General features: G+C 26.8%; 4 protein-coding genes across 5 annotated transcripts in view; 3 read left to right on the top strand and 1 right to left on the bottom strand.

Annotated features, from left to right (window-relative positions):
• Positions 1-33,499: 33,499 nt before the first annotated feature.
• Positions 33,500-117,635, top strand: LOC112593924 (amyloid-beta-like protein). Its single transcript, XM_025338520.1, has 11 exons — positions 33,500-34,039; positions 109,145-109,330; positions 109,638-109,764; positions 113,952-114,167; positions 114,448-115,166; positions 115,287-115,477; positions 115,564-115,724; positions 115,795-116,087; positions 116,667-116,810; positions 116,895-117,008; positions 117,116-117,635. The coding sequence occupies exons 1-10, from the start codon at positions 33,977-33,979 to the stop codon at positions 117,006-117,008; spliced, it is 2,214 nt and encodes a 737-aa protein (XP_025194305.1). The 5' UTR covers positions 33,500-33,976; the 3' UTR covers positions 117,116-117,635.
• A 9,451-nt stretch (positions 117,636-127,086) lies between these two features.
• On the top strand, positions 127,087-128,128 carry LOC112598934. Its single transcript, XM_025345604.1, has one exon. The coding sequence runs from the start codon at positions 127,154-127,156 to the stop codon at positions 128,126-128,128; it is 975 nt and encodes a 324-aa protein (XP_025201389.1). The 5' UTR covers positions 127,087-127,153.
• Positions 128,129-130,077: 1,949 nt separating this feature from the next.
• LOC112593434 (myb-like protein P) lies at positions 130,078-137,277 on the top strand. 2 transcript variants are annotated; one of them, XM_025337827.1, is made up of 6 exons: positions 130,078-130,489; positions 132,449-132,568; positions 132,644-132,736; positions 134,701-134,837; positions 134,914-135,064; positions 135,133-137,029. In XM_025337827.1, exons 2-6 carry the CDS (start codon positions 132,540-132,542, stop codon positions 137,027-137,029), a joined length of 2,307 nt encoding a protein of 768 aa, XP_025193612.1. In that variant the 5' UTR covers positions 130,078-130,489; positions 132,449-132,539. The 2 variants fall into 2 exon arrangements, with proteins under 2 accessions (XP_025193612.1, XP_025193619.1); XM_025337834.1 differs by having other exon boundaries at positions 130,079-130,493; positions 135,133-137,277.
• Positions 137,278-141,049: 3,772 nt separating this feature from the next.
• The window catches only part of LOC112591527, an 8,376-nt gene continuing 5,246 nt past the window's right edge, over positions 141,050-144,179 (bottom strand). The window contains exons 6-11 of the mRNA XM_025335372.1: positions 143,852-144,061; positions 143,557-143,727; positions 143,223-143,333; positions 142,846-143,161; positions 142,598-142,773; positions 141,050-141,592 (exon numbers count right to left, since the gene is read on the bottom strand). Of these exons, the coding sequence (XP_025191157.1) occupies positions 141,154-141,592; positions 142,598-142,773; positions 142,846-143,161; positions 143,223-143,333; positions 143,557-143,727; positions 143,852-144,061 (1,423 nt within the window). The 3' untranslated portion in view covers positions 141,050-141,153. The remainder of the gene's footprint in view (positions 141,593-142,597; positions 142,774-142,845; positions 143,162-143,222; positions 143,334-143,556; positions 143,728-143,851; positions 144,062-144,179) is intronic.

The raw sequence follows: 144,179 nt of genomic DNA, 5'->3' as shown, positions 1-144,179 counted from the left end.
AAAAGTCATATTGGAAATATCGAATCGAATACTTCAAAGTTATGCGTCTCAATTTTATATCATATACAGAAGCTTAGTATAAAATATTAATGCTATATATAAATAAAGACGTTAAATCTGAGAAACGATTTTCGATAAGAACAAAAAACGTGTGACTTTTATAAACGTCACTTCTAAGCTGTAAAGTGTGATTTTTTTTTATGGAACTTTTCCAATATCGTGACATCAGAAACAGCATATGATAATCTGTATCGACTTTGTTAAAGTTGTATACATACACATACGTGAACAATACTCTATTTAACTGTTTCGAGAGCATTTTTATCGCAAGAAATTCAGTCATAGGTCTAGTCAAAAATAAATTTTTCAATAAACTGTTACGTTATTTGTCTGAAATGGTTCAATTTAAAACTATTTGATGATGATTGACTGTAATCGGAGCCGTTTCGAATGGCTTTATGATTCAATGATATTATGCAAGAATAAAGGTTAACAATTCTGGGAAAAAAATTCGGGTAACACAGTTTAAGAAAAAACAAAAGTTTAGATAAAATATCAAAAATTTCAAAATATAATAACATGTTTAAAAAAGTTAATTATTTATTAAATATAAAAAACAATAAAATAGAATAAATATATACTGTATTATATTACCATCATTGGTAATCACTAATCACTAATCTCCAATATATAAATATTAAATTGTTTCCTAATAGGTACAATATATAATAGTGTTTAAAATAATGGTTCGAAATTTTATCATCAAATTGTTAACATAATACCTTCTATGATAATATTTTTCTGAACTCATTTTAATAAATATACTATTATTTTATTCACCGACATTGTTAAATGCTATTTTAGTTTTGTCAACACTTGATTCTTGATACATTTCGTCAATTCATTTCTAGATATTAGAATAACTATTAAATATGTCCTACCCAAAATGTCAAATAGGTATTTAAACTTTCATAAATGTTAGTTGTCTGATGTTGACTGTTTAATGTAACTTCGTGAATGTTTAACGCTTCAGATACCAGGTGGAAACAAACCTTCAATTTTACATAGATCTATTTGATAGATGTGCTCGCATCAACTTTTTTATGACTAAATATATGTCATGTTTATATACCTATATTTATAGTAGCATATGATATAATATATATAAATAAATTGAAAGTTATTATCAATAGTGCCTAATATAAAATAGTTTTAATCTATTTTTTGTTATATACTTGATAAGTTATAATTTTTTTTCAACTCATTGTCGCTTTATCTGAACTTTTTTCCTCCAAGTTTTTTTTCGGACTTTTCACTTCAGATTTGTTAACCGTTTACCGTTATATGCAAACAACACTCATGAAATAAATCTATATTTTTTTTTTTTTTCATTTGGAAAACATACAATCTGTAAATATTTATAGCAAGAATTTGTGATTACATAATATATTTATATTTAATTAACAGTGAAAACATCATGAGAAAGAACTCTTCTCTTAGAGGCACTCCTATGAACTAGATTTAGATACGTTGATTTAAAATGAAACACAAAATTTATTAAAACATCGATATAAAATATTTTTTATTGTATTATTGTGATATTCTTTAGCCAATTTGAACGATATAAAGATGATAGGTACTTAAATGTAATACAAAATACCACAAAACTTGTTCTTATATATCTGTATAAAAATATTAAAAATGTCGAGTGAATCACTATTTCAGGTATTTTAAATTTGAATTCAATGATGTCTAGTAATTAGTCTATCTTAGGTATAAAAATAAATTTTTTTACGAATATCTAATTAAAAAATAATTAACTAATTTTTGTGTTTTTCATGAATTTTATCAAAATTCTAACTTTAAATGCTTACAAAGCAATATTGTGACTGTAAGTTTTCAGTATTTTTTATTTAAAAAATTAAAAACTTATGAAGAGCTGTGTATTTAATTTTCAAGTATTCTTACCCAACAATAATTTTTATTCGACATTAATTTAAAAACAAATTTAAAACTTGTTATGTCTATAGAAAGCTTAAAAATCGTCAAAATATTTTAAAATGTTTACTGTAAATAGAAAACAATAATATAAATATTAGGTGAAAATTACACGTATTTAAAGTTATTAGTTTTTGAGCTACATCAAAAAAATAAAATAAATGTTGTTAAACATTGAATTTGTGTAAAGTTTTGCGTTTTTCCTTAATTTTTTGTTTGTTTTTCCAAATATAAAAATATGTACTGGAGATTTTTTAGTTTAACCTCTTTAGAGTACAAGCTAAATCCGATTTGATATCCAAAACCACATCCGTATTTTTGAAAATTGACAATTTATCAATTATCATTCACAAAAAGAAACACATCATGATAAAATCAATATATTCATCACTCTACTTAAAATCTAAAATACATAGATACAATACTTGTTTTATATACATTTAAATTCTAAAATATTAACAAAATACGTCTAAATCGCCACTAAATACAAATATTTAATGGTTAAATATTTTTATAATCTTTAATTATTATAGCTAAGATTTGAAAATGTAATACAATACTTATACGTAATTATACAAGAACTAAAAAATATAAAAAATATAATAGCATAATTATTTTTTATAAACATTTAAAGTTTAAATTTGGAAAAAAAACTACATATTATAACGATGAGTAACAATGTCAATTATTTTGTTATAAATTAAAAATATTATTTATAAGTTTTTATAATTTTTACATAGATTATGAATTTTAGAATACGCAAAAACATCTTTAAAATATGTAAATTAATTTTAAAATTTAATATTTATAGTTGTATACTTATATACTCGTACTATAAACCTATGTACATACTGTTATACAGTTAGGTGATATTGGTTATTTGTTCAAAAGTTAATACTAATAATAAAATATGTTTTAAATCATTATGATAATTAAATACTAATAAAATAATAAAAAATACAATATTTTTGGAAAAAATATGACAACCTTCCGTAATACTAAAAGTAAAATAAATTACTTTAATAGCAATATAAAAAAACATAAAATGCAATAAACTTTATATTCAAGGCATTAGACTTCAGCATTACTTCAGGTCATTCAAACATAATATTTGAATTCTTGTAACTCTTGCAGTCAATAATTAAATGAATATTAAGTTTTACGTTTTTATAATATTCGCATATATTGTAGCTAAACATTATCTGAGGATACCACGAATATTTATAGATTCTTTAAAACGATTGTATAATGTTATAAATAACTGTAACACTGTATATTATACATTAATGAGACACCTTTATCATAGCCTACCGGTACAGCTAACGTGAAGGTATCGATATGAATCTGAAGAGTTTTATAGTGTAATGAAAATAATATTGAAAACATATTATAATATTTGACACACATTTGTAAAAAACATTTAGCACACATCACTGCGTTTAATTGACGTCAGATGTAGAAATCTAATAGAAAAACTGCACGACTATATTATATTGTTATTTATATAAACTGTTTTAAAATCAATGCGACTTTTATACGTAATGGGTGCCTGACTTACGACATGACACTGATATCGGTGACGGTCATGTTGACAATTTAATTGGCACGTTCTCTTACATTATACAATATAATTGGTGTTATTTTTTACATTTTTGACGAATACAACGCGCAAAACCAGTAGTGTTCATCTTCCACTAAACACATAATAATATATTATACAGGATCTTTATTTTATTGAACAACACTCATTATTTCAAAATCCATCAAATTTTTGAAAATATTTTTTTTCACCATTTTCAATTGAAATTTAACAACATTTTCTTAAAAAAATATAATATATATATAAAAAAAATAATATTTTTATTGTTATAGTTTTTTTAAGATTCCTTCACTATTTTAAGTGACAACATACATTTTTGATTTCACAAGCTGAAGCCAAATATTTTTTAAAGTATACATATAAATTTAAATTGAAATTATAGTTTATAATTTATTAAAAGTTTGCGGAGTAGTAGACGAACATTTTGCAGAGTTTCTTTATACCATTCCACACCGCTCACCTTAACTTCAAATATTTATTACTTGTTAACTACTCATCCACATTTTGATTTTAATAAATTGAAATTCTTCAAAAATATTCTGCTTCAGAGTATAAAATCAAAAATATATGTTGTCGTTAAATAAAGTAAAAAAATATTAATACAAAAAGTATTAAAAATATAAATTCATAAAAAAAAATTTTGTTTTATTTTGACTGGAAATTATGTAAAAAATTATGTTTTCAAAAACGTTATACATTTTGCAATAATGAATATTGTCCAATAAAAGAATTACCCAGAATCGTATAGAAATTATAATATACGATAACAATGATTTTCGATAAATAAACGATATTATTATTGTTATTATAGCTAACTCAGCACAATTTGATTGGATAAAGGAAAGGCAGATGTGAAATTCAGAGACATATAAGATATTTAGAATTGGTAAATCCTAGACAATGTTATAAAGCAATTGTATAAAAGATTATTGAAATAATGTAACATAAATAACTATTGTATAGCTGCATCAGTGGCGTATTTATATTGTACAATATATTTTAATATTTTAATTCTTGCAAATCTAATAAATTATTGAAAAAAAAAAAAAAACATAATCGATATTTAGTTTTTTTTTTATTAATAAAATTGTACTTTGGTATTATATTGCATGAATAAATAAAAATTCAGCAAAAAAAATAAATCACATAGCTGTTATATTTTATATATTATTGTATATTTATACATATCAAGAAATTTCACACTATTTAACTCATCGAAATCATTAAATATCGTCAATCGTTTTCATCGAATGCCATATAGTAATGATGAACAAACCGAAAATAAAAATTTTCGGCTAGAAAACAATATAAAAGTAATTATTATCATATTATGTGGCCAAATTGTTATTATTATGACGTGTAATTTAGATAAAACATGCGGAATACTAATAAAACTAAATTTCCGAAACGTTCACATGTACAAATTACGTATCATTAGATATAATTTATTCACAAATAAAATAGAATTGAGGCACTCACGAATCTCAAAATATGAATATATAAACTTATTTTAATTTCTTTCAATTACACACTCTATTTTATTCCATAGTATTTTATAAAAAATATTGTAATACGCCGTATAATATAAAAATATAGTTATTATAATTTAGAAAAATTAAAATTTTTAAAGCTATTGATATTTGTATACTACCATAGTTATTGTTATCCGAGTTAATTTATCCATGTTTTATTAACATAGTTTAATATATTTCAGAATAGGTTTAAAACAATAATATTATCATACAATACAGGAATCATAACCATTTGCCTCAGTTAATTATATGACAGCACATAATTAATATTGTCCTCGCACAAAACGTAACGTTGGAATTATAAAATAACTAAAAACCTAATAATTCAACAGTGCATTTATTATTCAAAATGTATAAATAAATAAATGATATGCAATTTAGTGTATATGTTGTATATAATGCGTTTGAGTTATATTTCATTATAACGAATTTACGACATGTATAATTTACTGGTTTGCAATCTGAACGTCGGTTGGTTATCGTATAATATCATAACGGCATTAATAATAATAATAATGCATGTGAGTGATTAAGTATTTCTATTAATATAAAATAATAAGAGAGGTAATGTGTGTACCAAAGTATATTTCCGAAAGATAGCGAGAGAGGTGCGACGAAAGTGATGAAAGGAAGAGAAAAAGAAAAAACAAAGAAATTCCTTACATAAAATGTCTAAGTTTTTCAAAACAAATTAAACGAGACTTTAGAGTTTGTTTGGCGAATTGTTAACTCGTAATTAATCATCCATGGTCTTCTAAACCGAAGTTGCAAAGTATAAGACATAACTACAGAGCTATATTTCACAACTACTGTTTTTATTTTATTTTTAAGTCTCCTGTTTATACGAATTTCAATGTATGATTAATTGTTTTCAAATATAAATGATAATAGTTTTATTCTGATATTTTTTCCTTTCATGCGCAGTTTAACAGTAATTTAATTTATTATTATTGATATGCTGGTCATATTGTCAGCTGGAGTACAAAATTGAGGCCAAAAGATGTCTATAATAACGAGACATTAAATTTATTATATTATGAAAAATCATAAACAACAATCGAATTAAAAGTTTTTTTTTTTAATTTAATTACGTGAAACTAATAAATTAATAGCAACAAAATACTACAAAAATAAATAAATTTATACATAAATAAAATAATTATCATGATTCTCAGGGCTATATCGATATTTTCCAATTATATTATAGTGAGTATACCTAAATCATTTTTTTTTCTTTTACAAATCATCAATGACGAACTAATGTTTACATTTAAAATCTTACTATACAATTAATAATATAAAACAGTTAAAAAACTACTAGACTGTTTACATATTTATTATAATATCAAAGGCTTTGAATTGAGCATAGACACCTAATTATATTATTCAATATTGGTATTATAAAAATACAATTAAAAAAACCTCTATAATATGGAACAAAAATTATTATCGGGAACATGCTGATTGTCACGATTTTTATTCTGTTGCGGCCACTTTATTTTTTTCAGTAGACAAATTGACCATATGGTTTCCAACATTAATAATGATAATAATTATGGTCATTAGGTATTCGTTTGGCCCTTCAATATTAATAATAATAACTGTTCGCTACATAGCGGTAACTTGTGCGCGTATCCTTGTCATAAATCCTTTCACTATCCATATGAAAATTGCCCCTGAACTTAGAGTTCAGCTTCGCAATAACTGAACAAATTGAGGGACACACCGTATAAAGACATTTATTTTTATTTTATTCTAATATAACTATCGGTTATGATCCAACAATGCTGTTATTATTGGTATCATATCATTATCAATTATCATCATTTATATCATTACTTAATACACTACTGTAAAATATTTAAAAAATAAGAATGTAATTTGAATGCATGTTTCCGTCTGTAAATAATTTATCAACCCTTATTATTAAAGAAAAAAAAGATATAAATAGCTTAAATTGTCAATAGTTGAAAAATTGTCAATAGTTGAAAATTAAATATAGGTACCTACTGAAAAATGATTATTTTAGTGAACCCTTATAATTTTTGAAATATTTTGCTTTGAATTTTAATTTATTATAAAACAACATTTTTTGAAAAAAAACGATCTATTTCATGACCTCTTTTTAATTTTTAAACATTTTTAATAATATCAAATATTTTTTATTTTATATTTCTAAGTAGAATATTTTATTAAAACTTTCTTTTCTATCTATTAAAATTTAATTTAAAATAAAAAGTTGAATTATTCATATCTTTAATATATTTAAAAGTTTTTATTGCCATATACTAGTAAATCTATATTTTGAAAGGGTCCTTGTGGCACTCCACTCATAGTAAATAGGTACTTATACGAGTAACTAATTTATATTTATGTTTAACATTTGATTTTTATGCATCAAATTTCTCAAATAAATATTTTATTAGCAGAGAATATTAAATTTAAAATGTATGTTGTTAACTTCCAAATATAAACTTTAAAACTTTTTTTAAAAATTTTTTATTTTTCAATGATATAAAATATTACGTAAAAATAATATTTTTTAATCATTAAATCTGTTAACTGAACAGAAGTCATTGAATTTTTTTTTAACTTGGCGATATCGTTTATAGATTTAAAACGTTGGCGACACACAGTCGGTGTGGAGATGACATTGTGAAAACGCTGTCGCCGTTGTTCAAAGATAATTTAGTGCGCTGGTTGGGCATTTTATAGATTCGCACAGGCCACAGAGAGAAAAAATAACGGAATAGAGGAAATTATACTTATACACAAACATATACAATATTCTATACATAAAAATTGAGAAGAACGAGAAAAAGAATCTTTCGCACCAGAAAAATTAAATTTACTTATATAAAACTCTATTAATATATGATGACCGTATGGCGGCGGCAAGTCTGCTAGTATCTGAAAATGAGCGGCAAACGTGCACAATAATATAATATTATGTTATAGTATAGTCTCCAAATATAATGATTCACCAAAATCTTCCTGGGACCAAGCCAAAAAAACAGACCGCGTATGCGGGATTATAAATTTAACGACTGAGGGGTGAAGCAAATAAAAACATAAATAAACAGTTGACTTGTTCATATGATATTATTATCATAGTATTAGAATAATGGAAATTATTTCATATATTTTTATTTATGTGCGTGTTGTAATTCTCGTCATCGACGCGAAGCTGCCCGTGATGAACAATGACGACAACGAATATTATATTTATGCACATGTGTATAATATATATATAATGCGCATTAACGAGGTAGGTATATACCAATTTGTTACCTCGAGTTAGATACTACGATATCGCAAGTCAATGAGTCACGACCCGACTTTAGATCCGGCAGCGCATGAATCATACAAACGGCGGGATGGTCCTCACAGCAATTATTATACAACAGTATTCATGATAAATACTTATAATATTTAATGCATTAAACAGGCTGATTACCGATCGTGTTCTAAAACAATCGAATAACAAATAAAAATCGGCGATACCCAAAAATAAAAAAATTAATTTTTTTGAAATCACTAAAGCGATTCGTGTTTTTATAAATACTGTTACGATAAAAACAAAGAGCGCAATAGTTTTTCTAACAATATAAAAATATCACATTCATTTACCCGACATGATTTATCACCATTGCAGATGATCGAAAATTGTCTTAAGCTTACATTAAACAACTTTAGATAATATAATGTCTTGTCTGCAATTTATCTGGGAATGAGATTGCCAGCTTTATTATAATTCGTATAATATCATATTATATAAGAACTGCAATTCTAAAACACACAGAGATAAAACTACGTTAACTAAATAGTAGCATAACAAAGTTTGAACAGGAGCTCATTTTCTCACCGTTACTAATTTACGAATTAGCAATGCGATATAAACTGCTGTACCTACAGATTTATTTTTATAAATACAAATTGTTATGTGACATTTATCAAAATAAATTATTCACATATAGGTATAATTTAGTGCCTTTGAGGAGCGATCAAATACGTACTGTTGGGTATAGTGGTGCTTTAAAAGAAGATTTTTTTTTTGAGTAAGCGATTTTGAATGTAGTTTTTTCAATAAATTAATTAGTTCCACAGGTGTATTTTAATGTTATGTCCAGAAATCAAGTAAAACGTCTTATTATATGATTTATAATTATTGGGGCTTACATTTGAAAAAAAAATTGTTATACGTTATTTAAAATTAAAACCGTAAAAATTAAAATTAAGTTTACACATTTCAATCGTTTTTTGTCAAATATAATGTTATCGTGTGGCTTGGCATGGCGCGTTGGCTGCTACCAGTCGCAGAATGCGACTGAGAGTAAGTAACGGCCACAGCTACTAGCTCCCGGATGGGTGACCACCCGGGATCATAGTGGTTAAAAACCTTGCCACACATATACGTGTTTACTATCAACCGTAACAATCTTAAAAAAAAAAAAATATAACGTTATCATAACGTTTGCAAGTCTTGATAATTATACATGTTTATAGATGCGATTGTTTGTTGTACAATAAGTAACCCATAATCAATAATGGAAAAAAATATCAAAATACCTTCGCATCATTACTCGTTAAAAGAACAGTTGACAGAATAATTATTACAAGAAATTATATAAATTATAATAAAAACATTTTTTTTTATATAATTTGAGTGTATTAATATGATTAGCCTTTCAATTGAAAATAATTGTAAAATAATTCAACTCGGTAAGCATTTTATGTGTTCACCGTTTTTAATTTATGATATTAAACCATACAGATACTGCGGGTCCAAGAACCTCAACTAATCATTTTTGAAACGTTCCAAAACTAAATTGTAATCTATTTGAAGTAAGAAAGAGAAAATAATTTTACCAAATATAAAATAACAATAATTAATAATTGATGAAAATAAATTTGGTATTTTATAATCCAATTATTATGTATGTGGCTATTACATATTTTTGATAAATTCTAAATATGCCACTAATGTGCACTATATTACAGTATTACACTATTACGTGACAAACTAACCAACCATTTTAATTGAATTATATTTTATTATGATATCATCAATGTGATATATTGAAAAATTTAACAGTTATTACTTATTACTTGAACACTTAACTATTAATTTACATCAAAATAATAACATGTGATTTGACTTATCGGTAAATATTGCAAATTAAGCAATTTTAAAAAGCATTGTATATTAATCAACTATCATGATAATTATTGATCAAATCCCAATATTATATTCTTGAAATAATTAATAAACAGTTCTCAAAGTTTTTTTTTTTTACAAGAAATGTGAATTATGTGTACCTGTATTAGATAAAATCATTTAATTTAGGGTTTTAATTAATTCGGGTTGGTTAGAATTTAATAATCGATAATTTTCTATCAGATAGTAATAATATTAAGATATAAAATAATATGAAACTACACTTTACTTGTTAAAAATATTAACACGCATATACATATTAATATAATTTGGATTAAGATCCTAGCCAAATAAAGATTGTTGCGTAAAAATATTTGTGTATAAAAATATAAGTAAAGTCCTTCGTTAAAAAAAAAAATTAATAAAAGTATATTCGGTAAAATGACATTAACAATATATTCTCAATATAAAATTGAAAATAATCGTGACTAGGTTTAAGTTTCACATAAATGAATCAAACTATACGATGTTTTTATTTTACACCATATAGATGTGGCCTTCCATTGGGTTATTTTCAATTAAAAGCAATTGTAAATTATGACTGGTCATAGGTCAGGGACGTACGCAGGGGATGTTTTGGGTTATTCTATCTAAACAATGACTGATGTGTTTCGTGTAAATATTAAATGATTATATGATTGAATTAAAAAAAAAAAAAATTGATATACATAGGTACTAAATATAATAATAATCATTTCCAAAAGCAAACTTTGAACTGTTTTGCCGCGTTTTTTCTTTTAACTATTTTAACGGGTTGATAAAAAATTGATATAAAAATGTAGATTTCAATTTCAGATAATTTTATTTAAACCATATAACTAAAAATATATTTTTTTCAAATATTTGTGATAGTTTAAAAAAAAAAAAAAAAAAACATAAATTCTTGAGATTTAAAAATTATGGAAATTTTGATAAATAAACACTGTGAATACGATATAAATAATTTTTAATATCGTTTCTACATAATATATTTATACAATTTAACCGAGGTAATAGGTATAGGTTTAAAAGCAAAAGTATTATTGCCAAGTATATCCGTATTTATCGTTTTCATCACGTACGAGGTAAAATTATTTTATATGAGTGAAAGTTATGCCTGTTACTGATGTGCATAATAATAATTACAGAATTGATGAATTTATTCAAAAGGTAATAATAAAAAACCACTTAATAAAATAATATTTGTTTTAATTACGCAATTCGTAAGTTTCGATAGAAACGATTAAAAAACTATAAAGAACTCTCGAAAAACATTTTGCATAAATAACACATTAACAGATTTATGTGTTTTTAAAGCGAACCCCGCCTAATCTGTCTAAAATTTACATTTCCGATTAATTGCAATAATTTATTATAAGCATTGATTATAGTATAATGTAAATAAGTTTAAAATATCTATAATATGCTATTATTATATTAATACGAGCAATAATGTATTCCAAAAATGATATGTGTAATTTGTGTCAATTAAATAATTTGATATTTCATTATACGATAATATTCATTTTCGGCACAAATAATTTAAGACAGGCTTTCAAACGCCGAAAGGGTTTATCCTGTATAATTGTTGTATGATAATAAATAATAATAAAACGACGAACACAAAATATTGATCCACTCTGTTTTATCGCAATGGCGAATTGGTTACAACTAAGGAAACGTTATTCTTAACAGTAAAAGATGATCGAACCATCGTCTCTTGACTGTTGTATACTCCAGATGATAAATTCAATTCTATCACAGTTCAGCAGATTTTACTCTAAGTTTAAAATGATTATTTTTTCCATTAGTTTTCGAGAAACACACAATGTGATAGTGTGTGCCCATTATGATTACATAATTATCATATTAATTAAGATTTTAAACTAAAACAATTAAACAATTATACAATGTAAAAATAAGAAACCTAATTATTAAAATGCAAATTTAGAATCTTCGTAGTGTACCCAGTTCATCATAGCCGTTTTACTGGCTACACAGTAGTACTAATATATGGTATATGTATACCCAAGTTATTAGTTATTTTACATTATTATAATTTAAATAAAAACATATTATTGTTAAATGTTATTAAATACTCTATAAATACTTAGGGTGCGTTGGAAGAAAATGTAAACAGATGAGCAATGTCCGGACGGACGTCCTCTGCGGACACAGTCGTCCTGCCATCATGATTGCCATGACTACGGTTGTGTACACATATCGGTCGACACATCACCAGGGTGACATCATTAATCGTCACGATAAATAATGCATTAATCGTCGACGCCGCCGATCACAGGGCTCCTCCACCGACACCCAACCGCGATCAATTATTTACATTATTATTATCGTCATCGAGTGTGGTGCAGGTTGCAATGATATGCAGACATTACTCATATAATTGTATCACACGTTCCTACTGCCTACTATATAATAATAATATATCATAATATATACTGTTGTGTATATTTCTAAATTTCATATCATTACAATATTATTATATACCTACACGGTCGAAACTCGTCGCCCGAAGGAAGATATGACGATATGGTATGTACATCGTGTAGATACTATCTCAATAGAAAAAAAACTGAAAATGTACGTCTCTTGTATACCATATCTTAAACGATTATACGGTATCACTAGATGGGAGGTTTACGGCCTTTGGTTTTGAGTTTGAGAGACGATATTTCCACTCTTAATATCTTTCTTTAAAACGCGCGGGATCCCATAAAAAAAAACTACGGAAAATATATATCACCCAGTCCTATAAATGACATTTTGCATCATATAAAAACGTTCACTTCTACTCATAATAAATGTAACTTATAATGATCATTTACACATTAGAATTGAGCTTTAATTTTTTTTTTTTATTATTCCTTCTACACAATTTTTTTTTCTTTTTATATTGTATTATCACTATTTCTTAAATGTACTTCATCCTTTATAAAATGTATGTATGCACGTATTGATTAGTTTGGCTATGTAGTGTGGCAGTGTGGCAACTAATGTATTTTAGGAAACTCATATTAATTAAATTAATTAAGTTGTTATATATATGTGACCTATTTACATGTGATATATCCTGTATAATGTTTATTATTTTAATAACTTAATTTGTATTAAAAAGTTTTAAATCTATAGATACCAGCAATCTTCTAATTTGATTTATTTAATTTAAACTCAAGGTCTCCATTCAGATATTTTATACCCCGAGATATGTATTTATCTTTCTTTAAAATAATATAAATTAACAATAAATATTCTAGAGTATAACACTAGTCACTGAATAAGCTAAATTGTATTTCAGAATAACTGTAAAAGTAGAGTAATAAAATATTGATTTTTATAATAACATGCTAGTTTTATAATCCAATTTTATCGAAAAAAATATGAACAAATACAATGCTTTACCAAAGTATCTCATTTTTAATACACCTACCTCAGTTCATAGGCAAATTAATATACTTTACTTTGTAAATTAATTCAATTGAGATGGATAATCCATCTGTAATGGTTTGGATAAATCATTTATGTATTTTTTAACGTATTTCAAACTATAATTTTTAAACTTTCCTGATATCTCTAAAAAAATCTCTAAAACTTTCGTAAAAATTGATCGAGTAGTTTTTGAGTCTATGAACAAAAAATATAAAGACCATTACCTTTTGTTATACCTTTAAATAATAAACAATTAATGAAATATATTATTATTTTTTTTATTTAAAAAATAAACCATAGCTACGCATGGTGGGCTGGCTAGTCTATATATTTTTATTTTTTTCCTGTAACCAATATCAACTTTATAAATTATTATTTATGTATTTTATAAATAAATCTTTTTCGATTTTCATGAGAATTTGCACCTTATTAAAAAAGAAGTTTAAACATCCCACCAAGTCTCTATAGTCTATTGGTTCAAAATTTGTTGAAATCGATACAATAGTTTCCGAGATCATCAAATTATAAAAAAAACTCATTTCATATTTATAGATTATTACTGAATGCATGACATACATTGTACGTATAATATAAACGATTATCAATTTTCATACGTGATACTACTGTTCGTAAAATATAACATTCTAATACAAAAACAGTTATTTTTGGTTCATTCTAGCCATTTAAAATAAACAATTTTGTATTAAATATTACTTAACTACCTAGTTAAGTGTAATATTGTAAACAGTAAACTAGTATGTGGCGGTAGGTTAAATGAGTAAAATTATAATAATGTATGGATCTAAAACCGTTTTAACGTCATATTTTAAACTCAGTTCACTAATAGGTCATATTATTATTTTTAAATATTTTTCACACGATTTTTTTCACGTTATGAATGTGTGTGGTAAATGTTTATCGTAATAATAATATGTACCTATGTCCTATACGATTTCCGTTTCCGTTATCGGTTGCGGCACAGTTTCTTGGTTTTCTTTTATTTATTTAATATACAAATACGTACACATACGTCGAAAGACTCACAGATATATAGGCATATTACGCGTATCATTGGCGTAAATATAAAAATATATCATAACATAATATACATAAACACCCAGCAATCAACTTATGCGTCGTCTATATAATCACGAACGAGATTTATGACGTGAAACGCCGAAGGACAGTAGTACTCACGTTTTCGTTCGTATAATAATAATAATAATATAGAACTTAAAATGCACGTAAATCAACGTAGAGATACACACCACACGTCGACGGTGTCTCCGTGTGAGACTTTGTCGTAAATATAGAGGCACTTGCAGACGAATATATTGTATGCTGTCGGTTTGATGAGACACTCGCGGCATGTATACAACAACATATATAACTTACTGTACGAGCGTAAAAAAATAAAATATTTGCTTAAAATATTTACCAGAAAAATATCTACGTGTTTTGACAAAATAAATTAAAAAATATATTATAAACATATAAACTTTAATAGTAACAAAAATACCACATGTCTATAATTTAATTAATATGTAATATTCTAGTAAAATTAAAATTTAATTGAAATAGGGATAAAATAATGTAATTATGTATAATTTCAAAACAACTGGCGTACTGCCATGGTATCATTGTTTTCCACCACGGAGAGAACAATTAACAAGATACGCTTTTAAAGTATATAGATTAAGTTAATAAAATAATATAATATTCGCGTGGAAAACAGTAAATACATATTTTAGTACACATGATTTGAAAACAATATAAGATTTGAGGACAGATAGATATGTGGAAAAATAATATTTATGATCAATTCTATTAACTTTTTTGTTAATTTTATAAATTTATAAATATAAACAGTAATATATATTTAATATGTAAATACACGTAACTAAATATTTTATCATTATCTACATTAACAAAATACATTCAATACGATTTAATCACATTATATCTGCAAGATTTATTTTATTTGGAAGAATCCCAATAACGATATTATAACTGATTCTAATTACGTTTTGCATATTGAAAGGAATTTTCAGTACGAGATGAATGAAAATTAAATGAATAACAAAATTTAATTATGTTATAAAAACTGTTTATATTTAAAATTTATGGACGTAACATACTAGTGAAAAATAATAATTATCAAATGATACTCTCATTACGTAAAATAATGTCATAAAATGTTTGTTTTATAACATTTGTGAAAACATTTAATTTTTGTTTTTAATTCAAAATTGCCATAAGTATACAGTATGTTTTTAAATGCATTAAGTAAAACAAATTAAATGAAGTTTTTTAGGTTAAGTTTTTTTTGTTTTTTTACCTGACGTGAATAAATTATATACTGTTATAAAATTTAATATTTATTTTTCCATAAGCTGTAAAGCCATTTTCAGATAGGTGCACTATGTATTATAAATATTATACAGATAATATAATATATTCAGTATTCACACATTCTTATTTAACAACGGAAACCAAAAAAAAATATACTTGTGCTATTTTAGTTATCTAAAATTAATTTTTCAGCTTATTATTACGTTAAGTTTGAGTGTATGAATAGTATAATTATTTGTATTCGATAATCAATTCTCCGAAACCATAAAAATAACAATAAAAAACAAAATAATCACGATTTGCTTTGTGCAAAAGTTAAACATATGAAAACTTTCTCACTATGCCACATATTTGTTTTAATAAATAATAGATATACTTTAATCAATATAAGTATTAGATAGGTGTGAATAACAAAGTATTAAATATTAAAAACACTGCTACATAGGATAAATTGCCATTACAGAAGATTTAAGATATTGAACAATACATAATAAATAAGCAAAATATATTATACCCATAATAAGTAATTATATAAATTTATAATAAAAAAGAAAGCATCAAATTGTATTATCTCAAAAGATTAACTGCCGTTTAACGCTTAAAAAGTATTTGATATTATTTAAGCTAGTAGGACTGTAAATGACTACGTCCCTAAAATAATTTTAAATTATAGACGATTTACGGTATTCAATGCTGGACAAAGAGAAAATGATGAATTATCAGGTATTACTGTACAACCACAAGTTAGAAATAAAAGAAAGATATTGACAACTACATAAAGTCATAAGTTGAAATGGATGGACCGATATAACAAAGACTAAAGGGGATCATGGCAGAAAAAAAAAGGAAAAGAACGACTACTAAAAACGACAATTTTATTTTGTAACGTAATAGAAATTCCGGAGAACATTTAGATAAAATTTTATAAAATCAGTACTAACATAGTACCATATACCTTTACACTTGAAATACTCGTACAATAAACATCAATCTATATTTTAATTTAAGTTGTATTTCGATATATTTTTTATTAGATCGATGAAACTTTCTATACATATATTAAACACTAAAATGTATTGCGTTATTTAACGCCAACTGTACTTATCAAATGATCATTGTGCTTCAAAATCTAATAAGTTATAACATTCGAGATTTATGATGCAATGCCACACGAGTTAAAAGGGATTTAAAAAAAAATAACATCAATTATACACGCTGATGGCATTCAAATGTGTAATACAAGAACTTTCTCTTATACACAATCAGCGCACGAGGTTAAAGTTTTCGGTTTTCTCAGAATAATGTATGATAAAATATCTCGGATGTCTCTTATAGGATAATAATAACGGCTGTTGTATTCAAAGTTTAAGAAAATAAACTTGTTTCACTAAAAACTTTCACCTCCCAAGTTTTCTCAGACCAAATCCCATATATTTTAACATATCTGCATATTATTTTTGGCATAACTTTGCGTTAGAAGAATATAAATGCATTAAGTACAGAAAAAATTTTAGTATCTATAAAATATTTAAGAATTGAAAATACCTATTCAAGGATCGAAATTTAAGTAATTTTTATTATTATACCCAATTGTTTTGTTTTCTTAAAATTGACTATTTTTCATTTAATATTATATTCGTAATTTTCAGAAAATTGAAATGCTATTCGTGATTGAACAAATAACAGTTTTTTTTGTATAACCAAAGAAGTATGAAAACTATTACAATATACTTAACGTTAAAAAATGCACTTGAATATTTGAAAAAACTTGTTTAAAAATCGAAATATTGTGAATTGAGGTCATGAGTTCTAACAAATACTAACAATTTGAACAGACTTTGTTGTTTTTAATAAGAAAAAAAATAAACATTATTATACAATATCAATACTGATTAAAAATTATAAATATTTACGTCATATACATTGAAAATCAAATGTTTATAAATCACAATACTTATGTGATAGGATATCCGTTGTTATATTAATTATATTATTAGAATAAACTTATTTTTTTGAATCATTAGTTTTTGTTTTTTTTTTTTTATGACAGTATTTTAAAACCAACTTATTAAGAATTATAATCAATTAAAATAATATTATATTAATTACTATACTTTAGTGTTTATACTGTTGGACAAATAATATGACCGGTCGATGTGTTTTTATTTGCTGATTAGTATGTACTTACTAGTGTAATATATTTATATACTAGTTATGTAATAAAGTTGTTTTTCTTAAGGCTACCAATACGCTTAGTCACGAAACATCTATAGTTATAATGGTATTTTTCTGAAATTATAGCACGTTTGGGTACTAAAAGATAAGAAAAATATAAGTAGTATTTAGATTATGGAAAATTGTATATTATTTATTGCATTTTATATATGCATGTGTACTGTGTATATATGATATATAAAGCACATCATGTATATATATAAATATATACTCGTATGCATTTTACAACTACCTTTGATTATAATCAATGTTATACCAAACTTAAATTTAAAAAATAAAATAAAATAGAGATATTTTCATATTTGTAAAATAATCTTAGCTGAACATCTTTCGTATATTGTATAGGTATAATATGTATGATTATTTAGTAATTGTTAAATAAAATTTAATGAAAAAAAAAATTGTGAATATTATAGAAACATCATCCCATATCTAGACTACAATTTACAAGTTTAAGACTATATAGGTACTAAACTTATACGCTAGTATTATGTATGAAAATTAAAAGTGAAAATAATTACTACAAATTAAAAAAAAAAAAATAGTGGATTGACGGGAACAATAATGAAGAAAAATATAAGAGCTATAAAAAAAAACATTTTTAAAAAATGTTTTTAAATCAAGCGCTGACTTAACATTAAATATTCGTACCCATGTAGAATTATAATTGCAAACTTTCAATATTAAAAACAAGAGAGCAACAATTTTTTGTTATAGTTTAAAATTGAATAAATATTTTAAAAGTTTTTCTATCGCAACAAAAGTAGAACACTGGTTAATTTTTTTAATAGTTTTTGGAAATTTGGAAATTTTCTAATACTCAAAACCCATTAGGTGAATAAACAAATTATTTTTTTGAAATAAATAAGTCATAGATCAGACAAATGAAAATAATGCATGTAAACTAAAATATATTACTAAATTGCAATAATCGTATGCAAAGAAAATTGTGAAATTTGAATATGATCAATTGAGATTAGGACTTGCAATGATGCAGCAGTAAAATATTAATTTTCAATAGTTATTTAATATATTATACAATTTTTTATTAATAAATATTTTAATTATTCATAAATAAAAATATTTAAATAATACAGGTAGCTTATTATAATTTTTAATACAATAAATACTAATTACACGAAGGTAGTGATATAATTTTACAAGTAAAATATTATAATATTCATCGTGTAAATTGTGTTAAATTTATAATATTATTCAATATTTACTTTGTAGTTGTATTTTTCTATTGTCTTAATATAATTAATACACATTTTTACGTTATTATAGCATTAATAAAATATGATGTAATTAATTATTATTTAGCTTATTGATCTTTGGATTTTTAATAGACACTTGCTATCAATAATTTATGTATTGTAATACATAAGGTATTGATTATTTAAATGATAATTTTAAATCATAATACACAGGATGAATAATTTTTAACTATACTTCAATAAAGAAAACTAACTCCACCATATAATTAATAATTAAAAGAAGAATTTATTATTTTTAATTTAGCATAATATATTATTAAGAAATATTATGATATTTTTATAAACATTTTTCTTCAATACTATTGACATGAAAGATAATATAGTTGCCTATTTAACATTTGAATCTAATTATCTTCGTAGAAGGGGGCAAAATTAAAAATAAGTAATATCTACATAGTTGCTTATTGCTAGCTTAAATGAATAAATCATATTATTATACTTTTTCTAATTCGTATCTAATTATGTACGAGTTTAGTAAAAATTAAATTATGTTCAAAATTGCGTAAAATTTCAACGATTATTATTCGTTTATTCATTTCATAAAATCTCTCAAAACTAAACGATTATAATAACCTCAATGTTGTGAATTAATTTGATGTATTATTTTTATTTCAACTATCTTAGTTTAATATATTATTATATCAAACGAATTAAATTGTATTTGTTTAAAAATTAGACATAGGTAGTCTAGATATAATACCAATATTTCAATAATATTAATTTATACTTTATTCAGATTGATTATAATCAAAATAAACAGTTAAGTTAATAAAATAATATCTTTACTATGAAAATATAATAAAATAATATATTTTTTTTTTTGTATCTATAGTTAATTAATTAAAATTTTTCTTTCTTGATTTTTTATTTACTTATGAGTTATGATTGAAGGACAAATTATTATACTTATGAAATAAAACTGTTTAGTTTTTCGTTAGTAAACAAAAGAATTTTTCATACTCAATACGTTAATACAAAGTATTGTTATAATGATTTTATATCATCTATTATAGAAGAGTTTTCTAACAGAAAACTAAGATTTAAATATTATAAACCTTAATAAATATTTATTTTTGATACAAATTCTGCAAAGAACCTCAAATATCAGGTATATAAGTTTATATATAATTAAATTTATTCATGAAAAATAACAATTTTTAATTAAGTACATTATTTGTAACATAAATATTATGATTTTATCCATAAATGATTTATTAAATTAATTTTTTTATTATTAGTTAGGTTTATTCTGTATTTGTAAGTTTAAAAGAAACTAAATTAATTAATAAATTTGACCTATGTATTAAAAAATGAGATTATATTTACTAATTAGTAATTTCTATAAAAATTGAAGTATTTATACAATTTGTATATGAAAAAATAAAAAAAAATAATCAATGTAATTTTAGACATCTAAATAAGTAAATTACTAAAAATAACTAAATTACCCATTTTGAATAGGTATACATTATAAGTATAATGTATATTGTACACATAAATATGTTCATAATTTCAATTTTAAAATAATAATAGAACTTTGATTACGAGTTATAATATACTTAAGTATATAATAATATAACATGCCAATAATTAATATATTACCTTAAATTAGATTATTGTTTTTGTAGTAAAATAAAATATAAATCTGAATAAATCGTAATATCCATTATACTCAAAGGTTTTGTAAATTTTTGAAGATATGTCTTTGCACATGGATTTTTTTTTAAATAAATTATTATGATGTTGATAAGAGATAAAAAAGTTAAGCCATTTGCTTGCATGTTTTAAAGCAAAATATAATACTTTATTGAGTCAAAGTTAAATTTTGTTTGACTTCTTGATTCTAACTCAACACACTTGTCCGGACCGGTATTAACCCTAAGCGCCGCGTCAGACATGCATAAGAAAACAACCATGTATCATGCAAAACTTGTAATTATTATTGTTATCAACAATAACTCATTATAACGGCCAGTATATTATGTAATCTCATCATAAGTTCTAACTTTTGAGAAATCGTTGATCGATAAAATCAAATGTTATTTAAACAGTGAGCATTACATTTTTTTTTTTTTTTTTTTTTGAATTAAAATAATGCGTTAATCGTATTTTAATCATAACACCGATTTGTAACTTATATTCACATAATTTTTGTATAGTTATAGAATTTTTCTGGTAATAGTCGTATTAACGTGTTTAATACGTATTAATAAAACGCTTCTTCTGTAAATTATAAAAAAATTCTTTGTTTTTAATTATAGTCAGGCAGAATAAACTGCTCAACTCAGCACTAGTATAGGTACAAAAATATCAGTCTACCTCGAACAGTTTATAATGTTTTGATAAAACTACATAATATTTCTATGTATATTTTAATTTAAGACGAGTTATCATAAAATATATTATGATATTAACTATTTTGAAGCAAACGTAGTAAATGAATCAATCAAATTATTGATAGGTACTAAAAAAATTAAATTATGTTCGAAATTCGACTGCACTATCTATAATATATATATAAATACGTATAATATAACGCAGTAGTTGTAAAATGTTGTACACTTTTATAACATTTAGGTATTTTGGTTTTTGTTAGGACTAATTGATTCAATTTAAGATTTGTTCAATTAAATTTATTTAAAGAATTAAATAATTGAAAACACTATTTTATCATTGTTATATTAAATCCAATAATACTCGGTTTACACAACAACATTATACTATAATACTGTCCAATAATGCACTAATAATATCATCACTTATCGTGATGAATTAATCGGTACCTCAAATCCTTTTACATTTCACTATAGGCATTGACGTCCAACGAAACGAGAATTCCACCAATTCGGTCATAATATTAGTATAGTATATACATAGTTTATTTAATATACTACACCTATTGGCTATTATACACATAGAACATCCGGAGTGTTTTCTGATTTTACACTTGACCGCATCTACGCGTTGCATACGTCACTTATAAAGCAGTGTATGTATAAGTACATGTTATATAATGTAACGTGTTAAGGGATCGAATAAGTTTTATACTTTGTTTATACTATCAGTGTTTGTTTATGACACGATACCAGTGTCATTTCATCATCAGAGTACTTTGACATTCACGTCTTGCACACTTTGTGGCAATCAGTCGCATATTTGACTTACGTACGTGTTTTTTTCATATAATGTGTAACATGAAATACATTCATCGGATGAAATGTACGAGATTTAAGGTCACAGTAAAACTGTATAGTAAAACTATATTTAGAATAACATATTAAAATAGTTATTAGTTAGTTATTCATTGTTTTGAAATATAATAGATTCCCTAGTCCATCAAAGTCGGTGACCATCAAACATAAGCCACGACATTATTTATTTTTTTACTTTTTTTTTATTTTTTAACGCATACATACGGTGCGAAAAATAATATTTAAATAATCTCTCGGTTGAGATAGAAATAATTTGACATAGAGTTTTAACAATCGCGCGCGCAATTCCGCTGACTCAAAGTCTTATTCGACATTGTTGTAGACTATAGTGCAATAATCTTCAAACTATTTTATTTATTTAAATGGTAATATAGATAACCTTAATTCCTAGACGTACTACGTGACACCTAAATTAAGAAATTAATTTTATTAGCTTGTATAGTACACCAAATAGTTTTGAAATGTTATTGCTATAGATACAATTGATTTAAATTTTATGATCACCGTAAAATTGCATTTTACTCTATGCATAAAATTATGACACAATACATATTTATTTCAAGCATGATATAATTTATTGATCATTGGAGCATGTTTTTTGAATACATTTAATACATTTTATTTGATTATGGTCTTGTCTACTATATTATTAACAAAATATGTAATTTCATTAAACTTACTTTCCACTCAAATAAAACTATTTTAGAAATCAAAAAAAATGACAAATTTTAACTTTCGCTGTGACGTATTGGTGTTATTGATGACAGACGTCGCTTTATATTTTATCTCGACCACGAACAATAACCCACTAGACGGGCACTTATGTCGAGCAATTGGAGACGAAAACCCTTCCTTCAAGTGCACATACTGATTATAAAAATAGGCTAAAATCATGTAGGTGAATTAATTTTTAGTTCGCTTCCTATCACTAGATTGAGATTTTAGAGAATGATGTGAATTCTATCACTTAAATTATTTTATCACATCTCCTTTTCTATTCGACCACACTATATGCTTTATTTTTATAATTAACAAAATATTTAATCGAATGCATTAAATAGTATTATTTTCTTACTGTTTTATATTATTTTTTAAAACATATTCTGCTAGAATGTTCGGTTCGTAAACAAAGTCAAAGGATAGCATTATGTTTCCAAAGTTATCCTAAAACTTTTTTTTTACCAGTAAAAATCAAAATAATTATTAGCATTGTTATTATTAGGAGGTATGAAAATAATACATTGAAAAGTTAATTTTTTGGCGATTAATCATTAAACATAATACAATTCTTAAAATACGGTTTAATACAATGATATTAGTATTACATGTACTGAAATTATAAAACATCAACTTTAAATATTTTTTTCAAAAGTTTTAATTAAATCATTTTAAATATATAAATACATTTTTTAAGTATCAGTGTTTATCACAAAAATAAGTGTTTCAATTTATTATTTTACACATTTCAATAAATTAAATTTTTATACAGTTATATATAGTTAATCAAACTAAAATTTTAATTTTAAATTTGATGATAATAAATAATTAATAATAATATTAATTTATTAAATAAAAACTAAGAACATTCGTGTAAGATAAGAGCAAAACGTTAAGATTGAAAGTTAAAAGAAAAACAACAAATCACAACGCGTTTGGGGATAAAAAAGAGAAAAATAATCCATTTTCTACTCGTTCTATATCTATATTTTTCTTTCCTCCAAAGCCCTTAAACGTGTTTAGTATTAGAACACCAGAGCTCATTCCGTCTAAGTGATGTTTCCTCTGTATAATAATAATATTATTATTATCTTCGGGTCTATTTCCTAATAAACGAAGTTTTCTTTCCAAACGACCAGACGCATTTAAACAAGCGCCGGTGTAGTCAGTGTTGCCAGCCATCCACCCGTACCGTCCGAATCGCTTGAATAATACATGAAACTTCCAAGATAGATTGCGTTAGTTTAATATACAACCATCACACCACTGACGATATTACGAAGCTCCTTTCTATTTGGTCAATCGTATACTTATATATATTTATAACTATAGACTAGAGCCGTAATGGAAACAATTCAGTCACTTATATATACAACCATTCTAGTGTATATCGCAGTCTAAACGATTGATTAGGTCTGTGGTTACAAGTATTATCAACTATATCAGGTACTCTCCGATATTTTTAAAATTCGTTAATAGAATTAAATAAAACAAATTAGATATTGTCAATATCATCAGAAACACTCTAGTATAAAGTACCTTTAAATACACTGTCGTATTGATTCATATTATTAGGACCAGTTTTCTTTGGATGTTTCTACGTGATGGTTAGATAATAGAGAGAAATAAAATTTCGTTAAGTAAATGTGAAATGACCACTAGTTATCGTCATGACTTATGTGTCTTATGACTTAGAATGTCAGTAAAAACCTTACTGTAAAGGATAATTTCAGTATTATAGCTAACCAGGGAAATATTTAATGAACAAAACTTCTTTAATGAAGAAAAACAAACAAGAAACAGAGTACTTTTATATTAATATAGCTATAGCAATTTATAAATAATAAAATATTAAGATACACTTTTTGTATAAATGCCATTAAAATAAAATAATAAAAGTAAACTTTTAATTTCGTAAAAATGCCCATCAACGCTCAATATTATAATTATTAATGGAAAACGTTTTTAAACGCCAATATCGTTGTATGGTCAAACTCCAATAGCTGTCTTTATATTTTAAACACAGAATAATTAAAAAATGATTTAATATTTTTAATAATAATAAGATAAAATAGTTAAAATATAGGGCACTCACCAAGATAATCGAATCAAAAAACGTTATTTAATCAACTGACATTGTTAACAACTATGATCGTAAGCAATATGATTTCGTCACACATTTGCATTTTAAGAGATTTTATAAAGTAATTTAAATGAAATTTTCAAAATTATCTAAATAATTTTAAAATGTAATTACTTATTCAATGCTATAGCACAACCAAAGGGATGGAAAATAAAATAATTAATTTTATTTAAAAAATAATAACATAGATTCATAATAAATAAATAACGATTTTTAATAGTTTCACATTATTTAATTACAAGAATGGTTACACAATTATTATGAATAACGTTTCGTAATTTTTGTTCATCAAACTCAAAATAAATATCCCCCTTTTAAAAGATTCTAATTGTGTTATTAGTTCAAAGTAACTAGATTATAATAATAATAATAACTTTATTATTTGATGCACTTTTCGTTGATAGTTGTTACTTGTTACTTGATTACAAAATTATAAAGTAAAACTGATTTGCGCAGAAAAGAGTTGAGAAGGGTATACACCTTATAGATAAACAACCACATTTTCCAAGCATAAAGAAGTGTGTTTTTATTTTGAAATATCGTTTTTATTTTTCAATGGCATTTATAAAAAAAAAATAATTGATAGGTTTGAAAACATGAAAATAATGAATTTGAAAACAATGTTAACTTGTATTAGATTTTAAGCCTTTTGGTTAAGCTTAAATATTTCTAACAACATTTAAAAATCGAAAATTTAAAATTCCTATAAATAAATTGAATTTAACCTAATTTAAATATTGTATTAAGTATGTAGAAATTGATAGTTTAACGTACAGTGAAATAGTCAAAGTTTATTAGGTCAATAATTTTTGAATTACATCTAAAGCCGAAATTGCTTGATGAAACATTATTTTTTCGCGTTTTTTACGTATGAATATTCAACATCTAATAAAAAATATAAGTATCTTAATGATATGCTATTTTTTAAATTCCTTTAAAACTAACTTATTAGGAATTTTAATAAATCATATGTATTCAATTTTTAAATAATTTGACTAAACAAACTGGTTTATTTGTTTTTTTTTTTTCAGTAATTTCTAAAAATACTGAGAGTTTTTGATTTTTGACTTTTTAAAAATTCTATTAAGCCAAAAAGTGCTCCAAATTCAGATAAACTAGATTGCTATTACATAGTAGTAAAGGGTTGACTTTTTAAAATAGACATGGCTTTAGAAATGTCATCTTGGTAAATTTGAGTGTCAATTTAATCAGCATTAGTGTATTTGCCTATCAATAATTTTCGGGGTTATTCAATAATATAAATGATAGTTTATCCAGCTTACCGAGGTCACCAATTATTATGATGCGCATTGACGCATAAAATAAAGAAAACCAATTTGGTAAAAATAAAGATATATATATATATATTGGTTCACGTATACGAAATCACAAATACAACCTGTATAATAAACTTAATAAAATTAAAAACAAAATAATCAATATTACATTATAATGGAACATTAAATATTGTTCATATTGATTTCATAACATACAACATTGTATGCATGGATACTGAGTGTTTTATCGTTTTATTATTAAGGTTATATTTTAAATAGTCATTATAATTTATAGAATAACATAATATATTAGATTTCATCCATTTATTTTTTTGTCTTTTGAAAGTAAAAACATTGCAGTTATAATATTATATAATTACTATGTCCTTGAAATAATAAAATATATAAATATACCATACATAAAGGTACAAACATCAAAAAGAATAATCATGTAATGCCTGTACAGTATCAAAATCATCTTGTTTAAGATAACAATATAATATTGTATAAGTATTTTTTACTCATACCAATGATGGACAGAAGACCAATTATCAGATATATGAAGTTATTATTTCATTCATATTAACTAACTCATCTATATTTTAAACTCCATAATTTTATAATTTTACAATAGTTTATCTATAATATATTGTAAAATAATTTATTTGAATTATATTAATTATAAATATCAACATTATGAAAACAAAAACTTAATATACTATGGACTTAAATAATGCATAAATTAAATATTAAACATTTTTATTTATAAATCAAAATCACTATTTCTCAAAATACTCCAAACTGTAAAATAATAAGTTATGAATACAAAGAAATTATTTAAGGGCATTATAACTTTAGAAATACTGTTTGTTTTGATATTTTAATTATGTATTACTTATATAACGTCAATATATAGCATAATTGGCATTTGATAAAAATATCGCATTTTTTACATAATTTTACAAGAATTCGAAAAAGGTCCACTGTTTATATACAATTTCATTCTAAATTATATAATATGATAGTCATGATACTAATTTTAAATGAAATTAAAATCACTGAATATTTTTTAAATCTAAAAAATCAATATTTTTAAAATTAATATTTATAAGTTATTATTTAGTAATAATAACTAAAAAATACAATAAATGAAATGTCGTTGCATACTATTACAAGTACCTATACGCGGCATATGACATTATATAGTTAATGCAATAATATATGATGATTGATGGTATATTGGCATGTTTTTATTTATAATTATGTGATTGAAGTTAATTTTCGGGTATCAAAGTTTGGTTTATACAAAATATTCCTTAAATTCAAATTCTGTTTTTGAACACATTTTGTCGATTTTGATTTTAACGATATTTTATTTTTACTGGAATTAGATGGATAGATGTGGTCGAGAAAGATCTAAAAAGGATAGGAATTGATGATTGGAGAAATAATGTATATGATCGAGAGAAGTGGCGTGAAGTAGTGATGGCGGCAAAATCTCTTGTAGAGTAGATAAAGCCAGAAGACGAAGAAGAAAGAATTTATATATTTTTATAAAAATCAATGAATTTGGTCTAGTACATATAGAGTATGGCTTATTATTACTTAATTATAATAAAATGGACAATATGTTATATTGTACTTAAATCACGTACAAAAAATGAATTTAAATAGAAACAATCTACTAGACTGCACGAATACTCGTATAGATATATTATATCTTTGTATAATTTACTTAAATTAATACCAGTAATTTATTTTTCTAATTGTATTATAGTGAGTTGGACTAATTTTTGGTGGAAAAAAAATACTTTATTATAATCTACTTATTTCTATGTATTATTTTTTTATAATTTTACCATAGGTATTATATTTTAGATTTACCGTCGAACAATGTGAATAAGAGCTAATATTAAAAGAGCTTAAAATTAATCTAAATATTTTTAAACTTTAATTGTGTACACTAAAATATTTAATAATAATATACTTAGTAACGAAAAGTACTTGCGTTTATTTTTAGAATTATAATAAAATAAATAAAATTGTTAAATTTTGCTTAAATATCTAATTTTAATTTGAAGCACCTATAAAAAATGTGTACATTTATATTATTAATAATATCCAATTTTCGTAATTAAAAAAAAAATATATATAAGGAATTTTATTTTAAATTTTCAAACTTTTTTTGCCAAAAAAACTTAAAAAAAGAAAATTTCCAATTTCTATAATAAAAATTACAAGAGCTAAAATACATTAGAAATAAAAAGTATAAAAAATTAAAATATGAATATTTGGAAAAAATTATGTCTATCAGTTAGTGTTGTATATCAATTACAATAAAAAAACAAAATCGATTTTGTCAAAAACTGATATTTTGTAAAAATTTACGTTCCCCCTACATTTATTTTGTTATTCCTGATAATTTTGGTAAGTACTAGAAATATTTTATTTTTGACTTCTTATCCAACTAGTTTTTTTTTAAAGAGATAAAACAGTTACAACAAAAAACAAAATAAACATATTACATTAAAACAAATATGTATTCACCATTTTGCTCTGGATCATAAATTAGTAGGTTAAAAATACGAGTATAACAAATAACCAAAATTTAAAACTATAATTTATTTTAACTTAAATTTACATATTACTATAGCGAAAATTCAGGAATTATTTAGTACATCTAACGATCTTTCTATATTATTTATCTATTTATTTTTATAAAATTATATCGAAGCATATTCAAATAAAAAATTAAAACTTATTTTTTACATATATAATTTATTATCAAATCAATAATTAATTGTGTAATGCTCATAAACATATTGAAAATAATATCAAACAGAAAATGACCAACGTAATATAATAATTTTTTTTTAGTATGTATACGATATACATAATATATTATACTACGCTTGAATACCAGAGTCTATATTGATATTCTATAAAATGTACTATATAGTTTAAGTTGAAAAAGAAACATTAAACATAATAAAAAAATGAATAATTCGTAAAAAGGGTCAAATTGTCTTTCAGTAACAGGAAAACTCTTTAAAAGCTATTCATTGGTCATCACCAATAATATTTAACGATATATTCTGTACCATATAGATATGTATAGCAACCATAAGTGTACAAAAATTCTTTGTTGTTCAGCAGTGACACTATACTCAAAATATACATAAATATTAATAAAGCGTCTCTGAATAGTATAATAATATCACCATAAACGGACAGACTGGTTTACACTCTTAAGTTGATTAACAGGAGAAAAAAAAATACATCTTAGTATATAACTATAATAACAGGCTCGGTCGACATCCGGGTGTAGATATACGTGAATACGCGATAGTGTTATAACAGAATGGGTGCGTAGGATTCTGTTTACATATATATATATTAAATAGTAAAATAAAGCAAAAAGCAATGAAATTACTATCATAATATAAATTAATATTTTTATATCAGTACTAAGACTGTAATGGTCAGCTGTGATATTAAGGCTGATCGATTCATTAGTTTTGGGGGTCTAATGAAGAGAAGGTAAATTTTACAAATATTTTAGGTCTTATAAGGTAATATATATTATCATGCAATACTAAAAGATGAATTAATGAATTATCCTCATATAATATATAGATATTTGTTTATCTTTTTTATAAATGTTAAGTATTAAATATATTAAAATATTTATGTATGTGTGTATGGTTTTGTGATTGTGAGATAATAATTTATTAACAAATTTACTTAAAATACAATTAGATACTCGTAATTATTGTAAATAAGAATTTTTCAAAAAAAAATTTGTTATTTTTGCAATATTTCGTTTTAATATACCTACCAATACAGTTATAACTTTTTTGTTGAATTAAATTTTAAATCTTAGAATTCTTACTTTTAATATATTATGCTATTGAAATATAATATTTTTATTCGCGTGTTTTTCATTTGGCTCGTAAAATTTTATATTAATATAATATGTTATATGACTTTATAAAATCGAAACATTTTTAATATTTTAATGTATAATCCAAAGCTTGAAATCAAGCCAATTTTAGAACACTTAATTTAAAGTTCTAATTATTTTATAAGTAAAAAACGTAATGCATAATTTCATATTTTCATAATATTACAGGATTTTTAATATTTCCAATTTGATTCAATATTTAGTAATAAATAATAAGCACCTAGTAATATTATAATTTAAATATTCATATAATATATCGAAATATGTATATATATACATTTAAATATTTAAATTTTGAAAATATAATTTAAACTTATAAATTAAAATATAATTTTATTAAAATTGTTTTAAGAAGCTATCATAATAATAAGATATAAATTATGGCGTAGAAACCTTCTTGGAAACTCTCGAAGACACTTTAAAATTTACGCTGAATTAAATATTTTCTACTAGTGGGTGGTTCAAATTAAATCCCAATACATACAGACTATAATGTACCATGACGACTTGACATATTTAAATGTAATTTTAATGTGAATCAGTCAGATATTTCTTGAAACACTATAATAACTTAAAAACCGTTTCTAATGCGGCCTGGTACAACTCTAAATTAAAATTACAGTAAAACGGTATACAATATTAAATCTCTATGAAACAATTACCTATTATAAATATTCAGTCTTTAGATAATTATACGTAATATTAGATAGACTGTAGTTTGATAAAATATAACATAGAAAATATATCATCTATGTGTGTCAAACACATTAAACAAAAACAATAATAACGAAAAAAAGCACTTTCAGCTTCTTTCTTATTCCATTCTAAAACGAACTGTAGGAACTGAGCACAGACGTGGACCAATTTAATAAACGTTAAAAAAAACGTATAACACTACAATCAAATTATTGTGATCTAGTGGTGTCACAGTAGTATAATAAAGATGCAGATATATGAGATATATTTTTTTGTAATTGCGGTGCGACGCAACTTACGTGAACTATATATGACTATATAATATGAATAAAATACAAAGCGATATAAATGCACGATAGTTATACTATAAATATTGTTATTGGACGCGTCATTATTTTATTGCAATTTTTCTTGAATTCCTCAAACCTGTACAATAATATAATATAAATTATAAATACATTATACTTAATAGCGACAAATTAGAAAAAAGTGCCAGCTAGGTACATAAATTTATAAAAATTCTTATAAGGACCTTATAATGTAAATACATTAGGTGAATTTGTTTATTCTACCTTGACCTTACACCCGGTTTTCTGGCGCGTTATTTCGGTAAAGAGGTGATTACTAGTGCGCAACACACAATGTATCTATTCTGTTACAACATTATAACATAGACAATTATACTTATTGACTCACGTTGAGGGTTAGTTATGGATCGGAATTCCATCAAAATGCATACATTACACATATTTACTTACAGTAGGTTTGTATTAATATAGATACATTGTAAATACGTATGTCGTACAATGGTTACCGCTCACCACAAGTATACCGTAAATTTAATCGATTAAACTTGCCAATTTCGTAGTACTTAACTTTTTAGAACCTCACTATAGATTAATTAATGACTTCACTATGAAATTCATGGAATAACGCGTCCGGAAAGTTATTACCTAAATATTTACCGATGGATTCTAGAGAAGTTCTAACTCCACACGATAATCACGAGGTGTTGTTTTCGATTTTTTCGATCTGTAGATATACTAAAATTCAGTATTATGGAAATGGGATAATGAAATTCGACCACAAATCTCAAATCATAACTAATCATTTTTGCGTCACCGATCGCAGGCCTATGATATATTATTGGTCAACGAGTCTCCATCCAGGGACAGTCCAGAAATTTATCAATGGTAGGGTGGGGGGTTAATAAATCGTCATGTCGAACCCCGATTGACAGTTTATCGTGATTCTTTTGGGTATTGGGTAACCTAAACTAAGCTCAAGGGGGAGGGGGTATCTACCCTATTCCCCCTCCCTTTGATCCGCCACTGACAACATCATTTTCGGGCCGATGACGACTGACATTGCATTACCCGTAAATTATACGCGCCACCTTAACATCATTGTGGAACCGTGTGATGCGTTGTACGTGATTTTTTGTACATCACTATTATAATATCATACCCAATGTGAAATTTAACATTAGTAGTGTGGCAGGTGGCAGGTGCATCGTTTTCGGTTCGTTCGCGAGTCGGAAAAAACAAAACGAAATCACGGAAGTCTCGAAAACGCATAAAAACGGTGGTTATCGAAGCCAACAACTCGCCTCGCGGCGGCGGCGACCGGGTCGGTTGGGTCCGGCGGCGGACAGATGGCGGAGCGCTGCACCGTCGCGATGTAGAAACGCGTATACATTAGATCCGGACGACGGCGGCTGCGCACCTGCGCACGCTCGGCAAACCGCCACCACCGCCGCTACCTCCACCACCGCCACCGCCACCGTCACCACCACCGCCTCTCTACACGTCCCGGGCCCATCTCGGTCGCGTCGAACACGACATTCTTGCGACGAGCCAGCGACACATCGGTCGTTCCCCGCGCGTTCGCGCATTTAGTCCACCACCTAGCAGCATATATTATATACATACATAGGTACATTTATATATTATATGGATAATAGTCCTTTACGGCACACGCACACAGTCACTAGAGCGCACGCGCGCGCACGCATACTATACGACCTCCGACTGCAGAGACCGGGTGTAGTGGGCACTATACGTACCGTACCTCGTCGCCGTCAGTAGTATTCGGACGGCCGTTCGGTTCGTGAACACTCATAACATAGTATTTGTAACAATACAGCACAATCGCGCCCGCCGGTTCGTCTCCGCCACCGCGTTTCGCATCGATTTCGTTTCGGTCCGTTCCATTTGCAGCTCTTTTATTTTTCTCCGCCAACTAACGGCCGCGCGCACCCGTCGGGTTCCGTCCGTCCGAGTGCTTTCGGACGCGCGCTGCAATAACGACGTCGACCACCACTGCAACCATGCGGGCCGTCGTCCTGTGCGCAGCCCTGTTCGTCGCGCCGCTGTACGCCCTAACGCTCAAGGTAAGTGCACCGTCACCACATATTTTCTTTAACAAAGGCTGTACCAGCTGTGCGTGGAATGACTGGAATGTATGTCAAACTACGTCTGTTGCGACATCCAGTGTTTGTTTGGTCATCACGATGGCCATTGGCCGTGTCCGGTTTAAAAATCGACCCGTCGACGTCGCGCGTCGATCGGCGTGATCGACTTGGCTACTGTCGATGAGATTTAGTGATGTAACGGTTTGGGATGTACTTAATCTTTGCGTCATATGAATTTTTGTTTTGTGTTTAAATTATTGTATAGATAAATAGATAGATATATGTATATATATTTCATATATTTGTGATGTTTTATTGTTAAAACAAGTATTATTATGTGTATAATTGCACATCATGTAAATCATTCATTGCAAAACCATATTTATTTTGTGAGTAATGAGTACTATAAATATCAAAATTGATCGAGGAGCTCACTTATAGGTAACCCTCTTAAATTAGAAACAAAAAATTATAGTAGAATAAACCTTGATTTTTTTTAAGTGTTAGTTACTCCTGAAATGACTTGTTTATCTACTCCTGGTTTAATATCATGGATATTTGTATTTCGTTCACTGTATTTACAGTGGACCACAACTATGACAACGACAATCGGATGATTTTTTTTAGAAAAACAAAAAATAATCAGGGAAACCGTTATTGGTGGTTGTGTATATATGTATAATATTTATATTGAATGTTTTAGTAATTTCAATAATGTGCGTGAGTAGTAATTTTTTCTCGATGACCCATACACTAGATAAAACGGTCCACCGAGACGACCCTCGTAACGCAATTATAATGGTAGTATTATAATAGCCGATACGCGACCGCGACGATCACATCTCCGCAGGTAATCATAATGATTATTATTTGACCGCAAACCTTGTTTTTAATTTTTTGTTATACATGCGATTGAAATAGAAAAAAATCCACCGCCATTGTAATTTATTGTTATATTATCTTTTAATAGCCGCATTTGCATAATGTCGAATTAAATGGAAATAGATTACAAAATACAGCCTCCGTAAAGATATTTTACCTGGCGAAAACAAAGAGTTTTTTCTTACACTGAATTACCTATGTTTCTTTTCCTATGTATAACATAACTGGTGTATATTTTTACAATAAGTTAAATACCATTGTAGTACTGTACTGTCTAGTGGCTATACACAACGGTCATGTTATTAATGTATGTCAAACGAACGTTGTGAATAATATATTAGTATATTACACACAAAACCGGTTAGTATGCGTTTGTTCTTTTTTCCATCTGTTCATCATGAATCTCATTGCGATGACTAGCCAAAATACAACCAACTGCAATAATAATTATTAGTGTACAGGAAAATCACATGTTCGTAATAATTAAGTTGCAGCCGCGAGGAAGTTATTTGTCGTTTTGGAACGCATGAAAAATCAGTCTGTTTTGACTTCTCGTTATAATAATAATAATATATTATAGACAATTTACATCGTCCACCTGCCGGTTTTATCGTACTGGTTACTTAAGACATTTCGTGATTTTTAGTGTAACACATGCATGATCTATTGAGTGGTCAACAACAATTTAATTTTAAAATATATTTATTTTGTATAAAAACACACTATACTAGTTATATTCTTAACTGAATTTGCCATTACATACCTGCTCAGTGCTCGAGGTCGATCTTCATACCAGAGGATACGCCAAATGACTAAAATTTCCAAGTATTTCAAAATTAGACATCCGCATACAGACTGTGATAGGGTTGACGTATTTCATCTTTTTATTTTCATCTCATAAATGTATCCGTACAAAACAATATATGTGCAAGCGTCTGTGTAGGTAATCAACTATTGAATAGAAACTATATGTATAACATTATTGTATGAAGTTCCTTTTTATTTTTTCCTTGATGCATGTTGCGGAGATTAAGAATTCCCCGATGTAATTCCTTCAAGTTTCAACTATGCCCGAGAGAACGCTTCATTACTTACGGAGAGAAGTTTATCGAGTCACTGCCGAGATTAATATTTTTCGTTTCCACAAAAAACCACGTCAACGATCTGTATCTTTAAGTACACCGATAGTTTTCTATACATATATATTATATAATATCGTATGAGAAGTATAATTCAGGAAATTTAGAAAAAAAATTGTTCATTTTGATACTACTGTGGACAGTATATCGATGATTTCAATTTCAAACTTTATTATTATACAACATAGCGTTTTAAGTTACAAATCACGTATGGACAAGAAATCTATCGAGATATATATTATTATCTTATGAGGTTTGAATGGTATATAACTTTTGTATTTTATCGTCGACTTAGATGAGCTTTTTACAGATACGATATCCAAAATAACTACATTCATTTTCGCAAACGAATTCGTTCAATGACACGAAAAATAATATCTAGAATTGCTACTGGTGCATTAGATCTGATTTAACACGTGTGTTCAATTAATAATAATAATTATGTTACTAGCGGAGATGGCGGGGAGCATACGAGTATACTTTGGCGCGAAAGGTTAACTCTTCTTCGGCTGCAAGCAGTATTGGTCAGTGTAGATAATGATTGGCGACGGGGGGGTAAATCGTGACTGTTATAGGTAAATTGATGTATATGTGTATGTCAGTCATGCATGTATGAGCGAGGGTGAATAAAACGTTTAATGCAAAAGGAGAAGAATGAGACGCGTCGCCCGCGCCAAGACGACAACGTCCCTTTTCCGTCGTCGTCATCGTCGTCGACGTCGTAACCTGAGGGGCTCGATTATTAAATTTCACCCGGCAGCAAAACACTGTCGGCAGTGGTGGTGGTGGCAATAGCCTGACGAGCGGGGGTTGTTTTCCACATGTGCCTGCGGAGAGCGCGCGGGACAATCAATATTTCCCGACGTTGCCGTGGCAAGCACCCCTAGCCCCAACCACCACCCACCGAACACCCGCGCAGCACCCCTTGTCTCGCAGTGTATAAGCACTGAGGAGGGATGGTGCCTAACGTCTTGACGCGCGTGGACTGCAACCGCAGGGTAATTACAGAAAGCCTTGGCGACGGTTTTTTTTTTCTATTCTCTACGCTTTCTTCATTCTTTACATTTTTTCTTCACTGCTCACACAATCTTTCTCTTGGTTTTCTCATTTCTCCACAAGCCTTTTCACTATTACATACACACCCAAATGGCATAATACGAGTTTATAATACATTATTTAATTATTTAGTAGCTTAGGATCTATCAGGTTCATACTAAAACTTGATATTAATAATATTAATAGTAAAGAGTATTATCAACAAAATTTATATTATTTATTGATAACTCTTTAAAATAACAGGTTGAGCATTATTCAATGTAACAATTATAAAATAACAAATACAATTACAATAATCCTTTTTTTTAATCACTCTTCATTTAGTATTTTCCGTCTGGCTCTTTTGTATGCATCAGCTTATTTAATGTGTAGTTTATTTATGTAGTATATATAGTTGTTCAGTGACCACAATGATTATAACAACAACAGTTTTCCTTTACACATTTTAAATACCTTCTTGGCTCACGTTGTAAATTGAAATTCTTTAACGGAATTGATTCATTAGTAGATGTGAAACTAACTATACTATAGCTAAGATATAAGTTTAATTATCGGATTTACGACTATTGATCACGGTTTCATCTGGTGTTGTTATCAAACGATCTTGTTGTTTCATTATTAAACCATATTACATTATATTATCATACCTATCGTGCCACTAATTTACGTATGTAACTTTTGATGACGATTTATTTTAATACTTAAACAAATTCAATTACTCCAAAATTTAACAGACCAATAACTAATAGAAAGCTTACAAGATGCTTTTTTATTTTATCATACATAAGATATAATTATGTATCCTTTAAAATTAAAAATCAAAATTCATAGGTTACTTGCATTTCGTTTCTGTATAATTATTCATGTGTAAAACATTATAGTTTTTGTTTTATGTATTGATTTTTTGCTTTTTTAGTCAGCATCCAGAATGTTTATTATATAACCTCTACTTTCGGTAATAATGATGAATACCTTCTCTGTTGTTTTGTATTGGTATTATTTGTTAGAATTTTTTCACAGTAACACGTAGCTTTTTGATGATGTCATTCATAGTAATTAATCCACATTTCCGTGGCTTAGAATCTAAATTGGAAAAGGTTCAAAGTAATTTTTCCAATCTTGTTTTCTTGAAATTTAGTTTACACTCCTAGAAATGTAAATTCGTTCATCAACATAACTTTTTAAGCTTTTTTTTTTCTTCATAAATACATTCTTTTATTTTAAATATTTAGTTTTAATACTCATGATGAAATAAGTATGATGTAAAGTTAAGCTACCTTAAAAGATGGGTTATTTATTACTTTATAAGCTTAGACTGGCTTTGTTTCATACCTCTAATCAGTAAAGTATAATATTTTTTCAAATTAATTTTTTGACTTGTTTACATATTTTGTTTTTAGTTATTTGATAAATGATAAATGATATTAATAAACATACTTCATTGTTTGTCTTCCTAGAAAAATAATAAGCAGAATATTCATATTTAGTTATTATATCGCGTCCACTGAATCGCCGCAACATCTACATCATGATAATTAAGTCAAATAAAATAATATGTACATTGTATATAATATGTGTATTTTACATAATACTTACTTATTTACACAAAAATTATGTATGTTTATTGTATGAATATTAAAATATACTTTATTTAACTCTTGTAAATCAAAGCCTATTTACTTAGTATAATATATTTCAATATAATACGATATATGTATATAAGTATATTTAAAATCAGTTAGATTGTTATAAACCGATTTTGGAAAATGTTTTCAATTTATTGAGTAATTGTAAAATCAATTTCAAATAATGTATTATAATTATGTTTAAAAATCATTACTAAAATTAAATTTATAAAAAAGTTTATTTTGCCGTGTAATAGATCGTCTATAGCATGCTTCATTATTGATTAGATCTTATTAAATATAAAAAAATTACGTTTACCAATTATATAGATCAATCTGATTATAAAAACACACATTAAGTTGAAAATTGAAACAAAATGTACGCTCCTGAACATAATCATAAATAAATATATTTTATTTTAAAAAAACGTACATAAAAATCCGCTCAAAATCTAAAAAAAAATATGAACTATATAAAATCTAGATATGTAAAAAATGTTTGAAATAATTAACAAAAATAAATAATAATATTTATACTATATTTTATTCAGTAATTAGTTTATTTTACACGATTTGCAACGATATTTTACTTTTTTTTTTATATAATATATTTGACTAATCTTTGTTAATAGTACTAATTATTTAAAAAGTTTAAAAAATTACACAATATTTGTGTAAATAAAATTTAATAGATGAATTTGATTTCATACATTTTTTATGAACAACATTTAATTTTTAAATATAAACCATTTACTAGTCATTGTTGTATAATTCTTTTTATATTATTTAGTTTTTGTAATAGATTACATTTTAATCTACATAAATCATTCAAAGTCTTTAAGAGTATTATTTGATTACACTTTACATTGTACATATTAATATGAGATCAATACGAATAACAGCCTTTGATTTTAAGCACTTACAACCCATTAGTGACATAGCATCATCAATTCATAAATATTTAAAAATAAAAATCGTTGGAAAAAGTAGAAAGGAAAAAAAAAGTCGTTAAAAATTATCGAATTACCATCTGCTAGTCTCGCGAGAGTGCGTTACGGTATATACTATGTATGCAATATTTATGAAAGCTTTTTTTCAAACATCGTTAGGTAGATAATAACTGTAACTGTTATAATATTTGACGTTTTAGACGATTATAATAATTATTTATGTTTATATTATAAACGCCATGTATTAATGAATGGTGACAATAAAGTTAATGGTGGCGAATATAGAATAGGGGTCCTGATTGAGCGCTTAGCTAATGATTCCGAGAGCTTTGAATATTCTCTATCTTGAGAATTGACAGAATTCAGTAAAAATATGTTTAATGGCCATACAAATAACCTAACAGGTGTATATTGCGGCATTCTCTATAGCTATTTATAAAGTTCACAATACTCGAGTGTAATACATTTTCTAAGTTTTGTTTTGATTACATCAAACTTTTATGATAGTTCAAGAGAGAAGAACCAATTATTAATATTTTATTTTATGAAATGAAATGAAGTGAAGCACCTACATACTACATAGTACAACTCAAAAAGAAAGTGAGAACATATTTAAAACCATGCGTTAAAAAGAAATTGTGTATCAATATTTGATACAGACACGGACTGACAATAAAAAATATTCGATAAAGAAGTAAGAACTACGAGAAATTATGGAACCAGTGACCATAGTTTTATTTAAGGACATAATTATAGTATGTCCATAATCTCCAATTTTCAGAATACGTTTTGAAAAAAATAAGTTAAAATAGAGAACGATTTATGATGGAATATAGGGAGGCACTTGGAAAAATACGTGCTAGAAGACCCAGGATGATCTAGATTGTTGGTGAATAAAATATTATAAACGTCGGAAGTAGATAACTGGAAGAATATAATATATATAAGAAAAATAAATAAACGAAAATATTGTTATCATATTATACAATATATGGTTTGGATCATTTCAATAAATTAGTATATCTACACTATCTACAGTATAATGTATAATGTGTAGATATACAATTTTGTAAATATGTACGTATAATTATAACTTAAATACCGGTAGCCAAACATACAAACTCGTTGGCTAGGCCTCAAAAAACCATCATCGTGATTATATAATTTTCATTTGCGGGAATCCCACCGCATTATAGTCGGCCATCACCGTGCAAAAGACGGACCACCGGACTGTACGGACCCTCGTCCGAAAAAGTTTATGCAGTCAGCGATCGCGCATATTCAACCGTGGTGGTGGTTATAGTGAGATGAATGGGAACTAGTTGATGAAACATATAACGATAATTATATATAATATTTTACGATAATATACATGCATTGAATACACATACACACGAGTGGATTTATGTACACATTTGCCGGACGTCCACATTATGGCGGTATAGACGGTAGCTGCAGTATATATATCAGGAAGTATACGCACGCCGGCGGTAGTCCATTTATTGATTTCCAGCGCCCGTTTCCTGTGCGTGTGTGTTTGTACTATTTTTTTCCCCATTGTTTTATTTTAGTTATTTTTATACTTTTTTTTTTTGTTCGCATAACAGCACACATACATACACAATGAAAACGATTTTTTTTTCGAACCATTCGCCGCTGGTAGATGAACGAAGTTTAATTTCCACGTCGAAAATCGTATACATGTATACTATAGGATACGATACGACACGATACGATACGCTCGCCATGCATATACGTCGACGACAATGAGGGAGCGGAATGGAACGGCACTGGGCGGTGGCGGTACTGTGCCAGAGTCACGTTTCCACGTTCGTGTGTAACACACAAATTAGATTCGACTTTCAGTGGCTTCCGCCCGCGCGCGCGACTTACTCGAGCGGCGAGAAGAACGGCGATGACTGCATTATTATTGTACGCACAACGTAGGTTTTAATACGCTATAATGTATATAGTTTGTGCGTCTATACCTATGGTACGTATATATAAGTATATGTATATGTATATGCATCCACACGTGTCATTACAAATATATACGGCAGTAGATATAATGATTATATAAAATTATATGTAATGTTTTTTATAATACCTGTGGTTACACTGTCGACAGTTCGACCGCCGAAAATTATATTGGAAGAATATTCAAACACATTATATTCGTTTTATTAGTGGCTACCTACAATAAATTATGATAAACTTTGAAATATGATAAAGCACCTGCTTGATGGTTTTTGATTTGTTTTACTTTTAACTATTTATTAGAGTAGAAAAATAACGATATACAGTATAGTGACGTATGGACTTGAAGGTCGACTTTTAGACGATTTAAAGAAAAACATACTTGCAGGATTGATAATATGGAATAAACGACATGAACTAAAGAGTCATATTGATTAACTTCTTTGTTTTATATTGTACGATATAATGTGTGTGTGTGTGTGTTGATGTTGCTTAGATAACGGGTATTATACGACAATTTCGTAGTTGGATCGATTTTTACAGCTGAAATAGATAGGTGTTATTATTCTTCTACAGAGTTGGTTGTTAGGATGTAAACATCATGTACATACATTTTTCTTAATTACGGTATTCTGAACAAACTTAACGCTCGGTAGCAGGTCGATCGACCCGATTAACTACACATAGTTTATTCTCGTTCATAATACATATTCCAATAGTTTTCCAGTATATATAATAAATTATGTAGATACCTTAATATGTATTTTCTTACCAGCATAGTTTGAAACAATGTAGGTTGTTTTTTATTATGTCAGCTTTTAATAGAAAATACGAATATTAACACTGAAAATTATATGAAAAAGTAATTTACAGATTCATGCTATAATTATTATATTTAATTTTCACACTTGTATTAAGCCTAATAATGTATTATTATTTTTCTTAGAATATAAAAAATTAATTTACAATAGTTAATTTATAAATATATAATAGATAACTAATAAATGTAAAATAAACTTATCATATTAGATTTTAAGAAATATATTTAATTTCATGTATAAATTATAAAAATTATTGTGTTAGAAAAAAATCTCAGTATATTAGGTATTGTGTTATACGATTTTTGTTTTTAGGATTTTTAAATCAACGTAAACAATTAATTTTCAATAATAATAAACGGTTGGTAACTTACATTACAAGTTTGTTATTATTCAGAGAAAAAATGTTTTTTTTGATTTATTATTATTAAAATGTTTTAGCACATTAGGTGCTATTAGAGAAAAAAATAAAATTAATTAAATATCTTTAATACCAATGATACTATTGGAGTTAATTCAGTTTAGAAATTGTTTTTTGTTAAACAATCTATTATGACCCTACTATAAATTATTTAGTTTCTATTAACCTTTATATAAAATAATTAATTATTATAATAGCTAAAAACTGAAAGTTATTTAGTTTTAGCTAGTAAAGTATTTACATTTTAATAAAAAAGATTACGATATAACTGATATAATAACATTATAAGTAACAATCGAAATTTTCAAAGATAAACATTTTATTTCTGAAAGTGCTTATTTTATCTATTGTAACGTAAATTCAGGAGTTTTTTTCGTCGTTTATTATTTACTATGTTAATAATTCACAGTATCAAATGAGGAGCGAAAGACAGATTAATAATAATATAATATTTTAATCATCTCGTGTCGAGAACTTGCCCGCTTTTATAATATGCTCAGTTACAAGATAAATATAAGTACATAGGTACGTCAAAAGCTTCCATGCCTTTTGATTTTGATGTAGAGAACAGCATTAAAATAATAACAAAATGTTTTTATTCCATCAGTATATTATCGCGTCGCTGCACTTATTTACGAGCACATTTTTAATCGGACATCTGATATAGTATTAATATATGCATAATATATTATATAGTTCTATATTGTAAATATAATAATACATGGCGTAAAAATATTATTCACAGTTCAACACCATCCGTATTCATATAAAATATACGTATTATGATATTATAAGAGCTGGTTTTAGCTGGTTTGAAATATCACGCTTTATGTTTGCTACAATATATAAAATATAATATCAAAAGTCAAATACATATTTTTATATTTATATATATAAAGCTACTAGTCCGCTCTAACATTTATCCCACGGGATCATCATCAATGATGCTTTGTCTACACACGCGGTCGCCGCTGTAATCGGGGACTTATTTTTCATGTTCGTTTTCACTTTTTCGGTTTACCTTTGTCCTCCAACTCATTTTTTTTGTTTTGACATCGTTCAGGGATTAGTCTAATCAGATTATTACATCGTATAATCTATGTATTTCCCCGGTTTTTTTTTTTTATTATTCGTTTATGTAACTCAAAAGTTGATTAAATTGTCGGAGTAGCTCGCTACTAAACCTAATTATATTAATTCACAACACCGTATGTTTAGCCTTAGAATACCAGAGGATTTTAATACAGTACTTTTATCATTAATATGAGCTTTAATTTTAAATCAACAATAGTATAAATCCTACTTCTACTTATACAATAGGTATACATGGCAAAGAACAAAGAAAATAATGTGATGCAATATGCGATTTTCGTTATTTCAACCCCTTAACATTTTTATTAATTATTATTATATCAATAGTAAAATATAAGTACGTTAATCTAGAAAGATAGACATAACATAATTGAATAAAAGTTTTAAAGAATAACTTACTAATAAAATATCATAAATATATTACGTATAATTTATATTTTTTTATATTATATTGATTATATTTCTTTAAATATTTAAGTAAACTTAAAAATTCCAAAAATCAGAATTTTAATAAATGAATATAATCGAAGAAAAATAGAGGCGAGCATGTTCCGTGATCACCTGTACAGTTATAAGTTATAACAATAATAATAAAATGTGTTATATACGATATCTATAGAATCTGAATTAAATCGTGTGTTACTCAACAGTCTCGTTGGATATGAACGAAATAGAGACAGCTTGTATGATATGATATTATTATGAGTGTTATCATTTTATTGTTTAAACGACTACTTCTTGATAACTTTATATCGTGATCCGACAAGCCAGTACGGTATTCCCCGGTGTCCTATTCAGAAGTACCGTCTACTTTAATCAAAAGTCTGTACAAAACAGAAGGCGTCAGTGAATTATTACGTGCGGTTAAACAGCAGAATAGCAAACATTTACCACGCAGAATTTCAGAAAAACTAACACGAGCTACTACACAACAACGATTACCTACCTACATATATATATATATATATATATATATATTAAATGTGTAATAATATAGCTAGCGCGCTTGACTTACCCAGAGCCCGGAGTGACACAGATGAGAGAATAATCGAGGAAAGCTAGTGGAAGAGACAAAATATGTACCTGCAAAATCTCGATTTGGAACTTAAGAAAAAATTATTAAGAAAAAATTGCACACACTATGACCGATATGAATACGTAAGATTTTATGTTGAATACATATTTTTATGGATACGTAACATAAAAATAAAAAATAATAATTAACACAACTTTTGCACATATTACATTTACATTATTATTAAAACATGACTTAGATATTATTAATATTAATATATTTATATGCCAAATCAAACAAAAGAATATAATTAATAAAATTTAGAACATGAATAATTTATTGTCTTACAAAAATGTTTCATTTAATTCACTTATTTATTATTATACACTTTAAAATACGTTATTAGCTGTCATTAAATTGTATTAAATACATATTAATTATTAAGTATAAATCGTTTGCTAAATACAACATGTTATACACATTCTTAGTAAAATTCGATATAAGTAAAATAAAAATAAATAATATAATTTATATTTGAATTCGACATGATAGCATACAAGCAGATTATTATACAAAAAATTTAGAACCACAACTATGTACCAAGTCTAATTTGATTGGATTTTATTTACGCACTTAACAAAAATGATAGAAGAATAAAATATTTAAAAATCAATTATTATACTTTTATATTAAAAAAACGCATGTGTAGTAAATATTATAAAAATTATCTTCGAATAATTTCTTTTATCAATATAGCCAACAACTTCATATTGAAAAAAAACGAAACCCGAAATGCGTGTGTAAATAATAAACAATAATATACGTCACAGTTTATCTGTAGTATTATAGTAAAAGGCAATAAAAAAATATTTAAGATTATTTGACTGAATATCTCTTAAGTAGGTACTATAAAAATTACAACAACAAAAAATGTTCTTGCCAATAACCCATTCTTATTTTTGTCCGAATAATATATTTTTTAACTAACTTCTCAAAATATAATTGACATTGTTTTACTAACTGATTCTGCTGCACCGTAGATTAGATGTAAATGTCATTATATCGAGTTTTTTTTCGATTAACCGATTTAACTAATGAATCGACAGTTGTATATATAGTGACCTGCTTACTACGTCCTATTATCGTAAATTTTTCATATTGAAATACATTTTGTGATTATATACATGAAATAATGGAACCGATATGTGAGTATTAACGCTGCGCTAGACACCTTATAGTGAGCATTGAGAATATCTATACTGAGATCTATCATTGTATAATTAAACATTTTATCATAATCTAATATATTATATTAAGATTAAGATTATCAGAAGATTATAACGTTTATAGCTATTGTGATAATTTACTACAATTATCATCACTAAATTTGTTTAATATTATTTAATGATATACTAATTGGTTGGCAATCAAATTTCCTAATATAGCAATAAATAATATTTCGGCGTCTTAAAAATAACGTAAATAATATTATACTTTACACAGCCAAAATTGATTAACTAGTAATGTCATGTAATAAAATAAATGAAAAATAAAACGCTACGATTCGACGTCGACGCAGGTGTTTATTATAAAGTGAAACGATCTAAATATTATAAAATAAACAATTCGTCACGTAATGACTATAAAATCTGTTTAATATAAACCTAATACAGTATAATGAGTAATGACCAATAATGAGTTATAAGCACAGATTGATACGGAAGATCGATAGCTAATATTACATTATAATATAATATATTTACCCGATAATAATTGTAATTATAAGGTATTGCGATCGATGTACAATAAACAATAATAATTTTATACATTACGGAAAACTTTGGCGGTAATTTTGATTTTCGTGCTTAACGTATGAATTATACGCAACTACATCGATCTGATGAATGACTAGGCGTATGTGTGTGTGAGTATATATTAATTATATACATAATTTCCTGTATAGAACGACAAAGTCTTGTAGTGAGAAGAGAAGAGCTACGTCCATAAAGACGACAACAGTAAATAATAATAATAATCGAATACTCCTCTGGTTTTAGTTTACTTTGATCCGTCATACCTTATTAAATTTAACCAATCGAGATTCTGCCAACGCTACCACAACCATCGGCCGATCAAAGAAAATCACGGTTAAACGCGTTCGTTGGATTCATACATATTATAATGAAAAGCGACTATGAGACGAATAAATTGGAGGAGACAAAAATTACAATAACATGAATTTGCGTTCAGCCTCCATGAAGAACTGTTCCTTGATGGCTTACTATGGTTATTATAATTCAATACAATGTAGCCCATTATAATACAATAATAAAATTATATGTTAATTACATTCTATATAAGTGAAGACCTGCATATCCGTCGACAGTCGTCAAATGAAGCGAATCAAATATAGCACAATTATTTTATTTTTTTCACAAAGAAGACGAATTTACCAGTTGTCTTTTATGATAAGCACTGTTATAGATTTTTACAATTGTTAAACAAAAATATCATAAGATTTTTTATAGAAACTGATTTATGGACTATTTTATTATAGTATATTAATATTTATGTGTTTATATGTTATTTCTTATTTTGCAATTTTCAAAATAGGATATTTCCACTTTTTTGGACTTTTGTACTATGTATATTATTATACAATTTCAACATAATCCTAATTCTAATAAATTTTGGGTGAAATATAGTTTCAGCTGTGTACTCAAAATATGTAAAACAAAGATCATTTCATATACTATTCTAATGTAAAATTAAATAGATACCAACCTAGAAGTGTAATGGACTGTGGACGTTAAATAAATCTAATCCTAATATATACCTACTCTTTTGGTTGCTTAATGCATTATACGCACTGAAGTGAGATCTCAGAACGTGGCTTTGCAATTTCCTGAAGTTAATCCTACCTTCCCCCCTGCTATTTTTGGTATATATATATAATATAATATGTCAAACATACAAATACACTCTGCAGTAGACCCGGTCTTAAACTACGAGAAAAATAAAAACGTACTAGATTTCATGATTTTCTTCCTTTTTACTCGTTCAAAAATGAAATTGGTCGAACAACCATGATCGTACATTTAGGATTTTTATATTATATAATATATAATAATGATACCTTATAAGTTCGTCATTTCCGTCAAACTCTCATGACTTTTGTTGCCATGGTTACTTACAATGGGCATTGCTGTTGATTTTTTTTCAATATTTATGCCCATATCCTTTACACAGATATCGTATATAATAATATAATTATTGATTAAGCTAATATTTCGCAAATTTATCTTAATAATATATTTCTATATTTTGCAAGTCAGTATATTATATAAGTATCTTATATTTTTTGCAAATATTTTAAGTGTTATTTTAACAAGTTTAGTGATATATTATTATTATTTTTTATATACTAATGATAGACTCATAAATTATACGCAGAAACTGGGAAAGTATATATTTATTTCATTGTAATATAAAATGTGATTTTTTTTTTTACCTACTTGTCGAATACGCTTTACAGGTATTTAACGTGTGGGTTATTGAAAACGTTGTTTCAAAGCATTATTTGTTTGTAGATTTTTCCCCATAGTCCATATTTTGCTTATTATACTGAAAGAACGGACGTTTTGCACGCACCATTAACCTTCGAAACCTTCTACCTTTCATATGCCATATAGGTTATAATTTCCTCCCTCACTCTGTCAATACAACTCTTCATCCCCCGCACCAAAATGCCGATAGACCAATCCTTTCATGGTCTGTTGCGTTTTAGATGCTCCAATTCGCACCGATCAATTCCGTGGAGGTCTCGTAGTATCTATAAACTCCAAAAGTGAAGTATAACTTGTATAATACTTAACGTGGTTCGTTTAATCATATTTTTATTTGTTTCTGTATTCATCTATTGAATAATTACCGAACATTGAATGTTTGACCTTATTTCGCGACATTGTTATTTGAAACTTTTTGTGATTTTTTTTCAAACTTAACAATATTAAAACCTTTTCTGAATTTGACCCACAGATAAGGTAGATCAGAATTATATATAAAGCTGCATAATACATTTCATATAGTAGCAACGGCAGACCTTTATAACATTGTTAGAATCTATCGAAGTGTATTAAGCAACAGCGAAACAGAAGATGAACTCATACCGCATCTATTCAAAGAATTTATCGAACGCGTGTTTTTCTTCGTCTCTCGATACATCTATTTGATTGGCTAAAAACTTTGCTAAAGGCTTGGCCTTTGAATGCTAGGCTTTACGTTCTCATACTCACGTATATAAATATATATATATATATGAAAAAGCGTACAGGTTTCCAATTTAGTAATACCATCTCTTGTTATTAAAAATCTGGTTAAAATCTAGGTGATGGATTATTGTAGGTGGTTTGTTTTATTAGACTTGTGTCCATAAAGTATAAACTATTAAAATTTTGTTTAATATGATTGTGGACGCAAGAAGAAATGTCCAATATTCATAAATATCACGTCGTGGTAATAAAACATTTCATTATAAAGGTAAACATATTCTTGTTTTCTGTAGTTAAAATTATAATAATATTATAATTACTATAATTACTGTAGTATTAATATCAACAACAACAATATGTACAAAATAAAATAAATACGTATAGTCGTAGAGGGTGCAGGCGGGGCTCATATATCTCATTGCGAGTGTTAAGAGACATGTGTGTGATGGACAAGAAATGACGTGTGCCGTATAGTATATGGGCGGGAGCGTAGTTATGTGGAATAAAGTACACGAAGAGACTTTCGGCAGACGCTGCTATTGTAGATAGTTTTAATTAAAACGGACCGAATGGGCCATTGTTTTACGTCATCATCGCATATTATACAAATACTATATATATTTATATTCTCTCTCTAACTATATCTGTCCTTTCTCGACGTGATGCTGCCGGACGTCTCGAATTAAACCAGCCCGCGGCCATTTTCATCTCTCTCTTATTCTGTAATGAAGATTTCTTCTACGTCCTCGGCATTCGTATTGTGTGCAAGCGCTAGTGTGTGATGATTTTAACACAATAACACGCAGATAACTAATGACTTGTCGTGCGCGCGCTCGCGTATATAATAGCAAGTCCGAATGTGAGTATCCATCTGTCATCAGTCCGTTGATTGCGTTCCCTCTCCTTCCGGTAATGTGCACACATATTATACACCCGCGTACACACACATGCACACACACGCAAGCGCGCGTGCGCTAAACTTACCTACGACGAATCTACCGCAAGAGCTATTAATTATTATATAGTATGACCGCTACCTATGTTATAGCTATTATTATTATATAATATGTATCTATACACTTTTAGCACCTTCTCTGCCACCGCACATTGTACTAATGTTGTATATATTATAATATTTTATCACGTTTTTGTTGGCAATCCTCTGAGACACACGCTTTTCGTCCCCTCCCCCCCAGGTTCCGAGCTTTACATCAAAACAGTCAGATGCGCCACATATGTCTGTTAGAAATAATAATAAATCCAACCAAATACAAGTAATATTATATTAAAGATGCCAAAAAAATGCATTCCAATTAAATGTATTTTCATAACAATACAATAGATAAAAAAAAAAAAAAAAAAAAAACTAGATACAATTTAACGTGTTAAACAAAACCATAAAAATATTTAAAAATTCGACTGATATTAAATAATTATTAATCAATTATTTTAAAACGTCATCATCAATATGAAATACTAAGTTAAAATGTTTGAACATACTTTACATAATATTGCTATTTGCTGAGCACCACTGAGTGGAAATGCAAATGTATGTAAAATCAAATTGATCACATGCCATTGTTACCTACATAAACCTATTACACTAACATTTATGTGAAATCAAGTACAGAGCTATTTAATAATACACAAATATTTATATAAGGTGAAACTTCTGTTGTTTTTTAACATTGCGTATTAAATAAATAACACATTATTATTTACCTATTAAAAGTTTTATAAAAGAATATTTTTTCTCATTTTAACATAAGAGACATAGTACAATTTAAACATTAACTTTTTGTACTTTAAATAAGACTAAAATTTAATTATTTCACCAGATTTGTTATAAATAACAATTATTTATAAAATAATGCATAATTGATTACTTTTACACTTCCGTTAATATGCAAATAATGAGAAAATGAATTTCAAATAAGATGATAAGAAAAATAAACATTTAATTTATATTGTGTTTATTATTATACACTTAATAAGTGAAAAAAAAATAAACCTGTTATTTTAATTTCATAAAAATATTTCTTTTTGATACAAAATTTGAAAAAAATTAACAATTAATAATTTTATCTTTTATTATTTGTTTAAGGGATCATTAAATAGTTTTAACTACTTCATCGATAAAAAATACATTGAACATAAAATGGCACGTCTTATAACAAATATAAACAAAAATACTATATTATATTTTACCTGTGAAATACATAACTAGTACTACACACATTTTTTTTGTTATATCTAATATAATGAAATTAGAAATTAACTTAAATCAATTGGTATGCTAATTATCACATATTTTTTTTCGCTTAAACATTAATTTCATGGAAATATTTCAATAATAAAATAACGAATTGTATAACACAGCCTCTAACTAAACGAGTCAAAAGGAATTATATAATCGTTGTAGACATGAACCCCGGAGGAATAAAATATAATAATGATGACACTCATCAATTATAATATGAAGTACTATATAATATATACATATGTATATGTGTGTGCGTGTGTGTATGTTTCACCTAATTCCATTTATCTTTCATTTTATCTATCTATCTATCTATTGTGTATTGAATCATGTTTAAACGAAAAACGAACGAAATAATGTATTATAATATTATTACATTCTCGACTCGTAAAATATTATATTCTATATGCATGGTTGAACGAAGAGCGTCTCGCTTAACCATTTCGCTGGTTATTCGTGGAAATAACGCAAGAGTGCCGTTTTGGAATGTTTAAAACGCACGGAATATTTGTTGGGCGGGTTAAAAGACACGTTTATAATAATACAAGTACAGCGATGCTGTGTGGAATGTGGTATAAGACGACCAAAAACCCCTCGTAACGTTTCGCATAGCATTATAATGTGCGTGTGTGTTTGGGTTTGTATGAGTGTATGCGCGCGCACGAAGGGTGAAATGATATACGTTTTGTCAAAGTGCCAGGCTAAATGGTTTACAAAACGTTTGAAGTGTTTAACAGTATATGATTAACAGCTATATGTACCTGTATAAGTATTAGGCATTAAATTAATATATTGTTAATATGTCACGAGGAGATCCGCAAATGAAAAGCTACGACTGTTTACAACCTATGTACAAGTGATATAAATCAAAATATTAGTCATCTCTCTATGGGTCTTATAAGTAATAACAAAACATTTAAGAAAAATGTTCGTTTTATATTTTCCAAATCATTGAAAATGTGAACAGATAGTAATTTTTACAGACATTTAAAAAAAAATTAAGACTTTTTGTTGCAATATAGTGAGTTATAATTAAGTGCTGAATAAATATTTTAGATAACCATAGTAGGTAATTATAGTTATTATAGCACTTATAATATTCATATTTTTTTTTTAATTAAGTTGGAAAATTCTATGTATTATGTTATAAAAATACTATTACTTAGTATTTTATCACAACCAACAAAATTGTGGTTATGATAATAGTACAAACCGTAGGTCTTGCTGCAATTCTCGATTTTTCAACGAATAGCAGGATATTTCTTGATTTTTTTTTAAGAGACCCACCTCGATGATGCTCAATGTCTGTTCGAATCACATAATATTGTATGTCTGGCACATGTTTTCAATTGAGACGAAATGACTGCTATGGATGTCCATATAATACATCATGGACAGCCATTTACTTAAACTGAATCAGTAGTTCTATTATACATTTTACGTATTCGTGTATGGCTATTGGCAAATCGAACCAGCAGAAATTCAATTTAACAGCCCGTTGATTGCCAATTCAGGCAAACGTCCGCGGTGTAAAGTGGGTACTTTCCAAGCTAATTATCCACGTCAAAATTTCCAATTTACTCGGCCGATGCGCACAATATTTTCCTCTCGTCCGGTATAAAATACGAAAATACATACCTACATCATGACGTGTGTATAATGGTATATTATGTACTTTATTACATTATCACAACGCACATCCTATGTCCGTTCGGAAAACATGCAACGGTCATCATTATTATGTCGAAATACATACCTATATGTCATGGGTGTTATTATTATAGTCAATATGCTTCTCTATACACTACACCGTAGGGCTAGTAGTGATTGTTGGAGGGCGGTACCTAAAACAAGCGTTAAATCAATGAAAATCTAATCGACATTCAACAAATATATTACGATGTACAGAAATAAATTAATATTCAAACATAGCAGTGTACCTACTGAAGCACGATTAATAAAAAAAAAAATATCATCAAACATAATATATTGTTAATGTTAATATTATTATGTATTGTTCACAGTCCAAACTTCAATATACAATAATAAAATATATATTTTACTTCAATTCAACCCTCCAAAATTATATTATTTTATACGATTATGGTTTACGATCGTTCAGTAGAAAATTATTGAATGCAACGTAATTAACTTTAAATACAACACAACGCTAATAAAGTATTTATTATATCATGATAAATTATATACTGATTTTGAGATAAATATATTCGTTAGTTGCAGTATATATAATAATATTATGAAGATCAAGCTTCCATTAAATTTTATTTTAATTTGTATTACATATTTATAATTTGTCTTTAGAAATATTTGCGTACCTAATTCTTCGTAAACATCCCATGGTTTTATTGAAATATCGTTTCATCTTTTCAAGAACTTGAATTTTCCAAATATGTATCAAATATTCGTATAATATAATACAGTGCTTTGTATTCCGAGCAATGCGCATTAAATATACGGTGATAATAATAATAAAATTATAAACTAAATACTTCATGAGAGAGAATTAAAATTGACTTTCTTCTTTAACGATTTTGCCCTAAGGTATGATTAATAATTGCAGATATCCGATTTCGATATCGTAACGTTCGATTTATTGTTACGTTTTAAGATAATAATGTGCTACGCCATATACTATTATTTTATTACACACATAGATACCTATAGGATTTTCTAAAGTTTTGTTGCATTTGAAGCATAGTGATTGTTAAAAAAAAACACATGGCGCGCCATACGCTTGTAGAGTCAACCGGTTTTTTTCTAAACGACAGGTGATGCGAGCAGGTGCATTTTTTAAACGCACATAAGACGGCGTTGGATTATGACCAAGTTAAAATCGTTCCCTCTATAAATACTTCGACAAATTCTTATATTTATTTTAATACTCTCGTATTTGTATAATATATTATGCGTCTATACGTGTCAGTTATACGCATTTATAAGAATGTAAAATGTGTATACAAAGTCGGGATATTTTTTAATTCGACGCGCGATGGGGATTTCACGGAACGACCTCGTGTCAAGCTTAGGACGAGGCATTCGGCTTAGGATCGAAAATAAAACGAAAACAAAACTCGCAGGACGAATCACACAAGCCAATTTGAGAAAACGCCGTCTATGTCGCTGGCCAGGCCATATACCGACAGACTTCACAGTCCACTGCACCCCCGTGAGACTATATATATATACATACTATACGTATTATGTACACACCGGCACTGACCTCCCCGAGGAGGTATATAATATAATGTATATATACGTTGTAAATTGCGTGCCAAACGCAAGTCATCCGTAGTCACCGAAAAAGATTGCATTAATGTTTCACGGAAAATGCTAAAATTTTTGGACCCGATTACTCTTCGACTCGGTTGCACACGACGATACGAAGCAACAAAAAATAAATAAAAATCGAACGTTTGGCGGTCCGACGGTAGTATTATACATATTATTATGTATTATTAAACACATTGTAGCGGCATACAATACCGATTCTCTCCGGTTACCCCGTAAACAAGGGCTATGCGACAATGTAATTTTCATAGTAGACAAAATAAAAAAAAATCGCTGTAAGACAATTATTATTATTATTATTCCTACGATTTCTTGTCCTCTACACTAAACTATTATTTTTCATTCAATATTATTTCACTGTGTTACTTCAAGGTTTTAATAAAATAAAATATCAAAATCAACTTAAACTTCTTTATAGATATGTAAAATATATAAAGTGTTATAAGAATTGCCACCGTAAATTATTATTAAATGTATTCGTTATCACATGATTAAGACATTTAACCACTTTCTTAAATCAAATAAATCTGGTGTGTAATTGATTATATACAAGTATGAAATAGGTTTTGTTTTAATAAAACGCAAAAAAGTCAAAAAGTTCAACAAAACTTTCGACGTATAAAGTTTATAGAATTTTAATCTATGCTTATGAGTTATGTATTTAATATTGTGAATAATACGTTAAAAATAAATTGCGATTAAAATAAGTTTTTTAATTTAACGAGTTTGAAATAAACTTTAACCTCAAAAGCTTTAGAAAAAGAACTTAAACTTTAAAGTATGATTTTTTTAACAATAATCATGTGAAATATTTATTATATAGTTATATATATATAATAGCATAATAATGTTATATCCATTTTGTAAAATTGAATTTTTCAATATTCGAATCTCGTCAGCGTTGTAAAATCCATTATTAAGTTCATGAACGAGATACTCATTTTATCCTTTTTTTAAAACAGAATAGATATATTTTTGTAAAAATATACAATTGAAATTTATTTTACATAACACGTTTTAAATTTTAACGAACGAATAACATAATATAAAACCATTTAAATTAAAATATTTGTAAAAAAAGAAATGCACTAACTTTATTTTTTCTTTTGTAATTACAATTTCATAAAATAAATTTATGTGATTTTTCATTAAAATAAAAATATATTTTTTTTTTTTTTGTAGTATTACTAATACTTTTGGTTTTAAACTTTACAAATTGTATTTTTAACACAAGAATAAGGTAACTATGGTATTATTAAATTTATAAAAACCTAATATCAAATAATGAACAATAAATTGTATTGAACGATTTTATTTTTAGTAAAAATACTTAATAATTTATAATATGATTAACATAGCTGAAATGGATAGTTCGAATATTTCATTGTAATCTCTGTTGTAAACATTCAAATTCGAAATAAGTCAAATCATACAAACATACTTTAAATATCCATCTTAAAAAAAAAGTATTCAGTTCTGGAAGTATATTAAGTGACAATCATGTTGATCAACCCTAAAACAGATTTCTTGAGTTCTATTTCGTTGAAAGATCAATTTCATGAAAATTGATACGTGCGTATCTACGTAGTTTTAGTACAGAATTACAATTTTACAGATACATTTTTCTCTGTATCAAATAAATCTGTTGTATCTTATTCAATAAAAATATTTTATTTAAGCGTCATTGTAATACTTTTATTTTATTATTTTTTAACGTACTTACTATTAAAATACTCGCGTAAGTCGTAATGTTTTAAATGTCTGCAGTATATTTATATCGAAAGTATAAAATATAACCAAATAGTTATATTACTGTCGTATTAACATTATTAATACCACTTCAGTAAAGGGTAAACGCAATACTATTACAAACCATAATATAAAAACACTTAAGTTCACTGTACGCTATTCGATACAATGTCTTCATTCGTTTACCTATATTATACACATATTTATTACAAGTGCATATTTTTCACCAAGTGTTACCATTTAGAAGTTTCGTGTCAAATTATAATAATAGTCTACGATATTCGGTATGTATTAGGAGAGGGGGCAAACGTCGTTACACGTACAGCGTCACGCACACCAACAGTCTTCATTACTTATGACGGCGGCACATGGATTATGATGTAATATTTGACCTGTTTGTATACATTTATTTTTGTCGGCGCCAACGAACAGACAATTCTTCTAATTTCTCGTAAAATACATAAATACGCAACAACGTATATATTATTATGATATTGTATGGACTCTCTCTCGTTTCCCGGAGACGACGACCACACACGCTACATCATTTAAATTTTTTTATTATTATTATTATTATTATCCATTCGTCTTTATTTGTTTATTTACGACGAGAATCGGTCAGGGCTACCATCAAACGCACGGCAGCAGCATACAGCCATTGATGAAAATATACTTACAAAACGACAACAATCAATTCTATAATACTATATAATATCATTTATAAATTATAATAATATATTGTGAGATCATAATATATACGCGCGCACCTTATCTGCAGTTACGTCGTGGTCGTTTAATGCGGCAAATGATAGAAAAACGGTCGGAAAACTTTAATCGTCATTTTTACCGACTTTCAACTCACGCACTAACCAATGGCCTTTAATTTATGCGCGTTCTCTGGGGAACGGTTTATATATTATACACCGTGTATTGTATAATATTATAATGCTGCGTGTTAACGATATGAGATCGGAATCGCAATTTTTTTACCATTCGACGACCATTGGGCCACTGCCGTGTGGGTATAATAATAATATCATTTCATTATAATATTTTACGCGCACTGGTGTTATTGCGGTATTGCGTAAAGTATGACTCGCAAAAAGATGACTAATGATGCACATTCTGTACCTGTTATGTCCAGATGCAATAATATTATGTTTTCGTGATCGGCCATCACGATGACGTGTTTTATGGATTTCGATAATTTATGCAGTTAGTCGAGTTTACAGGGTTTTTTCCTCAAAGATTAAAGTTTTATGTTCGAATGTTTCACGGAAAACGATTGTTCGGTTAATAATAATTACGTATATTTATATTATAATATCTATGGTTAAATAATATATTTACTAAGATTCACCTAAAATTTCCGGAAATCTACTACCGAGCGTAATCAACAATTAATCTTAAATTATTCAAAATTATTCTACAGTTTAATAAAATATAGAAACATAATATTATTTGTTATGAGTGTTGTTTTAAAGCATATAATGTAAATATGATTATAATTAAGACAAACATTTATAAAAAAGTTTAATTCAATACAATTTTCATGTTTACGGATTTAAAAATAATTATTATTATCCTTTAGTTTATTCAATTGGTTGTGCATACCAGTACAAAAAATATATAAATATATATCTCTATATTATAATATTTTAATATTATTAAATTGCAATAAAATATAGATAAATGTATTGAATCATTTCTAGATTGTAATTTTAAATTCTATACAACTTAGATTATAATTAAAACAAACGACGATTAAGAGAGAAAATTTGATTTTTTTTTTAACCATTCAATATTATTTAATTTTTAACATAGACATATTTTAAAGTGAGAGTTCAAGAATAAATCTGATATATCACGGTAATCGATAAACTCACAGTATTCATTGTTATGGAAGTACTCCAATAATATACACACATACATGACAAATACGAATAGGTTACGGTATTCTTGGATAAAACTCACGAATATAGCAAATGCACGTACTGGGGAGAAATAAAAACAGCCATAATGCGCGGCGTGAAATCGAATGATACAATTTAATATATTATAATGTAATACCTAGGTATGTCCCTGTGTATTCGGACCCGATACCCAAGATTCGGGTATAATGCACATATTTACACGTACCGTCGTGGGTTCGATTCGCTTATAAATTATCGACTTTGGTCGTGCGTTTGGCTTAATGGGATTTAGTCCCTTTTTGATAATAACCATTCGAGCAACAGAACGTCATGCGGTCAGCGGTCGTAGCCGGCGGTGACATGATAATATTATTATTGATAATAATAATGTGAGACGACGGGTGAAAAATCGGTTTGAAAAGGACTCAGATAAACCGGGGATGGCCGATACAACGCAGGTCATGCAGTCGCCGGCGGTGGGTGCGCGGTGGCACAATATTCGTCACGACGCCCCTCACCGGATAAACCTTCGCCGAAGCGTTTTAATGAGAAATGGCGATAGAGGTTACAGCGGAGGCAACGGAATCGTTCGTTCGAACGAAATTCCTATACATAATACATACATTTTATATATGTATAAACGCGAAATCCGAACAAAAATTCAATCACGCTCAAATCGGACGTTATAATCTCCCCTTTTATTAAAGTCCTGTTGAAAGAAAAAACCGAAAGTTTGATCGCCATCATAATTTCACGATGTCTTAACGCGTATTGCAGCACGAACGCTGATCGCCGTCGGAGATTCCACAGACGGAATTTTATTAGCTATGCTTTTGAATATTCAAAATGTCCACTCCCCGCTTACGCCCTACAAACGCTATTGCCGTTCGACTGTAGTTTGAAACCATTTCGGAAGAGTAATTTTTCACCGCCATGGCACTCGGATGAGCGTGCATTTGCCCCGAAAATTAATGCAAATTTTACGACTTATAAATTATTATAACTCCGGATTCGATTACAACTTTGCAGGATGAACACATGTTTAATGTTAAAGGCAACTATAATATAAATACATTTATTTTATATACACTGCAATATTTTATGTATATTTTTTTTTATTTACTTTATTGTGCGATACAAATTGATTATCAATTGATAAATGTATAAAGCATTGTCATATAATGCATCACATATGAGTATGTTTATGTTTTTTATTATGTAAATGTTTCCATCTATCTATATAAAATTTAAATTTACAAATCACGGCAGCCCACTCTATAACATATATTTATGTTTATTGTAGTATTCCCATGGTTAAACGTACTTATTTATAAATAATTCAAACAGTATTTTATTTCTGTTAAAAAAAAAAAAATCATCAAAAAAATAAATTATCTTGTTCTAAATCGATTTCGCCAAAATACAATAGAAATAACTCCACCTTTTATTGGGTGTATTGTCTATACATATAAAATAAACAAGATTTTTGTTTTCATACTGTAAGCCACTGAGCCCATGTTATTAACAAATTATTATTGTAACTATACCTACTACGAGCACCAACTACCGTAATGAACTGAACTGCGCGTCTTTGAACTTAGTAAAAATGTCTTGAATATATATTATTATACGTGACGTGATGTGTAAAATACTATAATCGCACAGTAGTATCCTATTGAATTGTTTTTCTCTGACAAGTTCATCTTTATTTGTAAAATAATCATTATATACATATAATATTATATAATTATACTAAATATACTAAATATAAGCAGCAAACACACATAATATGCTATCATTTAATACTTCTTATCACTTGTGCTATGTGATAAATTTATTTAAGAGTTAAATAAGATCAGATAAATGTTAATCATTTGCTATTTATAATATTACTGCTCTAGAAGTAAACAATTTTTATCTCATGTTTTAAATCTGAAATATTCATATCGGGAAGTTATCATTGGGAACCTGTATAAAACTGTATCTACTCTAATTGATAGTGTTCAAATTTCAGCAAAGTTAAAAAAAAAAAAAATAATAATAATAAAAAAAAGTTCAGTCAATAACATTTTCTATTAAAGTTATCATGTGTGTATTAAAAGTACACAATAAACATATGAAAATATCATCGAATTCAAAAATATTTTATAGTTTTCATTTAATTTATAAGATGATATTCATGGAGTTCATTCGGCTCAATTACATTTTGAATTAAAAACAAATCTCGCAAGTAAAATCTATCAATAAAGACGATTTGGAGTTGAAAGTTGAAACTTTCATAAAAAAATATACTTAATATCCCACAAACTAGTAATTTTATAATTTTACTATAGAATATTATTTAATTCGCCAAAGGCGTTTGACATAATAATAACAATATACAATTTATACTTATAAAACACGACGAGAGATAGATGATGGCTATAAATGCTATGCGTTGTCCGTAAACAATGAAGAAAATACTGCTTGAGGTGCTAAACGACAAAATAAATAATAATAATAATAAATAATGTCCATCTGCAGACTATAGTATATGTAATATAATAAAGTAATCCCCATGAGATGTTAGTGGGCGTCGTTGCTTTTAAAGTAAACTTCCATAACTAAAAAAATTAAATTATGATCGAACGAAATAAAATCCAAAAATATCTAAATTTTAATTTTTTTTTTTATTTGTATCTTGATGATTTCGTATTTTCTGGTGTATAAGCATACCCACATATAAAAAAAAAAAAAAACATATCGATTGTTTAATATAATATTTCTGCAACTTAAATACATAAAATACTAAATAATTTATAATACATATACCTAAGTATTAGATTCTTAAATTAAATTTGTGCCGTTCGAATAAAATGTTTGCATAATATAGTTTTATTTTAATATATGCAAACACAAATTCGTTAATCTTTTCTTTTTCGCTTATAAATTGACAACATATACCATCGTAATATGTTAACAGGAAAGAAATGAATTCCATTATCCTGTTTGTTTAATATTTAAATTATAACTCATTAAATTTTTTGAACTTTTTACTTAATTATTGTCAGTTTTAATTTAAATTGTAATATTGTATAAATAATGATCATTTTAATTATTTATATTATCCTTTTGGCTATATTATTTGATCAACAACTATACTTCATGTTTAATAAAAGCACTGAAATATAATTATCATAATAATTAGCATATACCGCATGCTAATATAATATTGGTCAATAATTAATTATAGAATATATTATGTCAAAGTTCACAGTTTAAACCAAAAAAAATTTTAACACTTACACTTAATTCAAAAACATTTTACTCTTGATGAAAAAATGTATTTTATTGAAAAGCTATATATATCTAAGAAGTAAAATAAAAATAATAAAATAGTTGTAAAAATACTCAAGTTTTTAATAATAGAAGATAATTATTGTTTTTTTAATTTAATAAGCTATGCGTCAATTAAATGTTCGAATTTTTATAAAGTACCTTTAAATTTGCATAGAGTGTAAATTTGAATAATATTAATTAGGTAAAATATTTTCTAAGACTAAATTTCGACAAAATAAAACAAATCATAATTAAATATAAATATGTTTAACTAAAACCGAGTTATAGAAAAATTAAAGTTTCACTCACATTAAAATTTGATGAATATATTTATTAATATATCAAATCTTATAAAAAAATTAAATATCGTATGTTACATAACAAATTAATTATATGTTAATCATAAAAAGTAGATGACTTGATCATATAGTACATTTGAATGTAATACTATACTTGGAAATTACTAATTAATAATTAAATCAAATATTGTAACCAGTATAAGCACTTGTATGATATATATTATATAGTATACCAACTCAAAATGTATTTTATAATGTCTTTAATATATCCTTTTATCTTTTAATTCATAAAATTAAATATAAATTTATTTTATAAATATTTTTCATAGGTAAAAAATCAATTTACTCCATTAATCGAATAAATCACACTTATCAACATTTCCTTGATCAAAAATAAATAAAATAAATAAAATAAAATAAAAAGAATTGACACAAATAATAATTCATAGATTAAGGATGTAACGAAAGATTTACTAGCAATACGAATACGTAAATATTTTTTCCTATAATGCTTTTCATAGTAGTAAAAAATCTTAAAAATATTCATTCAGTGCATTTATTGATGAAAAATCGAGCAATACACTATATATTATACATTACTAATATTCAATTTAAAAATATGTAATATTCCCAGTAAATTTTGAGTAAACCCCAAAATATGACAATAAATAATTAAAGAGTACCCAAAATACAATGGCCATTAACAAAATATTATTAATTTTTACACAAATTGAATTAATTCTATGTCTTATTTTTTTTTTTTTTTTTTTTTTTTAAGATTAAATGTATGATTTTAATTACTTCATTTTTATTGTTTTTACTTTGCAATTATACCTTCGTTAATATTTTTAAATAATTTAATTAATTAATTAATTTGACAATGTTTCAATAAATCTGACCTTTATTATAAATGATGAATGGTAGGGGTAGGTGACTATTTTGTTTGGTCATCATAACTATCTGTATAATACATATACAGACAATAATCTAAATAAGATTATTCATCGTAAATAAAAACCAATGTTATTAAGAATTATATTAGGAATTTAATACAATGTTCGGATACAAAATCTATCTTATAGTGACACAAATTAAAATTTTCCCCTCTCAATACAAATTATTTAATTTAAATTTGAATATAAAAAAGACAGGTGTCTAAAATGAAATGTTTATTTTGTTGCAGTAATAATAATTTAATATGTATAGGGATTTTCCTAATATCAAGAAAAAAACCTTTGTATGTTTTTAATAATTAAAATAATGAATGATAATTTTTAGTCATAAAAATATTCAACACTAATTTTGGGAAATATAATTTGTAGTTTAGAAAAAATCCTGTGCAATCTCGCTTTCTATATTAAAAATTATTTCATGTTGAAATTGTTTGATATTGGAAAATTATTTAAAGTCGAATCAATATTTCTTTTCATTTTTAAATTTTCCTGTAAGGTATCTGTAATATTTTTGTATTCTACTGTTTAAAAGTATAACTATGTGGAGTATTTCACATTATGATGGAAGATTTTAGAATTCAGCTTCTCATTAATTTAGATGTGCTAATATTATATGTTTATTTTACACATTATTTATTTTTGTTTAACTACTTTTAATTACTTACAGCCTGTACGCCTTATAAGTACTCTAAATACGAGACTGTAACTGTTAAGATAAAATTCAATAAGAATATAGTCGTGTTGAATAAAATGTTCAAAACGCGTATCAATCATGGATGGTTAAACAAAATCATATTTAATAGGCAAAAGAACAAATGAACGGGGGCGACAAAGGAAAGCACATAATTCTTCTTACTGTGCATCGTTCTGTTTCTGGTCTGATGATAATCGGTGAATCTACATACAACTCGCGACAAAACGTGACTCACTCTGACCTGAATCGTTTGCGAACGTTTTGTCTGACAAAACTCAACTGGACACGATTTTTTTGGGCGCGACGCAACAGAAAAGAAAAACCCAATGAGCGTTTGAGCTCGGTAAAAGGATAATATGATTGATTAAAAAAGAGAAAAAATAATTAACAATAATAACTAAACACAAAAAAACCCGAGGGCGACAGTGTTTAACGTCAAAACACTAAACGGGGCCATGGTGACAAGCCAAAATGCATCATTCTATCATCCATCGTCGTTATTGCGGTTATCGTCCTCTCTCCGTCTCAATATTATTGTTGTTCGCTGGGTGAATAATGACAGTGCATAGATCAGTGTCTGCTCATTCTGTTTTAGTTTCGTCGTCTTGTAATTTGTTTTAAAATCAGCTCGAAGGACTTTCATGTATATAACTACGGTTTTTTTTTTCCAATATCCGTTTCAATGATGTTTTCGAAATTGCTATATTGACGATTGTGAATATTCATTAACGGCAGAAAGCCCAATATTGGCGATGGAGAAGGGACTACGAGCATAACAACTCAACAAAATCGATATGGACGCAAAAACTTATAAGAAAGCGAAGATGAGAAGACTTAGTTGAAAGGCTCGTTTTAAATTATTTCAATTTCTTCCGCTATCTTGTTCCTTTCCTTTTTTTCCGTGTGAATAAATCTCAAGCTCCCGTGATCCACTGTACCTATCTGTAGCCCGGTGGTCGCGTTTCGATCGTTATTAGTGCCAGCGTCGCGTTATTTATTTCTTCGTTCTTTTTACCGAATTTGTCAATTATAATATTTTAAAAAGGATGGACAAAACTTCAGAAAGTTTCTTTCACTTCACCACCGTCAAATTAACGCAAGAAAACACATTATTATTATTGTTTAATTAAAGAATTTAAACAGAACTTGCAAATTAAAATTCTTGTCAATATTCAGTTGGTACTGATACTTGTATAAATTATTTTACTAATTAAATTTAATATGATAGTCATTGAATACAATATACCTATAAGCACTAATGCTAATTTCATTCACTAAAACATTGAGATTTTATGCTTGAAACTATCATAATATTTGAATATTAAAAAAAAAAAAAACATTATTCCACTAACTGCAGGAGGTCTCGAGGACCCCTTTTGTGCGCACGCCTATGTTTACAACTCGAGAGAACAGTCGAGCCAACCTGTGTTATTGACCGCGAACACCAAATTCACTCTGCATATTGTACACTGTACACGCCTACCTAAATACATCATATACATGTGTATAAATGTTATTTATATTTTACATATATTCAATATTGATGTGAATATAATTGTAATGTGTTATAAATTAATTAACATCTCGTACTAATATAAACAGTGACAGCGGAATTATCATTTACGGAATCGTCAATAATTATTCGGTATGAAGGATTATGAAAATGATATATAACGTGTAACATGTTAATTAGGTGATAGATTATACACAAATAAACCTGTAATAGGATGCGCTAGATTTCGCCATTGATACTCATCGAAGTAATAACAATAATACAATATTCGCATCATGTGTGCACGCATAAAATATAATAAGCTATTAAAAAATATAAATGTCATTTTTTATTTTATCTGAATATGATAAGCTTTGATATATTTATACCTATAAATTATAATGAGTTAATTTTTCCAACATTCTATGATAACGTTCAAGTCTAAATAATTATGAATTTTTTTTTTTTTTTAACAAATAATGATCATACAATATAAATAAATACCATATTAATGTACAAACCAATTATAATATCGGTGAAGTGTATAATGGATGTATGATAAATGTATAAATAAAATTCATTGATAAAATATTTTTACATTTAAAATGTTAACGTAATTTCGTTTAATCTAAAGAATTTCAATATAATCCAATATAATGTACTCGGTTCTTTCATAATAATTACAGGTACTAATCATATTAAAAATATTATAAAATATAATTCAGTTAACTTTATTTAATTTATATAGTTTGTTAATTATGTGTTTATCGGAGTTTGCACGCATCAATACCATTTTATTTCTAAAAATAAAGTAATTGATTCAATTTTAGTAAACTAATTTACTCTTAGTTCTTACTCTCGGCTAGATTATATAAGCAATTTGTTTCTCATAATTGTATTTTCCTTCACCACTATACATTCATTTAGTTAATAACTTTAGTATTAAATCACGCTAACTAAACAATAATATTGTGTGAACGTCATCAACGTACACTTATCTAATATTGCGTGTTAACATTGAAAATCCATTATTGTGATTTTTCGCGTATCGCATCAAGTAGGATTAAAAATTAATTTTGTTTATAGTTATATTTATTAATATTAATTATCAACTAAGATTTTCGATTTTTTATTAAACGATATCGCTAAAAATTAATATTATTTTAAAAGTTATCTTTTATAATACTTAATTTCAATATTTAATTATTATTTATAGCCTGTAGATACTTAAGTATATTAACATGACATGCGTTTTTTTTTATATTTGATAATTTAATTTTTAATTTTTAAAAGTTTAGATAGGAACCATAAACAACCATATAATAAAATAAGTTTATTTTTCAAGAGTTTTATTTTATTTTGCATTACCTACCATAAAACAAAACAGAAACTGTCTTAAATGTTTATGTATACGTTTTAGTTGTTTTACTGTGAGTTGTCAAATCATAAAATGTTTTGACGGTTTGTATCGTACAGATTTCATAAGCCACGACATAAAATATACAATTCAGTTTCAAATAATATGTTTAATTCTTACTTAAATTTATTAGATTTTCTATATACTTTTCTTCAGAAAGTTTTCGGAGGTGTAAATAGTTCTTTTGACGGTGTTGATTTATGCAAGGTTCATATTTTTCTGAAGGCATCTGTTTGTCGAAATTACAAAAAGTTTTCAAAAAAAATGTCTGACAAATCGAAAAGTTACTGTAGATTATTACATGGTAGTCTTAATTATTCATATAAGATTCGTTAAAAACAAATAAATAAAGTTACTTGAAACGTATATCCGTTTAGGTAGAAAAGAAATTTTCGTACTATAAATTATAATTTACAACAAAAGGAAAGTGAAATTAAAAAGCTATAATTTACATATAAATACATAAATAACATTTTTGTAAATCATAGTTTAGAATGAACTAAATATACTTACGGCAGTTAAAATACAGTAAACTTCAGAATTTGGATCAGTTAATTTGTTAAAATTTTCTCATGCGAACATTAACATACTTTGATATAATAAATAGGTATATAATCTTAAAAACTTTTTATAACTCAATATTCATTTATATTCGTATTGTGAACAATTATTTAATTTTACTAAAAATAAATTAAATGATAAATAAATTTTAATAGTTGAATAAATATTTTATTTTCTTATAATCGAGTTACAATCGAAGCGCATATTTTTACATAGCAATAACTATAATTAAAATTAAAATAAAAAATTATAACTAAAATTACAACATAATATAGTACGCTTTCAATAAATTCATCATGAACAATGAATAAAAACTTGAAAAATATATAGTAGACTGAGCATGTATTAGAGAGGTATTGATACAAGATCCCCTGTCCGAGTTGAGAGTCAATTCGAGCGTTTTTATTTTTGGTTTATAAGGAATTAATGTTAAAGGTTAATTATGTGAAAACCCTCTCCCAATTATCATCAATATCCACCCACAACTCTATTGGTATAATTAACACAACAAGGTTATTAAAAACAAAAAAAATAAATAACTACGGGTACCCTCGCAGAAGAATATCAAGGATATATGGTCAGTATCGAGGGATTCCATTGTACCGACGTAAATTGATGACCTAGGCTGATGGCTGTCATAACTTTCGAAAAAACACACTTTTTGCAATATTTTAACAGTCATTGCATGCAAAACCGTGAAAATTGTATTTCAATTTAAAAAAAAAAATGATTAAACCACGAGAATATTTTGCTTAAATAGAAAAATATTTTATAAAGTAATATTTCCTAAAAAAATATGTACATACATTTGTGTGTTTATATATTACATACATAATATATCGAAATTATAAATTTGACTTTTGCAGTTGCGTTAAGTTTAGGACATTGCGTTGCCTCGAACTATATTATACTAACGAAAAATACGTTGAAAATACACCAAACAATTTTCAGTTCTTTAAAGAAAACATATAGCCAGATAAAATAGTTATATTTGTATATATATATATATACATTAAATAAATATGAAAAAGTTTAAAGCAAAAGCTTTGGTAGACTTTTTCTACCCACTACCCTCTATGTATAGACGTACAATGTTTATGCGTAGCCAGAGTATTCCTAGGGGTTTATGCAGATCCTAGGTATGAAAGAATTTTAGTTAAATGCTCACCCGACACTGCAGTTTGGTAGGTAAACTTCTCTCACAAGGATTATCGAAAAGTTTATATTTTTTTTTCCTTCTCCCCAATATATATATATATAAATCAAAAAAATAAGAAGAAAATGTAAATGAAAATATAAGAAGAAGAAAAACCATCGGCAAGACCATCTGCAGAAAGCAGACATTTTTATTTATGGGTAATCCACACCGGTGGAAAAAAAGAATATAATATATATAATAAAATACGTACAGATGCGAGTATACGACGAAAGGAATTCGCAATATTGAGAAGCACCGGTCTATTAGAAGACCTCGGGAATTTAATAAAAAAAATGTCCCTTGAAAACATCATTGACGCTTTCAAACAAAAATAGGTCGTATAGCTAAGTTTCATCAACGCTTCTGCATCTAGGTAATCGGTAATATCTAACATCTACTGTTCTACTAATCATTTAACCGTTATAAACTCCAATTAAATTTTTGATCATTTAGTAGTATTAATAAAAATTATTAGCTTCAATATTGTAGTTTTAAAGTTTTCAATAATTGTAACATTTTATTAAAATCAAGGGTTGTTGTATATTTTAAATTGTTTTCATTATTTAAAAATGTTTAAAGTATTTTAAAGTATTGGTTTATACAAATGTTAAAGAATTTACAAAAATTATAAACTTAAAGTATCAGAACAATAAAATATATTTATTACAGATGTGACGCACAAGTTTTAAAATACTTGTAGATAAAAACCCAAAATATTCATTTATGTTCTTCACAAGAAGTGCCATGTCGTAAAAATTTAGTACCTAGTTTACTAAATAAAAAATTTGGTCAAAATATATTAACTATAATTTATAACACCCCGAAAACTCGATTTATGTATCAGATATTAACTAAAAATAAAAATAAATATTACAATAGTTTACAAAACTTAATTATTTTTTCAGTCCAAAATTCAAATATAATAAAATATATTATTTTATTTTTTTTTTTTAAAATACATGTATTAACAGTTTCAAAAATTAGCACAATTCAACTATTATATGTATAGTAAATTTCATTAGTTATGTTTAAAATTACTTACAATTACGTTCTAATTTATTCTTGCTTAAAAAGTCTATAATAATACAATCAAAAAATGCTTGTAATTTATAATTTATATTACAGTACATTTTAACTAAATTTAATAGCACCCATAAAACATTATATTTTTAATATATTTATTTTAATTTTTAATTTATTTATCGATTTAAATAATCCAAATATGAAATAATGTTATGTAGCGTTTCTACTTTTACATCATTAAGAAATATAAATAAATTATGTATATTATATATAATTACCATTAGATGCTATTTAAATTGTTAAAAATGTTTTATAATTTGGATGTTTTTAAACAAATTCAAAAACAAAAAATAAATATTTTAAGCATATTGTAAACAAAAATTATTAAAAAAAAACTATGAGGTGTAATCTTAAATTAAAGAAAGAAACACAAAATGATTACCCTTATTTGACGATAAAATCTTTTCTTTTTTAAATAATAAAACTTTAAAACAGACTTTGTGTTTCTGTAAAACAAAATCAGTTTGTATAAACTTTTCACTTTCATAAGAATTGAAGTTCTATACTTATATAGACTAATTTCTTGATAGTCTTTACAACAACTAATGATCCTTTGAACAAGATCAAGTATCCTCAATCGGTGTTTTTTTTCATATATTAACACTTAGCTTTTCATTAAATTCAAGAGCTAACGGAATTTTAGATGCTTATCTTTTATTAATTTATTCCCTTGTAACATTATTTTTAAAAATGTATTTTGTATTCTTTTTCAAAACAAAACCGTATGAACTCAATATAAAATATAAATATTATATAAGTATTGCAAAAAAATATTTTTTTTTTAAATGATACAAAAAACGTACATTCTATACCTACCTACATATGTACACTACGCGCAACTTTAATCATCCCCTCCGTAGCTATATAATGTGTCTACAAGATACGAACACATATCACGTCTATATAATGAATATATGAGTGTGTGCGTGCACACTGTACAACCTTTTTTCACATCCCTTTATTGTAATGTTAGCATACAAAACACAATATGTACTAACCGAGTTAACAATTCTGATGAACATAAACGCTGTTTCTTTTGATTGTTGAGTAAAAAAATGAAAAAAATGTTGTGGTACATCATGCTAAGTTAAAAAAAAAAGGCACAAACCTTTGACTTAAAGTGTCAAGGATAAAGGAAATGAAGAAGGCGGCTATGGTAAAACGGAAAGCGACTGAAACCGTGCTCACGTAACGTTACCTGCGCATAAAGTTCAAACGTTCAAAGTTTCCAACAATCGACTGACATTTCAAAAGTATGGCGCTTGTGTCAAACACGAACGTAAAAACCTAAAATGTCTACGATATTATAATAATATGTCTCGGCGATATTACTCTACGCTTTGAACCTATTTGTGTTTACCATGTTTTTAACATACCTACTAAAAATCAGTTGCATTAATCATTTTCCGTGGTAGGTACCACCCTCCTCACCACAGTTACAATCGACAGTTATGCGTAATATTGTATCTTAACTAGACGGTCTAAAGAATAGTAATGGAATTTAATCCAATTATGTTTCCGTTTTTTTCTCGTTAGACCACTGATTAAAATATACAATCGATAATTCTACACCAAGTATTACACGGTGTTTATCTTTTTTTTGTATAGTCACTTTACACAGTTTTTATTTTTCTACATATATTAGTCAAACAATGATGTGATAGTAATGTGTGTGTATGTGTAAGTTCGTGTAATCGTATGTCCATTCATATCAAAACGAAGTCTTTGTTCTAAAGCTCATCAATTCTCATAAAACAATAAACATATGTGATATTATTTATTTATCATTCATCAAACCGGACTGTAGGTACCTACCACATACAAGGAATAACTAAAATCGACGGCAGGTAACGGTGGTGTACAAACGCAGGGAGAAAGGGTCGCTCGCGCAAATCGTTAATGCGCGCTTGGCCGAATGCACAATGTTTTGAAGGATGGAGTTGTGGCGCGCGTGTGGTACGTGTATGATATTTCGGGCTAGTACACAAGTTAGATAGTTCACTGGCTCGTGTGTGTGCACTGTGCATGTGTATGAATCAAGCAAAGTTACGAGGGCGAGTGAGAGTGAGAGAAGTCGAATGGAGAAAAGTGATGTCGGTGGTGGTCGTGTGCGTGTGTGTGTGTGTGTGTGTGTGTAGATGGTACAGAAGAGAAAGCCGAGGGGTTGCTTTTCACTCGGCGGCTTTTCCTCTTCTCGCGCGCGTATTTTTTCACCTCCCCACCGGTCACCGTAAAATCGATTCGACCGTGACGTCACCCTTTTATGTTACCAACGCCATTTTTGCCCCGTCCGTGTGTATAAACGCGTATTGTATACGATGACGGTGTGGTACGTTTTGCTTCGTCGTCGTTTTCGAGTCCCGAGTGTGCTTTTATCAAATTTACAACGACGACTAGAAAAAAATATATAAAAAGCATCACATACATACTTATAGAAACATACATGTACAGCGTTGTCACATGTGATATCATATATAACGCTACTGTTGTAATGAAATAATGTTCTGAGACGTTCATCGATCATCTGCGGTAAAACAATAATAATAATAATAATTCTGTATACTTACTGCTGTGCTGTCGAGACTTAATATACGACGGGTCGTTAATATAATACGTTTCACCGTACATAGTGCTGCCTCACCGGTCGACACCAGTGCATACGCGGGAAAAAATTTTCGAAATATTCCTTCGGCAGAAAACTTTGTATATTGTGTTTATATTTACCGGGCCAAAATTCTTTTCCTCTTTTTGAAAAATCATTTATAGACACACATGATCGCGAAAACATTATATTGACTGAATATTAATTATATACCTACCTCATTTAATATAAGCGTGCTATAATAAAATGCGTTCATATAAACTACTTGTACACATACCACACATTTTATGGTTCCGAGTTATAATATACTTACATACGAGACCGCCACCAGTATTTTTATTAACCTGAAACTTTTTTTTTTTTGCAATTTATGGTCTTACTTACTGTTTTTGACAGTTTTTTATTTTTATATTACAAGTTATAACAGAAATTTACTCAATTTAATACATTATAAATAATAATATTATGTACTAAAACCGAGTATACCTTAACCTAACTACATATAAGTTTAATTTAATACAACTTGATTGTAATATATTACTTAATATAAATCATGTAACCTATGGCCTATTCAATCTTGATGAAGTTAGTATTTGTAAAATTATAAACAAAAAAAATCTCGTACGTTTTAACGTGTGATTTGAATATAAATTCTGTAGACTTCTAGATGAATGTTGCAATATTAAGTATGAATAACATAAAATGAACTTTATATAAATACCTGCTATGTATCTAATGTATAAAATATGTCATATTATACATTAACATAGAACATTAATGTTTCATCATAAATTTATTCTCTCCTGCTAAGTTAGTCGAATCGTTGAATTTAAACAAAATAATACAGTGTAAATTAGCATAATATATTGATCAATATGTTTACAGTTTAAGTAAATTGTGTCACTCTGTTGAAGACTTAATATACCTATCGTATAAGAACACCGTTGTCATGGGTATACGATTGCGCTTATGTCAAAAGGAAATTGCTTGTAAACTTAAGTCTTACTACGCCGTAATTCGGTGTAATACAATTCGTCTGATTCCAAGTAAATACCTTGTATGTAATCGAAATACACAAATCCGAGAGCATTTGTAAATATATTTTAGTTTACTGGTACACACAAAATATCGTATATGGTACAGTTAGTTCAAGTTACATGTAGGTATTGTAATGAAAGATAAAGACTAACGAGAGTGTTTTCAAAACTGAGACGTTTAAGGAAAATATTGTCGGTGCCATTACAAGATAGCATCATTTGAAAATATTATTTATAATTTACTATTTCCAAGTTTCATGCAAAAATAAAAATAAAATATTCATGTACATTTACTTTTTTTTTTTTTTAATGTCGTTTTGTTTATCAGAACACAACGTAAAATATTTTTACTTGTTATTTTTAATTTTAATTTAGAACTACAAATCAATAAACCCACAATTACCTCACAAAGATAATTATTGTAAACAAAAAATACTATTTTAAGCTGTGTGGTATTACAGTATAAAAAAAATTGTTGTCACTTATCAATTAGTATTTTTAATTATTCAAATACCTTGGATTAATTATGAAAAAAATTATGGTTCAATTTATGTTTTTAAAAATCTAAATATGTTTATTACTTTAATAATTTAAATACTTTTTTTTTTTTTAATAATTTCATTTAAGGTCATTTTTGGGTCTTTATGTAAGTTAATACAAAATAAATAAAAAAAAAAATTTTATAACGATGGTTTTAATAACTCTTAGAATATAAAAATGTAGTATTATATTGCATATAATATTATTAAGTGTTTAAGTGTGTACTATTTACACCACAATCAAATTTTAGTAAAAAAAAATAAAAAGTTTGGTAAAAATCACAAAAGTCACAGTAATAATAATTGAAAAATAAACATAGTTTACGTTAATTACGAAAAATTAAACAATCTATATGTTTAATGTATATAGAATAATAACTACTGTTTAATATAATATATGTACTTAGTATGTACCGTGTACATACACATTTCATCACACTGCAAGTACGTATATCAACATATTATTATCGTGTTGAATACCGTATCGCCTAATATACCACCAACCCAAAGCGTATTTTCAGTCTGATAGTGTATAATCAATATTTTCTTAATGTTTTCGCATATCTACGAGTAGTTTCGCACGAATATGCTCGTTTAGATGTTTGAAAACACGCGATTTCATCGAATAAAGGGTATGATGAAATCGTATAAAACATTTTTCTTTTTGATCCTCTCGACTTTTAAAACAAATAAAAAATAACAATATCATATTTTACGATAAAAAAACTCACTATACTTCTCTAGAAATTCCGGTTTTTATATTAAATTGTTTGTTATAATACGTATATCCGACTAATCACTTATGTGACTTGTAATTTATTTTTTTTACCCGCAAGTGAAATACATATTGTATTCAAACCCGCGGCCGCGCAGGTTAGGTTATATATTTTACAGTTTGTACATAGTTCTTTTATATATAGTGCCACCTATATTACGTCGGTTGCAGAAAATTCGATGTGAAGTTATATATTATGTATTACTTGTACGCGGTGACTGGTATGTGAAGGCAAGTGGGAAAGTCGCTGGTGGTTTTTACGAGTTTGGAAAACGCGTTCGATTTGTGGCTGGCGATAGTCCCGTAACGCGTACGTGTTTTTAATGTGTTTTTTTAAGAGAATTGAACAGATGCGTACGTGCAGTGAGTACGTGTACACATATATATGTATGTGTGTGATTTTAGAGTTAAGTAAAATGCTCGTCGTTGGTGTACGTGTGAGGGAAAACAAAATTGTAAATAATTTATCACTGCACGGAAAAAGGAACCGCTTTGTTGTGCGACCACGAGTTGTTGTGGCAACCACTGAACGGCCGGTTACCCATTTCGGTGTTTTCTTTTATACTTATCAACTATGTATGCGTGTGCATTGTAAATATTTCGTATTATAATAGTAGTTTAGCTTGGAGCACTCACGCAATAAAATTACTGAAGTCTAAAACGGTTCTTGTTTTTTTATGATTTTTTTTTACTTATGTGAAGATATGCAGAATTTAAATTTGGGGAAACACAGTGGTGTAATTTTTTGTGTTATATTTAATCTCAATATAAATTACCTTTTTACTACCATTTTTGATCCACAAATGGTCTATTTTTCATTATTGCACTAAAAAGCAACACTATAAGAGCTAAAATATAATGCTGCTGCATTAGTATTAGTTGTTTTTCGTTTAATTAAAAGACTTATGATTTCATTTTTTTTTTGTTTGTTTGTTTCAGGTAAGCTCATGCCTATTGTCAATTGTTTACGCTAAAAGTAAGTTTTAATTTTATGAAGAAGACAATAGATTCGTAACACTGAAAGTAGAAACAAAATAAAAATATGTTGGAAATAAAAAGAACTGCTCCCACATTGTGCTTATAGTTAGTTACCTAAATATCTAAGTTAGTTATATATTTTGATAAAAAAAAAAAAAATGAAACTATTTTTACGTCTACATTGTAAAAGAATAAAATATAAAGGATTAATTACGCAGCAATTTTCGTATACTGGAATTATACTTTTTATACCGGTTAATAAGTTAATATTTAATCACTATAACATTAAAAATCACGAAATATAACAGATAGAGCTAAAAAATTTAATTAAAACTTATAAAGTAACTTTCATCCTAATCAATAGTATATAGAATTTATATATATATATTAAGAAAAAAGTGTTTTTATATTAATATGGTTTTCAATAATACAATTTTTTATCATAATTTTATATTTTGATTATTACAAAAGTTATTTCATCGTTAAATAAATAGTTTAATTTATTAGTATTTTTTTGCTATGACCATTATAATATTATGAGGATCAACTATAAAACCTAGATTGGTGGATATTTTTTGCATAAAAATTTTAAATTAATATCTAATAAATTATTCTTGCGAGTACTATAAATAGTTTATTGATAAAATATTATTAAAATCACGCACAAGTATATAAGAACACTATTAAATAACTTTAAGATAAATTGATAATATATTTCTCATTAAAAACATTTAATACTATAATTAATTGATCTATATATTTATCATTAAATTTAGAATAAAAAAGTACATATTTATTCATTTTCCAATAGACAACAATTATAATTATAAAATAATATAAAAACAATATTTGTTTATATCACTACTCATTATTATTTATTTCTCATAATGTTATAATCATATATTTTCCAAACAAAAATATTGTTTAAATTTAAAATAGTATAAATATAAAAAATATTATTATTTAATATAGAAAAAAAAAACAATTAAAAATCGTGATGAAATTTGATTATTCAAAATTTAGCATATCCAGAAAGCTATTACAGAAGTAATAGACCATTAGTATTACATGGCACGTTTAATCTACCCATTAAAATACTTGGTAGGTACACACGATCAGAGACACCGACATCTATATCCCATCAATGAGAGAAGAAACCATTTACGTGGTATTAAACGTCAGTTCAAAATAACAATATCTTATGTTGGTAATAATATCATATAATGAGAGACGTTTACAGTACGACGAAGCGTTGCGCAAATAATGATAAAACAATCTTCTTACGCTCTAAAATAAGCAAACGACATCGAGCGTGAAACTTTGCACGAGTTGAATATACAACAATAATAATAATTATGTTATTACGACGCCTCCGCCTGCACGTCCGAAAGCGTTGACTATAAAAAATCAAAATTCTCGACAGACCTTTTATCGTAGAATTTCTTCTTATCAGCACAAATCACATCGAATATTCATTTGCGTGTGTAATTGGAACGCGCCGAGACAGCATATTATTATGTACATACAATACACATAATATTTAGTATAATTCGATACACTATGTATTGTAGTGTTTTTTCCTCTATCCATTCACAATAACCTATGCATACAAAATATTCTCGTAATATATTTAAATACGTAGTATACTTATTCAATGTGCTAAGCTGGGATTAGAGGCGATACAATATATTGTGTGTAAATCATTGAGTCACGGCTTAATACAAAAATAATATATACATTAATATAAATAGTATTAATCGTGATGATTTTTTTTTTTGTTTTCGTAACTCCGGTGTGCTAGCTAAAGCTCTGGGGACTTTTATAATCAGTAAAATATGGTTGTATATAATAATGTATATATTTATGTTTTTCCATCTGCATTTAAATATATTATACACGAATTAAACCACCCAAGCATTATTATATCAATTTAATTCGATTAAACTTCTATGTAGACCACATAACCATGAATAGTGGGTAATAAAATATGTACTATCGATATTTTTTATGTGATTTAGTTACATAGCTTTCAGATGAACAAAATCGTAACGAGATAAAAAATCGGGTGCATATCACATACTATTATAATAAATGCCATAAATCATGTATTAACACGCAACCTATACGATTGACAAGATCGTGCTAACACTCAATAGCTGTATATATCATATACCATATATATTATTAAAACTGTAGTATTGTTTTGAGTATATTGCTGAAAATTTAGGGTAAGCTATAACACAGAAGCTAGATTTCGATGCATATTAAAAAGACTAAATTCATCAAAATCATAAAAATTCAACTTTAATTTGTATTACATTAAAAAAAAAAATTAATAGGTTTTATTGTTCAATGCACAATGTACTATGATAATATGATACCATGATAAATCTAAATTAATATTTCACAAACACGATAATTTTTCTATTGTTCCATTTTTTTTTTTTCAATATTATCAAAGAAATAATACGACATGAAAACACAATTGTCAGTATTATCATAAACATTTATATACCTATTATATTATTTTTAAATAAAACGTTTACGCATCAAAATTGATAATATTATCATATTGTAAATTAAATAAGATCCATTTATATTTCTCGTAAACGGTTTTCCTTAAATCCAACTACATTTAATTTTTAATTTTCTATAATATTCTAAACGAATAATATAGTATCTACCTATACATTTTTTTTTTTTTTTTTTGTATTTACAAACAATTATAAGCCAAATATCTAGCATAAAAAAATAAAAAATTTTAAACAGTTTCCATAGAACTAAATTATTTTAGCCACTCATCTCGACTATTGATTATTCATAAACTAAAACAATCATTTTTCACGTAAAAACTTCATAATATTGCTTAATGTATCTTGTAGTTGATTCCACTTCTACTAATGCCTACCACGTGCTATATAGAATATATTATGAAACATTCAATACTGTTGAATATGAAAAAAAAAAGTAATAAAAATACTCACACTAAAAATTCTCAATTTTTCAATTATTAATGATTTTTAAACTTAAAATAAATAGGTCACATCTTATATTTATACGATTAAAATCAACAACTGTTTTATCGAGTGTTGTTTATGAATTCGAGAGCTTCGTTAACAGATTATTAATATTTTTATACAAAATAAAATACAACATTTACAAACGGCAAGTGAGTGTGAGTTTATAGGTACTATTGGTACCACTTGTTATTTTTGTGTATGATATCAACAAAAAAAAACCCCTGTCAAAGGACAAAAAAAATCAATCCAAATTCTCTCCGTTGTATATTTTACTGACGTGTTAAAATTCATTATATAAAGGTGCTAAGTTATCAAAAAGAAATTGGGTGTTCAGCGACCAATTATATTAGGTACATGTTTTGGGACGCTTAAATTATCCCCAACATGTTTAGTTTCAAATTTTATTGTAATAGTACTTGTATTATCCTTGAAAAGTTAATTCATGGAGTTTTAATAATAAACTGCCTATCTAAATTAATTAGTATAGAAGAAACATAATTATATTATAACAATAATTGTATAATACCAAAGGATCCTCCCAAAATAATACATTTTTTTTAAAAGGCATATAATTATATATAATATTAAATAAAGTTGTTTAATAATCATACTACGAGTATATTAGACCATTAAATGTTTCAACTTAAAAACTGAATAATTATTGAAGAGTTAACAATTTTATTTCCGGAAATTTTATTGCTAAAAACATTAATAGATTAAAATTAAAATTAAAAATATTAATACATTTTTAACTACAATTTTATTAAGCAATATACTTCAATACTCGGTCAATTATTTCACCTGAGCGCCTATTAATTTATGAGTAAATAATAATCAATGGAATACACGATTTATGCATTAAATACGTATAATAATACATAATGCATTAAATTATACAAAAATATTGGCAAAATATAATAATAATAATATAGGTCATATTATAATAGATAAATAATGTAAATATACTATTTATAAATGTATTATGTACTAAAAAATTTAAAAGACATGCCTTACATTTGTATCAAAATTAGGCTGTTAATGTACAAAATTAAAAATATACTATATTTACGTCCTGTTAATATTATCAAGTATTAATTTACAATGTGAAAATATTTCAGTAGGCTTTTGTTGATTCAGTATGGATTTACTGTTGTCTGTCGATTATTTATTTGTATGTATTTCGATAATTTATAAAATTTCTTCGTGGACTACAGATCGTTGTGTTAAATATAAATTCGCAGTTAACATGTATAAAAAACAAAAACATTCATTGTCTTTCTTGTTCATTATTGTTTTTAATATCCGAATAATGTTTTTACGCACTATTATAGTACTAAATTTTGGGTTTTTTTATCGATTCTACCTCGCGTTGTGTACAACTGCTGGGGAGTTAATTACGGTCCTCGGATACCTCGCCGTCAGACTTCTTTGTGAAATATTTCACAAAAACTATTTTATGATAATTAATTAGTTCGCGTTCTTCAAAATGATCTACATAGCTCTTACAAAGAAATTTCAGTGTCTAGTAACTATTAATATTAATATTTTTTTCTTAACTTTAATAATTTATTTTCTTAATGAGCTTGTATATAATCACGATTTATTTTATTATAATCATTATCTTTGACGGATAAATCAATATTTGTACTATAATTTATACAATTTATACATTTGGACATAATTTTCCTATAATGCTTTATAATTTAAAAATAATTTTACTAAAAAAATTTTAATTTTAATGAAATCAATACTATAGATAATACAATAAATATAAATATTTTCGTGCATAAAGTAAAAATAGTTATATGTAATAATCTTAGAGCAAACAAAGGCCAATATAATAATATTTAATTATGAATTTACCAATTTACCATTAGATGTAAGTACTCTTGCCAGTTCAAAATTGACTAACTTCGAAAAAAATGTATTATAATAAGATGCACTTCTTATTTCATTTAATAATAATATTTTATGGAATTGTCTGTATTTTAAGTAGTCTCTTACAATAACGTTTATACGTAATACTATTAAGTTGAATTATAATATTAAAGAACATTTTTTGTGGCTTAAATAAAACTAAATCAATAATTCAGATACAATTTACATTAATAAATTATAATTAACAATAAATAGTGAAATTCAAATAATTTATTTTTAGTGATAAGATATTTTAAGAAAATAAAAAATTACGATTTTCTTCATAAATATAATTTATACTATAACATTTTAGGGATTACAAAATTACATTTTCATCATTCTTGGTATTGTTAATAAATTAATTCTTTTCAAAAGCCAGATTTTTTTAATATAATGACATCTCTAACAACGAAACGATAAATCTTATACTTTAATACAGGAGATACTACAGAAATGGCCAATTGCGATATCATTGCCAAAAAACCCAAAAGTAATAAGACCATGTTGAGACAACATTATATCTTACGAATTCTGAAAAATAAATCTATTGAACTGGCATTCTCACCTCCTTTTCTTTCTGATTGTGTTACTCTCTAGAAATCGATCGAGTAGCCAAACTTCAACAACCTCTTTTAAAACTTAGTTAAAAACAAAGTCTCAGGAGAAAAGTTTTACGTTATTTTTCCCTTCCTTGCACACACCCATTGTAAAGGATGGTTCGATAACGCGACAAACATTTTCAAAATGAAAAAAGTAACCCCTTAATATACATCAAGTTATAAAAAAAAGTTAGTACTCAAATTTGTTCGAGTCTTTCACACACGTACTGAAAAACATTTTGCCGATTTATAGACAATTCCTCGATAAGTATTGAAACACATTTGGAAATCCAATTTCATCAAAAATGTCTTGTTTATTGCTCAATGTCCATTGAACTTTAATGTAAAATATAAAATCTATACTATATTCTTATAAATATATGATTAAATGTACAAATAAGTAATGATCTTCCTATAATCTACATAGTGTATATTAAAATATAATAAATGGTTTAAAAGTCTTTGTTCCGTAAAATTTATTTAGTTTAGAATCGTATGAAGTTGGAAAGTAAGGACAAAAGTTTATCGATCTTAGACATCTATGCTGACTTTCTAATAACTTCCGTCCAATTTCAGCGTGATGTTGACCTGCCCAAAGTTATTGCAGGACTCCTTTTGTTAAAGACCGGAACCACTTTGGCGAACTTAAGCACTCAGGGGAATAACCGACCTTAGAACACAACAATATTGATGACACCAAGTGTACTCATTCATCGTGGTCAGAGTTTATAGGCCTATGAAATAATACTGCTAAAACTTGTCTTTATATCCTGTGACAATTTTAAATTATCTTCCTGTTTATCTATGTGGTTCAAATCTAAATTTAATACCCAGATTCTAACTAGGTATTAATGCAAACATAGCTCCGTATTTTCAGATTAATTCTATTTGTGGTCGTTAATTTCAACGTGGTATTTTCTATTGACCAATTGAAATTCTGTTATCTTATTCCACAGCAAAAGTTGAGAATAAAAGACGGATTTTCTATAATCTCTTTAACTATGACCTAACTGTGATCCTATTGTTTAAAAATACCTATAGATGACACAAATGCTGTTCCTAATTGTATACATTTCAAGAATAGTATAAATCATATTTAACCAAAATATTTAACAATATACCAATGGCTAGAAAATTATATGTATCAAACAATATTTAGTATTTTATATAACGATTTTATTAGGAAAATTTTTGAAATTAACTTAAATAGAATTTCTTGTACTAAGTATTACTTTTTTATTAATTGCTGAGTGGCAAAAAGTTTATAATGTCAAAACGTGTAGAAATAAAAATGTAATTAAAGAAAAAGTAAAAAAAAGTTTTTCTTTTAAAACTTTGCTTAAGAATATTTTATAACCACTGTTATTTAATAAATTCACTTGTATTTACTTGTATTTCTAAAAAGACAATCAATTTCGTTAGACGCTTATCTAAGTATATCTCTATAAATATATCTACATTTTTTTACTAAAATATATTTTATTAAATGCATTTTTATAATATAACAATCTTTTTGATACTAATTAATTCATAAGCCTTCTTCCAAAATTTAAAAAAATTATTCTTTTAGTTACTAAAAACCAGCATTCACTATAGTATTTTAATTGATAGACTTTGATAAAATATTACCCTAAATAAAATCCTGTCCATAAAATGGATAATACAAATTAATTAAATACATTACATAACTATTTAAAATGGAATACATAATTACCACTTGATTGGTCAAGTGATATTACACATTACACAAAGTAAAATTTTCCCAAGCAAAATATTTATCTTAGAAATTATTACTTCTATAAACAGAGAATCCATTAGTGTGGAAGTAAAAATATTTATCATCCATTAACTACAAATCATAGTGGATTTTAACAGTGCATCATATATTTATTTACTGTAAAAATGTACACAACTAGAACATAATTCAAGTAGATGAAAAAAATATGACTTAACAGGGGTGCATGAAATGAATAGTGCGAAGGCAATTGCCCTTTGGGCTGTTAAGAATTTTTTGTGTAACTAATAACTATAGTGATATTAACTCTGTATATTATAATAAAATCATGTCACTGGTATTTGTGTTCTTTGTTTGCCAAAGCGTATATAATTTTAATGTCTGTTTTTTTTTTTTATCCCGGACCGTCTTTATCAATTAATTACAATTTAATTCAGTTTATTATTTATGTATATATTATATCGAAACACAATGAATATTGTATAGTGATTAAACAAAACGTGTTTACATGGGTAATGCAATGTAATGATTAAAAAATATAAAGTTTCCGTTATAAATAAATTAGTTATCTCAATACCCATCAAAGGGTGCGGGTAAATTTTGAACAGCATTAATTTACACTATTTAAATAATACATGATGTATCGATTTACATATTTAAGTTGAATTATAAAAATAACACTCCCAATTAGTAATTCCTAATTATTGAGCACTTATTTTGCTTAGCTTGCATATTAAAATATCATCTCTATTATTCTATGGTAAGATTAATTTTGGAATGTAACTTAGTTTAAAAGATACTAACAAATTTATTTCAAAAACTCGAAAATTGTCTTTATGACTATTACCTAAATCACATTCCCTAACGAACGCGTGCAATAAAACATTTTTAAAATTTACGGCCAAGACTTTCTAAAAAAAAAATCAATTTTTGAGTTCTTCAGATCTCTTTCCACTTATCAAATGTTAATTAATTGTTTTTTAGCAAAATGTACATAATATCGTTGCATAAGTTATATATATCAAATATTTAGTTGGTATAAACTGTTAAAACATACACTTATATTATCGCAATATACATATAGTTATATAATACTATTATTGCAAGCTACTACGACGCCGGCCAGTGAACATAATGCTATTTGTACACATTAATTTACATTTAATAAACACGTGCAAGAACAGTCTTGTGAAATTAAAATGACGTTTAATGTAAACTGAAATTTCTCAAGAGACGTTATGCACGCTGTGGCGATGGCATACAATATACAATACATGTAAAGGTACCTATACGATATGGGCAAAAAAAAAATCGAACAACCATATAAATATTCCCTTATAATCGTCTCCCGGGACAGAAATCCAATCCATTTTTCCTCTAACCTAAAACTAATTTCCTATACACCATTACTGCAGTTAATATATATATATATATATATATAATACTTTACAACGCTCGTATACATACATATGGATCAAAATTAAATTCAAAAAGAAGACCGTCTGCCAGTGCACTAACATTATTCTCGTGCCGTATAACAACTAAGATACAATATACACCATAGGAAGACATATATTGTATCAAATTATTATGCTTACACCCATATCCATGCACACAAATAATACGCGTGTGTATCTGCTTATTGAAAATTATACATATATATATATATATATCATTATTGACTGTTATGTTGGCAATTTCACACGAATAGTATAACCAAAAAGTGTGACTGTAAAATAAAAATATTATTATTACATATATATGGATTCGTATACGAGGAGAATCCGGTACCTAGAAATCACCGTCCCCGTATAAACAGCGTAGTCGAATATTGGTAATAATAATTATGTACTATACATACTTTATTATACCTTCCATCGTAAAATCCTCGTAAAATTTAACGGCTGTAAATTTGATCTGTATTCAATATACAATACAGCGTCTCGCCGCGGTAGGTGCGGTAATTAAATTTCATCTAAGCAATTAATCAGAATCTATTTTTTAATATCATTATTTATTATTTTTTTGTTATCACACAATTTATCTTAAGCGTGGGAGATTACTTTAAAATTTATATATATATATATTTCTTTTCTTCTAAAATGTAAAGAACTAATCCTCTTTACGACCGTTGGATTTATAGCATCAAAAGAGTGTGTTTTGGGTCGTTGAATTAAATTACTAGAAAACACCGGAAGATGAAATTAAATATAAAAGAAGAAAATAACATTTCCCCTAGACCGGTGAACTAAATTATTCGATGGAAAAACAAATTTAAAAAAGAGCAATGCGATAAGATGTCCTCTACGTTTTCAATTAGCTTAAAAACAGACAAATATATTTAGTTAGAGGTGGTAGGAAAAAAATAATAAGAAACAAATGGTAACATAACATGGTAATTTATATTTTACTGTTTTATATTATTATAAAATAAGTAAAAGAATAATGACTAGTGAATATTATATTATATTTAGTCCTTACTGTGTATAGTTTTGACCCACTTATACAATATTGATTTTGTAGGAAAATAAAATATATATTAAGAGCAATTTTCTAGTACTGAAGTTTAGACATTTAATGTTTAAAAAGACCTATACAATATTGAAATTTTCTGAGTGTTTTTAAATTGTAAACCATTGCTCTCATGTTCGAAAAATAACTATTAGCACACCAGCTTACCCAAAATTGTTAACAGTATCACATTATCTCCATAATTTTGTTGTCATTCATTATTGCTTTTAAGTAAAATAATTATTGAGAAACAAACAATTTCGGAAAATTTACTTCGTTTCTAATCGGTTTTTTCTCTATAGAGTTTTAAAGCTTTTCACTCCAAAAATGTATTACCAAAAATAAATACAAACAAATTGCACATCGCTGTAAAACCAATATAGCTTTATCACTCTGCTCCAAACTTAAGAGTATGCTTTTATGTGTGCATACATATTATATATTTATTTATTAAGATAATAAAACGGAGAAAATATAGTAGTAGTGATATACGCATATATATATTAAACAATACGTAACGGACAAATGCATGGCAATCAGCCAATTTTCGAGAGCACTCGTGTTTGGTGTTATTGCGGAGACAACAAAAGAAAATACATATTACAATTTAATATGCATTTTCTGTTTTCCTTTTTACTTTGTTGTTTTTCTTATCAATTCGTCGACAGTTCTCTATTTTGAGCATAAATTTAGTTCCTGATAAATATTAGGAAAGGCTTAAATATTCAATAGAATATAGAATCGAGGAGGTAAAGTCTTCACATTTCTAACAAATTTAATAATTTATTATTAAGCATAATAATAATCTAACACAGTTAATACTTTAGGATAATAAATTCATATATTTTTTTTAATGAAAAAATTATTGTTTTATCACTGACTAGACTAGCTTCTCTGATTTTCTCCGACAGTTAGACACTCATTGTTTTATTATTAGATTAGACATAATAATTCTGAGATTAATGTTGAATGACTTGAATGTGACATATTAAATTTTAACCATCAACAATAATTATTTATTTTGTTTTAAAATAACACAAATTATACTTATAATTAATAAAAAAAAACTAACTTAAAAATATTATTTTTAAGAGGCTAAGTCTTCGTGAGTCCTCGCCTCTGATATCCAGTAATAGCTTGGATCTATAACTATTAAATCTTACAATTTTGAAACAAGTTCATCAGTATTTTTACCATCATGCACTTATGCCGAAGTTTTAATAATAGTGTATATTACTAAATATACTAAAATAATAGAAAATATATTGTATGTTTATTTTTCATTAATTTTAGTAGATGGCTGGAGCGAATGCCCAGGGCATCATATTTTAAAGGTAAGAAAAATTAAATGTCTACCTACTGTGTAATTAAAATATTTCGTGGCGGTTATAAAGTTATTTTTTGGTGAGCGAATACATATATATATATATATATCATAAGTCCTAAATTCTGAATATTAATTTAAAAATATATTTTTGGATTTCATTATTCGTATCTTTAAATAAATGGACATTGTCTTAATAAAAACAAATAAAACATAATTCATATATTTTTTTTATGTTTTTTTTTAAAGTTGTTACAATTGTTACACTAAGCTAATACATAAACAACTATTATAAAATATATCTTTTAAATTTGTTTTTCATCAAATAATCATCACATGCACCAAAAATCACATCACAAAATGTATATAAAACACACAATCGATCTGAGATGCTGTGATCATGCAATATAATTTTAGTATACTACTACAGGCAGCTTACTAGGTATATATATACTACGGAGAAAAAAAATTCACACCTTGAATCTCGTCAAAACTATATTAAAACATATTATAATCGTGCACTGCGCATCATACATTATTATATTTATTTTTATGAATCAGTCCACGTGTTGAGCATCACACACCGCTAATCTATCACTGGATATTGTATTAACAATCGGTGGTACTCGGTTTCATGTTCAATTAAAATGTAGTTTACAACTTATGAGCGTATTGTACAATATTATAAATAAAATATAAGTATTAAATACTTATAAAACGCGTTCCAAGTTATAAAAATATATACTGCACCCTTTGTAAACGCCACGTCTACCACCATTCTAAACGTATACCATTAAGCTTTAACGACCAACGTTACGATATTACTGTATGGTATGCGTCATCATGGTTGCAATACGATGTCATTATAAATAATAACCCGATATACACGCAATTTTGAATAATAAATTACAAATTCGATATTACGGTCATTCACCGCAGAATTTCATTTTTAGTATTTAACCTAATATTATACTTATTACTTGTATAGGTGGGTGAATCTGATAAGCTAAAAATCATAATATAAAAATTTAAATCAACATTTTTCGATCATATACCTATCTATTAAAACGAAATCAATGAGTGCAGGGGGGCTTTATTAAATTGATCATCAAACATTTATCATACAATTTATTTTATAAGCACATGAATTGCTTATGTGTATAATTTAATTTTTTTCAACATTAAACATATTATACAACATAGTATATACGTCATAATAAACTCGTATTTTTAATGTTTTTTTTTTTTTACATTCCATCTGTCCATTAGTCTACCTAATTTTTCTACGATCTATCCTGTAGAACACTATTGAAATAATTATCTTGAAAAATATTTTCATTATTGTCACTATTAATTCATAATATAAAAAGAAAAATTTTTCAATTATCTTAACTCACACCTAAATTGAACATTAAAAAAATAGGTAACACGCCGTGTCATTATCACATTGCATTAACCTACTCGGATAATGATTAAAATACATATAATACGTTGTATGCATATACGTAGTATTAACTTTGATAGTTAAATATGTCTACTAAAAAATTAAAATATATACATAGATACATAGGTGTAAGTATAAATAGTAATAAGTACAGTTTTAGCTCCTATTTATTATCTAATAGCTTTTTATGATAAATATTTTTTTTCTTGGTAATAATTTAAATGTGTGTACAAATTATTAAATACTTTGCTTAATCGAAATACTATAGTCATCATTTCCATGTAGTTTTTTTATTTCAATCCTTTCCTAGTTCCTATACATTTATTTGCATTTAAATAATTTACTGTACTACATTAACATTATACAATATTGTCTATGTTATATCTCTATAAATATTCAGATAAAATAACACAATAAATAAACCTACATTTTAAATTAAAATAAAAAATTTCTACGTTATCATTTATTCTATTAAATTAAATACACAAAATATTGTGCTTTACGTAAATGTATGATGATTAATGGTATAACGTTTCAAAATTATTTATAAGAAAAATTATGATAAATTAATTTAACATTTTTTTATATATATGTATATCATAGAAAACTTTTTTTTTAAACAAAAACGAGTAAATTCAATAGATATATTCACTGAAATAAATATTTATATTTATCAATTTATTTATTATACTTGTATACGGATCTCAATATCAGAAAAGGATTTTATGCATTTATGATTTTCTTTTTTTAAATCATAATATTTGTAGTATTTTAACATACCGATGTCAATAGATAAAATAAACGTTGCACAAATTGAAAAAAAAATTAATTTAAATCTATGCCGGTTTCAGAATTTATTGTATATCATGCAAGCAATGAAGTCTTCTTTCATAACATTCCATCCTCCTTCTCTTCTTACTCAGAAGCAACCTCAAGTTTACCTACTTTCATAGCATACACTGATAGTATAAATTAATCGATTAAAGAGTTATTTTCATAAATTTAGTTATAACTTATAAATAACAAATCCTTCCAAACACAATTATTACAAAATTTACGTATTTCCCGCGTAACGTACCTATTATTATACGTATGAATATATCAAACCCATTTTAAATGACCAAATTCTTATAAGACTCCTCCAAAACGTTAATGCAAGGTTAAAAATTCACAACTATTTAGCTCACAGATAGTAATAATGGTCTATACAAATTGCATTATATAATATGTGAGATGAAAAATTTCGATATTTACTGGAGGTGGTTAAAAACTTTTTATATCCTTCTTCAACATTGCAGCAACTAGATACTTATTGTAGACAAAACCGTTCACAAATACACGCCATATAGGCGACGGAGATGCAGTGGTCGTGGTATAGCGTGTGGGAAAAATATAAGACGACCGGAAACCCCTTAAAGGCTTTTGAAGTTTCCCGTTTTAAAGCGTACAAACGAGAGAGAATAACAGAAATCATATAATGTATAAGACAAAGAAGCAAAATACCGTAGCGTGGTCTGCTGCTATAACTACGTCGCCGTCGATCACAGAATACAACTCACATATGGTAGTGCACCTCTTGTATAGTTATATTATATGCAGTAGCGCAAGTAGGCAAAATCCTAAGGAGGTGCTTCAGTCCCCTGCAGATATTTTATATAAGTATAACCATAGTATAATCCCGTAGGAGAAATGTATTAAGTCTAAGTATGTATAAATATATATGGCGTATATCACTCGTATATTGTTTGAAGAGGTTTATTAAGATTTTGGGGGCTTATCCCCCCCCAAAGCTCCCCCACCACAACTATTTTTACCACTGCTTTTGTATATGTATTATATTATTGGCATATACACCTACGAATGCGAAGCAATCAGCTATAAGTGTGCGTATCGGTTACTCACATTCCACCTGAGCGCACACGCACCGCAATTACAACCTCCCTCCTCCATACACTTCAAATACAGTGAGGATACACATTATTTTGCGGTAATTAAATTCCATGGATTTCACTCCTTCACCACCACTCACCCTTCATCAAACTCTCGTCGAACCGATCTCGACGGTCGTCTTGTCGTCATTGTATAGCGAGTTCTTGACGTTTGAAAAATATAATCTGTAGGTATATCTATTCTCCCACCCACCCCCCCATCAACCGTTCACGAGAAAATTGAATTTCATGCATATCCTACAACCAACCGTCCTCTGCAAAGGGTTAAACGAACGAAGAGATTATCAACGACGAGGTGCAGGTGGTACGCAAATAAGTTTACTATGTTGATTTCAATTTAATTAACGACTTATCAACGACCGTATTGACACGCCTGCACTGAACATACAGTTCATATAATATTGTAGGTATAGGTATAAAAATTGTACTGATGATGTATTGCTTTATAATATAGTTTATATTTTATAACGTTATATATATTATACTTTACGAATGGCAAGATTGCTGTATTCAATTCATAGATATTTATATATAATATTATAATACATATATTTATTATATATGAGTATGGGTATTTTTACTGAACACTGGGTGAATGGGTGGATATGTGCAAGCCGTGAATACATAGGATAAGGCGCGTTAGTCACTTTTTCGGGTGGAACACATATAGTGATGCGTATAGCACTGCGACGTTATTGGTAAGTATCAAAAGGGATAGGAGGATCATCGTCATCAACGAAATCGATTGCTATGTACAAATACATAATATACATATAATATGCCTATTGCCTATTCTATATAATTTATGTACCACCCACTACCGGCGAGGTTTGCGTTATCTATTTTGTGTTTGTATATTTTTATTTTAAGTAAAAGAGGAGAAAAAACAAAAAAAAAACGTAATCCGGATGACAGACGACCATCCAGCAATACCACACTGACCGTAAATGGCAGGTACCTACACACAGTGAATGAATTAATCGAATGGCTCGCGCATTTTTTTTTTCAGCCTGCCTAAATCGACTCGTAACCTTTTTTTTTTTTGTTTGCCACTTCTATTGATTGTAGCAAAAAAATTACCAACATCATGAGCGCCCCAGATAAAAATCGGCCTATCCTAAGAGATTATATTGTTAAGTTTAACACGCCTGTGGAAAAACCCAATTCCTATTCTTTCTTCCATAAGTAACACTACTTATATATTTTATGGTATTATAAATTGTTTTATCAAATTATTTGTGAATCAGGATTATTGCTATTTCTTTTTTCGACGTCTTTTGTTAAAGCACAATTAATAATCTCTCGTAAAATTAAAATAAATAATTCATATTTTGTTTCATAGTTCCTTTTTTAAACTCTATTTTTTTTAAGTGGGAGGTAAATTTTGTTATTAAAATTTTGTGTAAATAATTCAATTTTAGGCATCTTTTTAACAGATTAAATACTTAATAGTATCTAAAGTAAGTGATCATTATTATTTTTCAAACACCCCTTAAAATACCCCCCAAAAAAAAAACCCTATCAATAAATATGTAAATAATGAAATCTGTTTATAATCAAGTATTAACTATTAACCCTTTTTAAAAAAAATATATTTTTTATTTTTTCAATAATTGTTGCATTTAAATTTTAGATTAGAGTATACTACAATTATGTGTTATTTTATAATAATAAATTTCTTTATTATTTAAAAAAACATGACATGTAGGTAGTAACAAAAATAATAAAAATTATGTCTATTTTGTGTACTCGTATGTTCTATCACCTCTTGTGTAAAACATTTTTATAATAAATGAACAATGAGCGAATTTTTGTTTAATACGTTGTTATTTAGTCTCTATAGCTATATTCTTTAATTCGTTTTTTCTGTGTATAATAATTCTATATCTTTTTAAAAGCCTTTTTCTGTTAACTCATTATAAACCCATACTTATTTTTTAATTTTTATAGCTCAATTATAGTTAGTTTTTATAAATATACCAAAAATTTTAATCATAAATCATGAAACTAAACACTAATTAGCTGTAAAATAAATAGTTTTCCCTAAAATTTATGATTAAAAAGTGAAATAATTAAATAATTTATTATTCATAAAAATGTGTTTCGTACAAAGAGAATCTAATTACTTGACAACAGCTATTGAGTATTGAATTTAATTGGCAATTAAAATTTTATCAAGTAACCGCTCTTAGCTTCATATCAAAATATTGACCGTATTCGTATTTTGAAAAACAATTAATTAAAATTTACTTGTCTAGAAACTTTTAGAAAAATAACATAATCAAATCGTCGGAATACTTAATCGTTATAAACTTTAAAAATAAGTTTTCAATGAAGTTTTACATCAAGAAAAGCTTAATCAATTTTTGGTTGAAGTTTTTCTTTATAAAATGCATAATTTAAAAGCCACTTTTAACTTTTTTATTGTACGTAGAACTTAATGTTTGTCGCAGTAGTGTTTTCAAAACGTCCATCCCAGACTACCCGACATTTCTTTTAATATATGTAAAAGTGTTTGCAGTCATATTATATTTTAAAATTATTTCAATATTGTGTTTGCTTATATATTTTTTTTTCCTTAGAATGGAATATTTTCTAAAGAAAACTTTGCAACCGACATATTTAAAATTATAAAAATGTACTACATAGAAATAAAAAATCTTAAAAACTATGTCTAACGGTAAAAACTAAAGCGATTATATATATTTTTTTTTTTTTATGGGTATCAATGGATTTAAACAGTGGATTATAAATGAAAAGGTTTTTTTGATGTTTCGAAACGATTATAATCGCAAAACTACGCGAAATTGCCGTGAAAACTACGACCATAAACGTTTGCGTTATCGTAGATAATACTTATACAATATCCACCGAAATGGCACAGAGCTAGTATTAAAAAGAAACTACCAACTTCTCTCATCTATATATATGAAACTTTTTTTTTCCCTGTAAGGATATATCATGTAATAAGTGTAACGCTGCTTTCTTCCTAAGCACCTAACGACTAAACATGAACATCATACGCTATGTCAATCGATCGGTGGTAATGTTATTTAGATGAGACTTTTACATTTTTAAGGGGACTATTAAAATAATAGGTTTAAAATGTGTTAAAATCAAAAACAACGTATATGTTTTACGATATTTAACAAGAATATTTGACTGATTTAAGTAATTTATTTTTAAAATTAATTTTTACTATCTAATTAATTTATTTAAAATCATACTAAGCTATGTTATGTATATTGGTGTATCATACTATGCAAAATATGCCAATAGTTTTATATTGTTTTTGCGATTTTTACATAGATATATAGAAGTGTTTTTTTTTCTGTAAATATGATAATAACGTATAAAAAAAAAAAACGACAATGATTCGTGTGTTACCTATAGGTATTACTTTCATAATGTTATATACAATGTATTCTTCCTACTCTTCCACCCTACCTATCAAATGGGCTAGATAAATTCATATAATTTAGTGAAGGTGGAATGTACTCTCATTTACGTTATTCGCATCGAGCTCGAGCGACGGATATAAATTATGAACAAATATAAAATACTCCACTTTTACAATTTTTCACTTCTTTCCCTTAACAATACCCCTGTGTGCTATTTACGTGAGGTCGTTTTTTTTTTTTCAGGACATATATAAACTCCGCGTATTTTGGTAGACATAATTGATTGTTTTTAATTGAGTCGACTGTACATAATACGTGGTCATGGGAATTCTCCGTAACCAGTGGATTGTTTGATATTAAAATAAAAAAAAATAATAATAAAAATTGGTCCCTTATTTATAAATCTCTCCAGTAATTCCTCGGCTTTGGAAATATTCTGTCGGTCTTCTTTATCGCAGAAGTATAATTCATCAAAAATAAAACAAACACTCATACACACACACACACAGATATACAGCGAGTTAAAAAGAGTGAATGAACCGATAAAAACCACGTTTATACACCTGAAACAAAAACGAGCTTATCTTTAGTGTTAGAGGCGTGAAGCAAGATTGGTGGCAGTGGTCGTGCTACAGCCTTACAGGTGATGAGGATAGGTGACGTGGGTGGATGAAATATACGGCAGGGAGGGTTGTGCCACTGGTAGATGGATGTGACTAGGGAATAATAAATGGAAATTGTATATATATATATGTGTGTGTGTGTGTTTCTAACGGTGGCGGTGGTAGCAGCCATTGTTTGGCTTTTAATTGGGTTTCAACGTTGGGCCAGCGCAATAAATCTGGAAGAGTTACTACGAAGGAAGTTTATGTGAACAACGGTTTTGTAGAACAATATAAAATATTAAGCCATACATACCTATAATACAAACTCGACATTTTGCCAAGAAATTGTAATCTTTGGCTAAATTTACTTTTGGAGACATTACATTTTTATCATTCCTATTTAATATAACGCCCATATAAAATACATTACTAATATAATATATGCACCTACAATATAATAAATGATGTTGATGTCATTCAATACGACTATACGTGGACCTAGTCAGTATGTGTTTACAATATAATGTACTATACATGTGCTAATTTTACTACCTACACAACTTAAATTCAAAATATACATTATACTGTTGTGCAAATCAATCGATTGTATTGTCAATGCAGGTGGTGGTCGTGTTTTATTTATTTTTATTCCTTATCGATTTCATGCTTATAACAAATACACCTGTGGTGGTCCAGTCAATAGAGACGTAGCTCAGGCAACAAAATAAAACACGTCCTTAAACGCGTGCAGAGGTCACACGAAACAGAAACATCGAATTTAATGTATTAATATAAACCTCATTAGGACCTTGTGTGGAAATGGACTGTAACCACCTTGGTAGATTTTTTTTCTTTTTTTATCATGACCAAATGCGTGTGATATGCATGTTTTATTATGTATACAAATATATTTACACAAATACGGTAGACTTTATGCGGTTGCTTCTCGTGTCAAAAATAAACGCATAATAATGTACCTGACGTGAGGATATTTATATGTATTATAATATGATTTCGATATCAACTACCTACGGTAGAAATAAATGAAATTCGATTAGGTATACACAAAAGAGTTTTGTTCGTATTATTTTCAACATTATTGATTTTATAAATATTTCCTATCCCGGTATTAGGCAATTCTTAATATTTTCATGAAAAAAAATAATGACTAAGAAGGTAGAAAAAAAAACAGATGAATATTTAAGGACATTTTAATAAATTATACTCAAATATCAATGTCACATATAATTTATGACTTTTCTTACGAATGATAAATTATATAATAAGAAAAAAAATATTACAATCGCGTGGTTACGTACCTACATATATAAGTGAATAATTTATTTTTGACGCTCATATTCATGATAAATAAATCATAAAATTATAAATTATTTAATCATATTAATATCATTATTTTATGCATCTACATGTTGTGTAAGTTGAAATTTTCAATTTATAATATTATAATAAAAGCAATTTTCATAAATGATTTATATCATGGATTTACATATATTATTAATTATTGTAGAATAGCAGTGTGAAAAAATATACATATCTGTTTAGGATTAAAAGTTTAACTGTGATTTAAAACACACATTATGAAAAAATGATAAAGAAATTGTTTAAGGGAATCTAAAAATACACTTTGAGATGAGATAGGCTTCCTGCCCTCCCTAATTATTAGGTTTACAATAAAGTCAAATAGATATCTTATAATTTACAAATTTTAAGCTCTTGACTACGGATATAATAATTATTGTCTGAAAATTTAATGAACAGTTCACAAAATAAATGTGATTATAATAATATTGTAACAGTTAACGTTAAATGGAAACTCGTTTGACTACATTTTTTTTTCATCGAAACAGATACATAAACTAAATATATATTACTGTAGAAAATGTGTATACCTACATAATATATATAGAGAGAGAAAGTTTAATTCAGTTGGGAAATAGAAAAAGCGTCATTTTTGTCATAAAACAACAAGCAATTTGAACATCAATTACACAACAATTACTTTTGGCAAACGAGACAGAATAATACAGTTTCCGAATCATTTTCCAATTTTCTCTTTTAATTAACTATCATAATTCAATCCCACGATGATTTTACGAGCCCATACCTCTCAATTTTTTTAATAAATAACACGTTTAAATAAATTAAAAAGTAAAATTAATTATTCAAAATTAAATTATGAAGAAAAAAAAGTCGTTAACGAATCTGTGACAGTTGGACGAATTTATTTAGGGGAATTAATATTCCTATTTTGGTGTATTCGGGAAACATAATATGTATTATTTGAATCCAAATAAACGTGTAAATCAAAATAATTAAGGGAAATTAGCAAAAAAATGTGTAAATTTATTATCAAACATCCGTCCACACTTATCTTTGAAAAAAAAATAAACGTAATTAACATAACCCACTCAATTAATCCATAATAATCTTTTATTGTTCGTTTTTATCACTTCGCGTATTTCTTGTTCATATATATGTATATATTATTAACGTACGCGGTCCATTTAACGAATCGCGGCAATCATTACACATACGTATTTGTTCAAAAAAGCTTATGTGAATTCCAGCCATAGAAATGTAAAAAAAATAATATTTTACATACATTTTTAGTTATAGTTCAGCGATTTTAAACAAATGATCGTATAAATTCCAAATACACCAACAAAATATACTTACCTCAACGATGTTAGGCTTTGTAGAAATGACCGTAAACCTTACAACAGTGTGTAGTATATTAAGCTATGCACGCGATCGTGGTTTATCCGCGGTTATTGTCACAGCTGGTTACTATCCCGAGGATGGTGCATAATGATTACAATTGTCTTGTTTCTAAAGGAATACAATAGTACAAAACAATCGTCTTTCTTATGATGGCTTGAGGGAATCCAAAGAACGGGAGCGTGCAAAAATCGATAAGAAACTCGTTGTTTACGATTGGACTACTATTAATACAAGTTTAATACCAAACTAACATCAATGTAAAACTTCAACACACACGTGATTATTATTATACAAAATATGTATACGAATGTGTGTGTGTTAGAATATTACTCGGATTGGCAGTGGCATGTGGTTATGTGCGTGTGTTTGGTATTATTTTGTGCTGGGCGATCGTCGTAGTCTGAGCAAAGCGCCGCTCACTATTGATTTCCTTCGGGCGGCGGCGGTGGTAGAGGCAAAATTACCCGGTCTCCCACCGTTATTGTACGACACGATGTTATATACAACGAAACGGACGCGATAAACGACGACGGGCCAACCTTGGCTCGATAAAGAGTGGCTAGATTTCGGGATACCTATACGTATATTGCGTGCATATTTATTTGAGTATATATATATATGTGTGTATGTGTGTGTGTGTGTGTGTGTGTGTGATCTAGGGATAGACATGACGCGAGGGTGACTAAGGTCGGGGATAATATATTATATAACGCGTACAAAACAATGACAGCAGACGACGACGTAGTACACGCATATACGGCATAATGGTATGTATATATAATATATATATAAATATATCATTACGGTATAGTCGCATATGCATACATATATGCGTGCGTGCGTGTACAATAATAATACCATCACTGCCGACGTACGTAAAATTTAGCAGATCCGAATAATAATATAATAATAATTATTATTACAATATACCTGACAAATGACAATAATATGAGTAAAAAACATCGATAAGCAACCGACCGGGAACACTTTATGATTATTATTTTGCTCCTCGTCCCGTCATCAATACACACGCCATAAACATCTCGAATAATAGTTTACTCTCCCTCGTGATGGTATAATAGCTTTGATGGTCTGTAAATATATTATATTATAATAGTTCATAGTTATTTTTTGAAAAAATTGTCTCAGCAGCTTTAGTTTTACAGAAATTAAAAATTCGGACTCTCGAGAATCGCACCGTATTTATAAGCAGTAACTATACGTATACTACAGCTCAATGAGATACGTTATACGAACAAACGGCGTTAATGTTATTACTTATTAGAATACTGTATTAGCACAATTTTATTAATACATTATTTTTTTTTTAATTTACTCACTCCTTCGAAACCAACACGCTATAACACAATTCATATTTCCTATTACCGTTGACGCACAATCTACATAAAACGTGAAGAAAATACAAGACTGACTGAAGTTTTGAAATTGACAAGAATTACATTTTAAGGCGGTTACGGAAAACTGTATAAACACTAATACTTTATTAATAAATTTGTTATTACCATGACAAGTAGTCATAAAAATTTTACTTACCGAAGGGTAGATATTATAAATACAGCGCGATCAATAAATTATGTATCGTAATAATCAATAACCATTTTGTTATTATAATGTCATATTATATCGTACACAAGTAAATACACAGTATCTCATGTTTTTGTTTATGATTTTCCCTAAAAAGTGAATCTTGATTAAATGAAAACACACGTGTTGAACGAACTGTTATTTTATACACATATAAATTTCAAATCTTCACGGCGTTCTAGTTAGAAAATATGTAAATCAAATTAAACTTTGTACTTCTTAATATTTTAAAACTATTCCAGCAGAAGTTCATTATTTTTCTTTTAATTATATTCAATAAATTTAGTTTTTTTACTTAAACTATTACAATCAATTAAAGTTCGATTAATAAATAACTTCAATTAAACTAACTAAATTAAACTTTTAAACTAAGTATTTTTCATAGTTTAAAAAGAACATTGGACTATAAATAGCAATAGATTTGTAATAATTTATGTTATATTTTTATATATATTTTAATTATATTGTAATATTAAATCCATACACGACCGTGTTAAAGTAAACAAAGCAAAATTAATTATTCCCGACACAGTCTACTTGTTCAATCTAACTTCTTTACTATACAATATTGAACGGCGTTATATATAGGCAATATAGGTGCAGAACTGTGTAGAAGAACTACACTGTTCAATAATAATTATTGAATTAATCAACACCGTCATTCATGTAAAACTAAAATAAATATATTTTATATAAACATACATACTTTGTCTGTATTTAAAGTTTTAAAAAATAATTTATTGACTAGGTATTTTAAATAACTGTGTATCTTTAAGTATAATCTATTTTTAAAAATGAATTTAATTATGAGTGTACATTATTTTATTTAAATTTTAAATTATTTGTATTTAAAATAATTATTTTTTTTTAATTTTATTTTTTAGAATTAAATTTAAAAATATCCTACATTTTTTTTTTTAATTAACTCTATGAAAATGATAAAAAAATTTATAATTATACATGTATACTATGTTTTATTATATTAATAGTTCATTTAAATAATTTAACAAATTTTTATTGTTGACGTACATTGTATTATTACGAAAATAAGTAAACTGTGAACACTCATAATAATATGTATTACATAAAAATATTATCATGCGTTATAACATAACTTCAAATAATATTTATATATTGAATACATTTTTTTATTAATTAAAATCTACATAAAGAAAATAATAGATACTTCTTCATCTACACATATGAACATATTTATTTATAACACAAAATTTCATATTATCAATAGTATTTTATGCTATTAAATTATATATTCTCACAGTTCATCCCTATGCATAGCACTAAAATATTATATAAATAACAAATTATTTTTGTAAGAACTTAAAATTTTATATTTTTTAACAAAACATTAAAATATAATTGTTATTCTATTTAATCATTTAATACTTTATTTAATATTCTGAGTAGTTAACTTAATTGTAAATTAATTCTTTAAAAAAATCAATTGTTTGTAATAAAATACAATCAAATTATAATTTTAAAAAATGTATGTGATATTATCAATATTTCATGTACATAAACTATAGTAGTTAAAAAAAGAATACAACTAAAAATGAGTAAACTATTTTTTGTTTGATGAAATGTATAATGTGCTTTTATAATTAAAAAAATGTATATATTCTAGTTTTGATTTATTTTCATTTTAAATATTAAATACAGCTCTGCGTGAGCGTATATTTAAAAAGTGTTATATTATGTGTATTTTCAATACATCAAAATAAATTTCCAGTAGAATATAAAAATTAAATAAATGATAAACGTTTAGCAGCGTAGAAGTTGTCTGTTAATATGACCATCTGAATTCTCGAGATACTTTATTGAAAACTAAATAGATTTATACTGAAAGAGGTTTAATATATTGAAAGGATATCGAAAAAATAATTCAATTTTATAGTATCAGAAAAATTGTCTCATATAATATTGTACATAATAATATATATACCATAACATTGTTTACTTTATAAATAAAGTTAATGAATGGTTGACAATCATCCATTTTCAACAGTACTGACACATAAATAAAAGCTGGTTTACGTGTGACAGAAATGTCTGCTCCTTCTTATCCTATCAATCCAGCGAATATTTTCTTATATAAACGCGGTTTCTTTAACCGCTATTATAAAAAAAAAGTTATTTAGATACTTACCCTTTCTATAGCAGTTGTTCTCTTTTTAATTATTTTGCCTACCTACGACATTTAATTTGTATTTTTCTATTGAACTTTTTCCGTTATACAAACATAGCCATTACAGTGAGATTACTGACAATTTAATGATCAATATGAACATCATTTTAACGATTTATTCCATGTTTTATCGTAAAATGATATTACCACGTTTATCTATACACTGTTAATCGAATGTAAATACTTGAAAACACACACACAAAAGTGCTCGTAATGTTTGGAGACTTTTCTCAATAACTGTGGCGTGTAACTTTGTTATACAGTGTACGAGAAAATAGAGTTTGTATGGCAAATACACGGTATGTAATAATGATTTCTATTAATTCATTAATATTGAATACATTATACAACGATATTATTCTTTGTGAATACGTCCTGAGTTTTAGACCATGAGTACTCAACATATACTCACACTTTATCAATAGTGAATATATCATGGAACTTTATAGTCCACATGAGATAGACAATTTTGGAATGTAATAAATTTTTATAGAATAGTTATTTATATATATATATATATATATATATATATATATATAAATATAAACATAGTCTTTTGTTATATTTTTATTTTTTTGAGAAAAATATTAGATTTTTACTATTCAAAACAGTATTATAATAATATTCAATTTTACTATTACATGAATATTGGTATATACATTAATACTTATAATTGCAGTACGCTTTATAAAATAATAATTTATAGATTTAAGAATAGTTTGAGTTGTTTTATGACGCTATAATATAAAAGTAAATGAAAAGTGTATGAAATATTGTGTACACATTACCAAATTTTCTTACCAAATTTAATAAATTTACAGACTTTTAAATGAGCATTAAAAAAAAAACAAATAAACTTTATTGTATTTAGAAAAAAATATTTAGAAAAAAAATTTTACAAACGAATAACTTAATTTTCTTTATCATAAAATTATATGTCTTAGTGAAAAAAAAAAATCACTTTTATTAGTATGAGTAATTTATGTACATAATATAAAAGATTTATACTCAAGCATTGAAATTTCTCTTCAACATCAGCTGGTAGCCATTAACTACCATCGAACACCTGTATTTCTTTTTAAACAAAATAATAAATGTTTAGCGATCAACTATGTTGTAAAAAAGACAAAATTCATTAACCATATTAATCATAAAATGTAACATTACATCATACTTAAATTATGAATATATCATTGATTATTTTTCTAGAATAAAATAAAAATTTAAAAACTCTTATCTAACTATAAGGCACTATAAGGTTACAATTATCAAAATGTTTTATATGTGTTCTTGTTAGTTAAAAACATAATAATTCAAATTTATATTTGATAAATATAAATGGTATTTGCATAATATATTTAAATCGGAACATTTTTAAATTTTAATTTACATGAACAACTAAATATCTAAGTAAATACAAAATATTAAGAAAATGTTTTTAAGCCTAAATATTGTTTTCTTAGTATAGAAGTATTAAATTATTAAATCCACCACAACTAATTATCTTAATTTATGGTTAAAAACTTTATAAGTTCCTATGTGGATTGTTAATTACTAAGATTTTATATTATTAATTATAATTTTTGCATTTTATTATAAAAACAAATTAATTTAATTATTTTGTTCTAAATTAGTTTCATATAAAATATTCAATAAAAATAAAAATGTTAGTTATTAGATTTATCTCTCTTTCTCAATATTTAACAAATTTTTTTTTCACACATTATAATTATAGTTAAGTTTTTTTCTCATTTATCTGACTACAATGTATGAAATACACGCTCACACCTTCATAAAATACTCATCGTAATATTTTTAAATACGCCGTTTGAATCTCTCACATATATCTCACTATTTAAATATTAGCGTATAAAATAAATTATAACATTTAAATTATTATAGTTTTATTAATTGTCAACCGTGATGTAGTGGGATGAAATACATGTCATGTTATAAATTTTATAAAACGCACGAATTTTATCTCATCCAAAAAGATAATAGTAATTATTACGCTTTTCCATTATTTTGGTTGGTTTAAATATTCACGACCCGTTAATGACTGTTACTAAAATACTTAATGTGTTATTTGAGAGATCATTTGTTAATAATTCAATTTTGACGATGCTATTTTAACACATAACTAAATGCCGTCCTATTATAACCCTACTAAATTATTAACAAAAATATAATGTTTTTAAATTACCCGCACAAAACCGTCGAACAACTACTAATTAAAATTATTAAAAAAAAAAAACTATAAATAAATTATGAAGATCATAATGTTAAAACTTTGAGTCCGTTATGTATACAATTTATAAAATTAATATTTCAGATTGTTATCCGCTATAAAATCTATACACATTGTGTTTTATTGATACGTGCGCGAATAGACGATAATGAAAGTGACTAAAAAGATTCCTTACCATTTTCCTCTCTTTCAAATATATACTAATATAATATAATGTAGTTTTACAGAGTAGAAAGTTCTTTCCCGTAACCAAATATTTGAAATTCAATTTTCAACGACACGATAATTTATTTAACTCATAGAGTATTTATTTTTTCTTTGACGCGAAAAAAGTAGCCAAAGGAAATGTAAACGATTGAATTCGGCAATGTATTTTTATTAAACCGTAAAGTTTTCACAACCGCGAAGCACGCCTTCTCCTCCGTTCCTTTATAATAATATAAGGTGTCTCTAAAAGAACGCCGGATTTAAAACTATTATAGATCAAATTTATTTATGTAAAAATAACAAAAAACACATATCATTTTTTCCAAAAGAGGGGCAATATGTGATCGGGTGATGAAAAATTTCATGGACGGAGTGATATGTGTATATATATGTGTGTGGGGCTGGTAGGGAAGGCAAATGCTCAATATTATTTTTCATATTTAAACTTTGACCTCTTTTAAAGAGAATAATATGTTTGTTTTTTTGTTTTTTTTTTTTTCATAAATAAATTTGTTCTATAGCAGTTTTAAATCCAGCGTTCTTTTTGAGACATACTTTATATAAACACAATATGCATTATACAACTTATGAGGAATAATAGTTAGGTGCATTTGAAATTATTTTATACGCATAATACCTATATATAATACGTACAATTATTATGTCAACAAATGGAAAACCTGTAAACCAGATTTTCGGTATAAAAATAATATTTCTTACGTTATATGCTTTGTCCAATACAAGTTATACTAACATATTTCATCGTTTTCATGAATAATCTTTACGCATAATAATTTATTATGTATTTAGCTATATCGTTAATGATCTTAAACAAAATATTTTTAAGAGTTTGAAAATTAATTTTTTTTTAGAGATTTTTCCAAAAAACTTGTAAATTACACTTATAAAACGTACCTATATAAATATTTTTACATTTTTAAAATTATACTATCCTTAAGAATTTTGTTCAATTATATTGTTTATAATAGAACCACTCAAAACCCTTAAGCCATTGCTATTACTTTATCCTTAATTGAAAAATAATTAACCTCGGTGTGTGGGATGATATTAGTGTGTATTATACGCACGTATGTAATAGTGGTAATATTATCGAACGATAGCACAATCCGGCTTTCTCGTGTATAGATTAGACAACAAAACGTAATAATAATAGTATAATATGGGTCGAAACAGTTTTGTCATTAGCACCAGCACAGCGGTGTAACGAGCCTATAACATTGCAGAGATATAAAGTAAAATCCCTCGTCGAGCTAATGGCGTAAAGATTGGCCCCAAAATTTTGAATTTCTATTAACGACAAATTGGTACCTATAAAATGCAACTTTAATCTACGAGTACGATATTATTTAATGACACTATCAATACTCCCAGCTGCATATTTATTTGTTTTGTAACAATATTTACATAAAATGTAATGTATGATAATTCAAATAAGCACAAAGACCTATTTTTATTTTTACAAATGTAATACATAAAATTATGTTAATTAAAAATTACATGTATTATATTACTAAATACAATTTATATAATTAGTCTAAGTTAATAGTACTTCGTATATTAATAACTAAAATAGTAAAATATAATTTGTAACAAATTACAAATTTAAATATATTAGAGAAGAGTAGATTCAAATCACCTAATGGCACACATCGACAAAGAAAAGAAAACAATTTTAAATTACCTTTTTTTTTTTTCACTAAAATTATAAATAAAACAATGATTTAAAAATAAACGTGTATGGTCTTACTTTACACCATTACATTAACGAAATAATATACTTATAGGCGTTAATCTCTTGAATAAACCGCATTCTAAGCGGATATTCGAGTAAAAATATATGGTGTAAAACTTATTTTTGTAAATAGCATTTCAACGTATCATTATAATTATTGAGACAATACAATTTAGTCGATAAATTATTATGATTCATTCAAATAATTTTAACAAAATTATTAAAATCCAAAAATAAAAAAATAAATCGTTTATAATAAATAATATGGTAATTTTACTATTAACCTAACTCATCTAAAAACGTCATCTCTTCGAACACCAAAAGCACATAATAGACCGTATAGTTATACTAAAAATTAACATCTTCTGGTCATGATTTTACGTATTATTATAGTAAACTAAATATAAAATCAAACATTAATTTTTATTAGTATGGGAAATATCTTCTATCGACTGATGTATAAAAAATATATACCACACTACTAGCACCAACAATCTTTAATTAACCATTTTTGCATATATCTTCATATTCACCCTACGCTATGAATCTTGTGTAATATGTATAATACAATACTATTGTATCGTTATATCGTAGATTTTTAATCCACACTATACTGATTGTGTGTTGTGCAAAAAGCATGATATGTATTATAATGCACCGATAAGAATACTACATCATATTTTTAAAACCAATTAATAACCTCTCTGTACTCTATATCGCCTTTTACACACCATAACACATTAGATGGAATCTCATTGCAACAATTTGAGTTCAAAAAATAATTACAAAGCAGTTTATATTACTATTATCATTATTATTTTCTCGCATACTCAATGATTGTTTGCAAGCTAAATATAATATTTATTGCGTTTGATGAGAGCAACTAATTTAACGACACGGAAACACGAGGAACAGCCACGACGGCTATCTTTAACCTGCCGCTCGTCATATCTGGCTGCCACTGCGTGTTTGGGTTATTGTTATCGATTAAAAACAAAAAAAAAAAACATGACAAGACGTTGATGCGATATCGTCGCTGCCATAATATCTACTTAGTATACTTAATTGCACACATAAAAAGTGCGAAGGGACTTAAAATACCCAGTAAGATCATCTAACACAAAGCACGGTCTATAAATACTATAAAATCACATCCGACAACATTTCGTCAATAATTGAAAAATTTTAATCTAAACATTTCAATTGATAAACCTCGTAAAATGAATTTAAATTTAAATACTAATACACTATTTTTAACCACCTATCATAAATAAGACACATTGGTTAAATTTTGAGTAGTTAAGCTTCAACATAAGCTTAATGGCTTCTATTGTATAAATTTGGATTTAGTAAGAATCTATTTTCGAGATCTGATGCGAATAAGTTTGATTTATCAATATTTTATGATGCAATGGAGTTGTTAGAATACCATAGAGGTGGTATTTTAATTTTCTCATTAAAAATATTTTTAGTTGCTCTCCGAAGTGAGTTATCAGATTTGAAGAGAGAATTCAAATACTCGTAGTATTTATCAGAGTTGTGTTTTCGGAGAATATTTTTTAAACCGTTAGTAAAATGTTAGAGGTTATTTCTATCACTTGAAAAATGTGTTCTTTGCTAAATGTGGAGTGTTCAATACTTATCTGCGATGAACTGTGTAATGTGTGAAGGTAAGACATTGATTGAGCAAGTGAATGAAGAGTTATTTTGATACATCGTGTGCTGCATTTTGAATGGTAGTTTTGTTGGATTGAACCGCACCGCAGTATCTAAGTCAAGTGGAATTTTATGGGGGATTTTGAGAATGATAAGATTTTCAGTTCAAGAGAAGTTAGTAATGGAATATTTTATATGACTGGGAAAAGTAACGATAAAGAAATCTAAAACGTCGGAATATATATTGGCATCTGAAGGCAATATTTAGTTATGAAATTTTATAAATTAATATAAAAACAAATACATACAGTTTTATTTTAGAACATCAATACTCAACTACCTATAAGCTTAAAATTACACTAAATCAGTTATTAATATTAATATTCCGAGTGAGTATAAATCATACAATTACGCAGTTTAAATGAATACAATATTCACCTCAAGAACTCAATTCCGTGACATAAACTATTTGATAATATTATAAAGCATCACGTTTGTATATAATATATACGTACCATCCATGTTATTATTTATTAAATACAACGATCACGTACACTAAAAGTGTCCTATGTCGTTATTATAGAAAATTAATTAGTTTAAATTATTTTTATGAATACACGAATAAAAAAAATATTTTTCTAACCTTGAGATTAAAAAAATAATAATAATTCACCTCAGATTAATATTTATAATTTAATAAACAGTGATATTAAATCTAATATAATTAATTTCAAGTATAAAAATTATTATACAAATATAACCCCTTATGCACAAACGTCGTATGGACTCTGAGATTCTTAATTTTTATTTGATTTTTTCCAAATTAGAAGCACTAAGATTTGTGCGTAATTTGTTGTGTAACGATCTTAGTATAAAATATTATCATATAATTTATTTAGTATCATAGTTGAAATTTATTTAAACACAAAAGCTATATTATATTATATTTTTTAAAGATTTTCATTTGTTTTTCTATAATATCGTGACATTTAGCAGTTTTGCACGCACATACGCTTACAGTATGGTATAACTAATTTAATGGCCATATTTTACTATAAAATGTTATTCGAGACAAAATGAATTCAAACATTTCAACTATTGATTTAATAACGGTAGCTTAAGTTCGGCTTTATAAACGTTCGATTGTTTATTATTTTGGTCGTCTCTTATATTACCGCAATCGTTTTTTGTAACAACAGACATGTAATAAACTATCAGTGAAGCATTGATTAACAAATACAATCGAATTTAGTTATTAACAATAATATATATGCAGTGTATATAATAGAAATTATAATATACGAGTATGCTGCAGATATTATGATTCTGAATTAAATACTCGTACTCGTGATCGTGATACACGAAACACAATAGATATTACGTATAATAATATAATAATATGATAATAAAAATTCAATCAATGATAAGTACATATACTTACACAGAATTAGCGCTTAATATTAGAAAAAGTTATAATAATACTAAAAAAAAAAATGGATTTCATGAACTTAAATCTGTGTGCAAATAATAATTGTTAAAAGAGGTTCAGCCGCTATTACTCCTTACTATCCTCCGTAGCACTAATACTACTGTAGGTATATGCATACACTGTCACTGAACTTAAGTATCGATGTTTATCAACATTTTATCTATATAATAATAGCATATTACTCTGTATAGTATATATTCAAATCCTATCGTATGAAACAGTTAGGCGTATACGCATATTTTTATCGTTTATTTTTATTGACTGCCCTGCCATAATACCACTGACCAGCGTCATCCTGGGTTTCCAATTGGCGTATTTTACTTGTCGTCTGTCATTTCGCAATAATATCTCGTATCTGTCGTAACTGCACGCCAACCCAAGCACATAGTCCCTTCCTTGTACTTTTTTCCTCTGTCGCATCTTTTGCTTGTCGTCTACCATTTCGTTATAATATTTCACACATCCTCGCCATTTTCATCGACCGTTGACAATTTAAGCTCATCTAGTGCATCATATTATATCCCGCACGCCTCTACCAGCACCACTTCAATCCTTACACAATATATATCCATCCTTCTGATGTTGTTTTAAATCATCACCCAGTCATCTTTCGCGTACACGCCATCCGATTGTGCCGCCGCCCATGGGTAAAAAATGGAATGTGATGTTACGCCATACACGAGAAACGCGTATTTAATACTTGACACCAAAGATTTTCAAAGACAACGGTAAAACACATATTGTGTACCAAATATATGTATATGTCACCACCATGGAGGTGAACATACGTCGTCACCATCCACTGATAATATTATAATGATATAGTAAATTATGTAATAATTATGTAATATGTAAAAATTATGATAATAATATTATGTAAAGTATAAATGCAATTTCTTAAAATTTTACGCTTCGTTGAAATCAAATAACGTTGATTAATTACCGATACTTTTACTCTCTATGACGGATTAAAATTAAATTTATATTTATTTTTTTTTTAATTATTTTATCATATTAATATGAAATAGGCATTTATATAATAAGTTTATAGGATACCTTATTGGATTTGTCTGTAAGCACACAGTGATCTACTTTACCTTCTTAAATTTAACACATTACTAGTTTATATAGTATCTTTAATATTATGTACCTACATTATATGATAGTAGAAGATCAATGTTTAAGTCGAATATAATTTGTTAGCTTTTATACATTTTGTAATTCAACCTGTTTTTTTATGTTTTGTTATATAGGGCATAGGCGCTGATGGACCGGCACCAGTACACTTCGAGCCTCAAGTCGCTGTACTGTGCGATGCAAAATCAGATACGCCATACTATAGTCAGTACATGTCAGAGAACGGCCGATGGACATCTGACACGAAACGCAAAGTTGGATGCTTAAAAGAAAAAGTTGACATTTTGGACTACTGTAAAAAAGTAAGAATACGTTTGCATGCTTTTTGTAAAACAAAAATTACTTATTTATTATTGACAATCGAATCCTTACCCGTACTAATAAGTAACGATATAATATAGTATTTTATTTTTGTTGTGATTAATAAATAATCATAGTTAAAAAATTTGTATATTTTTATAATAGGATCAAAGAAAAATTAAATTAATAAAATATTCTCTTTAGAACAATATTAAAGATAATGCATGTATATATGAACGAAAAAATATTTCAAAATAAAAAGTTTTATTTAAAACAAAATGAACTAAAAACGTATTTACCATGTTATAGGTTTACCCCAAGAACGACATTACCAACATAGTGGAATCCAGCCATTACGTAAAAATCGGTAACTGGTGTAAAATGGGATTCAACAAATGTAAGCACACGGACTGGGTGAAACCATACAGATGTCTCGGTAAGTTTTCAGGAAGGTTTATTTATCGCGAACCCTTCAACCGATACGAGATTAAACTGCTGCCGTTTTTGTTTGACCATAATTTCTCTCGTCTGTAAATCTCCCTTTAATACTGATCCTACCCTCTTCCCACACTCATCGCTGCCGAGTCCGTCGATTTACAGTCTTTTATGGCTCTTGTTCTTTATTCCCGTGATTGATTAGCTCTCTCACGCCACCATTTCTTGTCTTGACTTACAATTACATCGAGTATTTGGACTTTAGAGAGCTTGCTGATTGGCAGTACCTTTTCAAAAGCTTTTCTATGCTCAAAATTCTAAATTGAAAAAAAAATCTAATCAGACGTTTTGTAATATATTGGTAGTGGATGCAAAGAAACTATACCATTGCATTAGAGAAAATAATTGATTATATTATAACATCTCAGTTATCAGAAATATTGTCGGTTCTTATAACTTTTATTTTTATTTCTACAAGATAGTATTTAATTTAATACTTCAGAATGCAGAAATATGTGATGTTTAAACAAAGATAAAATATAATAAAATTATTTGAAGTTATCTGCAATACTAGGTATAACATTCCTCTATATTTAAACACAATAAGAGATAAGAAAAAATATAAATATCTTGATAATAAAACCTTGTTGAACAATTTTTTTCTATGGTAGTAAAAAATAAATCAAACAATAATGGAAAAATGCTAAATTGAGTTTTTTTTCAATATTTAATTACCAATAAAGTTCTTCTAAACTATATATACCTAAAGGCTAAAAGTGTCTTTAAACTAAACTATAGTTAATAGTTTGTAAATATCTTATTTACAGTATAATTTATAATTATATATAAAAACTATACAAATAATTCAAAGTGAACAAAATTATTAATATTGTTTTGTTCATTGGAATTGCGTATTTCTATGAGACGGAGAACGTAGAATTAAATTGACTAATTTTAACATTTTTTAATGAAACACTAATAATAATGTTATTATCATTTATAGTTTTCGTATTTATAAAATATAACTAAAATTGTTATTTTATTCAAAATGGACAGTAATAGTACAATAAACTGTGCCTTAATATTATCATCATTTCACTTAACTATTTTAAATGATTTTTATAATATTAATTTGTTTCTAAAATTAAAATTAAAATTTGTATTTAATATAATTTTAAAATATTATAATAGTATACTTTATCCTATTAGTATGAATAATAAAATTCCAACAACATGGTGTTTGTTATATTAGCTAATTTCTATTTAGAGGTTAATGATTTGCTATCGTGTTTACTTTTAAAACAATAATGAATTAATATAAATTGAAAAAACGACCTTAAAGAGCAAACTTCGTTAAAACCTTTGATCATTGAAATTTACGTAAATTTCCCTCCCCCCGCAACACCATATTTGAATGCAATTTATACCAATATTTTGCAACCTTTAGGTAATTTACATAAAAAATATGTAGATCAGGTGAAATAACTTTATTTGCATTAAATCAAATTTGAAGAGCATCAAGTTAGGAAATTCATGTAGATCTTGGAAAGTGGACATTTTGTCTTTCCAATAACATAGAGAAACCTTCAATTTCGTAATACTGATATTTTTAAAAATTATTTGATAGTTATACCGATAGTTTTTCTTTGATAAAAAAAAGTTTAAAAATTGGTCTTTTTACAGTACTTACGATCAATACCTCTATACATAACGCTGATTTAGGCTCATTTATTGATATAATTGAAACATTTTAAACACTTTTTCTACATAAAAAGTTTTCACAAAAATAGATAATTAAAATAAAAAATAATTAAATTAACTAAACATAGCTAATAGAACTACAGTTTTAATAATAATTAAATACTGTGTAGTCTCTTATTTTTAATTGAATTAAAATTCTTTTAATATTGTTAAAATAAATAATCACCCAATGTCAAAATAATAACTTTACTAATCCAGAGATTCTAATCATACATTATTATGTTCTATTAACTTAGTGTATTGTTTTTAATATTTTACATGTATATTAATATTTATGTGAAATATTTAAAATCAATGAATAATATTTTCATTAAGTATTTCAAATTCAAATTTATAACATTAAGTATTTTACTCAAGTTTCGCGTAGCGGATATTATCTCCTCGTTTTTACGCTTAAACTTGCGTAAAAGAGAGTACTTATATCTATTTACCTACACCATCGTTGAAATTATAATTAAAAAACAATAGACTCTTAAGAGATTATACAAGGCTTAAAAACTCGTCAATCGCCTTGCTTGTATTACGCTCTCGAGACAATTATAATCTGGTACCGATATCTTTGTACACTCAGCTCATGCAAATCGTTATATTATAGGTGCACCAAAAGCTACCGAACGTTTCAATACTAATTTTATTACCTTTATTACCTAATAACTAACTAAGCTAAACAAGTTTTAATTTATCTTATTTTTAGATTACTATATACATTTCTAATAAGTGATTTTTTTTTTAAATAAATAAATACATTTTGGAACTGAAAGTCATCATAATTTACACCTAATGATTACAATATTAATTGATCACAGATAAATTTATAGATATGAAAGTGCCTACTCAAACTACTCAAACTATATGTGCAAAACAAAATAAATAACACCTTATTTTTATAACTACGTTAGGTTTCATATTTAAAAAATTTCAAGCAGATGAAAACTATGACAAAAATAGTTACAATTTAATCCATAACTCAAAAAGTTTTAAACTTTTTAAAACTTTTAGTTACTAAAAAAGTAATTTTGATTAAATATTTACAATTTGTATGATGTACATACAATCATATTTAAATAAATTTTAGAGATATATTTAATTTAAAACGTTGCATACATAATTTTTTATAATTAATAATTTTATAATATTTCCATAATTACACAAAAATGATTAAAATACGTTACTCGTCAGGTATTCAAAAATTTGAAAAAGCTAAATCCAAAACTATCTGAACCTCAGAATATAACAAACATCGAATATATTTAAAGGAAAAATAATAAAAATAATTCAATTGTGTCAATTTACTGTGTTCAAAGTTTAAATTAAAATTGAAAAAAATAAATAGAAACACCGTATATTTAATTTTTTAACATCGACAATTTAAGATTAAGAAAATCTAATATTGAAATACTGGGAAGTCTGGCTATGGAATATTCTTAAATTTAATTGGCTTGTTAGAAATTATGATTTTGTTTTATCAAGCCATTTAAAAAAAAATAATAATAAAATTATATTTATCAAATTAAATTAAAAATAAATTTATAAATTTAACAAAATTAAAAATAAGAAATAAATCATTTTAAAAAAAAAAAAAAAAAAGCAAAATATTTTCCTATTATTTTCTATCTCACTTTAAATATTTCTTATAAAAATCAACTACTTATATCAAATTATTAGATATGATGCTGAAGTTAATAATGAATTTACATTGATTTTAATTTCTATTTTTTTCTTATTATCATATTATTAAACCATTTACTAATATCTAAGTCATCGTGTTATTTTTACAAAAATATTTAAAAAATTATAACAAAATATGATAATGACAAAATTATTAAATTATAAATTAATGATTAAGGATGGGAAATATTTTTAATCTTGCCCTATGGGTACCAAATCATAATGGCATGGCTTTGATTTAAAGAATGTTTTATTTAAAATTTTAAAATTTTAAAATTTTATTTAACCACTCACTGTATATAGTCTCTGAGCAACGTCATTCAACTCAATGAAAATACTCGAGTAGAGCAAAAATAAAAAATTTAATTCATCCATTAGACATTATCGGTCTAAACGTTAACTATTATATAAATTTTTATGTATTTTATAATTTATATCAAGATGTTATGTAAAGAGAAGAAAATGAAAAAAAGAACATTCTGTCAGTAAATTATTTAGATACAGTATCCTTAGATGAAAATATTTTACCGACTACAACTTACTAGTGTTAAATTAACAACTTAGCCGCCTTAATAAATTTAATTCATGAATTTCCTAAATGTTTGTAGATAATTTTCTCTACATTGTTCTATTATAAGGGTATTTACAAAGTTAGTTGTTTGTTCATTATTTGCGTTAATTCTGAAATTATAAATATGCCAAAAAAGTAAATAAATGTTTAACCATCACGTAAATTGAATGTAATTTGTATGTTTGCAGAAGGACAATTCCAAAGTGACGCTCTCTTGGTTCCCGAGAATTGTATATTTGATCACGTGCATAATCAGAGCAAATGTTGGCCTTTTGATCGCTGGAACCAAACAGCAAGTCAAGCTTGTCAGGATCGTGACCACAACCTAAGAAGTTTCGCTATGTTGCTCCCTTGTGGTATATCGTTATTTTCGGGTGTAGAGTTTGTCTGCTGTCCGTATAAAGGTAAAAATTTCATTACACTTGCAAAAATATATTTTATATATATATATGCATAAATTATTATTATAGGTAATTTAAATTTTCTCATATTCATAATAAAATAAACTGTTTGGGGTGTATAATTATTAATTAATATACTGTATATTATTCATGTAAATTGTGATATAGCCTAAATTGTTATTTGTACTTATAGTAATTATTTATTATTATACTACTATTATCCAATAAAAATTATTAATTTAATTACTATTTATTGGTTTATTTATGATTCCTGAAAATTTAGATAAAATTCAATTGAAGAAAACGGCACCCGTAGCTGCGGATAGTCTTCTCTCTTCAGATCAATTTGACATAGAAGAAGACATTGACGACAATGATGACGATGAAGATGATGACGACGAAGCAAATGATGAAGAAGATGATGACGATGATTATGATAACTATGACGACATACCACCATCTCGCATGTCATCAACTTCGACCGTGACTGCAGCACCAACCACCACTACCTCAACCACCACGATGACGACGACCACGAGGAAAGCAACTACAACTACAACAACCGTACCACCACCACCTCCACCACCATCTACTCCTGAAAGCTCTCATACTACACCATCTAACCCTATTAGAAACTTACCGACCCCAGACACATATTTCACGCATTTCGATCCCAGAGACGAACATAAATTGTATAAAGAAGCTCTAAATCGATTGGAAGAATTGCACCGTGAAAAAGTGACTAAAGTTATGAAAGACTGGTCTGATTTGGAAGAACGGTACCAAGAAATGCGTTCCAAGGACCCACACATGGCCGAAGAATTCAAACAACGAATGACACTCCGATTCCAACAAACCGTACAATCCCTCGAAGAAGAAGGCTCAGCAGAAAAACACCAACTGTTTGCCATGCATCAGCAAAGAGTGAACGCCCATATTAATCATAGAAAGAAGGAAGCCATGAACTGCTACGTTTTTGCTCTCAACGAAAATCCTCCAAATGTAAGTATTAAATAATTTAATCAAACATAATATTATTTTTATGTAATTTTTATATCGAACAGGTCATTGTAATCTATAAAAAATTCTAATACGTCGAATGCCTTTTATGCTTAATTTTAGACACACAAAGTACAGAAATGTCTTCAGAAACTCCTCAGATCGTTGCACAAAGATCGCCATCATACAATAGCGCATTATCGACATTTACTCGCGTCTAGTATTGAATTGGCGGAACGTGAAAAATCAGTCACGTTGGAACATTTGGTAGATATTGATCACATGGTCAACCAATCTCTGCAAATGCTTTACAGGTGTGTATACATAGAGAAATATTATTGTATCAGATCGTTACATTAAAAATGCATATTTCACTTCATTATTATGTCTTTTTGTACAGATATCCAACACTGTCACGCAAGATTTCACAATTAATGTCGGACTACATCCAAGCGCTCAGGAGCAAAGATGATACTCCAGGATCCCTATTGGCCATGACCAGAGATGCTGAAGCTAGTATACTGGATAAATACAAGGAAGAAATTTCAACAACACAAGAAGGTAACTTAGAGCTTATTTTCTATTGGCAATTGATTCATTTTTGTAATATTTTAATGTGTTTGTTGTACAGAAAAATCTCATACAAGATATCCGATGGAAATGAAACGCAAACAACCACATGAAATGGTCGAATCAAAAGAAGCCAAACTTCAAGTTGAAACAGCCGCTGAGTTTGATGCTAATGAAAACACTGAATCCCAATCACATCCAGGTCAACAGCTACAAGCTCAACAACAACCCTCAGCGATCAAACCCGACCAAAACGCCGCATCTGCTTCAGTCGCTGCCGTACAACACCACGACCACGATTCCGAACCAAAAATCTCTCATGCCCAAGTGCATGATATAAGTCATGGAGAACCGGTAATTTTGATACATAATAATAATTTTTAACTGTAGAAAATCTCTTAACAGTGACATACCTTAAAAGTGGCAACATAAAAATTCCTCTCCTCATCGAAAACCTTTTTTATGTTTTAGAATGTTTAATTTAATTATTATGTTTCATAATAATATAATACTTTAACATGTTATTTTAAATTTTTTTAAATTGTTCATTCTAAAAACTACTTAATGATAAAATACATTCAAGTCAACTATACAGTAAAGCTACTTCACTATTTATTTTATATATAATTCAAATTATAATTACAGTATTATAAATGAACTTAAAAACTATAAAAAAAATGATGTATAAATATTATAGTATAGTAGTTACTATAATGTACGCAAAAAATATGTATATTATAAACCGTTTAGTACTTTTAACTTATTAAACATTAAATTGCTAGAATTACTACTTGTTAAATTTTGTATAGGTTCATAATAATGTATTTAATATCCACCCGCTCACCACCTCCCCATAAATATCTTCCAGATACACAATGCAACTTATTAGGTATTGAGTAATCTAATTCTTTTCAATTCATTCTTTTTTTACAGACATTCTTCACCCGAAAAAATTTCCACCGTGATTCAAGAAACGTCCACCTAACGTTGGCATTTGCCGGATTGTCATTAATAGCCGCTATCTGTGTCGGAGTAGCCGTAATCCGCAGAAGAAACGCCAGATTGCCACAAAATCAAGTAACGTTATCGTCCTGCTTTTGTTAAACTCTTTTCTGTTTAAATTTTTATATAATTTCAACTGTTTTTTTGTCTATTCTTTAGGGATTTATCGAAGTTGATCAAGGTATATCTCAAGAGGAACGTCATGTAGCCAATATGCAGATTAATGGATACGAAAATCCCACCTATAAATATTTTGAAGTCAAAGATCAATAAGTGAGTTTAACGTGTAACATAATTTGAAATTTTTTATTTTTTCGTATAAAATAATGACATTGACATGTTTTGTTTAATTTTACTACTTTAATTTTTTTATTTTTCAGAAAACAAAACTATAACCCACATAGCGAGATACGTACTTAAGGAGACGATTTTAACCACCCAGCAGCGTTTTTAACCATTTATCTATATGCATTAATATTTACATAAATATGGATGTACGTGATATAAATAGGAACACACACACACACATATATATATATATATATATAATTATATACATATATATATATAGGTCTGATGAATTACAAAATAAACGTCGTTTTATGCATAGATGTAGGAAGAACCATAATAAACTTCTAGACAAAAGTGCCATTTAATTTTCATTCCATTTAAAAACAATAATAACATATCCATTATTTTACGAAAAGTTTTAACGAAATTGCCTAATGCATTGTTCTAGTCAAAACATGCTTATTTTTCATTAGTCATGTCGGACATTCATATTATACACAATATTTTGAAAACATTTAAATAATAATAATACTCAAAACGTGTACATTGTAATTATCTTTTAACCTTTGTCTAGCGCTTTTTTTTAAACTATGTAGTACCATCAGCATTATTAAGTTAGATATATATATTTATAATTAGATATTTGAATTATAATAATAATTATGATACAATACGATAATTAAAAAAAAAAAAACTAACATTTAGATAAATAGTATACACATTTTCTTTTTCTTTTTTTAAGTACCTATATTTTATTATTATTATTATTATTATTATTATTATTTTATTTTTAATAATGACAATAAAATAGCAATAGACAAAAAATAATAGTGATAAAACAATACAAAAGAGCAAATAATGGTTATAATGATTTATCTACAACTTCCAATATTATATTGTACGTCTCGCTTGTTATTAAATTCTGATTATTTTAGTTAGTTTTTTTTTTATTTCATACTCTTAATTAAGATTACTTTTTTAATTGTTAAAAGACACTACCTATTAGGACAATTAAGATTTCTCATTTTTATTATTATATTTTTTTTTCATCATCACTCTATTATATACAAATATATACCTAGTAAGATATATTATAGGTAGGTATATTATTTAAGCATTTAGAAAGTATACTATTATAATTTATATTATTTTTGTGTAAATTTAAGTATAAAATGGAACAAAACGTATGTTTTTGAATCTGATATAACTTAAAATAATAATAATAACTAAGTGTTTTTCCAAAATGTTATCATTACCTACCTAAAAATGTATGTATAACTAATTTATTTATAAAAATAAAATTGTATACATTAAAAGAAATGGTTGATTACATTATCTATTTATTTATTTTTACCTGTACTTCTTTCTTCAGTTTTTCCTAGTTTATTTTAAAATTATATTGCTAAAATCAAAAAATGTACTATTAGGTATTTACAAATATTTTAAACAACCAGTGACTAATAAAAAATAATTTAAAATACATTTTTTGGAACATATGATTTTGGATAACATGTTACTTATCTTAGTCAATTTGTCAATTTTATTATTTTATTTTATTTATTTATACAACTTATTTTTAAATTCATTCATTTAACTTAATTGGAAAACAATTAAAAATATTAACATATTTTTTTTTAATTAATCTACATAAAATTAATTAAATAAAAAAAATATAAATAACTAACTATTTAGATTAGTTTTAACTCAATCATTCCATTTGGTCCATTCACTCTATTCTAAATGATCAACTTTTTGTCTAACAAGCCTAATATATTATAAAAAAAATCTAAATATCCTTAAGTATTTTTATTACTAAAAATGATTAGTATGATGAAAGTTAATAAATTATTCATAAATAGCGCTTATATTTAAATACAAAGTGTATTATTTTTGAGGTTCTCTGAATCAATACAAAAAAATGTACATAATTAATTTTATGTATAACAGATACTTCTAAGATAGAACTTTTATTTAAGTATATTTTAGATTTTCAATGTTTTTTTCATTTTTAGAACATTTTTACCATTTTTAAGTAATTTTATTCATTTTTAGTGCATATATTCATAAATTTTAAAAGCTTTTAATATGTATAATTAAATTTAAACCATTTTATCGAAAAATATTGTTTTAGGTAATATATGACTAAATAATTTTAGACAATTTTCTATCCGTACTATCAATCGTTTTATCTATGTATACGATAACTCTAAATCTTCAACAATTATAGAATGTTGTCCAAGGCTTTAAGTAATAGGTCAGTTGGAAATACATCAAAATCACATTTATTTCCCTAATCTGCCTATAATGATTATTTATTGTGTGTAATAAATTCGGTTTTTATATTATTGTTAGTTTAATTAAGAAGTATTAGTAATAGCGAAAATTAAATTGTCGTTTGCAAGTTACATGTCTATAAAAAAATAATTTTGGTAAATTTTAAGGCCATTAATGCGTTAAAAATGCATTTTTGGTTATTTTTAGAAATAGTTTTTGTTCATATTAATCCTTAATTTTCATAACTTTGAATTATAAAACAAACACATTTTTAAATAAACAACAAATATAATTTTAAAACAATGTATACAATAGCTTCTATTGTTCTATGGCCTATTCAGAATTCCAAATAAGATCATTCTTTCGACTCTATATCATAAAATTGTAATTTAAAATATTCAATTACTTAAGCAATAAAATTTACAAAGTTTTCGAACATCAATTTTTTTTTTACCATTTTGTAATTAATATGATATCGTACCTAATATTAAAATAAATTTCCAGGAACGATTTAATAGATGAACATAATTTAATCTAGTAAATAGTCTATATTGGTAAATAATCATATAATATAATATGATAACAATTTGTCTAAGAGATAAAATATATTAATATAGTTAATTGAACATCAATACCGAAAACAAGAAAAAATTACTAATATGTAAGTACTTATGAATTATAGATATCAATAAATGTATATTCAATTACTATTAAATGTGCATTGTATTTCTTGGCAAAAATTAAAATAACAATTAAATCGATTTAGGAATTGAGCCTAAAATTGACTTCTTATTTCATTATAGTATTTGTATTTGTATGTTTATACATAAAACATAAAATTTTGTACTATTATACTTATTATTACATTGTTTGATTTAGTAGGTAAAGCAGTTTTGGTATATATAATTGAACTTTCCATGCAAAAAATATAATTAAATTAATTATAACTTTACTTAAAAAATATCTATTGGTGTTTATATTTCTCTCTGGACATTGAACAATATTATTTTTATATAAAATCACAAATTATCTTTTTTCGACAAACAATATCAATATTTCCACTATTTTTGTCGCGCGAAATTTAAAAATACCCTGCATAATATACTTCATTTAATAAAATATTCAAGTCTTAATAACATTTACATACTTATTGTTTTTGAAAATATTTTAAATTCGGTGAAAAGAACTATTCAAATATAAATTATAGCTATTGCATTTTACTAGGTCACCACAAGAAAATATAGTGAGTATTATCCGCTTCCCCTATACTGAGCAGTAGGTACCTACAATTTTTTTAATTATTTTACAAAATCTATACATAAAATATTTTAACTTATTTTTAAAAATGTTCACTTTAGTTACTTTTGTGTAGTTTTATGTATAGTAATTTCTTTTGTTAATATAAAATTAATTGTATAAGTACACCAGTGGTGTAGTAATGTAAGTACTTAAAAAAGGGCCATAGGATAGATGATAAAGAGACCATACTTCCCTGGAAAAATCTTATGCATATTTTCAGAAAATAGACTGAACAAAATAATAATTAAAACTTAAAAATGTTTAGACTGAAATCCGAAGTTCCAATAAAATTTAAAAACAAATTATTATATAATGTTAGGTATTTATAAAAGATGTAAAAAGTAAAACCAAACATAAATAATAATTTATTTTAAATTACATATTTTTTATTAATCCTCTCATTTCACCCACAAAATGGACTTACCTATTATAAAATCTATTGAACTGATTAATAAAAGAGATCTTACATGATAATTATTTACCTAATATTTGCGTTGTGAATATGAAATTATAAGAACGTTTATTAAGATGAGTAATCCGTGAAAAATATCCTAACACAAGTCTAGCCAATGGAAATGTAGCATACTAATTACGTTCCAATTTTTATTTTTGGGTCATACCAGTTTTGTATTAATTTTTTTTTTATTACTTACCAATTTCAAACAATATTTTTCTTCCCATTTTTATAAATATTTAGGGTTGTCTGTTGTAAAAATTTCTACTGGAGGTAGGTTAAAAATATTATTTTTTTCTTATGATATTATAATTTATATTTTGTGGTATTATTTTATATATTTTTTAATAATACTTATAATAAATAAAAATATTATTATGTCGGTAAACATTTAAAAACTAACTAAGCCGACGGGGGTTTATGAATTCGAATCTGCTTATTGTTTTTGATTGAAAAATTGTAATTGCTTGTCTTAAAACTGTTCTTTATTAATCTGGGTAGTTGATGTACGGTGACCGGTATAACGATTGTCTAAATATGTGCTTTATTGTTATGTGCAAACATCAACTTATAACCTCTTCGGAGAATCGATGAATTGAAGAATATTTGGATGGACTGAAAATTAGGTTAAATTAGGTGAAAATCTTCATAACATAAATATATCTATTTTTCGTCTAGTTTTTAAATTTTAAATTCTATTATTTAATAGATAATAAATCATCTAAGAAACAATCAATAATGATCACTTCATCAGTATTGAAAAACAATAATAAAAAATTAATATTTCTTTCAAGTAGGTACCTATATTTATTTGTATCGTTATTGATTTCATACTATTTTATTAAATCGACATATTTTTAAAATTATAATGAGCTAAACTATTAAAATAGCTAAATGCATTGCCTTTTCAAAAACTGCAAACACTTTTTTTGGAGAAAATATTATAATAAAATATATTTTTTAGATTGTCTATAAATATAAATGATTATGCTTATTGCATATTTTTTCTGATCAATTATAAATCATATATTATATGTAGGTATAGATAATTACAATATACATAATTATAAATATATAAAAATAAATAAATACATAACAATATTAATATAATTATTTAGGTTCTTTCAAAAACTAAACTTTCAACATTCTAAACATTTCTAATAATGTTTCTATATGTTCTAATAATTTAGCCAGCGACGTACAGTACTCTTACCAAGTAATATAATTTTATTCTCGCTTATATATTTATAAGTAGTTGGAGATCTATAATAAATAGACAAAATTAATTTGGAAAAACGATTTTATCTCAATAAATGAACTAAACCAAAACTGTTGATAACAACGACGTACTTACTAAAGCCCAATCATGTTACGAACATTAAATTTATATGATACACAGTTAAGATATTTAAGGAATTATATTGGTCAAATTAAGATTTATATAACAAATAGCTGTTTAACGTGTGGCAAAATTGTGGATTTTACAACACAATTACATTCTCATAAATTATGAATTATAATTTATAACTAATGTAACTTTTAAATTAAAATATATACTAATTTTCACTTAATTTTATGATTAATTATAATTTGTGTATAAGAACAAGAGTAATAATAAATTCATTGATAAGATACATTAAAATATTCAATTTTGAATTGGCAAGTATTATGTAATAAATAATTATTTATTCTTTAATCCACGATAACAAAAAAAAATATGCAAGTAGATATTCATATACGAGTACTTCCTACTATTTCAAATTTTAATTTGTTAACTAGTTTAATCGCATGAATTTATATAAATGCATTCCATAAATTTTCGTATATGTTTTAACTGTGTACAATTTTGGTAAATTACAATTGTTTTCTTATTTATAATATTTCACAATTTTTCTGTTAAAAAGATGTACAAAATATAAAACGGCCAAAATCGTATTATAATATAATTATTAATATTAGCCCGTATCGCTCTTGTCATAGCCCGTTTTGCCCAGCACCACACTCGATCAAATCATTCAAAATAAAAATAATAAATAGTAAATACCTCAGAATTGTGAACGTCATAACTATAGTTACAATAAAAACGAGTAATACCTGCATCGCGCTTCACCATAGTTATGGAAATTGGAATAAAATACGAATTTATTAGTATTATTGGTCCTTATCGCTATCTACTGAGAATTTTATTGTACACCACTGAAAACCCGCCCCGTGAGCATATTAACATCTATAGCAGTGTTCGGCAATAAACGGCCCGCAGGCCAAATCCGGCCCGTGAAGGATAAATAATTGGATCACAAAAAATATTTATTTTTTAATAATTCTGGTTTTCCACACATAATATATATTTTATCTATTTTATGATGTATTTAGAGATTACGATGGTGTTTATCGTTTATTTCTATTTACAATAATAGCTGCGATAACACAACAATTATTAACTAATATCTGAGTTTTTACTGACCCTCAAAATTTTTTTTTTTATTTTCTGGACCTCCATAAAATTTAATTACCGACCCCTGATCTATAGTATTTATATTAGTAATATTAGTAATGAATGATAAAATCAAGAACACCAAAAATCAATTACATTATAAGTAAGTAACTTACTAACAAAATCGTTGTTTGTCATTTATGTAATTTTTTTTTTCAAAATTATTCAATTAAAATTGCTAAAAACAAAAAAATTACAAAATTAAACTTAAACTAATACCTAATTAATAGAAGGCCCAGATTTTATAATATTTAAGAAAGCCTTCCGGGATTTCCTCGATATACTGGTATACTGGTAGGCCAGGAATCTCCGGATTTTTGGTTTGCGCCTACCGCCACTCAACTATGCCTTAGCGCTTAGCATTGGGCGTTACTTACGGGCGAACTTAGATCTAGGTGAATTCGGCAAACTGTCTTCAACCTAGGATAATCTATGGAACACCAGCACCGGATCCTAAGGTCCATACCTTTCCAAGAGCCATGATGAATCAATTAAATATCACCTAGGTTCCCCCCCACTCAAAAACTAAATTCCGTGGTTTTTTGGTTACTATATCGCACTTGTTCCACAGCTACCACATTTTAGCCAAGGTAGGCTTCTCAACGCATATCTTTGAAAAATTAAGAAAACCTACTCTATAAAGTGCACCCAGTGTGACGCAGCTACTGATGACGCGAATCACACGTTGTTCAAATGTGTGACGCATTTAAAAACTGATGACGGCAGTTATCGAAAGAGATTGGACACTGCGTTACATCGGACAACCTAGCGGACCGCGCGTAATATGCTCTAAGAAAATATCAAATGAAAATAATTTCATCGTACACCAGCCAAGTCATAAAGTTTAAGTGTGAAGATGAAAAGAGACGACAGACAGAAATACAAATTAGATTAAGATTAAATTATATGCTGAAACGGCAAATTTAGGGGGATAGAGCTCTCTTAAACACGTAATGACAACCATAAAGAAAACTAGGTAAGGGATTGTCTTACCATCCTTCTATCTAATAATTGCTTGTTTATTTCTAATAAATGATGGTGTCAGCCTCTACGTTTTGCTAACGCAGTCCAGAAGTCGTTACCAATACCGAAAGCAAAAAAAGGCTCCTCAATCTGACAGGCTCCATTGCCAGCCCGATTTCTCAGGCTCACAAAGGTGGGGCTTCCCTCTCCAAGGTACCGACGAGGTTTTAAGTTGCATTAGTTGGTTAATCAGACCAGCGAACTGGCCTCCCACTATTTTCGCTCCCCATCCGACAAGTGGTCGGGCTGATACCAGTGGGCCAGTACGCACCTGCTCATCAATAGTAATTAAATTGCCTTGTTTTTCGCTGTATATGGTTAACATTTCACTCACCTTAATCATAAGTTAAAAATTTGATTCAAAACATATAACGCAATACACAAGAAAATGATCAAAGTTTAAACTGTAATTTTTATTCTAATTATAGATAATGCTAAAATAATTAATAATAATCAATAATCTTGCCTTTAAATATTTTAGACATCACAAGTAATGCAGACGCACGCACTTCGTACACGAAGAAAAAAAAAAGGTTAGCAAATGGTTACCACTTAACTATTGTAATGATATGCTCACACATCATAATTTATTGTATATTTTATCATTTCGTTAAATAAAGTAACGGTCAAGTTGTCGCACGCAGATAGCCTTCAATAAAAACCTATAATCCCTATTGATCACTGACGAGAGAGACGATCTACATTGTTTGGCCACGTGGGAACCCAAACGCTATTGCGACCATATGGCACAAAGCGTTTGACCTATTTTCGTGTGCCGCCAAAGACAAGGGATGGTCCAATGAGGCTCTCTGTCATCGGGGACCCTGGCTGTCTTGATCACGTCGTCTTCTCTAGTCAGTGCATGAGCACTAGCCAAACCATCGAGTGCATGAGCACCAGCCAAACTATCGAGTGCATGAGCATCGACAAAATCTCAGTGCAGGCGCACCATACAAACGAGCAGGAGCTCCTCCCAAGACCCATCACACACCCCACAACTCAAGACTGCGAGCGACAGCTGGACTTCTTTCTTTTTCTAAGATAAAATCAGTGTTGTTTTTCTTATTTAAATTTAAGTTTTCCTTAAATCATATCGCAACTTGTATTATCTTACATCTTTCTCTGAGGATCGTACTATAGGTATACACCACGGCGAACCAGGTAAGGTGCATGCCCTACATACTTATTGTCAGTACGAAATATTTTACTATTTAATTTACATACGGTGTATTTGGTCATATTCTCGAAACACGATCTCGAGAACCCTCCGAAGAACAGGAGGAAGGTAATAACGCAAGAACAAGTACATTCAATATTTATTAATACCGGACTTACATACAAGGCTTGTGTCCCTTGTATCCGTCCGGCCACGACATTCTCATAACAAATACCCTTTTATAATAATTTTGAATATTTTACTTTTTATTTTAATTTCTCTTATTTTTGTGTTATTACAAAGTGGCGCCCAACGTGGGGCTCGATTCATTTGTTTATTTTTTCAAATAAACTGAGAATTGATCAAGTACACTATAGAGATTAGACAGTTAATCTATACATCATATTATATACTTACATTTATAAGAGATAGATACAAAAAATTATACATTTTAAAATAACAAAAAAAAAAAAAAAAACTAAAATTATTAAATCTTAAAAGATTTTTACTAAAAAAATCGGGATTATAAAAATATTCAAGAGAATTTTTTATTTTCACCACTAAAAACTAAAATTATTAAATCTTAAAAGATTTATACTAAAAAAATCGGGATTATAAAAATATTCAAGAGAATTTTTTATTTTCACCACTAAAATTCTAAAATTATTAAATCTTAAGAGATTTATACTAAAAAAAAAAAATAAATAAATAAATAACATACTAAAAATTCATATATTATATTTTAAAGTTATATTAAAATAAAAACGGGATTATAAAAATATTCAGGAGAATTTTTTATTTTTTCCACGTGAAACAAATATATTAAAAATTTATATATATTTTAAAATCATATAAAAAATAAAAACGGGTTTATAAAAATATTCGGGAGAATTTTTTATTTTACCACGTAAAACTAAAATTACTAAATCTTAAAAAAGATTTATACTAAAAAAAAAAAAAAACAATTTTTAAAAAAATTCAAAATAATTTGTAAAATCAAATTATTAATAAAATTCTAACAAACAAACAAAAAAAAAATTTTAGTGTGAAATAATATATTTTATTTTTCTCACTTATTGAGTGAATAATTAAACTAATTAACAAGGTATTATAATATATTTAGCATATAAAAAAAAAAAAATTTAATTACTATTTACCTATGTCTAATTTTAAAAAATAGATAATCTGGATAAATTTAAATTCCCTAGTATAAATTTAAACAACATTTCAACGGGTTGGATAAATAAACTTAATAAAAAAAAAAAAAAAAAAAAAAATTAATCACAGAAGTATCTAGACAACAATTAATAATTTCTGGTTTAGTACCTGATTTAAAAAAAAAAAAAAAAAAAAAAAAATATAAATAAATAAATAAACTTCATAAATATTTAAAAGGGGAATCCACTCCAGAAAACTTTGAAACGCAAATGGATAATATAACATTTATCCCTGAACCAATACACAACTCCGCCGAAAACACAATAATATACAAAATGACTGATAATAAAAGACCATATTTCAAACCAAACAATTTTGCTGGTTCGATCTCGGAAAGTATCGACTCGTTCTTAAAAAAATATGATAGGGCTGCCATCATAAATGGGTGGTCAGAGTCTGAAAAGACTCAATTTATTCCGGTATTTTTAGAGGGCTCCGCCCTTACTTTTTATGATAATATTATGGATAGTGGGGAAAACATAGAATGGGCTGACTTAGAAAAAAAATTCAGATTAGAATTTGAGCCAATAGCTCAAAATGACATACTTCGATTAATGTTAAAAAAACGGAAGCAATTACCCGATGAACCCACCGTAGCATATATCAACGAGGTCGAATCTCTATGCAGACGCATTGATAGCAGAATGTCCCAGGAAGAAATGATACACAATATAATGAAAGGCTTAAACCCCTCCATAGCGAGATACATAGGAATAATGGATAATGCTAACTTAACAGAATTAAAAAACAACGTACGCAAGTACGAAATGATTGAATTTATGATAACAGGTGAAACACCTAAATCTCAATTCGACATAGAAACAGAAACAATAAAGTCCAAACTTCAACAAATAAACTCAAATAAAAACACAAAAGAAAATGAGATCGACAAATTGCACGATGAGATTAAAGACATAAAGACCATATTTAGTCAATTTTTAAACAAGGAAACAAATACAAATTATCAAGGTAATATTGTAGACAGAAATCCCTACGAAAATAATGATAGCCAAAATCAAAACAATTTCAATAACCAACAGTGGCATACACAAATGCCTCAAATGTATAATATGCCATATAATAATACAAATAACACACAATATTGGAATACAGGCCCTCGAGAACCCTCCGAAGAACAGGAGGAAGGTAATAACGCAATAACAAGTACATTCAATATTTATTAATACCGGACTTACATACAAGGCTTGTGTCCCTTGTGTCAGTCCGGCCACGTCATTCTCTTAGCATTTACCCATTTATTTTAATTTTTAATATATTTTTACTTTTTAATTTTAATTTCTCTTATTTTTGTGTTATTACACTATTTTAACTGTATATTAGGCGTTGAATAGATCGCTGTTATGAGTGTGTTAAATTTGAATTAAATTATAGGTATATCATTGTACCTACATAAAAAACGATTCTGAACGGAGGCAATCTGTCATCCTATATCAAAAACTATATTTTTATGGTATGTTTTTTTTTTTAATAAACGAGTACATAACTGTTAAAGGTAACGATTTTACTTTTAATACCTACTGCGGTAAGTTGACAAAATTTTCTCGAAAATATTGCATTCATTATAATATTAGTATTATACAACTAATATTTATTTTTTCCATATTGTATAAACTTATACAACTTATAAAGTAATAATATCTTTTTATAAATACTGTAAAACAGTAAAAATAGATACATAATATAGATTAAGATTTACGTACCTAAGAAACTAAAAATTTCATTGGCCGTTTATAACTAACATCGTTATTTATGTTTAAATAAGTAATTTCTTCCAAATTTTAACTCAAAATATCTGTGAAAAATATTTTTCTTATTAAATTTCTTGTTTCAATTTAAACTAATTATAAAAAACCTTGTATTAAATTTTCAAAAACAATAAATAAAAATAAAAGTTTCTATGAATTTCTAATTAAAAAAATAGTTTAATTTTTTATGAATTTTTTTGTCAAAATTCTTATTTGAAACGCCTACGAATATAAAAATGTTATCTATATAGATTTAATAATTTGATACATGTTTAAGAAAAATTTATGTGAAACTTTGTATTAAATTTACATTTATAAAAAAAAAAATTTAAAAAAATGAAAATTTATCATGCCTATAAATAGTTCAAAAATCGTTAAAGAAATCAAATTTTTGTTCACAATTTATTAGATGTATCAACTATTATATATTATAGTATCATAGGTTACGTTAGGTTTATATATTAGGTATCTTACTTAATTCCTTGCTATTTTTCGTTAAAAAAAGTAATTAAAATAAAATTAAAATAAATACCTATACACACGTCACTTAATGTAATAAAAAACCAATTTAGTGATTTGAAATTTTACATCACATCTTTCGTAAAATTACTGTTTCGCCATCTTCAAACTTTAAGTGCTTAAATTAACAAAATCTATATATCTAACTCTTCTTTTAGGTAGATCTTACTAAAAATACAGCTCCAGGGTCTAAATAAAGTGAGTCCAAATGTCCGAGATCTCCAAGTCAATGAACGATGTGCACCGAATTCCTAAAAGAATATTACCCAACAAATTATAAACCGTAGTAATGTAGTACCTGTATCCTAATTATTCGTAACCGAGGTCCATTATATAATAATGGTATTATACCTACCTGATAAAATGTATATTAATTAATTATAAAAAACATAATAAATAATAATATACGATAAGCATTAAGCAGTAACAGTAGCAACGCATTTTTACATTTATCTTAAAAGTTAACAGATATCTTAGACCTTTTGTATTGTGTAATATATCTATCATACATCATTTCATTATGCATATAAAATATTACATTTTATCTATTTAGTATTTATGCGCCATGTCTATGTTTAATAATATACAAAATTATGTGATAACAATTGATGTATTTTTGGTCAGTCGTTAACATAGGGTAGGCGGATTCTACCGTTGGCATTCTGTGGTACCGTGGGGGTTGGTCGCACTGAAAGCCATTTGTAATGAATTCCTCCCGAAACCGACCCGTCCCGTATATCATGATGAAGTGATGAAGTGCAGTGTAACACATTAGTTAAAGAATAGAGTAAAAAACCAAAAAATAAAAAAAAATAAATAATTTACAATTATTGACTATAGTATGATAAATAAGCAATTGGAAATAGAAAAAATATAATTCATTTATTAAAAGAAAACAATCTTAATAAAAAAAAATATTAATTTATAACGTTCAGTTGCACGGCTGTCGTATAATCATAGGTAAAACTGAGTTACCGTCAAGTGTGAGTGAGTGTGTGTGTGTTTCTGTGTATGTGTATTGTAAGTACGTGCGTGCGCGTATGTGTGTGCGTTTCGGTTATTGTTTGGAGTAGGTACTAGGTATTATAATAAAGTCGGTGCACCGTCTGTTTGTCTCCACCATCGACATCACCACATTTCTATAAGTTATCACCACCGGCTGACCGACATAACTTCATCGACGTACGATTGCGCATCGACTTTACACGATACGCCACTAGGCTACTCGGATCTTGACATATCTGCCAAGAGGACCACAGAGTAGGTAAGTCTTGTTTTATTATCCTGTGTTTCCTGTGCTACCGTAGTATAATTATCATTGTCAGCACCTTTTCCCAAGTTCTTTGAGTGAAATTTTGCCCTCCTTAATGTCTACCTTGACTAAATCTGTCATTCAAGAGACATATAATGTCATTGTCATATACCCTTGGAGTCTACTAAATATTATAGTTTAATTTCCATTCAACGTCTTGAACAAATATTCTACTCTTCAAAGTTTCCTATGAGATAGTATGCTTCCTCTGAAAGTTTGTTATTGACTTTTCTAGCACGTCATTACTACAAAAAAAAAATTCTCTTTGAGATTTATGTGCATTATACTAGTTATCTCTATTTGATATTGATCAATATCTTTTCTATCTAAAACCTATTTAAATACCTATTATTTTAATGTTTACATTTAATTTTATCTTAATTATTTATAGATAGTAAAAACACGTTCAATTTACAAACTGATGCTATTCCTACCTGTTTTATAGGTTCTTTAAATAAGTTTGTAAAGTCATTCATTTAATTTTATACATTTTCTATGCAATTTATAAAAACTTAATACTATCAGGAAAATCTTATATCCATATTATTAAAACTATTGTGCAGATTAGATATTTTTTATAAAAATGCATTAAGTAGGTACCTACCTAATTGTTAAAATCCAACCATGGTATTTATAGTTTAATTTAATTTGAAGTTCTATTTACAAATGTATTTTAAAAAAATCATAGAATATATGTTCATAAACCCATAATGATTAATAATTTTCATAATTTTAATAAACTAGAAATAATTACAATATAATTAATCATTACAATATCCTTAAGACTGATATATGTTGATCATAGTGACAAATTTATATTATTTGGTAGGTTTTTGATCAGTACCTTATTAAATCATCAATAGTTAAGTAATTAATGTTATTATAATTGTTTTAAATATTAAAATATATGCACCTACCTTGTTATCTGAAATCTATTTCTACTATTAATTGTTTATTTTTTCAAGAAGTTGTGTTCTAATCTACTCATATTATAATGTTTAATATATGTATTTCTAAATTTCCAGTATTTAAATATAAACTTTCAAAAATCTAGTTTTGATAAATATTATCAAACTAATATTTAAATATTAAAGATGTTCTTACGCCTTTATAAATATTCTATAGGCATTATTGATTTTTAATTAATATTGTGTACCTAACTATATAATGTTTAAACATATACTTTTAACACATAGATTTAATTAATAACACTTTATATTTCATTAGCCTTAAAATTTTCTGGTAATAAATATATCATCATTACTTTATTTTATAAATTTTTCAATGTAATTTAAATAATTCTCAATTTAAACTACCATTTTTCCCACATTTTAATTGCAAAAACTTTTTATTACTTCCACCCAGTAATGGCCTCGCTTATGGATTGATAGCAAAATTAAAAATTTTACACAAGACTTAAGTCATCTTCATCTACTCTAGTTTTGTTTTGCTATTGTAATTTTTCAATGTATTACTAGTTGCAACTTGTATTCATCTTCCTTCTTCCACAAACTTTAATTACATATCAATTTTACTTTATTCAACACTATTATTTTTTAAATTGTTAGGTACATCTATGATCTCTATTTATGTATTCTTATGAGTAATTTGGACTCAAATTTGATTGCATTTTAAAGTTTTTAGCACTGATTCTTATTGCTTCGTAAATTATTAAGCTGTACACAAAAACAAAATATGTTTTTCCTTATAAAATTATTTTTATGGTTCTTTAAAAATAGTAAGATGTAAGAATAATACTAAGGTTAATTACATCTTGACTCTTGTTCATAAATATTATATTCATTTTGTATAAAAATTAATCATGTAAAGGTACATAGGTACTTTAATATTAACGTTTCTATAAATATTTTTTGCTTTTGTTTAATATAATTTTGTTTTATTTTCAGGGAGTTAAATAAATTAGATAAATTTGTTTTATAACTATCTCTATAAATCAAGTGTGTACTTGAAGACTTCAGACTTTGAAATTCTTCCATAATGGAATGGAAGAACAATGTTCCAGAAGGGTAAATTATTATAATATAAATATCACATAAATTTGAAGTTTAATATATTATATTTTATTTTTATTTTTTGTACAGGAAAATAAATAAAACTTCAGGTTCAAATTCTCAAAATAGAAGACCTTCTGGTGGAGGAAATAAAAAAGCAAACGATACTGTTGAATATTTTGGGTGAGTATTTATATATAATATTAAAGATTACATAACACTACTTTAGTTATTTTTGTTTTAAAATTTTAAATACATTTTATAAATGCATTATTAAATATAGAATTTACATATTATTTAATACAAAACTGTTCTATGTAAATACAAATTTATTTTACACTGTACTATAATTTCTTCAATAAAATAATATGGTAACTAAAAAGTTGAATAACTTCATATTTTTAACATACATTTATTCAGAAACTCATTCATATTCATTTTAAAAAAATAAAGCATTTATACATGTTACAGGCAAAGCATACAATTTGGGTATTTTCTACAATGTCCAAGCATTATATAAAATGGTCTTCGTATATTGGGCAAAATAGATGTTATAGTATTTATTAGTAAATTATTGTCAAAATATAATAATTTTTTTTATTTTTGAATATATCGCTTCTGTGGCATTTTTTTTTTTAACTTGGTAAAAATTAATTATTTGAACTTTTTTTTAACAAATTATTTGAACCTGCATTAAACTTTTCCATATTTTAATTATAAGTTAGTACGCAATTGAACTACACTACACAAATGGTTCTTAATTACTAAAATGCTAATTTAATGAAAATAAACTCCATAAGTGTAACTAGACTTTTAAAATGTAGGGTGCTAAAACTGTTAATACCTCATAGAGCCATGGTTTTTCACTAAAACAATAATAGTTAGGTATAAAAAAAATAAGGGGTGCTAAAGACTCTTTTGCATCCCCCTGTTTGTGTCACTGTTTAACCCATATAAGTAAAAGGTCTAATTTATTATGGTATTATACAATAAACATTACAATCATTTGTGGACTTTCCCATTGTAAGAAAACCGATAAGAACAAATGAAAAAACATACTAGCCAATCCAAATCAACAAATAATAATCAGTGCTCAATCTGGCTCTGATATTTTGACAATAATTTACTATTAAATATTATATTATCTATATTGCTCATTATAAGAAGGCTATTTATATAATACTTAGGCAATGTAGAAAATGTCCAAATTGTATTTGTACTTTGCCCATAGCATATATATTAATTAATTTATTTTAACATGTATATTGTACAAATATATATAATTTTATAAAAATAATATAAATATTTTTAAATGAATACATTATAAAGATTATTATTATTATTATTATTAATGATCAGTTGATCCTCTTTTAACCATAAAAGCTTTATGCATTTGTTTTCCCATTAGTTCTACTAATTTTGTTATAACAGTAAAATTAATACTATTCCATTCCCTCAAGTATTGTATTTTTCAATTATTCTTTGTTTCAAGCTTAAAATTATTTTAGATGTTTATCTACTCCATCCCTTAAATTATCTAAAGGATTCATGTCTAGGAATTGTAATGGTATGATAAGTTGCATAGGATTCGGTATAACAACTATTCTTTTACTTTTTTGTAGTATATTTTAGGTTGTTATTTTATTGAAAAATAAACTAATTGTCCATTTTTAGTTTTTCAATACTTGCATGTTAGTTATTTCTCAAAATAATTAAATATATGTGTTAATCCATAATACCATCGGTAAATATTAAATTATCAATATTGGCAACACTCATACAACCACAAATCTCAATACATTTTCACCCCCATATTCTACTGAAAATTTCATTATCTTTACCTTTTATTTTTTATTAAGTTCAAAACACAAAAGCTATTCTAAAACTATAATAAATTATTAGTTATGTTGTATAAATTATTTAATTATAAGTTAGTAAAATCACAAAATATTTATTTAATAGCCGTAGGCAATATGACAATTTAAAAAAATGTATCCAAGGTTTTAATAAATTCATATATGATGTTCTTTTATTTTATTTTTAAAAAACACAAATAACTGACATTAAAATCATAATAATGTTATATTATTATATTATAACCTATTACATTATATACCTTTTTGAATTATTAATAAATTATTTTTTAGTACTACACAAAAACCAAAATCTAAGCGTAAACCTAAGAAGGAGAGCAAAATGATCAATATCGAAGAATTTGTATGCACATATGGCACTGGTAATAATATTGTTAGTTCAGAACCAATTAAAGCTGCTGCAACATTCCGTAAGTTTAAAATATATTTATTAAAAATTAAAAATTGTGTCTATAAAGTAATAAACATAATATCATTACTTTATAGCTGTTACTACAAATGCTTGGGCACGCAAAAAAGGGTCAGAACTATTTGCTAAAGCCAAAGATGATAATGAGGAAGAAAAAATGTTAAAAATGGCAATAGCTGAAAGTATTAAAAGTGCTGAAGAACATTCTCGAACCAAAGATTCCTCATGGTAAATTTAGTTAAAATATCTTCAAATAATTTTTTTTTTCTACCAAAAAACTATATTTATGATTTCAGGAAAAACGATCAAGAAAATGCTATTGGTACTGATGACCTGATGTTCCAAAAAAAACATAATTCCCAAAACAAAAAGAATTCTAGAGGATCTAAGGAATCTAGATCCATAAATTGTTGGAATAACAGTTCATTTGTTAAAGAATCAGACGATTATGGTTTTTCAGCTGAACACAACAAAACTAATAAAAGTCCTAAAGTTGGGGTACTCTGGGAAGATGATTCTAAAAACAATAGGTCCAAAGAGCGAAAAGACATTAAAAGCAAGTCAAAACATATTCAAAAAGACAAACCTAAAGAAAATAAACCATCACCTACTGACAGTCCACTTAAGCCAGAAAAAAAACTTAGGCAAAGGGGTGATTGGAAGGAAACGTTCATCAAAGACAACTATCAACCAGAAAGAAATGTAAGGTCAAATGACATTGATGATCAAAGACCTCAACCTCAAGCCCATGATTGGAGCGTTCTTACATCTGGTTGGAACAAACCAGAAGAAAAAAAAGATGAAAAAAAGCCGCCCAACATGTGGAATGGCGATGTAAATGTGAATGTGCCCAAAAATAAATGGGATTCTTCCAACTGGTCTTCAGAGCCTGTCAAAACAGAATCTGTGGATATTTGGAGCAGTGATCGCCCCAAAAGTAATTCAGTTGTTTGGAATGACCCAGTCGAAGCCAAAGATGACAGCATTGATGAAAAACTCATTCAATCGAAACGGAAAGAAATTAAGCCTAGCGTGTTTGGCTTTACTGATTCTTGGGGACCAATGAGTACTCAAATTAAAGAACCTCCCAAACCAATTGAAAGTCCTAAGTTTGTTGAGAAAAAACCACTGCCAGCTCCTGATTTCAATAGATACCTATTGGAAGCTCTCAGTCAGAGTTCGCCATATACTGTGCCACCACACACAGAACCCCAAATATCTCAGACAAATACTGATAGTCTGTATTCCAACTTGGAATCTGTCCTTCCAAAAACCTCTAGTTCGGTGTTAGAAACAAACAATTCACCAGAGTTCCTTTCCAACTTACACTTTTTGGCTAATATGACCCAAATATGTGATAGGCTGGGTCTCAACAATAAACAATTACTTTCAGACTTGCCAGTCGGTGCAACTAGTAGTGGTGTTGAACCCGATTTACTTCAACAACCACCTACGTTGAATCAGATACAGCAGAATCTGAACTGGAGCCAAAAGACTACCCAAAAAGTGTACCAACCGTTCCAACCTGTGCTGCAACAGCAATCAGACTTTATGTTGCCTAACCAGTTACTGCAATCTCAACAACATCAGCAACAACAGCAGCAGCAGCAGCAACAGCAACAGCAGCAGCAGCAGACGTCGTTTATGCCTGCTAATTCGAGCAATTTTAATCTAACTGGTAACAGTGCGTTTCCAGCGTTAAACTTAGATCTTAACCCTCAATTCAATAATCTCATTTATCCTAATCCATTAGTGCCGCCTCCTAATGGTCTGTACCCCTATCAACACCAGACTAACATCGAAAGGTTAGCCAATCTATCGCTTGGGCAGGATAAAATGAATTTCCCCATGTATAATTTGGTCCAGGACAAACAGACACGACTTAATGACTCGTCGTTTAATTCTGTCCGAGAACCAATGAAACAATCCAAGCCAGTGCAGCCGAATGTGTTCATGCCCAACACACTGCCCAACTCTTACAATTTCAACATCGATCCATCCCCTCCATTGTTTCCTGCCAACCTGTTTTATGCACAGATGCCTCAAGATGTGAACTATGTGCAATCTAACCAGCAGCAGTTCCACAACTTTAAAGAGCAAAACGTGCAACACATGTTTGGCAACCAGAAATTGGATCATCAGGTTCTCAGAGACAAGATGTTGAATGTGGGCAATCCATATTTAAAAGATTAATGAATATGTAGTCTTATCACAAAACGTAATATTAATACGTCATCTAGTCAATGAAAATACTTAGGTTTTGATACCTCGGTAGCATTGAACCCCAAGTATTGTGTAAGGTACAGTGTTTTATTTTTGCTTCAATTTTTTCCCACCAATTTCTCCTAGTGTGTGATTTTTTTTTTTTTTTGGCAATAAATACTTTCAACCCATCTTGTTTCGATATTCGTATCGAATATTAATTGGGTATAAAAAGAATAGTGCAAATGTTTTTTTCTTTTTATTGTAAATTTATATTTATCATTGAGTAACCAGTGTACATTATAACGAATTATTCGGTAAGGACTTTAGAACCATTGTACGAATATTTTATTCTCATTATTATTAATACATTTTAAACGACACATAGTTATTGAGCCGTATTTTAATGTTAATTAATAAGTATAGTTTGCTAAATATAGCAAAGCATCACTAAGTAGCAATACAAATGTATTTATACTACTCATGGGTAACAATACCCACAATGACCTACGGATGTTATCACTTATTGATTTAAATTTATAACTTAATGACAGGGACGCCAGATGGTATATTTACAGAGAAAATAATTTTTAAAGACCATGATTAAAGCTAAAGTAGTAAATACCATACGTTATTAATACATTTATTTTTGTCGCTAATGACATAATTAATTTTATTATCTGCGTATTGTATTAACCTGTGGTACATTGTTATGATTTTATGAATATACATTATACATGTTCGAGCAAAACGTAATATATTGGTGAATCGTGTATATGAATAAAATATTATGATAGTATAATTTAGACCAAGGTATGAAAATAAAAAAATTGTCGAACAGCAAATAAAGGAAATAGGTAATTAACAAATTTGGATTGAATTCTAGGCGATGAGCATTGGTTTTCAATAATTATTATGTGCATATTGTAAATAAGAAAATTGAATTTCTTTGACATAATTAATTTTGTTGTCATACTGATCATTAATGTGTATTTTAATGACTAGTAAACTACTTCTTTAAAGGCGTCCCTGCCTATAAATAATGTATATTACCTGCAAAAATAATCTATAAATATAATGGATGAGTTAATGAGGTAAAAATAAGTAAGTGCCTAGTTTCTTTTTAAAAATATTCTCAATACTTAAAATAGTTATAACTTATAATTTAAATATTCTTTTCACACTCCCAATAGCTAATTTTGTAATTATTTATTTAACATTAATATAAATTTGGGATATATTATTATTAAATAATAAAATAATTAGTTGATTATTAGTACTTTGCACTATGCAGAAACCAAAATAAATCATTTTTCATGTTACATATAAGCATCTAAATTTCTATATGAATAATACACAATATATACATGGAAAAATCTAAGAAATACTTGGGAAAAACGTGAACCATCCACAATACTTAGGCAAAATATCTTATTTTTAAAAAAAATAAATACATTTATAGTCTTTATGTCGTAGCAACGTTGAAAAGAAACCATAAATTAAAAATCAATCATGATAGGTAACGATAATCAGTAACTGTTAATAACAGGTAGGTATATACATGGAAATAAAATAAAATAAAAATATGAACAATGATAGCTGGTCAAAATATTTATCATGATTATTATACATCTAGATTCTAGATAATATTGGGACGTCCGACGTACCTTAGCATTTTATTATTTTGCCTCGTATACCTATGTTACTTTAATTACATTTACTATAATGTGCAGTAGTCATATTATCATAAAAGATGAATTACTCATTATTTTTTTAACCATTGATGTTTTTAAGAATGATATTGTTATAAATATTATAATTAAATTTAATATATATATAAGTTCTTTTTTATATATTAAATATGTAAAACTGTTAAATCAATTGGTACTTAATATGAACAGTACCTATCTAGCGAAATCGATATAGGTACCTGGAGGCTACAGGTGATGGTATTTTGCGCCACAGTTACAAATACTGTGTCACTTAGTAGAGTATAGATCTCACTTCAAAATATGCTTGCAAATCATAACATTTATGATTACCCAAATTTTACCATTATTATCACTTTTTCGGCGTATTAAAAGAATTTTAAATAGAAACTTTAATTAAAATTTCAAGTTAAAATATTATAATATTAAAGTAGGTATCTAAAAAAATAATGACATTTGTAAATATATATATTTTTTTAGTTCTAATATGAGTTATTTATGAGGTAGGTATCTTAATATATTAAGTTACCACTTATCATGATTTGTACGCATGAACAGATATGTAAAATATTTTAATATTTAAAAATCCTCATAAGCATAACCTACTTATAAATTAAAATATTGTAAAAACCAACTAAGAACAGAAATAATACCCACTCAAATTTGTATCCGCTTTGGATGCTACACCCGCATTTGTTTCTGTCTTACAAATGCATAACATGGCAAATCTACGCTCAGTGTTCACATTTAGCTTCGTTACAGTTAATATTGTAGTAAATCGACCTATTATAAAACTTAATGGTAATAACTATCAGTTTTAGTATGGAGGCTTTTGAAGATAATTCTGTTTATAAACGAGTTATGAATATTTTTAAATTGCATTATTTTGTACATGTAATACCTAATCGAATTATCTTTAAAAATATGCAAACAAACACAAATCAAGTTTCATTATAGGTTAATTTACTCTAATATTAAAACCAAACGTGAACGTCGTGAACTGCTGGTTCGAAGCCCTTTATCAAAGCGTTAACTAAATTAGTAAATAATTTATTTAAAACTAATAGTAACTTACTAATCTGATCAAAAAGTTTTTTCGTTAACTCGTCTATGCATATTTACACTATATTGGCTTTCAGAGGTAAATTTTAAAATTTAACCGGGGAAATATCCCCAATTATTTGCTGTTTTTATGTTCCGTTTCATCGGACTAACTAGTAACTACTAATTAGTGTAATTACTATTTACTGTGTAAGCTATGGTCATAACCACCCTGTTCTAAAATGATGCGCTGCAATGATCCAACATAGCCGTACATAACCACATTCTGCACATTGGCGTAGAACTAAATTTTTTAAAGAGTTTGGAATTCAAAAAGTATACTTACCCGCTCTAACAAATAAAGCCATGAAGCAGATTTCCCTCCACGCTCCCTATAAATCACTTTAAAAAAATAATTTATTATCAGTATTTAAAATCAAGAAGTCCTCCTGCCATACAATAGCTTTCAAGTCTATTGTGTCATTGAATTATTCAGTATAATGTACGGTTTAAATCTGAATAATATATAACCGATTTCTTCAAAATTTGAACTTCAAATGTCTATAAGAAATATTATTATTTTCAATATTTTTGAACATTAGTAAGAATCCGAACATTCAGCGTTTAACTATAAATTATAACGTTGGTAGGCTTACCGTTTACCAATATGTAGCAAGCTACATACAGTCACAATACTAAAACATAAGTGTTATAGAGTATAATAGGTAGATAATAAATTCTAAAATACCAGTAAAATCCAAATGTAAATATTACTCCAATAGAGCGTGACTATGTTCAGCAATCAACCTCCACCCATTATACTGTCGCTCACCATCAACCTATCTGTCTAATCAAACAAGGTGGGCAATTACCTCTCTTAATACTTAGGTTTAGGCTACACTGCTAACACCCTTGTAACTAGCACTAGCAATCAATATAAATAAATATTGTTAAATTGTATATCTTAGGGCTTAGGCTCACAATTGTAATATATATAAAATATAAATACAAACATTTATCAATAAACACATTATATTTTATTACCTATTAATATAACTTTCAATAGATATTCAAATGTAAAAAAAAATATTTAAAGTTAATATGTAATATATTACAAAGTAAATTATGTACAGTAGGATTATTAAACATTTAAAACCTTAAAGGTAGATTACTACTTCAAAAATATAATTATATTTATTTATTTATTATAATGACATATTTATTATATATATATATATTTATTATAACAACAAAGGTGTATTTTAAATGTCATAGTAGTTTTGTTATTTAGATGCCCATGTAAAATTATATATCTGGTTTAGTAAAACTATTTTGATTAGCATATTCCTGAGATGATTCACATATTCAATTTTGATTACTTGTTTTTTTCACATTAAAACTCTGACGATTATCATTATATTTGTTGTTATTTTGAATTGGAGAACTTAATTGAAATGAATAATTCATAGATGTATTTAAATTTCTATAATATTCATCATAATTTATGACACTTGTTTGATTAACATCACCACATAGCCATAATTCACAAAGATGACTAGTTGAGCGTAATATTAATACTATCAATGATATATGTTTTAAGCTAATGCTAGGTTCAATGGGACCACTTTGAATAGCCAAATACTTATAATATTTAAATGTTTGATCTATAGATTTGAATCCATCTTCTAAAGAACTGTACAATGAGTTTTGCGTGAAAAACATACAAATGATCACTTCATTATTAACATTGTATGTTGTTATGGCCCCAGGGTTTAACTTCTTATTTTTAACGTCTTTTAATAAACTATAAAAATTAAATATAATTAATTAAACATATTTAATGATATTGTTGTTTTTTTTAAATTTTAAAACTGAAATTTCATTATCCCAAAACTTATCAGAAAAATAATGAAATATGATATGACATGTGGTTAAATGTGTCACTAAGATAGTTGTCATAAAGAAAAACTAAACGTTTCATTAAAGTTAAATGCTAGCTTTATTTTAAAATGATGTTCTACTTAGCTATGGAAAAATTAAAAATTACAATCTGTAATGAAATTTTTAACTATTAACTGCTACATTAAGACCCACATACACTGCGCTAGTATAATAAATAATCTACCACTAACACAAAAATATTACAATAACAATAAAACATTTTGCCACAGATTAAAAGTGTGAAGACCTTAAAACATTTAAGCTTATTTCATTGTTTTATGACAATATTGTATCTTAAATAAATATAAAAAATATGCAGTGTATGTTATATAGGTATCACATGTTTTTGTAAACGCCAAAAAATACAGTGATATCTTTGGTTTTTTCTTGTTTTTCTACAAGAATATGTCACATTTATTTAGTAATATATTATTATTATAAGAAAAATATGTAACGTAACATGAATCAACATTTTTGATCATCTTACAAACTATATTTTCACTTTGTAACGTTAGAACTATTCATAAAATAAATAATTAATTGTTAATTAATTGTATTTTAGTGAACACATTTTCATGAAATGGATGTCTATCGTATTACGTAGAACATCATTATTTTGAATTAACTTTTTATTATTAAAAATTCTCATCTTAACACAGCACTACAGCAGTGATCCAGAGACTTAAAAATAATTTGAACAATTAAACCAAACTTACCTTATAAAATTATACCTAAACAATTTAATTATACTAATATGACAATAACTAATATTTTTCTTTATAATTAAATGAATCTTACAACTATATTATATTAATTTATATCTTATGAAAGCTATGAGTTGGATTTAATTAAATTAAAATATAAATACTTTTCTTTAAACGGATATTTAGTGTCCACTTTATTAACTACATAGTCTTCCCAATTATTTTTGCACACTTTTTCTAAATCAATAAATAAAACAATGGTGGTTTTGGATTCCATATCCCATAAATTATTTGGTGTAATGTAAACTTTTAATCTTTGTAATGTTTTTGAATCTAATAACTTACAATTATTTTTATAATAATAAATATCAAATTATTTAGTAATTAGTGGTTACTTATTTTTATTACTCACTTTTGAAGGTACACATACAGTTATGTCTATACCAGATCCAGAAAATATATCAATGATGAGATCTCTCGTATCAAACCAATCAAGTTTATCCAATCCACAACCAATTTTGGGTATTCCTAGTTTCGTTAAATTTAAGTTTTTCATTTTGGTAAAAAGTGAACGAAGAGCTTTTTCCATTGTATTCATTGTAGGTTTACCATAACTATACTTTTTTGTTACCAAATATAATGCATATTGATTATGGCGTTGAACTACACCAACATCTCCTACTTTTAAGTTTTGATCAGCTAATTTACCAATACCACCAAAGATACGTCTAGAAAATAAAGTTAATTACTTATAACTCAATATAATCCATAAATATAAGACGTTTTTACTTGAATTCGACAGCTATGCCTGCTCCCATTCGTAAATCTTCAGCAATACAATGAGCAAGAGAATAATCTTTTGGTAATTTGAAAAGGTCTTCATCGATTTCCTTAATAATACTTGTTAAATAACAATGGAAAAATTTTAATACATTTTAAATCATTCATATATTATAAACAAAAATAGAATTTAAAAAAAAAATTAATTATTGATGTAACTATCATACAATAATCATAGTTTTAATTTTTTTCTTTTAATAGAGACTAATGACAAGTTCAACATTTAAACAAATATTGAAGTAAAATAAATTGAGTGATAAGTTTTAATAAATTGACAACATACCAGCCTTTAAGATTAATTAATGGTTTCTTATGTAAATCAATGTTTCTATCTTGCACTTCATTTTGTTTTAAACTATCATCAGCACATATTTCATTCTTTCTCTGCTTTTGATCATTCTTTTTGCTGTACGTACCTTGATAACTACTTTTTTTTTTATTGTTTTTAGAACTCCTAATTTAAAATAATATAAAATATTAATGATTTTATTACTGTTATGAATGCTGATTGTAATGCCTATTTAACAATTTAAATAATTATTTAAGAGAAAAAAAAGTATTAATAATTGACAATATACCTTTTTCCATCAGTATTTACTGATTTAGGTGTATCCTCATAAGAATGACAGTCGTTTCTATTATATGATTTTGTCTGATTATATTTATCAGCACTAAAACTTTTGTCAGAAAATTTGCTTTGATTTTGATCACTTTTACTACAGTTTGGTTTTTCACAAACATTTTCATGATCAAAAAATTGATTTTTTTTTTTGTTATTAAAACTCGATCTATTCAACATTATAGAAAATATTAATGATTTAATAAAGCTGATCACATAAATATATTTCAAAAAAATAATTCATAAACTATTGTGATTATTTAAGTGAAGTATTATTTTATGATATT

This window comes from Melanaphis sacchari, unplaced genomic scaffold (assembly GCF_002803265.2).
Source record: "Melanaphis sacchari strain LSU unplaced genomic scaffold, SCAv2.0 Contig0_pilon_pilon, whole genome shotgun sequence".
In the NCBI taxonomy this organism is placed as follows: Eukaryota; Metazoa; Arthropoda; class Insecta; order Hemiptera; family Aphididae; genus Melanaphis; species Melanaphis sacchari.
This window is presented reverse-complemented; position numbering and strand designations above follow the sequence as displayed.

Bases quoted from the DNA above. Each gene is read 5' to 3' on its own strand.
- LOC112593924 (XM_025338520.1), top strand. From the start codon at position 33,977: ATGCGGGCCGTCGTCCTGTGCGCAGCCCTGTTCGTCGCGCCGCTGTAC. The intron at 109,765-113,951 runs GTAAGTTTTCAG...GTATGTTTGCAG, and splicing joins GAAACCATACAGATGTCTCG to AAGGACAATTCCAAAGTGAC. The intron at 115,167-115,286 runs GTAAGTATTAAA...GCTTAATTTTAG, and splicing joins TCAACGAAAATCCTCCAAAT to ACACACAAAGTACAGAAATG.
- LOC112598934 (XM_025345604.1), top strand. From the start codon at position 127,154: ATGGATAATATAACATTTATCCCTGAACCAATACACAACTCCGCCGAA.
- LOC112593434 (XM_025337834.1), top strand. From the start codon at position 132,540: ATGGAATGGAAGAACAATGTTCCAGAAGG. The intron at 132,569-132,643 runs GTAAATTATTAT...TTTTTTGTACAG, and splicing joins AAGAACAATGTTCCAGAAGG to GAAAATAAATAAAACTTCAG. The intron at 132,737-134,700 runs GTGAGTATTTAT...ATTATTTTTTAG, and splicing joins GATACTGTTGAATATTTTGG to TACTACACAAAAACCAAAAT.